The 144,179-nt window shown below is 35.7% G+C and overlaps 3 protein-coding genes, 2 long non-coding RNA genes and 2 other non-coding genes across 8 annotated transcripts; 4 read left to right on the top strand and 3 right to left on the bottom strand.

The window, feature by feature from the left end:
- Nucleotides 1–7,384: 7,384 nt before the first annotated feature.
- TRNAS-GGA (transfer RNA serine (anticodon GGA)) lies at nucleotides 7,385–7,458 on the bottom strand. The gene has a single exon. It is a non-coding gene; the product is annotated as a tRNA-Ser (tRNA).
- Nucleotides 7,459–7,509: 51 nt separating this feature from the next.
- TRNAS-GGA (transfer RNA serine (anticodon GGA)) lies at nucleotides 7,510–7,583 on the top strand. Its single transcript has one exon. It is a non-coding gene; the product is annotated as a tRNA-Ser (tRNA).
- A 49,723-nt stretch (nucleotides 7,584–57,306) lies between these two features.
- On the top strand, nucleotides 57,307–68,269 carry LOC149085195 (muscle-specific protein 20-like). The gene is made up of 4 exons (XM_089233056.1): nucleotides 57,307–57,500; nucleotides 58,779–58,903; nucleotides 62,804–63,008; nucleotides 67,902–68,269. Exons 1-4 carry the CDS (start codon nucleotides 57,450–57,452, stop codon nucleotides 68,079–68,081), a joined length of 561 nt encoding a protein of 186 aa, XP_089089182.1. The 5' UTR covers nucleotides 57,307–57,449; the 3' UTR covers nucleotides 68,082–68,269.
- Nucleotides 68,270–72,870: 4,601 nt separating this feature from the next.
- Nucleotides 72,871–132,635, bottom strand: LOC149085192 (uncharacterized). Of its 2 annotated transcripts, XR_016192818.1 has the most exons (4): nucleotides 132,425–132,635; nucleotides 99,745–99,828; nucleotides 83,599–83,653; nucleotides 72,871–75,228 (listed from the first exon to the last, which is right to left on the bottom strand). It is a non-coding gene; the product is annotated as an uncharacterized LOC149085192 (long non-coding RNA). The 2 variants fall into 2 exon arrangements; XR_016192817.1 differs by lacking the exons at nucleotides 72,871–75,228; nucleotides 83,599–83,653 and adding an exon at nucleotides 98,010–99,466.
- LOC149085194 (uncharacterized) lies at nucleotides 86,001–97,353 on the top strand. The gene is made up of 3 exons (XM_089233054.1): nucleotides 86,001–86,268; nucleotides 92,252–92,806; nucleotides 96,893–97,353. Exons 2-3 carry the CDS (start codon nucleotides 92,253–92,255, stop codon nucleotides 97,020–97,022), a joined length of 684 nt encoding a protein of 227 aa, XP_089089180.1. The 5' UTR covers nucleotides 86,001–86,268; nucleotide 92,252; the 3' UTR covers nucleotides 97,023–97,353.
- Ent2 (Equilibrative nucleoside transporter 2) lies at nucleotides 124,341–127,367 on the bottom strand. Its single transcript, XM_089233053.1, has one exon. The coding sequence runs from the start codon at nucleotides 127,060–127,062 to the stop codon at nucleotides 125,590–125,592; it is 1,473 nt and encodes a 490-aa protein (XP_089089179.1). The 5' UTR covers nucleotides 127,063–127,367; the 3' UTR covers nucleotides 124,341–125,589.
- A 4,115-nt stretch (nucleotides 132,636–136,750) lies between the features above and the next one.
- LOC149085191 (uncharacterized) lies at nucleotides 136,751–142,660 on the top strand. Its single transcript, XR_016192816.1, has 2 exons — nucleotides 136,751–137,057; nucleotides 142,231–142,660. It is a non-coding gene; the product is annotated as an uncharacterized LOC149085191 (long non-coding RNA).
- The last annotated feature ends 1,519 nt before the right edge of the window (nucleotides 142,661–144,179 follow it).

Genomic DNA, 144,179 nt, shown 5'->3' with positions numbered 1-144,179 from the left:
ATATCTCAAGTTCACCGCGTCGCTTCTAGGAGCAGTGATGTATGCTTTAGAGAACCACTGTGTGTGTGGTATACAAAAAAAAAGAGCAATCAAAACATTTAAGAACCGAAACAGCACCACGCTAGAGAGGCCTATCTCTAGCAGGGCGTTGGCCGAAAGGGACATTTGTCGGAAGATGAACAAGAAATCCAAACTTGCTGAGTTATTCATCCAAAAGGAAAGTCATCTGGAAAAATGTTGATAAAGAGTGAAAAGATCCTTTACAAGGAATAGAAGGAACCTAATTTTTCAGAAATCAGCTCCTGTATAGATCTGAACTTGAAAAACCAGATGTAACCAAGTTCCCACTTATGAGTTTAGAACCTTCCCGAAGGATGGATGCAACTAGAAAAGATATAGTAAGGGTCTATCTGTAGAGATCGCGGCGGCGCTTTTTGGAAACATAGGAAAAGAGGTGTATTGAGATGAATTGAGCGTTGATAGCATTTTTCAAAAGTATTATATTTACCCATCGCGCGGTTGCCCCCTCAAAATGATTTCGATGCGTTAAGATCTGTGATGGTGAAAACACCGTAGTTCCAAATCTGTCATAAAAAATGCCGCCTCTGTAAACATGCCGGCATAGGCAGCTGCCTCGTCACCTCATGACTGGCGCCGGCTCTGGTTCTCGTCAATGTAGACTGACTAAAACATTACATAATAACTGTAATTAACCCAAACTTTTTACGTCGCGGAGCACTTTTCAGAAGAAAAATTTATCACCGAGCACTAATTTCGACAACACATACGTTGGCGCCGTGTGTATGTTATAGTTATAGTAAATGTGATAAATCCGGCAATTATGCATAATCACCGATTTATCACATTTACCGTAACATACAAGCTATTCCTCGAAAAGCGTCGGAAAGTGAAAAAATTCTGTGGTCCGTTTAGAGTTGTAGTTCCGTATGGGAAACTACCAGCTTGAATTCAGTTGTGTATTTTTTTTAAATAATGATCGAGGGAAATAAAACAGTTTTTACACAGTTCCCGATCGAAAAATGCAAAACAGTTAAAATTTTTAATCAAAACAATTAAAATTTTAAGTTTTTACCACTTTTCACGTGCCATTAATGACTAGTTGTGTAAAAACTCAAAACTTATCGCTCAGTACGTGTCATTTTCAAATGAAAAGTGGCAAAAAACGAAAGTTCCAATTGATAATATCTTGACAAATATTTTAGTTGAAAAATAGAGCAAATTTTTACTAATTTATATTGCAATTTATGTGTGTAAAAATTATGTAATTTTCGTATTTCTCTCAAATATTAAAGATCTAAACTCTCACAACTTTAATTGGCGATTTGCTATATTTAAATTCAACTCTCAAATGGGCCTGAAAGTAAAATATCTTTTACATGTGCGAGGGCCACTCTGAAAGGTTTTAGCGGCTCTCGGCATAACAACTATCAAGTTTATTTATATTTACATGCATTGAAAGAACACTGAAAAACATGTCTAAGCTCTTATTTTTTCAATGCATTGAAAAAAAAATTGCCACCGAAGTTTAAAACATTGTTCTAATTTTCGTGGAGTTTCTCGAAACGGCATTTGAATGTGAGGCTCCCTTAAATTATACTATAAGTAACAGAGCTCCACGGAAACCAATGGGTCGCTGCAAGAGTGGAACAATCTTGGTTTCACTATTGCTTCCTCGATTGCACCAGAACGAATGTGCAAGCCCTGGTTCGAAGGTCTTCGCTTACGCTCTTGTTTGCACTTTCGCTCGACCTTGAACAGCCGCTTATGTGCGAGTTTGCAATTTCGTTCTAGTGTTAAGGGTTTGTGCAGCCTTCTTTCGGCTGGGACAGCCGCTTTCTTTACCAGCATAGTCACTTACGTTCGCATACGTGCCTGGGCGGCAATTACTTTCTTGTTAACGGGGCAGGAATGCCACCCGAAATTGGATTGGCACCTGCACCGGCGCAAACTACTTTAAAAAAGTTGGAGAATGTTCGTTCACAATTTACCGAGCCCCACGAGAACCAATGAAATGCGGTCAATTTAAAAACTACGCGAAGCACAGCTCCAGTAAACCTTATCTTTCGCAATTCTGATTCTACTGAACAGTCCTACTTTCTCAGGACTCCGTTCGCATTTGCATACTTGGACTGAGACTTTCGTTCTCGGGCATAGGCGAACACTTTTTGCGCCTGAAAAAATCCGTATTAGTTCCAATTCTTAGAAGTGATGGGCTCACACTTCAGTATGCACTTTTTTAACGTATGTCTAACAAAGGCTACTGGCTTACTGTCGCAACACCGAGAATTTCAAATCGCTTAGCGCTGTTTCACATATGCGCTCTTACACTCCTTTTTAAACACTTTGGACCCCATTACTTGTTTCAAAGTTCATATCCTCATCCATTCCTCTATTCTCTCTCTCCACCATTCTCCCCTCCTTAGTAGCCGACAAGCCAACTTCAGATTCCGTCTTCATTTTGGTATGGATTCCGAACCTTTACTTGTGAAATTTTGTTCCCATGATCCCCATCACAGCATTTTATATCTATAGTAAAATAATTTAATTTCTGTTTATTCTACACGATTGCCGTTTCCCGAAAATAACCGCGGCAGAGTGTCTGACATTGCCTATTCTTTCTATTGCCGAGAAGCACTTCAGATCGATTTTTATTTTGATACGGATCAAGGTCCTTCATTTATGTGGAATTTTGTTTTCATGTCTCGCTTTTGCGTTATGGGTATCCTTCGCTTTATGCCAGGGGTGGCTAACCCGGCACGCGTGGCACAATTGGCACGCCGTGGTATCAGGAGTGGCAGCGAACGCTTTTCAAAAATTGAATAAATCCTATTCCATTTTTCAATCAAAGAAACTCTCTAAGTTTTAAGCAACCATTTTCTTATGAATGATGGTCTTGTAGGCTGTCAAACCAATATTTAGCATGTATGATAGGCACTCTTAAATAATAACTATGTGATGACTTTCTATTCAATGCATTCTTATTAGGTTTTCCTCCTTTGGAGATTATTGCTGGACGTCCCATAGAGTAATAGTGATGAGAACCGAGAGACACCCAGGCTCTGTCCCACTTGGTGATATAAGCACATTGTCCCTGAGGACTCGGGTACCTCCGAGGTACCTAACCATTTATTGAGTTTGAGAAAGATATATTGCATACATGGGCAGGTGCCGTTACGCACATTGCCAGTAAACAAGTATAAAATTTATGATCGAAATATGGTGATTCATGTAAATAAATCACAGGTTATAAATCACGAAATCGTAATAATCGTCATAATTGAGAAAACAGTTCCTGATAAAATTTTATTTGTTTCTCTTCAGGGATTTTCATTGAATCAGTTACTATCAAAATCATTGAGTAATAATAGTACATCTTTATTACTCTCTAGTATATATAATAACATGACCTGACTGACTGATTCATCATCCCCGAGCCGGAACCACTGAAGCTATAAATATCAAATCTTTGTCAATAGTTTTGTTTTATGACGTTGGGCCGGGATTACACTATAAAAGTTTTGTAAAAGTGTTTTTATAAAATTTGAAAAATACAACCAATGAGCTGATCGGTTACATTTTCTCGAATGTACTCGATCAGCAGATTGGTTGTATTTTTAGTTTTATAAAAGCACTTTTACAAACTTTTACAGTGTAATCCCAGTTTTAGACTCACTAAGAAGGGGAAATTCGACCGCTAAGGTGGTCAAAAGAGGGTTCAAAGATAACCTATATATATATATATATATATATATTGAAATCATCCCGAGCCAAAACCACTGAAGTTATAATCATGAAATTTGTTCAGAAGTGTTATTTCATGAAGCAAAGAAGGGGTTTTCCGAAATTCGAAATTCTAGGGGGGGGGGGGGGAGTCAAAAGGAGGTTCGAAGGCAGCATGTAGAAATCATGCCGAACAAAAACCGCTGAAGCTATAATTATGAAATTTGGCCGTTAGTTTTATTTCATGACATAAAAACAAAGAAGGGGATTTGTGAAATTCGACCCCTAAGGGGGTCATAAGAAGGTTCAAAGTGTTGTGACGCGAGTGCTGGTGGATGTCTCGTTATTTTGGAAGCATACTGAGTCATGACTCCTTTTCTTTTTTAAGTTATTTAATAGAAGAAATAGAAGAGAGATTTTTACATGTTCGGTCGACAGGTGGAGCCAGACTGAACTCCAATACAAGAAGACACTAGATAATGCCTAGTGAGTGGCATAAAAACATAAAAATATAAAAATTGTACAAGACAAGCAGCGCCACAAAAGGTTATGTAGCGAAATCATGCTGAACCGAAACCGAGCTATAATTATGAACTTGGGTCAGTAGTTTTAGTTTGTAATGTAGAGGCTGAATAAAAAAAGGGATATTTCAAAATTCAACATCTAAGGGCGTCATATGTGGGGGGGGGGTTCAAATGTTATATGGTGCAATCATCGTTGAGTACAGCAGAAGCTATAAATATGAAATTTGGTGAATATTATATTTTATAATACAGAGAACCCCGACGGGATTTCTGAAAATTTAACCCCCATCGTGGTGCAAATGTTACATGGGAGAAATCATTGCAAAACAATTTTCAGATGACCAAATTCACGCGAGCGAAGCCGTGCAATAACAGCTTAGTCTAGTATATATCTTTAGTCTATGGGACGTCTTATGTGTACGAGATAAAGGATCGTCCATATGGGAGACATGCGTTGTGTAGTACACTTACATTGCATATCGATGAATTATTTGTGGGGGGGGCGGGGGTTAAGCTATCTTACAAAGTTTATTGCGGGAGGGGAGTGGCAAGCACCCCGAATACGCAGGTTCCGGTGCCTATGTCCAACACGGTGCAGGTAAGATGAACTTATACTGATGTACTTACATTAATTTGCCGGAATTTGACTCAAAAATAAAAACAATTTAGAACTCAAAAGCGTGACAAACAACTTTACAAAAATAAGAGGACAGACGAAAAATATTGTGCAGGAATGAAGAGAATGCTCGTGTTAAAAGGGAACGTATGGTCTTCGTGTAAAAATTCTTCGAGTGGCACGTGCGTCAAAAATAATCTTGATTGTGTGCAGGCCTGGGAAAAAGCTTGGCCACTCCTGTTTTACGCAACTTTCACTCAACTTTTTCACTTAACGAGATTTTTTAGAACGCTATCATTTTGTATACCATTTAATCTAAAAGTTTTTACCACACCATCGCAATCGGTACGTTACACAAATCTCACAATAACTGTAGACCCCGAGCCATGGGTGGCGATATGGGGGGGGCATTGCCCCCCCTCCCCCAGCGTCAAAGGTAGAGTCAGCTGATCTAATGTATATATGTACATATGAATTGACATCATCGTGCCCCCCCCCCAGCAATAATGACCGTGCCCCCCAGACTTCCAAGTCTATCTCCGCCTATGCCCCGAGCTGTTCGCCGGATCTCCACGAAAACGTCGGCGTCTCAACGGATGAGCCGTATCAATCAGGATTCGATCAGCATTCGAAAGTTCAAGGTTTTTCTCCAAGACGTTACGCACCACAGCATTCCAATCGATGTTATCATTCGGCGTTGTAATGGAAATATTTTCGATTATTAAGTTATTTCTCCTCCCATATATAATCTTCAGCTTGCGTTAGACAACGCTGTAGAGCCTGAACTTGCACAGAGAGGCATTTATTTGCAGAGCGAAGATTCTGCATTTCGTTCTTGGTTGATTTCAGATCACTCAAAATTTTCATTAAATTAGTGCCGATGCAGTCCAGACGACTAACAATTTTTTCCCTTCTGTTTACCCTTACTCTTTCCCATCAATAGAAAAAAAGGTATAAATAATGTCCAAAAAAAAAAAAAAAAAAATCGTAGATCGTGCGAAAAAAAATAAAATTGGCTTTTTTTAAAAAACAGGCCTTTAAAATTGGCTCCAGCAAATTAAATATTCTGATTCTGTATACCACTTAATCACGTAAAAATCTCGGGATAGAGTGTGGTTCTCGTGGTCCTTCTGCTATGTACATCTCGCGATAGATATAATGAGGTTCTCGTCGTCCTTCTGCTATGTACGTCTCGCTGTAGATATTGTTCTCGTGTTCCTTCTATACTATGTACGAGGTGATTATAAAAAAACTATCCCGACATATGGGCCCCTAACTATCATACCATTCACATAAACTGAATGAAATTTTGGCATAAGGTATTTTGAGGTATGCGCTCAAGAATGATATGGAAAACAACAGTGTCACTCTAACAGTTACGGTTACAGTGAGAAAATTTCGAAAATATCAGATGGCAACACCATGTTTTTTGTATTGGAATACGATCTCCATACTGAAAAACACTGAATAGCGTTGGAATGGCACCTGTAGCACGAAAATCCCCTGAGCTAAAAAAGTAAAAAGGACTTTGCCGTGCACCAGGGCATTAATGTTCGTTTCATTCGTCACACCGTTTCTTCGGCTGAGATCCCAGCCTGATTAGTCCTCCACAAGGTCATGTGGAAAAAACACAATAAAATGCTTTATTTTATGCTGCTTCTCTGTCCTTATTGGTTGTCCTCTCTTTTAGCCTATCTACCGCCGGTGATTTTCATGCTACAGTTGCCGTTCGAACGCTATTTAGGGTTCTTCACAATGGAGATCACATTCCAATACAAAAAACTTGGTGTTGCCATTTGATATTTTCGAAATTTTCTCACTGTAACCGTAACTGTTAGAGTGACACTGTTGTTTTCCATATCATTCTTGAGCGCATACATCAAAATACCTTATGCCAAAATTTCATTCAGTTTCTGTGAATGGTATGATAGTTAGGGGCCCATATGTCGGGATAGTTTTTTTATAATCACCCTGTATATCTCGCGATACATAGAATGTGGTTCTCCTGATCCTTCTGCCATGTACATCTAGCGATAGAGTGTGGGTCTTGTGGTTCTGCTATATACATCTCACGATAGATTGAGTATGGTTACTGTGGTCCTTCTGCGATGTATATGGTTGCCGAGGCAATTTTGTGCTATATAAATCTCGCTATAGATAGAATATGGTTCCCGTGGTCCTTCCGATATGTACATCTCGCTCTATATATATTTAGAGCGTAGTTCTCGTGGCCCTTTTATGCACATTTCGCAATGAATATATGGTTCCTGTGGTCCTTCTGATATGTATATTTCTCGATAGAGTGTGGTTCTCGTGGTCCTTCTGCTATGTACATCTCCATATACAGAGTTGTTCGCGTGGTCCCGGTGCTATTACATCTCGCGATAGATTGTGGTTCTCGTCCTTCTGCTATGAAAATCTCGATATAGATGGAGTGTTGTTCGAAGGTTTTTTAACAACTGGCTGTTGCGAAGATATATTTTGGAAAGAGAGAAAATTCAACTGCCCCTGCGGGGAATCGAACCCACGTCCTTTCACTTTCCGAGTGAACGCCCTAGACCACTAGACTACAGAGGCACCGAATCTCTCAGTGTACACGAGCTCCAAGGAAAGATTGAGAGATTCGGTGCCTCTGTAGTCTAGTGGTCTAGGGCGTTCACCCGGAAAGTGAAAGGACGTGGGTTCGATTCCCCGCAGGGGCAGTTGAATTTTCTCTCTTTCCAAAATATATCTTCGCAACAGCCAGTTGTTAAAAAACCTTCGTATGGTAGCGGAGAGTGACGTCATCCTAGTATAGAGTGTTGTTCTCGTGGTCCTTCTGCTACGCACAACTTGTGATAGATAAGGTGCGCTCACATGGCCCTATATCTCGCGATAGTGTAGTGTGATTCTCGTGGTCCTTCTATGTACGTCTCGCTATAGATAGAGCATGGTTCCCGTGGTCCTTTTGCTATGTAAATCTCGCGATAGATTGAATGTAGTTCTCGTGGCCCATCTGATATGTACATCTCGCGTTAAATAAGGTATGGTTAGCGTGGTCCTTCTGCTATGTACATATCGCGATAGAGTGTGGTTCTCGTGGTCCTTGCGATATGTACATTTTGCAATAAAATGTGGTTCTCATGGTCTTCCAGATATCGCCATCGCGCGATATAGTGCGGATCTCGTGGTCCTTCTGCCATATATCTCTTGATGGAGTATGGTTGCGAGACAATCTTGTACTACATAAATCTTGCGATAGAGTATGGTTCCCGTGGTCCTTTTGATATGTGCAACTCGCTGTAAATAGTGTGGTTCTCGGGGTCTTTCTACTATGTATATCTCGCGATAGATAGAATGTGGTTCTCCTGGTCCTTCTGCCATGTACATTTAGCGATAGAGTGTGGGTCTCGTCGTCCTTCTGCTATGTATATGGTTGTCGAGGCAATTTTGTGCTATATAAATCTCGCTATAGATACAGTATGGTTCCCGTCGTCCTTCTGATATGTACATCTCGCGATAGAGTGTGGTTCTCGTTCTACGTCTATGTACATTTTGCGATAGAATTTGGTTTTCGTGGTCCTTCTGCTATATACATCTCGCTATAGATAGAGAGTGGTTCTCGTGGTCTTTCTGCTATGTACATCTCGCTGTATGGTTCCGTTCCCGTGGTCCTTCTGCTGTAAAAATCTCCGTATAGGTACATTATGGTTCCGGTGGTCCTTCTTATATGTACATCTCATGATAGAGTGTGGTTCTCGTGGACCTTTTGCTATGTACATTTTGCGATAGATAAAATGTGGTTCCCGTGGTCTTTCTGCTATGTACATCTCACATTAGATAGAATATGGTTCATGTGGTTCTTCTGTGATGTATTTCTCTTGATAGAGTATGGTTGCCGAGACATTCTTGTGCTATATAAATCTCGAGATAGAGTGTGGTTCTCGTGGTCCTTCTGATATGAAAATCTCGCTATAGATACAGTATGGTTCCTGTGGTCCTCCTGCCATATACATCTAGCGATAGATAGGGTGTGGTTTTCGTGGCCCTCTGCTATGTATATCTTGTGATAGATGGAGCATGGTTCCTGGTCCTTCTGCTATATGCATCTCACGATAGATTACGGACTTCATGCCCCTTCTGCTATATTTACATCTTACGATGGACAGAGTGTGGTTTCCTTGGTCTTTTGGCTATGTGCATCTCGCGATAGAGTATGGTTCTTGTGGTCCTTCTGTGATGCATATCCCGATAGAGTATGGTTGCCGACATTCTTTTTTTTTTTTTTTTTTTAATAATAACGCGATCCTCACGTATTCCCAATCAAGGCCCCCCACAGCTATTATAGTTTCTAAAAGAACCCGTATCTTTCTTATTATTTAAGTTCCTGACATTTATTAGCACACACTTTAATTCGCCCTGTGATTTCGTGTCAATCGAGAAGCCATCCAAGTCAGAGGTGGGTAATTCTCCGTCTCAGTACTGTTGTGATTATCATTAACTAACCCGCATTCCCGACTACGTGGTCTGGGAGTAAAAAACATGACCTAAGCTTATCGTAAACCTCTCAGACCCCCATCCTATTCAGATGAATCCCATCCCAACGCAGCCACCTACCGGTAAATACGGGAAGCTCCAAGAACGTGACCCCAAGTGAGGAGCAAATGTCCTTCAGGCCTAAATTGAATTGGTGGATCCTACTCCAATACCCACTACTATCCCTTGGCAGTACTGGAATCAGTGTCACATCTGAACCCCTCCCCTCCCTAGCGGATAGTAGTAAATCCCGGTACTCTGATAGAGACTCGCTAATATTCACTCCTACCTGATTCGTTCCCACCCACAGGTTTACCCGGAAAGGTAACTTTAGGTGATGAAAAACGTCTCAAACGTTGCTAATCTTCCCCCCTCCAGGAAGACAACTCGAAGGAAGCGCTCGAAACCCCGAAAATCCCTACACACTCTGTTCCTTAGTTTTCTAATCATAGAATCGCCGATGAGTAAACACCCTATCACTATCCCCTCCTCTACCTCTTCCACGACTACCCATTCACCTTCTAAACTATTGTTTGTTGTTCGTGGAGATTGGTTCTTCATCGACAGGTGGCTCCGTAATAAACGGGGCCTCTAAAACCCTAACTTTTTCTCGTAACACTTCGACCTCGAGCTCTAAACTTGCCCTATCCAAACACCCCTTACAGTTGAAACTATCAGCTACTATCCCGCTAGATCAGAGAAACCTCCCGTCGCAATCCCTACACAGCACTAATCGATGTCGAAGCATACTAACACTATTGCTAAAAACTAGATAATAACACTTAAAAAATAGGAAAATAAGAAACGTTAACAGGAAATTAAAATAACGCGTAAATTACATTACAATGCTAAATATACGTAAAAGATTGTTCGAAAAAATTAAGTAAAATAAAATGCTCAACTTAAAATAACCAGGAAGAAATACACTGAAGAGCCAAAAAAACTGGTGCACCTGCCTAATATCGTGTAGGGCCCTGCAGGGCTGTCCATAAATCCGTAGGAGTAAGAGGGGGTGGAGATCTCTTCTGAACAGCACGTTGCAAGGCATCCCAGATGTGTTCAATAATGTTCATGTCTGGGGATTTTGGTGGCCAGCGGAAGTGTCTAAAGTCAGAAGAGTGTTCCTGGAGCCACTTTGTAGCAATTCTGGACGTGTGGGGTGTCGCATTGTCATGCTGAAATTGTCCAAGTCCGTCGGAATGCACAATGGACATGAATGGGTGCAGGTGATCAGACAGGATACTTACGTACCTGTCACCTGTCAGAGTCATATCTAGACGTATCAGGGGTCCCATATCACGCCAACTGCACACGCCCCATACCATCACAGAGCCACCACCAGCTTGAACAGTGCCCTGTTGACATGTAAGTAAAGCTTTGTGTCATGCAGTCATCAAGGGTACACGAGTGGGCCTTCGGCTCCGAAAGCCCATATCGATGATGTTTCGTTGAATGGTTCGCACGCTGACACTTGTTGATGGCCCAGCATTGAAATCTGCATACGCATGCCTTACCAGTGAAATGAAAAATGGTGTAACAGAATTTTATTATACACATCTTTTTTTCTCTTTTTAACATCTTAGATTAAAGCCTTAGTAATAGCCATTTAAAATTTCAGTTCCACAGAAATGATATTCATATTCCTGTTTTCATCCTCGTCAATGATAAATAGCGATCCTAATTAGTGACATCTCAGGGCTTTTCCAATATTTAAATAATGTGAATTATTTCCGCTAGTATGACTGACTAGTAACGATAATAAGCCAAAGAAATTTAAAGAAAGAGATAAATAATTAAATCGAATTTCCCAACACACACAAAAGAATAAGAAACTTATAACAAAATTGAGCAACAAAACTTCCACTAATGAGTCAATTATCAAAGAAATGATAATTTTTTAATAACAAGCTAAGATTTTACTGGGAAAATCTTTGTGAAATATGAGAAAGCACATTCAGTTTCAATTAATAAATAATTGCAAGTAAACGAGCCCGAAAAGAATATCAAATATTGTTTATAAAATAGAAATATCTCAAGGATTACAAGAATATCTCGTGAAAAAATCCATATATCGCAGTTTTGAAACATGATAATTACAGGGTTTATGGGTATTATTTACATAGAACTTTGTTAAAATAGGATTTATATATGGAAATACAGTATTTTTTGGGTTCTAAATTTTTTTTCAAATAAAAAGCATGTGCGCACCTTTTCTTCGAGTTATTCATAGAATAATTATATGCGTAGCCTGTACCACCGGCGTACGATCAAATTATTATTATGCAAATCTCTTTTTAATGATCACACGTGTCTACATTCCTACGTTATTTATAGACAATAAATAATTCTTTAAAATGAATAAAATTCGGGAAAAGCGGGACAAAATTTCCAGGAATATTCCGTTTCAGATCTGATTTAATAGGAGAGTTCTGTATATGTTTATGTGAAATGAAATTTATTAGCATACGATAGAGTTTAGTTTCATCTCGCTTTTTCTCTTTTTATTTTAAATTAGTTTCGCTAACTATATGCAAATAAGGTTAGGAGAGAAGAAAAATCGATGCTTTCGAAACGAGATTTGTTAGGAATTCTCCGAAAAATATACACGGAATGTTTTTTTATTTTATAAATAAATATTTCAGATAAATGTAATGATCATCTTCAAAAAATTAGGAAAAAATCGAATTTTTATACTTTTATGAAACAAGAATTAGAATACTATACTATGGAATTACTGCTCCTTGGCATTAAGGGGCCACTTAATGCCAAAGAGGATAGTTTTAACATGGTAAAAACTATGCTCTAATAGAAATATCATTAAAAATGCTATTTAACCACTGATTTATTTCAAATATTCACATAAATATTTTTTTGATTGTATGTGCTATCCTATGCTAGTATAAAGTTTTACATGTCTCTGAAATTTAATTTTTTGTCAGTTTTCAAAAAAGTGCATTAAAAAAAGCTTGCGCGCATGATAAAATATGACATCAATATAATTGAATAAAAATCGATTGAAACTAAAGGAAACTGTTCAGTTCATGAAATGAAAGACAAGGTTGAGATCGACTTAGGTGTAAGATTGACTCAATCTTATTTAAAATTAAATTGTAAAACTTAAATTTTAAATTAAAAAAATTTTTGAACTTAAAACTTAATTTCAGTGAGATTGAGTCGATGATAAATCTTAAACTTATGCTCTATTTCATGAGCTGAACAGTTTCCTTTATTTTGAATTGATTTTTATTAAATTACATTGATTTCATGGTATTTTACCATACATGCAAACTGTCTTTAATGCTTTTTTTTTGAAAATTTACAAAAATTGAATATCAGAGATATCTAAAACTTTATATTGGCATAGGATAGAGCATACAGTCAAGAACATGCGTCAAAAATGTGAAATAAACCAATGGTAAAATAGTATTTTTAATGATACTTCTATTAGAGCAAAGTTTTTCACTATGTTAAACGGTATGAGACCCCTTAAGAGGCCTATTGGATAATTCAGTATCGAATAACTCTGGAAGTCTACAGTATTTAATTTTTCGACTGTTATTTGTGAGTTATACAAATATATATTTTTCGAATGTATTTAATCATAATTTTTTTCATTTATAACATGCTTTAATTAGAATAATATTGAATTCTTATAAGTTAGGAGCAAAAATTAGAATAGCATCGGATTTAAAAAAAAAAAAAAAATTTATTTTTGAAAATTATAAGTAGAATCGAATATTCTCTTAGTTTTTAATTTTGACAAAATTTAGACCTTTTAATTTAATTTTATTTTTTAAAATCAAATTTTGTTAATTTTTTTAAATGATTTTATTTTGAATTAATTGATTTCTTGTATTTTTCAACGTAATTTAATTTTGGTTTTTATATAGAATTCCTATAATTTTTTTTGAAAAAAAATTAGAATATGGAATTTTTGTAGTTTTTTTTGCCACGAAAATTATGGAATAGCATCGAATTATTATTATTTTTTAATTACGAAGATATTCAGAATTTCTTTTAATTTTTCAAAATTAATTTATCGAGTTTTTAAAAATGTATTTAATTTTAATTTTCATGAATTTAATGTTAATATTTTCCAATTTTGTTCAAATTTTTATTGAATTCTTGATGATTTTTTCCTAACAACCAAAATTAGGAGTGATATAGAATTCTTATAATTTTTTTGTACAAAAATTACAGAATGGCCTCGGATTCTTATAGCATTATGACAAAATTTACAAGTTTTTATTTCTCAAAATTTAATTCATTTAATACTTTTAGAAACTTCATTGATTTTATTTTTTTCTAAATTTATTTTTTTTTTTCTGAATTTATTTTTTTTTTCCTAAATTTATTTTATTTATTTTTTCTAAATTTATTTAATTTTTTTTTTCTAAATTTAATTTTATTTTTTTTTTCTAAATTTATTTTATTTTTTTTTAATAAATTTAGTTTATTTTATTTTTATCAAATTAATTTAATATGTTAATACATATGTACATGTATATGTATACAGGGTGTCCTGTAAGTGCTAACACGGCTTTTATGTCTTCAACCGTCCGTCGTAGAGGTATGATTCCAATTTAAAAAATGCTCAACAGGCATTGATAAATTACCCTGCACCAGTTTTGAGAGTGAAAATACAGTGTGCAATGAAATAAAAAATCTAAATTCTTATACGCTCCCCCCTGTGTTCTAACTTTCAATTAGAAAAATGTTGCCCTGTCTCTTCTGATGTCAAAAAAAAAAAAAATTCCATGTTTTTAAGTGCATTTCACAAAGATACTGTATTGAATTATTTTTAAATTTACTGTATTTTTTAAATTTTATTTCATCTTTGAATGTTATTTCATTTTTAAATTTTATTTCATTTTTGAACGTTATTTCATTTTTTAATTTTATTTCATTTTTAAACGTTATTTCATTTTTAAATTTTATTTCATTTTTGAACGTTATTTCATTTTTAAATTTTATTTATTTTATTTTTAAAATTTAATTTATTTGTTTTTTATGTTTATTTTATAAAACTTGTTATTAAATTAATTTAATGTTAATATATCTTTAATTAATTTAATATTAATTTTTTTATCGAATTCTTATAATTTTTTTATTACACTAAAAATTAAAATAACATCGTATTTTCTTGTTATTTTTCTGTAACAAAAATGATAATACTATCGATCTTTTAAGAGAAATATTAAAGTATGAAATTTAATATGTTCAATTTTGCTCTGGAAGGTTTATATCGCCAATACTAAATTTTCATAGCGGCGTGGCATAGATTATGTCAAGGAGTAATATTTTAGTATTGTACAACGGTCGTTAATTGTAATGTTGTAATTGTAGTTATAACGGACTTTTACTGTATTTTAATACGGTGAAAGTATTTACTGTATTACAATACAGTAAAAGTCCGTTATAACGAGTACGACTTATAACGAGAATCTCGCTATTACGAGTAATTCGGAAGTGATTGTCAAAGAGCTAATGTTAAAAATACAAAAAATATTCTCTTATAACGAGTTATTTATGAATGAAAATTAGAACACATTCGCTATAACGACAATGGAAATTCTCAAAAATCTTGTTTTCCTTTCCCTTTCTTTAGAAATTGTACATAAAATGGAGGCCGGAAAGAGTGGCATTACGTTAATTCTGTTCACCCCCATTCATAGGTGTTTATAAAAGGTAAGAAGACCACATGCTGTATCTCATTGTTATCCATATAGGAAATGAAAAAAAAAACCCACCATGTTATCCATAGGTGTGTTGGTTGGACAGGTGGGGCGTGACCTCTGGTTTTGACATCCTTGTTGTTTCCCTTGAAAAAAATCCTTTATTCCCCCCCCCCCCTGTTCTTTCTTGGAATCGTCCAAAACTTGACACAGGGAAAACAGGTCTTAATCATTTTCTCTGCTTCAAATGTTATTGCACACTTTCGTAGTGCAGGGAATACTTCAGTTGCAGAAACTGCTGCATTCCACAAAGTGCAAAATTTTGTTATGAATCAACATTGTGGATGCCGCAGTTAATTAACTTCAGAAGCATATTTCAGTAAAAAGTAGTTCAAAATAAAAGGAAAATAAATTTAAATTTATCTGTCCCCCCCATTTATACAGGGTGCATAGCAAACAGGACGAGCGGCACTCTACTGACGAACCGTTGATCCAAGAAGCATACTTCCAATTAGAAAAGTTTTCAAATAACGTGTAGTACTCAGACATGTCATTCATGTTGCAAGGGACTGTATAGTTATTAAAACACAAAGTAACTTTTTATACAGTCCCCGAGTGCTCCGAAACCTAATCAAAAAGTTGTTGTCCTGTCTCTTCTGATGCCAACAAAAAATTCCACGTTTCTAAGTGCAATATTCACTCAATTAAATGCGGATAAAACCGTTTCTCCGCATTTTTAGATCTTATTTTTCTAATTTTCCTCCGTTTTTCGAGTATATCAGTGAATATTGCACTTAAAAACGTGGAATTTTTATTTGTTGGCATCGGAAGAGACAGGGCAACAACTTACTAATTGGGTTTTGGGGCACACAGGAATTGCGTAAAAAGATGATTTTTATATTTCAATAACTATGCAACTCCTTGCAACATGAATGACACATCTGAGTATTACACGTTATTTGAAAACATTTTCTAACTGGAAGTATGCCTCTAGCATCAACGGCTCGCCAGTAAAATGCCATACGCTCTGTTTGCTTGCATCCTGTATGTTTCTACAGTGCGAAAAACTAAAGTTCGTGTTTATAACGAGAAATCCTTCATAAAGACAATTTTCCCTCTGATTGTGAACTGCTATTATAAACGACTTTCACTGTATTTTGAAATTGCTGTAATATATTTTTTCTATTGAAAGGTAGGAAATGGAGTTGTTATACTGAAGAGAGAAAAAAAATACACACATTTTCTCACTCTCTCGGGAAGGTTTTAATTTTGGAGAAGGGTAGACAACTAACTCTTGAACGGGAACCATTAATTTCAGGCGAACATCATTGCTTATGGAGTGACTTCCTGGTTTTGTGTTGCCACGGTAGTCGTGTGGTCAGTAGGGCAGGGTAGTCAGCCACAGCCGGAAGCATATTTTCACGCTTCTCTTGATAGGGATGGGCAGCTCTCAAAACCACCCATCAACCCAATCTACTTTATGAGAATAACAGACACTGACCATACCGATGGAAATGTTTGTACACCACTTGGAATTGATATAAAAACGGTTTCCAAGTGAGAGACACCTACACCTTCTCTACCAGCGCCATTTAAGCTAATAAGAGTATGTTTAGTAAGTAGGTCGAAATCAGAATATGTGCGTCTCGTTTTCAAACTTTTTGGATATTTATACCGTAATTATTAACGGTGGATGAAATGTATACATTGAATTATTAATTTATTCTGTCGAGGATTTTTTGAAATTTGTGAATGATCGACTAAAGTGTGTATCCGGGATTCTTTATTTCTTATTGAAAGTTTGCCAGATTTATTTATACAGCGAAATATCGATATAACGATACTCTGCGGACCAAGAAAAAGTATCGAAGCAGAGAGGTTATCGTTATATCGAGAGATAGCAGTTTATCATGTCATCCCTAAATTTATGTTATTGGTATCTTTTCTGAATTGGCATTGTTGGTATCACCATAAAATGCAATTATGAGCATTTATTCGAAACAAAAATAGTAATTGATTAATTGAAAGATATAACTCGTGTAGTTGCTCCACACTGTAAAGTAGTTTACCTCACAATACTTTTATGTACTACGCAGAAAGTGGATCCACAGCAACTTCATGTACACTTTCAGGCGGTGCAAAATACCGATGTTATTAAAACACCCTGGGAAAAAAACAAACACTGATGAGGAATTTAAAAATATGGAAGGTGATTTTGAGTGAAGTATCTAAATAATAGTTGTTTTGAAATATCGTAAAAAAAAATATTGTTATTGTGGGTTAATCGTAGTAAAGGATATCGTTGTAGCGAGGTTTCATTGTATTCGGTATACAGGAATTTGAGTGGAATGTTGAAAACTATTGACTGAAAATTTTTATTATTACTTTTTTATTAGGGTGCAACTCAAACGGAATGAGAATTTTTTTTGTAACACAAAATGTTTTTGGACAATTACCGAACATCAATAGAAAATGTAGGTTTATAATTAAATTCGTCGAATATCCAGAGGCGGATTCAACGGTGGGCGCACCGGGCCCCGACTTCTGAAGTGCCCCGAAAAACCAAAACTTACACTTTTTTTTAATTTAAGGGGCCTAATATTTTCTTTTGAGCCCAGGGCCTCGACCGACTATAATACGCCACTGGTCGTATCGAAGTGATTACAAATTGGTGATGTTGATTACTTAAGTTACATAGTATGATTTTGAATTTATATAGTGGCACACACACAAACATACACACATACTTTAAGAGATGATTATAGCAGACTAAACCATATTTGGCCCGCGGGCCATGGGTGGAAGGCCCCTGACCCTGATCTACACTATTTATGTCGAGCTTTTTTCTGACGCAACACCATCCATTAGTGCAATTTCAAACTATTTTTCAAGTTAAAAAAAATGTATGCTATAAGTATTTTAGCAAAAATCTCACCTTTTTACGTCAATTGGGTGATTTTTAATCAATTTTTAAAATATTTTATGGACTTCTCGTCTACCCTGTATTTTTTTCAAAATTCATAAGCACAAATGCGTCTAGGATTTACTGGCTAATTTAAGTGCTATTAGGTAAAAACAACACAAGAACTGCAACAAATTTCTTGTGTGTTCACAGCAATCCTTCAACTTCTTAATTCGTTATGTCTCGTCTAAAATGCTTCATTCTCATTGGTAGATCATGCGTTTGTCTCGTCTACACTGCGTTTTATTTGCGTGAATAAAGCTTATTGTCAATAAGAAATTATGAATAAGGAACTTTAAAGGATGCTGCAATATAAGGAAATTTGTTACAGTTCTTTTGCTTGTTGCAACTAATTCAAAAGTGAGAGATAGATGGCTTTTTCTCAGCCCAAGATATCAAGGAAACATTTATTTTCTGGGTATTATGCTGAGGTGAACTCGGAAAGAAAAGTCATCTTGTCTCCACCGGGACTTTTCTTTCCGAGTTCACCTCAGCATAATATCCAGAAAATAAATGTTTCCTTGATATCTTGGGCTAAGAAAAAGCCATCTATCTCTCTAAAAATCGTCCCACCTGGGGCCATTCCCTGAAGTTGAGGCTACTCTACTTCAGTGCCTCACGCCACAGTGCGTGAAATAAGGAAGACAGGGTCGTGTCTCCAGTGGTGTAGATGGTAGCATGCTTGCCCGGTAAGCAAGAGGGCCTGGATTCGAGTCCCGGCAGAGACAAGATGACTTTTCTTTCCGAGTTCACCTCAGCATAATATCCAGAAAATAAATGTTTCTTTAATTCAATAGTGCCAATTACAAGTTGGGGGACAGGGGACCGTATAAAAATTCAAAATTTTTAACTTTTTTTATTAATAATTTTTCTCATTTGAATGACATTTAAGATGATGGGTGACGTCATTTGAAACATTTTTTCTAACTGAAAGTTGTCTCTAAAATCAACAGTTCAAAACTCTCCAAAAAACTATCGCGTATTTTGATTTTTTAAATTTGGAAGCCTCATTTGCGCTTATTAAATTTTTTGACAAAATAAAAAGTTTGGTGAATAAAAAGAGTAAAAAAAATAAATAATCTGGTGAGTAAAAAAAATAACAAAATAAAAAGAATTGATGTTCCTATTACCCCTTAAAATGAAACACGAGTTCAGAATAACTCTGTATAATGATTATTACGACAATGTTTGATGCAGAATTATTAAGAAAAACCAAAATGGAAAAGCAATAATCAACATCAATTGCAGATCGATCATTCTACAGCAAAAAGTTTGAAGACCTCTGAATTATACCACGAAACTCTAAATACTGTATCTTAAGTGAGGACTCTAAATACTGTATCGATTGATTAGTATTACATGAGATTGGTCTTGATTTTTTCAAGAAAAATACGTCATGTCATCCAAAATGGAAATGGAGTCATTATTTTGGGGGAGGGGATGTCTTCTCTGAGTCTGATGATGTCGATTGATCTAATACACTAATCAGCGTTTCTCTGGTCCGCGGACCAGAAGTGGTTCTCTGGCAAGGTTGATAATTGAATTCTAACTGAATGAAAAATTATTCAATTGTTGAATTTTTATATTACTAATATCCATATAAAATCAAATAAAAATTGTACCTTCATACTTATGTTGATACCATACCTCACCAAGGAAAATGCGGGAAACCGCGATGCTAAATACCGGATATTCAGAGCCGGCTTTCCTCTAGCACATAGTTTCTTAAACTTTTTGTTCCATCGCCCCCTTCATCAGAAATTTTTTTCTCTCATCGCCCCCCCAACTCAAGTGAACCAATAGGATCCTACGTTGAATCCGTAGCTTCTATCGTCCCCCCCCCCCCCCGGACCATTCCATCACCACCAGCGCAAGGGGGGACTTGGGGGTCTGGTCTCCCCCCCCCCCCGAAATGTGAGAAAATGACCGAAAAAAAGGGGAAAAAATGGCTAAATCTATTGTTCTATCAATTTGCCCCCCCCCCCCGAAATTAAAGTGGTTCCCCTCCGAACGAAATTTCTGGCGACGCCCCTGCACCAGCGGGCGATATTGCCCACTTTGAGAAACACTGCTCTAGCACAGTGGTTCTCAACCTTTTCGAGCCCGAGTCCCGGTTTCATTCATTTTTGTGAGTCGAAGCCCCCGTTAAATACATGACCAACGGAAAATGAATAAGGGAAAATGAAACGCTAATCACTCGCGGCCCGGTATGAATGAGATCAGGGCCCGGTACCGGGCCGCGGCCTAGCGGTTGAGAAACACTGCTCTAGCACGTAAAGTTTATCTTATGGGTGGGTTTTGCCACCTGGTAGCTGCTACGGCTGTTGGATGACATTTAATTTTGAATAAAACACTAAATTCACTGACAGAAGGAAATCTCTGAATTGTAATAGAAATTCAGAATTAATGAGAGAAAAATCAAAAAATTTCAAAATGTGATATATGTGTTTTTGTTTTCATTTGTATAACCGTAAGTACGGGGCCGCCAGAACCGCGGCGTCCGGTGCCTACCGGCCACCTGTCGTTTACCCGTAACGGTGGCACTGCCTTGGGTAAAGTGATGTTCTCGGGCCTCGTACTAAGCTAGAAGTAACAGCTTGTGTGTGCATATTAACATACTTACTGTTGAAAGTTACTTACTGTTGTTGTTTACAGCACAAGTGCTACCTGATCTCATCATGTAAGACACCTATGGATACAAGCCCCCCAACCCGAGTCATGATTGAATAAGCCCATGCGTTATGATGGCCCTGGTATAATCCATATATACGTATATCATTATCATCAACCATTTTTGATCCACTGCTGGATGAAGGTTTCCTCTAAATTTTTCCACTTTACTCTGTCTGATGCTTTAGCCATCCAGATGACTCCAGCCGCTTTTCAGATCTCGTCAATCCATCTTGTTTGGGGACGCCTTCTCGGACGTTTAACACCACGGGGGTACCAATCTAGAATACTTGTGGTCCATCTGTTGTCCTGTCTTCTTGCAATATGCCCAGCCCATTTGCATTTTGAACGTTTAATTCTTACCATGATATCATATACAGCACCTTTGTATGGCTTCTTATCCAAGTGATTTGTTTTCTGTCTCTCCTTGTGATGCCTAGCATACATCTTTCCATGCCCCTTTGTGTTGTCTGTAGCCTCTGTATCGTCTTGCTTGTGAGTGTGAATGTTTCAGTTTCATAAATCAGTGCTGGTAGCACACACTGGTTAATCATTTTTCTTTTCAGGAATAATGGCATATGGCTCTTCAGAATTGCACAGTTTTTGCCAAAAGTGCTCCATCCGATCCTGATTCTTCTGTTTATTTCATTCATGATTCTATTGTCAATGGCAACTTCTTTTCCCAAGTATACATAGCTTTCTCCTTCTTCTATCTCTGTGTTGTTGAGCAGGATCTTCTTCAAAGCAAAGGAATTGAACTTTAGTCTTTTGTACATTCATTTTCAAACCCACCTGAACACTTACAACAGAAGATGTGAAGACAGAGTCAAACACTTTCACAAAATCAATGAACGCCATACACAATGGTAATTCGTATTCCTTGTGTCTCTCTGACTGTTTGGATGCGATCCATTGTACTAAATCCACTTCGAAAACCTTCTTGTTCTTTTGGTTGGGCTTGGACTGCGTCCAATATGGATTCAAGAATATATGTCAGCACTTTGTGAAGATTTTATAAATTACTGATAGAACTGATTGGTCGATAATTCTTGATATCCTCTTTTTCGCCTTGCGTTAGTCCACAATCTTCTGGCGCATCCAATTTTGTGAGGCAATTTATGAACAAAGCAGCCAGCATACTGGCAAATTCTTCTCCTGCTTCTTTAACAATGTCTATTTAAATCCCATCTTCACCTGTGCATTTACCTTTTTTCATACATCTTATAGCCTTGCAAACTTCTTTTCAGCACAAGTGCTACTTTTACAAAAATTCTGCTCCATTTTCTTTTCTTCCTACTCCCTTGCCTCTGTTCCGATCCTTTTCTTCAATTTGTACAGAGTATTATAAAATTTCTCAAGAATACTAATAATTTCATTTCCATCTTTTGTGACGATTCCATCTTTCCTTTTTAGTGTAAAAATTTCATTTCTTCCAACACACAGATTTCGTTTTGCTGATTTTAAGCTCCTATTATCTTCCAGTGCTTTCTTTACAATATCACAATTTTACAATGACATCTTTTGTAATGCGCTTTCGTACCGTCTTACAAAGTTCTGAATATTCCACTTTTGTTTTAGGGTCATTCTTCTTAATCTGAAATTCTCTCTGGTGTTTCATCAATTTCTTTGTTTCTTCTGTTATTTTCTTCACCGATTTGATTCCTTTTTCAATAGAACCTTTTTTTACTACTTCTTTTAGGGTAGTGGTTAAAGACATCTTGTCCATAATAGATAAATCACGATTTTTTCCCCCAACATATTTCCCTTGAAATCTTTATTTCTTTAGAATATTTTTTGCAGCTATATGTGGTCCACTAATGTACCTGCCCGTAGCTCTCCTTCAATTTGATTACCGCAAAGGGGTCATATCGCCTCTCAGGTTGAAAAACACACAAATATGAACGATATTATAAAATTAACTTCTTTTAATGTTTCAGAATAATCCCAATAGATGGCAGCATCAAATTCACCAAGTTTCGAAACATTTTCAGCAGGTACGTACTTGATACTTAGAAGAGAAACCTCGATGACTTGATACTATAGCAGGATTAAAATTATGGTTACCAGACGTCCTCTTTTTTTGATACCACTTTAAGCGTCCTCCTACTTTTTAGAAATTTCCCCTTTTTCTTGTCTTCTTTTTCAGGTTTTCAGATTTTTTTTTTTCATTCCTCGCAACACAAGAATTCCAACAAATTCCTTGTGTGTGTGTTCACAGCATTCCTTCAAGTTCTTTATCCATTATGTCTGATCTAAAATGCTTCGTTCTCATTGGCAGATCATGCGTTTGGCTTGTCTCCTCTGCGTTTTATTTGCGTGAAAATAAAACTTATTGTCAGTAAGAAATTATGAATAAGGAACTTTAAAGGATGCTGCAATATAAGGAAATTTGTTACAATTCTTTTGCTTGATGCAACCAATTCAATAGTGTCAATTGCAAGTTAGAAGACGGGGGCCGTATAAAAATTCAAATTTTTAAACTTTTTATTAATAATTTTTCTCATTTGAATAGCAATTAAGATTACGGGTTACATCATTTGAAACATTTTCTCTAAGTGAAAGTTGTCTCTAAAATCAACAGTCCAGGAAATACAAATAATAATGTTTATACAAATATATTATAAACATGTATGTCTATCTCTTCATTGATATGAGCTTTTGTGCGTGTTTTTTTTCCCTCAAATGTTTACACCCTTGTGTAACACCAATGTTTTAACAATTGCTGTGTCACCAATCACCACCCTTGTGTAATCAATTGCCGTCGAAATTCGCAGAATACAAGAACCCAAGTTGCCTCCAAGCAAGCCAAATGCTATTATAACTCTGGCCAAGCATGCTCCAGGATAATATGAAAAAGACAGTTCGAAAAACAGCTCTGGAAAAAGAAAACCGCAAGATTCATTTTGTTTACTTACCAACAGCTAATGCCGTGCACTGAAATGAGAGGGGGGGGGGGGGGTGTTACCTCTTTTGCATTCAGAAATTAAAAAATAGGATGCAAACAACACACTCAATGTTGATTTCTATGGTGACTTATAAATTTTTTTTGGCAAAAAGGCAACACTCCCAAATGAAAAAAAAAATCGTTAAAGCCTTCAGATAAAGGCCAATATATTTTACAGGAGACAAGGTTCTCTCGTTCATAGGCGGAGATAGACTTGAAAGTCTGGGGGCACAACGATGATGATGTCAATTCATATATACACTAGATCAATTGATTCCACCTTTGACACTGGGGGAGGGGGCAATGCTCCCCATGCCTCTCGCCATGTTCCAGGGAAATCAATAAAACTGATTAGTCATTGAGAACAATTCATTTCAAGCGTAGGGAGACGGATTTTTTTTGTTTTTTTCAGCAGTTCTGTTTCAGTTGGGACTGAGCTTATATTCCTTGTGGGGTCGGTTTGTCGTTGTTGTTTTTGTTGGGAAAAATTATTTTTTTTTGTTTTTTGGTCAGTACACCCGAATTGCCGCCTGACGTCAATGACGACGTTTTTGAAAATCATAACATTTCTCAAAACTGACGCGATAAAAATGGTGATTATACCCATTTTGAAAACGTCAAAATGACGTCATAAAATGATTATTACGTGAATACTTCGACTTTTGGACGATAGATGGCACCATTCGGTGAGAAGAAAAAATAGTTTACTGGGTCGCCGAGGACAGGAATATCGAAACCGTCCTAAGAATACTGTACATTTAACTTAACCACTTCTTTCTTTAACCAACACACTATCATAACGGTGGTAACCGAATACCATTATAACATATCAGTTGACAAGTAATGATGGTATATAAATATATAATGAACTTTATTTTCATTCATTGTTGAGTATCAACTATAGTGTAATAAGATTGGTCTTGGGGGCCCTAGGCCTATGTCACAGATCCTCCGATCTTCGGTATAGAACATGATATATGGATTCAATTATAATTTTTAAAATTTTATGAATTCCATATATGAAGTCATTGTTCAAAATTTCAAATTCACATTTCATTGTTCATTGATGCATTATAGAAGTTTTACATTTCTATTCAAACACAATTGCAAGAAAAGTACAGTACTTTCGTTTGTCTGATGACAATCAGTAACGAATAAAGTGATTTGATGAATATATATAAAGTGACGATTTTGAAACCTTCTGAAAGTTCATTATTTTGTTCAAGAAACATTTCTTTTTTTGGATAATTTTTAATATTTTTATCTGGAACAGAATTTTCCAATTCAAAAGAAATCGTTTATGGTCATTAAATGGCTGAAATGATATGATTTTGTTTTAACTGACGTCACTCAGGAAAAATGACCAAATTTCACGTCATTTCGACGGCAGACGACTACTTGGGTAGCGCCATCTGTTATGGAAATTGGGAAAAGTGACGTTACTACGAATGCACGCTGTCTGCGTCCTTTTTTCTCAGTTTCTCCCCGAACCTAGTAACCATAATTTAAGTAAGGCTTAGTAAAAGGAATTTTATATACATTAATACGATTTTTATCCTCGGTTAGCAGACCACAGTCCCAATGGCTTACCACTGAAAAAGACTGAATACAGCAATTTTATGCTTCAAACTTCGCTATTTTTGTAAGGAAATCGATATTTGTGAATTAGTTATTTATTGGCTGATTGGCAGGGCCGTCTTAAGAGTATCATGAGCCCTTGGGCTAATTGATTTTTCTGAGGCCCTACCAAACAAATTCTCGAAAATTTCTACCAGATCTCATTTTTGTGGCATGGGCCCCCGGGCCGTGCCCGGATGGGCCCATGCCTCAAGACGGCACTGCTCATTGGGTGACTGGAATATTGAAAATAACAAAAAGAAAGAACTTTTCGCGCACTATGATAATAATTTTAAGTACTATAAATAACTCAGAATGTAAGTCCCGTATCTGGACGTTTCACAGAAAATAAAATTAGAGTAAAAATAGAATTTTAAATTTATAAAAAAATGATAGGACTTTTTTTCTATCTTTATATATATATATATATATATTTCCATATACACTTCATCTTCACGGTTTAGCTCCCAAAAGTAATTGCCATGATATTTTCTCCCAGTCAAGATATTTTTGGTGAAGGTGCTCTTTTAGGTAAGCACCAATGCTGTCTTTGAATATTTTGAGAATTTTTCAAAGAATTGGAATACAAAGAACTTTCCAAAAAAGTCAAAGACCGGTAAAGATGCTTGAGATATCTCTGTTCGCATGCTTAATGACTTCCTAGGTAATCACTGGACCAAAAACCATCTCAACTAGTCATCTGGCCAATTAAGTTTTCCGTGTTCTACCCGCGGTGACCCTTTTTATGAAGATGCGCACGCTTTTTCCCTTCTTTTTGTTTGAAGCTATTAAAATATATTTTTGGATTGAATTTAAAAAAAAAATTAAACTGATGTTGTTTGCTTTATATATGAAATCATAAACAAATAATAATAAAAGTTTATTAGTAGAACTAATTAGTTTTCTAAATAGAAATATTGATGTCTTAATTAATTAAATGCAATGACAATGGGTTCATGTTCAAAATGAATGCAGGAAAATATTTCTCAGTAATTCATATTAAAAATGTTGTACTAGAATTTATAAAATGGCATGTCGTTCTTATATTTATTTCTCGTATGTTACTAATTAAAAGATATACAGTAATTAGCTAATTATAAGAATATATATATAAACAGGGCCGCAACTAGGGGGAGCAGGCGGGTCTCATGCCCCGGGCGCTGGACCAGAGGAAACCCAATATAAAATCATATATCACCAAAAAAATTTAATAATATAAATACAAAAACTAATAACATATAAAGGAATTTTTTTTCCGATAATTTATTTATTTTTTCAATATTTTTTGTAACTAAATTAAACTTTAGATCATCTGGGTGGGAGGGCATAGGAGGCTGATACCCCCTCTTCGTGCGTCTGTGATCTCAATATGCTTTGGGGGGGGGCAGAGCATTTGACGGGGGGGGGGAGGGTTAGAGAGTTTTGCTGACTTTTGCTGACGGGGGGTCAAAAAAGGTTAAAATTCTGCTGACGTAATATTTGACTGACCCCAAAGCTACACTAAATTTCCACATTCCTAATTTGAAATCAGTACTTTTAACATTGACTTCTATGGCGATCATGAAGTGTTTGTCCATCAGCGTAACGTTGATGATGATTATGACGTAATTTATGTGATAATGTCACTGAAATATTAAGTGACAAAAATTGATTGCTAGTTCAGGTGCATATGTTTTTGGAATTGATTTAACTGAATTTACGGATCAAGATTTTATCGTTTCAGTACACGTTATATCTGTAGAATGGTGATAAATGAATTCGAAAAAAATTCAAAGTACACATTGAATTCTTCGAGAATCGTATATTTTCTTTAGGTGATTATACACTGAAGAGCCAAAAAAACTGGTTCACCTGCCTAATATCGTGTAGGGCCCCCGCGAGCCCGCAGAAGTGCCGCAACACGACGTGGCATAGACTCGACTAATGTCTGAAGTAGTGCTGGAGGTAACTGACACCATGAATCCTGCAGGGCTGTCCATAAATCCGTAGGAGTAAGAGGGGGTGGAGATCTCTTCTGAACAGTACGTTGCAAGGCATCCCAGATATGTTCAATAATGTTCATGTCTGGGGATTTAGGTAGCCAGCGGAAGTGTCTAAAGTCAGAAGAGTGTTCCTGGAGCAACTTTGTAGCAATTCTGGACGTGTGGGGTGTCGCATTGTCATGCTGAAATTGTCCAAGCCCGTCGGAATGCACAATGGACATGAATGGGTGCAGGTGATCAGACAGGATGCTTACGTACCTGTCACCTGTCAGAGTCGTATCTAGACGTATCAGGGGTCCCATATCACGCCAACTGCACACGCCCCATACCATCACAGAGCCTCCACCAGCTTGAACAGTCCCCTGTTGACATGTAGGGTCCATGGATTCATGCGGTTGTCTCCATACCCGTACACGTCCATCAGCTCGAAGCAATTGGAACCGAGACTCGTCAGACCAGGCAACGTGTTTCCAGTCCAATGTCGGTGTTGTCGGGCCCAGGCGAGGCGTAAAGCTTTGTGTCGTGCAGTCATCAAGGGTACACGAGTGGGCCTTCGGCTCCGAAAGCCCATATCGATGATGTTTCGTTGAATGGTTCGCACGCTGACACTTGTTGGTGGCCCAGCATTGAAATCTGCAGGAAGGGTTGCACGTCTGTCACGTTTAATGATTCTCGTCAGTCGTCGTTGGTCCCGTTCTTGCATGATCTTTTTCCGGCCGCAGCGATGTCGTAGATTTCATTTTTTACCGGATTCCCGATATTCACGGTACACTCGTGAAATGGTCGTACGTGAAAATCCAAATTTCATCGCTACCTCGGAGATGCTATGTCCCATCTCTCGTGCGCCGACTATAACACCACGTTCAAACTCACTTAAATCTCGATAACCTGCCATTGTAGCAGCAGTAACCGATCTAACAATTATGCCAGACACTTGTTATGTTATATAGGCGTTGCCGACCGCAGCGCCGTACTCTGATTGGTTCCATATCTCTTTATTTGCATTGGCATGCCTGTACCAGTTTTTTTGGCTCTTCAGTTTATCTCAGCCACCTCGTTGGGCATTTTGCCTGTCGTGGCGTTGTATTTGTATTTGTATAATGCATAAAGAATTTCACAATAGGGCGGAAAAATTCTTTCCTCTGTCGGAGCAAGATTGTCTATCACAGTGGTTCTCAACCTGGGGGCCATGGCCCTCTTGTGGTCTTGGGATATTCACGGATGAAAATCAGATGAGAGAGGAGCCACGACAAGTAGTGAGAGATGTGAACAGAGAAATAAAGATTTAAAGTGAAATAGGTTGGGGAAAAATGTGACTCTTTTTTCAGAATCCAGCAGATTCTGGCTGTCCATGAAGCCAGGGCCATCTCAACCGATGTGGTCATGGCTTGGGGTCCTCATGGCCATAGGGAGCCTATATAATGACACCTGGTACTATGATTTTCGAGTGTAAATATTTTAAACTGTTACGGTTGCCTCCACCTAAATATAGGGGCCCCAGAATATCACTTTGCCTGGAAGCCCACGATGGTGAGACGGCCATGCATAGAACCCACACAAGAAGGAAGCTCACTGAACTCTAGCCCGGGGAAGGTGCAGACCCATAGTGATGTGTCGGGAGAGGCGATTTATTGTGTAGGTTCGTTGGATCATTCCGTATTTTGCACACAGACCTATTTTTCTTATATAATTCGGTTCTTGAGAGGGATGATCATCACTTCTTCCCTCCCCCCCTTTTCGATCCACGCTTGGCCCAGGGTATCAGAGATGGATCATATTCATTTAGTTACATTTAGTTAATTTAGTTAATAACATATTTTACAATATTCGAAATGAAATACAAAGAGAAAAAGAAAAAATTATATTTGAGTTGACATGGTAGAACAGTTAGTTCATAATGTGATGAAGAAAGTTGGGACAGGGAAGAGAGAGCAGTAGCTAAAAGCTAGTAAAATGCTCTTGACCCTATGATGACATCACTATTAGTGACGCATATAAATATAATATGAAATATAAATTATAATATATATTTCTTCATTTCTTTTGACCTGAAAGAAAGATAAAAAGATCGAAGTATATATATCGGCCCAACAAGTGTAAATATATTTATTAATTAAATTAAAAAGTGAATGATGGCAACCAAAAGCTGATATAATACAATTTTATGGCAACGATTATTTTTCACGTTAATTAATGAGAAATTGTTAGTAATATGAAGAGAGGGAAAAACTAGACAAAAGCAAAAAAATTGAAATAAATAGAATCTACACTTGATATAAACTGTCTGCATAACCAAATCGAGTTATTGTTTCCATTTAAGTTTAACTGTTGTTTTATTATTTGATATAGCAAATTGATATCAGGCTAAATTAATTTTTTATTTCTTTTTTTTTTGAATAATGTGATCACCACGTATTCCCAAGAGATCTTTACGATCTGTCCAGGGAATTTGTTAGTGTGTTAGTAGACATCCATGCCCGAACCGGGATGGATAATATTTGTTGAAATTTTATTTATTGTCTTTTCATTTATTAATTTGTTATGGCGACATTGCTATTGCAGTAACTTACCAACTACAGTTAATGAAACAAAAGGAAAGCTGCTTTCACAATCAAAGGAGTTTCATCTGAGTTTCTGTAATAAGTTCATAATTGATTGTATAATTAATTCAGAAGAGCGAGTCAGTGAAAAAGATATTTTTTTAAGAATGACCGAGTGAGTCACTTGTTGATGCGGGGTATTGTCACATCAACAGTTTGGTTATGGACAGGGGCGTTTCCAGAAATTTCGTTCAGGGGGGAGGGGGGGGGACCAAAGTGATAGCAAAATAGATTTGGCCATCTTTTTCTCTTTTTTTCGGTCATTTTCTCACATTTCGGGAGGGGGGGACCAGACCCCCAAGTCCCCCCGCGCTACGCCCTTGGTTATGGAGAACAGATTTTGAGAAAAAAAAGAATGTAAAGAAACATTCATAGCCTCCGCATCAGGGAGACTTCTATGCCAGAATTTCCGGCGGGCTCTCAGTCTATTGTTATATCGAACCACTGGAAGAATATATAAGAATATATATATATGTAATTATCAGATTAACCCAGGCTCCTAGTGGTCCAATATACATTTAGAATAAAAACGATGACTCATGAAAAGAAGGACTCAGTTAAATTTCATTAGCATTAATATTTAATCAAATGATCATATGAAAAGAACGAGTTATATTTACACAAAATAAAAATCAATTAGAAAAATCCATTTCCACGATATCAAATTCTGTATAATACATAAACAAAATACTGTATGTTCAATTATAATAATTTTAACTTGATGTTGGAATATCTCTCTTTTAATCACTCTTTATGCCTAATTTCGCCATCTGCCCCCTGTTAATTCCTCCTAATTTAGGTTTTAACTAAACGTCTATAATTTACTAAAATTGTGGTAAGATTTTCTTTCCTACCTTTTCCTCCATCCCTTTCATCACGGATGATCGCCGCTCCTGATGCTACTCGTTGAAAAAATGTGTATAAACAAAAAACTACATTTTTTTCCAACTTGATTTCTAGTTTGCGCTAATCAATCTGCTTTAAATTTTCAAAGATTCCAAAAAGTAAAGTTTTGAGGGGTACCAACCCCCTATTTCTAATTGGTAGTCCGGCTTCAAAGAAAGATCCTTCTATTGGGTGATGAGGATTACGTAGGTACAAATTGTATTAAAATTGACACCATTGGTCAAGGTATCTTTCGAAGCATATGGGAGGAAGATGTTATCTCTGGGGGGGGGGGGGGGTGGGGAAGTTGTACAAAAAGGAAGGAAAAGAAAAGTAGAGAGGAAGCAAGAAAGTCAGAAATAAAGTCAATTGCCTGCAGGTGGCAATACAATGGTCAATAGGCTTCAGTATATAGGGGAGAGAGAGAGAAAAGAAGAATACGGAGCGGCTATTACGCAAACTTTGAAGGGGCCCTTTAAGTAAGTGGCCATAAAATTAAGGAGTGTTGACGGAGGCGAAAGAGCATGTTTTTTACAATTTAAATGGCTCAAGTCCCCTTTTCCCTTTTCTCTTATTATTATATTATATTGGGCTGGAAATTGGACCTCTCCCGCTTCATCTGATAGCGATGGCTATCGACGCCATAGCACTATGGATCTTTTAATGGATCCCTTATATTGAATTTTTAGTAAATTTACAGTGTGAAAAAATGGTGATTCTCGGATTCCCAGTCTGGAGCAAAGCTGCATTAAGAGTCCTTTCAAGCGGCTTTGATCTAGAGCCCAGCAAGGTTACTGGCTATTTTTGTGAGACACATGTAAATATCTATCGATATTGTGATGGATCAAAGCAGGGGAATTACTGTATTTATCGATTCAATAACAAAATCTTATTTCTCACTTCATGTAAAATCTCTCAACGACTTGAGAGTCAATGGAGTAATCGTGACTAATCGGATTTAAGTATAGTGAAAAATTCAATTGGGGGAATACCTCTAAATATTTTTTTATATGCTTGTGACATTGAAGAAAGAGATCAAATTTCCACTAAAAGGGCAAAAAGATGGTTGGTTGAACTTTCTGTTTATATACAGTGAGCTAATTAGGTCATGTAAACACATGTCTCCGGTGCCAAATTGATTTATAAGCCGAGTAAGGGGAATCTCTAAAGCGAAGAGTTCTGAGTAACATCAAGCTGGCTGAGTGACAAATTGATAAAAACTCGAAAAGGGTCCATTAAACAGCTTCGTATCAACAAAATTTATTTAAAAAAATGATCTTATCGTTTTAATAATCTTAAATACAGAGAGCAACGCGAGTTCTTAAAATCGAAGTAAAAGTAGATTTTTAGGATAAATAGTTGAATTTTTCTAGAAATGTTGATTTTGATCAAAGAACAATATTGATAAATTTCACTCAAACGATGTGTGAGGATTATATGGAGTCTTTTTAAGGTGGTTTTATAAATTTCACCGATTCGCATCAGTGCCACATTAATTGGCACAGTGGAAATAACCAAATAAAAACACTCTCAAAACTGCCAATATAAACTGTATCTTTCTCGAGAAGAAGACTTTTTCCCGATTTTGTGCAGGTGATAGTGCTTTCCCATCCCAACTCCGAGAATAATAATAAAAAACCAAGGTTGAGAAATGCTCTTCCTTTTTCTATTATATTTATGTTTCCAGGCTTTCGTAGAAAAGCCTGTTTTTCAAAAAATTTCAGAACGCAACTGCTTTACTATATATGGCTTATCAAAACCGCAGCTTCAAGAAGATAAATAATAAATAAGAATAAGAATAAGAAATAAAAAAATTCTGTAGAGCACTTAAACATTTAGCATGATTCCTTGGCCAATCGATCGCGAAACACTCAAAGCAAGCCTGTAGCCAGAAATTTCGTTCGGGGGGGGGGGGACCAAAGTGATAGAACAATAGATTTGGCCATTTTTCCCCCTTTTTCGGTCATTTTCTCACATTTCGGGGGGGGGGACCAGTCCCCCAAGTCTCCCAAGTTAGATAGTACAATTTCACTTTCCGTTTCCACGTTAGACAGGTTCCGTTTAATCCAGGTTTTTAAATACTGTATGTATTTTGGCATTGGAATCACCGGGACCCCAAGATTTTTTTCCGTTGAAGACAGGTTTCCGCTTAATACAGGTTCTGTTAAAGACTATTGTTCTATTGTCAAAATGTGAACAATAACTGACTCCGCCCATTGGCTGTTGATCGACAGGTTAGGGGTGGGGGAGTTGGCAAACATGTCATGTTTGACTGAAAAACATTACCCACCTCTCTTGGCTCGTCAATGTCGAATAAGAGGGTTTCAAGGAGGCGAAATATCTCGTTATTGATGCTGAGAGGTTTAAAAAAAATTTACATTTTTTCTCCAAAATGTGCTGTGAATGACCAGAGGATATTTTGAGATTTCGTGAGTTTCGAACCGTTTAATCATTGTCAAAATCTTTTCTAACTCAGAGATACCACTTCAAAAGCAATTCGGATTCTTCTATAAGCTGTAGGTCCCAATTCTCTCTTAGTGCTAATCAGATCTCGTGATACCAAAAAAAAAATAATAAAAAAAATAATCAAATGGAAAGATTGTTTATGGCAGTGTTGACCCCATACCATTTCGTTTCTCATTTCTGATCTTATTCGGATTACGAATGTAGAACTGTTTATAGTGTCTGTAGGACTATCCTGTTAGAACTCCCTACGCAGTGTGTAACAACTCACCTGATGAAGTAACTAGTAGGACTATCCTGCTATAAAAGTTATATATACAATAATCTAAAGTAGCGTTTCTTTACCTATTAGTATTGCAGAACACTTGAAATAACATTCATACCTAGGGAATCCTTGATCTTGAAGTACATAGTATCTATATGGATGTGTTCTTGGAAATTCCTACCATGTAAAGGTTCTCAACTTGACTCTAGTTAGGAATCGATACTTTTCGCCAAAATACTTGTAAGTAAAACTATTTGTTTCTGTATTCAATACCTTTTCTCTTACGAAACGCCTAGACATCTGTATTAAAGGAAAATGAGGATTCAAAAACTCCGATTGAAAAATGCTTATTTACAGCATTAACTGTATTTTGTAAAATTAATTATATTTATCATTTTTTGATATGTTCAGAAAAGTTAATTAACAAATTACTCGTCAATTTTAAACAAAACGAACGGTAACACCAAGATATGTTAAAATAAAATAGAAAGAATTGTGATTAAAACACTTTTTTAACATTTTATTTAGCAATTGAATACGCTTCAAGATGTTATCACTCTCGAATATATTAAGTTACACATTTTCGCAGCTGACGTGCTACAAACTTCACGCTCATCTGCTCAGATGAGTGAAATAAATGTGCATTTATGTTATTTCTTTGCGTAAAAATCACTCGTTTCCCGGCGGAAAATTAGCCGACAAGAAAGGATCAAGGACTTGTTAAAAATAAGTAATCGCTCGAATAAAAACTAAATTAGAGACACACAGACCTAGAAGAACGAAAGGAAGGCCTTCTAATAATAGAGGGCCAACCAAGTTGTACGTATGTATGTATGTACAATATGTATATACCATCCCCATCGCTTCTTCGCCCTGTATGAAACGAGGAAGCGAAATATTTTTTTCATATCCTGCCAAATCAAAAATAACCTTGGCAAATAACTTGTTAAGTCGGATGGAACTGAGTTTGTAGCCGATGCCAGAACTATAGGCGATCCAATCACAGGGCCCTTAAGAGAAAAGATCTTGAAATTAGAAACATGTTCCAAACGAGAAGAAAACTCAACAAACGCATCAGTTCCGAAACTTCATTCGTTGACAGAGATTCTCCAGTTTTTTCTAATAAAAAAAAAAAAAATTCCCGAGACTACAGTTGGGTTTCGCGTGGGCGTCAGTCACTGTGCCCTTGGGTATTAGAAACACGTAAAGAATTCAAGCAGGAGAGTATAAAAGTTTTTTTTTTAAAAGTAATAATAAGGAAGAACCAACTCTTGTGTTGTACGAAACAAGACAGTACAACTCCCTTCTTCATCATCAACAGCTGAAGTGGAATTAGTGAAACATCACGGATTTAGAACTTGGGACAGACTGTGCGTATGTGTGTGTGTGTATACGTTATTCTGGAGTAGTAGAATAGAGAGTTTCCTTTTCATCACTCATCCACGCTTTACAACGTGGTACAAAAGCATCATTCATGGGGACTTGATGTCGTTGCAAAAATGTTGACATTCTGTTTAGAAGACTCACAATGTACCCGTCTGTCAAATTTTATTTCTATAACGAAAGGTAAAATACATTGCGGTGGAAACATCGAAACTCAAGAAATTAAAACGTGTTTCGATTATACTGGACAGTCATTTAAACCTCCAGCACTATATAGAGTATGGTTTTATTTAATTAAATGGCTAGAGAGAATCCAATATATAGACTGCATCTATTTTCCTTGTTATTTAATTCTTACATGTTAAAATGTTGTGTTTTACAGATTATTTTAAGGAATTAGAAAAAAATTAATTATATATATATATATATATCGTTAACATAGAGGGTGTCCAAGATAAAGGTACCCAAAAGTGATGCCTGATACTGAGAGAACACGCATGCTTAGTTATGAAAATGCTGCACCGTCAATAGGGGATTGACCCAAGTTTTTTACCCAATTTTCTACGAAGTCGTGCATGCGCTCTGTCGACAGCTGCTTTGAGACATTTTTTGCAACAGTCGTGCACTCTCTACAAGTCAGAATGTGGATGCCACAACAGAACGCATGCATTGAAGTTCAATGCATGCTTTGGTAGCTGCATTCAAAATCAATGACGCGTGTTAAACGCTGTGTAAAAACTGAGTGGAATATGAAGCCTCGCACATCCGTGCCAGCAGCTTATATCTACATCTGAAATGCTACAAAACACTTGGTAAGAGATCGAGCACCGTTAGGACACCTGCAGAGCCACCAAAGGTGCTCACATTAAACTTTATTAATGGAAAATAAATTTTTCAAGAGTTGCTCTTTTAATATAACTAAAATTTGTAACTGACCATGAGTGGTTCTCCCATAATAATTCATTACTTTTGAACACCTTTAGTCCTGTATTTCATCGAGACAAGTCTGGGATACCAAAAAATATGGGCCATCAACAATTATCGCCAAAGAAATCACAAATTACCGCAAAGCAATCACCAATTATCGCCAAAGCAATCACCAATTATCGCTAAAACTAAAAATATTCTAATTATCATCAAAAAAAGTTAGCCGAAAGAAATGGACAGAATTCAATTTAAATTCAAACCTACTACAGCAAAATTAAAGAGACAGTAGATTTAGAAAGAATTTCACGAAATGGTAAATACATATATAGGTAGTTATAAATTTATGCGAATACCTATATGATTTCGTGAAAATAACGAATTCAAAAAAAGAGATGAGCTTCGTTAAAAAAACGGGACATTTTTATCAAAAATAGAGGAAAATTCTGTAAATAATCACTCCAGGAATAAATTCGTAATTTTTGAGACGAATCAGAGAAATAATAACATAATCTATAAATAACCTTCAATAGCTACTACTTCATCAAGCAACAACTCTGGCCATATCGCTACATTGCAATTTACGGCCATTAACGGTTTGGGAATGAAGGCGCTGTCGATCGGTGGTCGCTTCAAGCTCGTTAGGGAAAATACCTTATCTATATCCTCCCTCAGGATTGAACCTGGGACCGTGACAGCAACCTTCACGGTGGTAAATGAGCATCTTACCACCACACCACTCGGGCGCAACCTTCAATAACTGGCACAAATAATTAGCAACTGTTTATGAACATTATTTTTTACGGTATTGGCTCTAGCTCATTACTTAACGCAAATGATCCTAAACTTCAACAAAAAAATTCCAAAATAAAGCTATGTTTACATTCGTCGCGAATAATTTATCTAAAAAGTAAACACATAATTGCAATTAGAATACAAGAAATCATTTTCTTTTACGGTTTCACTGTTTCTTTCTTCAAGTTCAACGGGGCAACGATTTGTGCTGTTATGTGCCAAAAAATGAAATGGAAGTCTAGGATGTTGGTTGGAAAGTGCTTCCGTTCATCTTGGCTGGAGTTGTTAGATCAAGTTGCAAACTCTGAATCACTTGATATTCTTAGAGTTCTTCAACAAACGGTGTAAAACAGACGACAAGAGTCGGGAAGAAAGAAAAAGAAACAGTGTGATTTGTTAATAAAAAAAGAAAAGGAATGAAAGCAAAACAGTGGAAAGATTGTCTCCGTAGCTGTGAAAGCACCGCACTTGAATTACAGACACTTGTTGAGTTTGTAGAGGAAGGCGTGCGTAGAGAATTTTTTTACTCAACTAACACAAGTAAGAGACATCTTACAATTCAACTATTTTCTTTAATAAAATAACAACAACAAAATATAACTTTGAGGTGTAACCAATCTTTCAAAAACAACTACTTGTACATTTCTTTATACATTTCAATTTGAATTAAAGAAAATCTCTTCCGAAACTTTAAAACATTAAACTAAAATTTATTCGAGATATGCGATGTGAATTTATTGCATTTGGCATTGGGGAACTCCTATTATTAAGGACTTTGCATTGGCGAAATCCTAAACTGCAGGGGCCCTCTAACTTGACTCTAGTCAGGAAGTCGTACTTTTTTGCATCCAAATAGTATCGACAACAACTATTCTGTTCTTCGACTTTTCCGAGATTTAGTTCGTCCTGGACAGAAGGATGGTAAGGTATAGACTTGGTTGAGAGGGGTGCAGAGAAAAGCTATGTGTGCTCTTGTTGGTACACAAGGCTTGAGCTACGAAGAAAGACTTGATTTCTTGAATATATTTACATTGGAGGAAAGACAGGTGTCGGGGGAATATGATCGAAGTGTTTAAATGGGGAGGATGGGATGAACCATGAGTTATTAATACACCGTCAATCAACTGCTTCGGCAAAGGGACACCGATATCGTTTAGTAAGGAACAACTACGGGTCGTGGTGTCGCATGGAGTTTTTCTCTAATAGGATTGCTAATAAATGGAATAGATTACCTCCAGGGTCGTGAATTCTAACACAATTGACATGTTCAAAAAGAAGTACGATAAACATAGTGGGATAAATCGAGAAGCTATTCATATTTACATTAAGACAACCATAATCTTTTTCGCGGACGGTGTATTATATAGTACTAGCTGTAACCCGTGGCTTCGCTCGCGTGGATTTGGCCATCTGAATATATATATATATATAGTGAGAGAGGGAGAGGGAGAAAGAGAGTGAGTGACTCTATGTATTATAACATATAATACTCACCAAATTTCATATTTATAGCTTCTGCTGTTTGGACTCAGATATGATTGCGCCATATAACCTTTGAATCCCCCCCCACATATAACCCCCTTAGATGTTGAATTTTGAAATATATCTTTTTAGTGTGTGTGTGTGTGTGTGTGTAAGTATCCACATTACAAACTAAAACTACTGACCAAATTTCATAATTGTAGCTTTAGCGGTTTCGGCTAAGCGTGATTTCTCTATGTAACCTTTGAACCCCCATTATGACCCCCTTAGAGAGGTTGAATTTCGCGAAAAACTCTTTCTTAGTGGGTCTTTACTTTAGATAGATAGATTAATTACTTGTTTTTCCTTTGTTATAGGTGCTTTTATATTGGGTTGGTGTATTTTGGTTATATTTGACATCCATATTTTTTATGGGCATATTTTTTCAGCCACCTCGTTGGGCATTTGCATGTTGTGGCCTTTGTACTTTGTGTTTGTATTTGTCTTTTTACTATTGAATATTTTCTTTTGCGAGATCTCCTCAGGGAAACGCCGAGGATTCACGGAATTCCGATTGAGAAACGCTTACCCACTGCAGAGGCGTATGTGAAGGGGGGGGGGTGACATAAGAGACTCGTGCCCTCCACCAAGCTGACAGAAATTAAAAACAAAATTGATATTTTAGCAAAAAAATTAAAATATCGAAAGAAAATACCTTTTATATGATATTTTAATCAAATTTTGTTAATTTAAATGCTTTTTGAACGTTAGTAACTCAAAATTCTCCAGAAGGAAATTTTTGTGTCCTCCTCCAAAGGTCGATCTTGCGTACGCCCTTGATTGACTGCATTGATCAATTAATAAAGTGCTCCAGAGTCTGCCACGACGCTGGGCTGGAAGAGATCTCGGAAACGGGATAAGTCCAGTGGCAAAGTTCTGGCGTTCATTCATTCATGCATTGATCAATTATTATCAAGATACTATTACTCAGAGTATGTCAGTAATAATTCATCATTTAACATTGACAGCTTTGATGAAAGAATTTTGTCTTCCACGTTGGCGTCAAGTTAGCATGATGATTCCGAATGTGTACACTTTTTCGTAATGGAGGGGGTAACACCCCTCATTCATGAGGGTCTACCAACACCACCTTGTCTTCAACAAGAATCCATGGGGCGTGCTACCTCTTCGTCCTTGGTAAGAATTCATGGGTGTACCACCCTCTCGTCTTCAACGAGAATCCGTGAGGTGTTCCCCGTTTCATCTTTAACGGAAATATATAAAGTGTATCACCTTTACTGCGTGCTTTGGCTCAGGAGTGACCGGTAGAAACTTAAAAAAAAAATTCTCGCTTTTTTTTAGCTAAGAACTAAAAAATTTCTTAAGGACTGGATTCTCGTTAATCACTCCCTGAGGAGGAGCTGAGAGGACGAGGAGCTGATATAAACTCAGTCTTTGGGCCTTTTTTATTCTTTAGATAAGGACAAAAAATAAATTTTACTTGCGAATGGTTACCAACTTCGGTCCTCTTAATGATAAGAAGGTGATGCATGTCATGCACAGCCATCCTTGAAGGGTATGCAACAGGGACGGCCACACTGGACGTCGGGCTAAGTTCGGCCCCACGCTCGAGGTAACAGAAGTAAAAGAATAATAATTATAAAAATTGTTTTACTATTAACGAAAAAACTGCCAAACACCTTTATGAAAGTCTGAATAATACGAAAAATAAACGAAAATTATTCGTCTTGGGAAGGGATCCTATGATTTTTGCCATACCCAGTCTCGCGTTCAGTAAGGGTGGCTCTGACGCCCATATCTTATAACAGAAAATTTTACTTCTAACTGGCATACGCATCGTCAGTGGAAACAGGAACAGTGTGTCGTCTTTACTAGGGCTGGGAATCGATTAAAATTTTTAACTGATTAATAAAAAATTTTTGATCGATTTAAAAATTTAAAATAAATTTAATCGAATATTTTTTGCGACCATATAATATTAGTAGATGCCATAAAAATATATTTTATTCATTTCAACTCACTTATTCAGTAGATTTAAACAAATGTAGGAATAGGTTAAGAAATTAAGGCTGTCCGCTTCGAGCAATTTATGCTGAACATACTTGTCAAAACCTATAATTCCTTTACTTGGATCTTATCGTTTTTTAAAAATAAAATCGGTTATTTTTGGTTATTATTCACTGATTTTGAAACTGCTTTCGATGATAAAGAGAGAGTTGCTTGCTTTCCTAGAAACTCTTCTCGAATGGTACTTGTGAAGAGATGGGCTGGATTACGGAAAACTACTTTTCATAGTGGAGACAATAAAAATTTCGGTCGTCTAAAACTCTCATGAAACTCAATTTGAAACTGAAATCTCATCAGTTTTCGTTGAATCTAATTTGATCGAAATAGTGATTTAAATATTTTTAAATACTGTCACTTATCCAAAATGTTCTGTATAGAACATGATTTATAAGACATTTAATCGGTTTTTTCAAAAAATATCGAGTTAATTCACAAACTTTTAACAGAAATTTTAATCGAATTGATGGAGTCAATTAACTCAACTAAAATTTTTGACTGCGATTGACAATTGATAAATTAACCGACCCGATTAATCAATTAATCGGACCAGCCCTAGTGTTCACGCATGTGGCTCATTCAAGCAAGGCCATAGATGATCCTCGTGACAATGAGATTTGTTACAATTATTTTTTTAAGAGTGAATATGTAAATTGGAAGGCAGGTAATTCCAGCCAGGTAGGGGACATAGAAAATCACTTCGTCCGGGAACCCCTGCGAAAACAAGACAGAGACATCATCTTCAGAGAAGATCACGTTGTTTTCCACTGACCACATTAGTCGCACTTGTGGACATACGGAGGAAACATTTCTACACTCATGTCCATAAATTGAGGATAATGCCAGCTCCGTCAAATAAAGGTTCAGAAACAAAACAAACGTTACTTATTCATAAAGCCCATTTATTAAACAAAAGATAAAGAACAAAAACGATGGTGTATGTATGATACCATTCATAAAAACTACGATTTTTGCTCCCTGGAGCAATTGTAAAAAATATCTCCTTTACAAAAACTTACTATTACATGGTTGGTATGATGGTTAATACATTGTATGTCTCCCATGCGATGAAATACAGTCCGTACAACGCCTAGACATGCTGAGTATCAAATTATCGGTCTGATCTTGGGGAAGATCACTCCACTCAGAATGCTCTCCGAAGTTCCGGTACACATGTAGGAGGTGGTTGACGGGCTGCAACTCGTCGGCCAAGCATGTCCCACACATGCTCTATCGGATTCAAGTCAGGTGAGAATGCTGGCCATTCCATACGGGTTATATCCTCAGATTCAAAGCATTCGTTTACGATGTTTGCTCGGTGAGGACGGGCGTTATCATCCATAAACACAAATTCTGCGCCCATGGCACCCCTAAACAAACGTACATGTTGTTCCAGAATGATGTCCCGATAAATTTGGGCTTTCATGGTTCCAGTTTGAACATCTGTTCTGGAACCCAGTATAATTCCACCCCAAACGAGCAATGCTGCACCACCGTAACGGTGTCGTTCAATGATGTTGTCTTGGTGGTAACGGGTACCTGGCGTTCTCCATATGAAAGTCCGACGTGAATCAGACTGCAAGCTAAACCTGGACTCGTCGGAAAACATCACACAAGCCCACTGTGACGATGTCCACATTGCATGTTCTCTACTCCAGGCTAATCGCTACCGACAGTGAGTTGCCGTGAGCGGAACACATCTGACAGGCCTGCGAGCATATAGACCAATATCTCCCAAACGTCTGTACACGGTTTGCCTTGAAACTGTGGTACCCGTGGCTGCAGATAGCTGACGCGACAGGTCGGATGCTGTGCTCCGTCTGCTTCTTTTGGCAGTTACTGCCAAATACCGGTCTTCATTCGGCGTTGTAACTCGGGGGCGACCTGTACTGTAACGTCTACTGACATTTCCGTTATCTTGGAATCGTTGCCAAAGCCTAGAGATGACACTTTGGGCAATTCCAAGTTCCTCGGATACTTCCATCTGAGTACGCCCACATTCCAGGCGGCCGATAATTCTACCACGTAAAAAATCATCCACATGCGTCCTCTGTGTCATAACTATTCGCTTATGGCACTGAGCGCCTTACAGAACTCTTGTGAACAATTTCACTTCTTCGCCACCATTCCTTATATAACCCCCTCTTACACTCTCGTCATTGTGACGTACTATCGGCATCATCTGATGGCTTCCTGAAATTTGCAATTTGCATATCATTCTCGCAGATGTGTGTGATAATTCTACATGTGAAATTTTTACTTTAGATTTCGATTTACGTGTGATTCTGAATTATCCTTAATTTATGGACATGAGTGTAAATAAAACTTTAGCTTTACGACTATCATTCATTTTTTCGTGAGGAGAAAGCTCAAGTTACGACGTTATTTCTAAAATAGTGACACACGGGTGAATTAATTAGAGTTCAGTGCTTCTTCATGTTGTTTAAGGTGAACTCATGCTCTCGATCTTTCGTTGACAATCACTCAACAAAAAAGAAAAGTTTATTTTTTTCTTTCGTGTTGTCACCTCCAGGTTAGAGAACCAAAGCGTCGGTCGTGATGGGAGCAAGTGGAATACATCTTAGGAATTTTGTCAAGGAGCTGAGGAATAAATATGCGACTTGGCAAACGTTTCTAGTTATGAATTCTTCACCAAAATAGATTGCACGGGGATGCTACAGAATTTTCTCTTTTTTTGAATTTTTCCCACTCTGTTTTGCTATGAAGGATTCACTACATATCCACCAGGAAATGTGTTTTTTTTTGCTAAAGGAATTTTTCATTTCGGGAAAACCCTATGCTATCTTCGCGGAAGTTATGGCGGAATGGATCGTCGAAGAGTTAGTGTTGTCTATTTTTTTTCTTCAAAAGATAAATCATATTAAAATAAACTCACGGCATAGTTGCAAACCCTGAACAGGTGTATATGTCAAAGATACAAAGTGATGTTATCCAATATTGATGTATATGCGATAATGTATTGAAGCTGGAATTAATGTAGAACTTATACGAGCCCGTGGTGTGAGGTTTTCATTATCCTGAAAGATGATATGCATTTCCATCCTTTATAAATTTTGAATCAATATTTTACGTTAAAATCAATGTATATGGATTTGCGCATAACAAGATCCTTCGGCGTGCATTAGTGCCTGGAAGCAAGTTCAATCATTTATTACACATAAAATCATGAATTACATGTAGAATTATTCCTTGTCGTAAGAGTAATGTGATGCTTGTGATGTCTTGGACGACATAACATTTTATGCTGTTTTCAACAACCGATTGTTATGTTTCGCCTGTCTCTAATACGGTTATTTAAAGTTATGTACATATACCATGACCTTGTGTTGTTAATGGCTTTTTATCGATAGCAATGCTTCCGAGAGGAAGCACTTCTATCGACTGTCTGCCTTTCTTGATGTAATTTTTTAACAAGATTTAAATACACGGTACCGGTGAAATAATATGAGTAATAATATGCGTAACTTATCATCACCATATCTCAACGTCTCCATGGCTTTCAGAAACTTTTCTGTATTGCCAAAACGCATGGCATTCAAAAATGTAATAAAATATGAACTTTATTTCAACCTCTTCGACAAAAAAGTTATATATTTTTTTCGATTACATCACCTCATATTTAATGTTAATTTTTTTTTTATTCCTGGATCTTTTTGAAATTTTGCGAACGATCGGTCAATGTAAATTTATGGGAAATAATTCAACAATACACGGTACTGGGGTAACAGCTTCAAGTCTAAACATCTCTTTGCAACCCGTTCATTTTTATCAGTGTGTGGGTTGAATGTTACCACTCACCAGTATGTGTACATTCTTCTGGAATCTGTGTGTGTAGTATACAAATTGAAACTATTTTATGTAAAACTACACATGAAAAGATGTCCCTGGACGACCTTGTTACAAATGAAAGTCACGCATGCATGTGAATCAGACTGCATTCATTTTATTGTCGGTGAGTTTGGATGTCTTCCAGAGGAGATATACTGTCCTGCTTTCAACAGCTCCGTATCGCCTGCATTTATTGCTGCCAACATACTATAAACTAGACGAAATAGTTGAAAGGAAAAAAATTTCAAAAGGGTAAAAATGTCTGTCATTTGAATTTCAGAAAAAGAACTGCCGAATTGATTACCATAGTTTGAATTGAGAATTTTAAAAGAACTCCGTGTGTCATAGAGAGCCGAACTCTCCAAAAGACGCATTTCAAAACATTCCAAGTCAGACTGGGATCATTCAAGTTATACAAACTTAGGAATTATTGTTAGAATTGTTTTTATAAATTGTTGAAAAAACAAACTCATATCAGTCATTCTAATCACAATCTTACCAGTAAAAAATATAGAGTGTATAGCACGTTTTGAAATTTTTACCAAAACAGTGCATTTAGTTTCATGCTTCACATTCTTCTTGAAACTTACCGTTATGTAAGTACTAAATTAATTGTTCGAACTAACTGGGTAACACCAAAATAAGTCCACAGAAATGTATTTAATATTGACGTTATGTAAGTACTAAATTAATTGTTCGAACTAACTGGGTAACACCAAAATAAGTCCACAGAAATGTATTTAATATTGAGTATGTAAATAAATGATAAATTAAGTTAAAATATGAACCAAATCTAAATGCTTATCATTTTTAAAAATATACAGGCGAACTTGGCTAATTCGAATTTTTGGATCTTTCGAATTTTAGGAATGCCCCTGAAGTTTTTTATTCAATTTAATGTTAAAATTACTTGTTTGATTCGGTCTTTTATTCTTAACGTTTTGGGATAATTCGAAGTTTTACTCAGATATGCATTTGCGAAATTCCTCTTTTCTTTGAATTCCTGGCTAACTTTTATTTTTCTTTATTTCGTGATTTATTGATGTTTTCTGAAATATAGCATGAAAGCATTAAAAAAAATTACAATTTTCCAAATCTGATTTTTTTGTTGTGGCTATAAGAAGCAATGCTTTCGTTATCGGTCCCTGGATGGGTGTTCTACCGGATCTTGGATGACTTCATCAGCACCTGTCAATGCCTGCATCTGCAAAGGCTACTACTCAGGAAATACGAAAATTAGGACTTCTCCACGGACGGAATGTCTTTAAGCTGGAATGATGAACCAGTCACTTGTCTGTTAAAATGTGTTGGAGATTCATGTCTCTCTAGCATTATTGCGCGTTTATTTTATAATACCAATGTAGTCCTAGTGCCTTCCCGTGATCACTGCTGCAAAGAATTATGCACAGTGGATAATGTTTGCAGCAGTGATCCTGCCAAGTCTTCCGCAATATCGCGGAAAGAAAATCCACCTTCTCGTAGCCCTATTACACGGCCTCGTTCAAATTCAGTAAGCTGATGATACTGCTCTCTTCGTCTCCTTAAAGACATTCTTGACTCAAACGTAGCTCACAACGTCCAATCCGGACGATAAATAACGCTCATAGTGGCGCAACTAGCGCTATTCGTCTAGCGCGAAATTTGAATGAGCGTCATCCTTCAGATGTGCAAACACGCCTCCCAAATTTCGTTTATCTAGCACAACTCCTTCTTGGTGTTCGGATTTTATTTTCCGCCAGTGTATGTGTGTATATATATATATATATAAAAGAGCATCCAAAAGAAAACAAATGAAAATTACAAATTTAATTTACAAACGAAATAGTTTTCGTGATCATTTACGTTTTATAAAGATGCTAAATGCAACAATAAAGAAAATGGCATAATTAAGTGATAGCATTCAATACATTTTTATAACCATTAAAAGTTTTTGATTTTTCAGTGGAAGTATAGTTGTCCTAAATTAACGAATTGGATGATTCGAACATTTTTGCTGTTCTCTTAAGCCTCGAATTTACCAAGTTCGGCTTTATTATATTAAAACCGCTGTATAGAAATCTAATGAAGTGGCAGCAAAAAACAAAACGTACAGGTAACTAACATCCCCTATATTGTCACCTTCTACATTACGGGCAGCCAACCTCTCTGAGTTAGGGCCATAATGGTGAGCTGCAGCGTCACGGGCCGGGACTAGGAGCACCACTCCGGTGTATAAGCCGCACTCGGAAAACTCGCAGATTTGTACCCCATAAATAATGTGGTGAAACATGGGCAATTTAGTCGTTTAACTTTCACTCAGGGCATTGTATATTCCTCGCCTTCTTCATAAACTTTCTACTCATCTGGTTGCGTTCTCAGCTAGATGCAATGCATAAAATAAATTGCAGTTTCTTCTGCAAACTATTTCATTCAATATATTCACAGTTTGAATTTTACAGACAAAACCAGATGTATGGTACATGTATGCTTTTTACGTGAGCAGTGGCGTCGGAAGCCTTTCGAACCTGTGGGTGCTCGTCTTGAGCTTTATGTAGGAAATTTTTTATTTCTGAATCAATTCTAGGTTGCTCGGCGCCGTGCCACAAATTACCGTGAGTGTTTGAACACTGCCGGCTCTGACGACACTATACGTGAGCTACCTTTTTTAAGTAGAATATCGGTGATTCAGTTTGAACAAGTGAGTCTGGTGCAACGAGGAATGTCAACCTGCCATGTCTAAATTCAGAGATGAATGCTTCCCTGTTTTCTGAAATCATCGTGTTTCTATGAGGAAGTTCCGACACAATATCAACCCACAATCAAATACGGAAAATTTTACCTAGAATCTGCATGGGCGGAGATACGGGGGGGGGGCGTGGGGGGCATCCCCCCCCCCAGCATCAAAGGTGAAGTCGACAGATCTAATGCATATATGTATAGATGAATCGACATCATCATCATCTTGCCCCCCCCAGACTTCCAAGCCAATCTCCGCCTATGCTGCGTAGCTTAGTCGGTTGAGGTTTCGAGGTGTCATTGTCAGGTGGCGTCTACTCCGAAAATGTTTCGTCACCTTGAGCAGAACACCAAATATGCATTCAAATGCAACAGGCAACTACTTTCCCAACAAGAGGGAGGAAAAAATAACAGGAAAGAAATGCTAACAATTTTGAGTAATTTTTGTAAGAAGACAGTTGAGATTTGAGAAACTAAATTATTTTCGTCGCTAGAGAAATAATGAATGTTTATTAATCCGATAAGGTTGGAACCCCGATAGCTTAAATAATGGTAACAAATTTGATTTGATACACACAATATTTTTGCGTTGTCCACCCCTGTTCTACATTAATTGAGCCGTACTCAGCATAACCTCACAAGGGAGGGGCTGGCAGGACTTTTTCTGGCATTTTTTACAAATCCACTAGAAAAAACTACTTAAATATGATTGCAGCATGGGCGAAGGAATGGAGCACGATTTTCAGCGTTGACAAGTGCATGGTCACTCATTTTGGTTTGAATAAACCCACGCTTCAACTACGAGTTGAATGGTTGAATTATTGCGGATGCAAATAGGCCCACCGATTTGGGCACGGGGCCTCGTGAAAGTAGGATCTGATTTAAAATTTCGAGCGTCAGCATGCCAATTGGCAAGCAGAAATTTCTAGCCAGGTAGTGGGCCTCAGAACAATTAGTTCACCGGGGGGGGGGGCATGATACTCTTGAGACGGCCCTAGAAGTACCCGCCTTCTCCACATACTTCCTGTAGAAAATCATAGTATCAAATCTCATCACCACTAGGCCCCCTTCTCCATCCATACACTGGAAGTCCCGGATAATGCACTGACTGTTTATTCGTTAAGACAGCCCTGCTTGCGAAGTGCATTTTAACAATTCCCAAATATTTTATATATAACTATAGTTTCCCAAGTAACGATTATATAACTACGTAACAGTACTCTTAATTTCTTGAACAGTGAAAATCTAACAATTGTGGGTCAATCATCAGTTGGTTAGAACTTAAATATAGCGACCGAAAATCTCTCAAAAATATAGACACGGTGCAGTGAAAAGAAAATAAATAATTAAAAATAATAATATAATAATAATAATAATATATATATTAAATAATATTTTCATATTTTCCATATCTAAACAGAAAAGAAGTTCGGACGATTTTTTTACAAAAAATAGATGTCGCTGTCTTTATTGATTTATTTACGATAATTATTACGTCTGCCATCTATTGACAAACTATTCTGCATATTCGAATTGTAATAAATAATTAACACAAAATTTTAAGAAATAATACAATTATTTAAACAAAAAATTATAATAATCACAAAAACTTTTATTGGAAATTTTATTGGCAACGTGTTTTCCGTGGTTGTTATTTCATGAAGTTATTGACATTCGAGAATATTAAAAATGCAGCCACGTATTGAAGAAACTGGTTGAAAGGATCGACAGATGATTAACTTGAAAAGCCACTTTTGACGATAGAAGTGGCTTTGAGATTTGTGTCTATGAAGATGGGTCTACATCGGCCACGCTGTGCAAAACCATTTTTTTTACACTGCTGGCCACCGTAAATGCAACACCCTGAAGGAAGCATGCAAATAATATGAAATTTACAACATGCATTAGCGGAGGTGAGATATGCAAATGATTAGAATTTCAGCGCAGATGCACATCACGTGCGCCTGTGGCGCCACTTCAAAGCGCTATTTAAGGCTTGGAGATTTCGACGATTTGAAGTACGGCAATTGTGTTTTTCTTGTGGTTTTTTCAAAAAAACGATCAATTATGCCTCGTAGAAAACAGCGATCATCTTTTGATCAACTATCCGAGTTCGACAGAGGAAGGATAGTGGCCTACCGAGATTGTGGATTATCTTTCAGGGAAATCGGTAGTCGTGTTGGACGTAACCAAACAACTGTAATGCGGATATGTGATCGTTGGATGCAGGAGGGTACGACGGACCGACGTGTTCGATCGCATCCACCTCAGTGCACCACTTCACGTGATGACAGGCGTATTGTGCGTATGGCAGTGACGGATCGCTCAGCCACATCACGAACCATAGCATAGCACATTCAGTCTGTACCGCATCATCCAGTGTCTGCGCGTACCATTCGACGCCGTTTACAGCAGAGTGGTCTGTCCGCAAGACGTCCATTGCTTCGTCTACCCTTGACGCAGAACCACAGACGTCTCCACCGCCAATGGTGCGATGAAAGAAGGATGTGGACGGTACAATGGAATGAAATTGTCTTTACTGATGAGTCACGCTTCTGTCTGCAACACCACGATGGTCGGATTCGAGTCTGGAGACACCGTGGAGGGAGGATGCTGAACAGCTGCGTTATGCACCGCCACACTGGTCCTGCACCGGGTATTATGGTATGGGGCGGTATTGGATATCACTCTCGCACTCCTCTAGTATGTATTGCTGGTACTTTAAAAAGCCAGCGCTACATCTCCGAGGTGTTGGAGCCAGTTGTCCTTTCTTACCTTCAGGGCTTGCCCACAGCCATATTTCAAGAGGATAATGCGCGACCACACGTGGCACGCATTGTCCAAAGGTTCTTCGTCAATCGCCAGATTGAATTGCTTCCCTGGCCAGCTCGCTCTCCGGATCTTTCGCCGATAGAAAACATGTGGTCTATGGTTGCTCAACGATTGACCCAGATTACATCCCCAGCTGCCACACCAGATCAACTTTGGCAACGCGTGGAAGCTGCTTGGTCTGCTGTACCCCAAGAACACATCCAAAGTCTCTTTGAATCAATGCCGAGGCGTGTGGCAGTGATGATCTCCAACAATGGCGGCTACTCTGGCTACTGATTTTGGCAGGAACCACACTTCATAGAAGTCTATAAATTTAATCATTTGATGCTTGGTCAACATGTTATCTATAAAATAAATATTGTTGCGATATCTCTTGTCTCTCTTGGTGTTGCAATTTGGGTGGCCAGCAGTGTATGTGTGGCTAGTAGAGAGCGAGTGACCGTATCAGGAAACAACGGTACTTCATTGTTACAACGGCCGCTTACGATGATAGGAAGACCCCTTGTGAATTCGGCTTCTCAGCATAGCTCATTAGCCACACAAAAATTTTCTCAAAGGGACGAACATCCAGGAACCTTGGTCATTGCGGGGGGGGGGGCGGTATAAAGCACGAACTGCGGGAAAATCTGTGGACCATAAAGTGTTAATGGTTAAGTTTGCGTAGTCACATCCAAAAAATCGGTTTTGCGCATCTCGAAATCACGGCCGGCGTGGACCCGGCTTAACCTCTTCCTCATCAGGGATGTACGTGCCTACAGGTCGCTGCACACTACTCTGACGTGATATATTCTGCGACGTGGGCCCACGTCACGTCAGACTAGTGTGTAGCGGCCTTACACCTTGTTGTTCGTGGGCATTAATATCATGGACGTACGTGCGAACGTCAGAAGAAAATTACAATAAAGCAAGTCAGCGTTTGTTGTGGTAGCGTATGTAACATGGATGTTATACTGTATCTGTCATCTGGTAGTATGGGATATGGTTTTTCGGATTGTGCCACTAGATTTTGTAGCATTGCACATTTCACGGCAAAGCACAAATAAGTTAAACATTTGATACTAACATACTCATCGATTTAAACCGAACTAATCTTAGGAAGTTTAAAAAAAACTTGATGTTCAAAATGACCTTCAGGACTGAGGAGATTAAATTGCTAATGTCCGTTCGCGTATAGCCTGTAAGTTTGTAGTGAATTGCTAACTGAAAAAACTACATTTGAAATTTTTTTTAGGTTTTTTAAACTTTGTTAGCAAGATTCTAAGTATATAGTTTCTATTATATTACTATAAATGTTTTATAAAAGTTTTTTTTTTATAAATCTTGTAAAACAACCAATAAGCGTATCGGCTGCATTCGAGCAAATGTAGCCGATACACTTATTGGTAGCATTTTTGAAGTTTTATAAAAGAACTTTTTAAAGCTTTTATAGTGTAATCCCGCCTAAGAAAGAATTAAATAACTTTCGTCGCACACATAATATCAAGGAGCGCGGTAGCCCAAGGTCGATAAGACACTCGCCTAAAGTACCAAAAGATGTTTAGAGGTGTCGCGAGTTCGATACCCGGTTCGTCCTTGTCAGAAACTCTCCTGACACAGGGGTACAACAGAAACGGCGATATGACCACAGAAAAATATTGCTACCGCAGGATGTCCCCCATCAAGGGGTTAGCGCACCAACTTCTCGATGAGTATAAAAAAAAACAAGGCTGGTTCGGATTCGGCAATGAATTGTAGGTCCTGGTCTAATTAGCCCTCGTGTGCAAAAAATGACCTTGGTGCGACAAAAATGATCAACGACATAATATCAATATACCTTACCCGATGCCTAATCTTTACGCACAACCTGCAAATCAAGGGCGTAGCGGCGGGGGGGGGGGGACTTGGGGGTCTGGTCCCCCCCCGAAATGTGAGAAAATTACCGAAAAAAGGGAAAAAGATGGCCAAATCCATTGTTCTGTCACTTTGGTCCCCCCCCCCCCGAACGAAATTTCTGGCTACGCCCCTGCTGCAAATGAATGTTGAAACTTTCGAAATCCAACTCGACACCGTTTGCGAAAATAAAAAAGGATACTTATTAATTACTAAGGCCGGGGTTACACTATAAAAGTTTATTGTAAAACTTGAAAATTTCAACCAATAAGCGTATCAGTTACATCCAAGCGAATGTAACCAATAGGTTTATTGGGTTTTTTTTTCAAGTTTAGCAAAAGATCAAACTTTTATAGTACAATCCCGGCACATTTTTCAGGCCGACATTACACTAGTGTGGTTGCGTTTTTCAAGTTTTATCAAAGAGCTTTTACAAAACTTTTATAGAGTAATGCCGGCCTTAACCAACCATAACACATAAAATATTTCTTTAAGAATTAAACGCCGTCGTTCAGAATTGACGATGAACTTTGTCTTTCAGTCCCTGTATGCACCACTATAACATTTTTTTTTTAAATTTTTTTTTGACGAAATAACAGAAATGGCCTCATGACAATGAGATCTGGTCAAAATTTTTGATAGCGAATACGTAAAATGATTATCAGGTATATTTCAGCCAGATATGGAAGGCCTTCAGAAGAACCACTTTGCCCGAGGAAGGGGCCCTGTAATACTGTTAAAGCCGGGTTTTCCTGGGAACAGGTTTGTTGCGTCGCGTGAACCGAGTTAGACCATTTCGCGCCGGCAGAAACGCGTTACATAATTACGCTACGCGTTTGTGTTTTCCTAGCGTGGCGCATCAGATCAGGACGGCTATATTATAATATATGGCCTTGACATCAGCTACTCTGTCGTCTGCATGCTCCGGTTTGAAGGGAAGGAAAGACAACACACAAGAGTGAAGAGAATATTGGCAAAGCGCGTGGCGCATGACGCATTTGACTTCTCCTGAAGCAGTCGGCCAATCACGCCCGACGTAAAGCGCTGTCGTGAGGAGTATTGCGCTCTGTATAAAAACAGTCGTGCTGCTTTTCTTATTGGTGAGTGGACGACGTGTCGCGCTGCGTGAATCACGTTGCGCGCAGCACAGGAAACCTGCTCCTAGGAAAACCCGGCTTATGACGACCCTGTTCCGTGATAGTCAAAAAATCAAATGGAATTTTCGGCTTCGTTAGAAAGTCTGAAGTCTTTTCGCGTTCCCCTAATGTCATTCTTACGCTTTTTCGAGAATTAGTTCGTTCTGGACTAGAATATGTCATATCAGCATGCACGGATCAAGGGTGATGTGTTGGGAGGGGTGATTTATTGTTTAGATTCATTGAATTGTCCTGTATTTTACGGGACAGATACATTTTTTCTTCATTTTTTGGCTGCTGGGAGAGGCGATTTCCCCTTCGCCTCCTTCTAAATCCACGCATATACCGAGGCAGACATCTTCAGCTGCGAATGAAGCCTACAGGCAGATATCTCCAGCTACAAATGAGGCGGAAGAACGAACATCGTCAGCAGTGGAGTAGAGAGAGACATCTTCAGCCTAGGAAGCAGATACCTGTATCTCCAGCTGCGAATGTGGTGGAGGCAGACACCATCAGCTGCGAATAAAGCCTCAGCAGATATCTCCGGCTTCGAATGCAGCCAAGGCAAACGTATTCAACATAAGCGTAGTGAAGGCTGATATCTTCAGCTGGAAATGAAACCGAAGCAGGCGCTGATCCAGAATGACGTGTTATTGTTTAGATTTGTTGAATCTTTCTGTATTTTATGGGGCAGATCAATGATTTTCTCTGATGTTTTGACTCTTGGGAGAGGAGATTGCACCCATCGCCACCATTTCAGATCCATCCACGCATGCATATCAGGGCTATATAGTAAGGGCTGTTTCAACTCTTTGAAGTTGCTATTGCCACCTTGGCTCAGTGGGCGTGGTCTCTGATCAGGTGCGTGATGCTACTGCTTTAATATTTTTTAACTAAAGCGCGACCTTGAAATTCCAGGGTAGTGGCAATTAACCTGTTAAGGCGCGTATACACTAGCGCGCAGATCTTGCAACGCACGACCCCATGCAGCGGTTCTAATCCGCTTGTGGGTACACAAACTTCCTTTGTGTTCCTTTCTTTCCTTTGTGTTCCTTGAAAAAACCGATTCCAGGTGGGTCCGGTGAAAACAGCTCAAGAATCGTTCGCAACACCGTACAAATTACCGAACAACCAATTGCGAATGCTTTCATTGCATGATCCGCGCGCTAGTGTATACGCGCCTTTATGTCAGGGCGATGACGTCAGCTGGTCCCGTCTCCGGTTCGTCTTGAGACAACCCTTATTATATGGCCCTGTCATATGGTTTTGGAGACCATATTTTTGTGTATATCGTGAATTATCTATCACAATTGACACGCTTAAAAAAATACGATATTAACATTAGGGGCCATTCAAGTATTACGTAAGCAAACTTTTAGCCATTTTTGACCCCCCCCCCCTCGTCAGCAAAAGTAAGCAAAACGCTGACCCCCCCTCCCCCCTTGTAAGCAAAATTTCGTCATCAGCTCTGCCCCTCTGAAACCTAACGCATATTCGTGGGATCAGAGACGTACACGGGGGGGGGGGGGGGGGATGGCCTTCTCACGATCAAAACTTTATTTTTTTAATGCAAAAAAATATTTGTTTTTAAATTTAAATTTCGGAAGAAAATACCTTTATATGTTATTATAATCAATTTTTCTGTTAAAATCAATGTTATTTGAAGGCTATGAACTCAAAATTTATCTTTAATAAATTCATTGCGACCCACCCTCTAAGCCATACAATGATAAATCGCATAAAGGCCCTTGGCCCGTTGACCAAATATGGCCCCAGGGGGTTATCTGATGCGACCTGCCCTCCTCAAACCTAATTTTGTAAAAAAAATGAACTAAGCGGTACATCTACAGATCACTTAAGTGTCCCGTGCTACAATTCCATCCATGTTGATCTCTTATCCAAAAATTGTAACTACAGGTTTAAACCATGTCGGTGAATATCACTCTTAAGCGATCCGTGACACATTTAGAGATCCCATGCGACGTAGTTTTAGAGCACTTAAGTGGCCCCCCAGTGCGGTTCTACATCACTCATATTACCAGCGGCACATTCTCAGATTATTTAAGTGATCCGCGGCATATAATTATGAATCACTTGAGTGATGCATGGCACAGTTCCAGATCACTTAGCGGCCCCGACAAATTTCCAGATCACTTGAATCCGCGAAAAATTTAGAGATCATTAAAGTGGCTCCGTAGGGCACTTATCAATAGGGGGGGGGGATGTCACTTCAAGTGCCCACAAACTATCGAAAGGTTTTTCTCGTTTTTGGCGCACCGAGTAAGATTCTGTTAAAAATATTTCATATTTTCATAAAGGGGGGTTGATGACGTAAGCAAAATCCAAAACCCCCCTCCCCCCATGTCATCAAAAGTCAGCAAATCGGAAACCCCCTCCTCCTTCCCCCCCCCCCATCGATGATGACGTAATACTTGAACGGCCCCTTAGGATAAATCGAGAAGCTATTCGTACTTAGATAAAGATGAACTATAATTTCTTATGGGCAATGCATTATATATTTTGGAATATATAATACATACTATATATATTTTGGAGGAAATTGCCATCCATATAAATTGGTACCCATTAATCCATGGCAAAGATGAACAAGACTCAGGATAATTTCTGAAGAGCATTTTTCTGCTGATACAAACCTTAGTACAAAGCTATAGTTGAGATTTGATCATTGAGTCGTTTTTGTCGCACCACGGTCATTTTCTGCCCACGAGGGCTAATTAGACCGGGACCTACAATTTATCGCTGATTCCGAACGATGGCCTTAATTTTCCTACTCATCAAGAGGTTGGTGTACTAACCCTTCCATGCGGGACTCCCTGCGGTAGTAATCTTTTTCTGTGGTCATGTCGACGCTTGTGTTGTACCCTCGCGTCAGGAAAGTTTCTGACAAGGACGAACCAGGTATTGAATTTGCGACACCTCTAAAACATCCTTTTTGGTACTTCGGGCGAGTATCTTATCGACCTGTGCTACCACACGCCCTAGTTGGGATTTAATTGAAAAATTACCACCGAATACTGTATTTTGAATTGTATAAGACAACCATAAGTATTCTTTATGGGCATTGTATAATATTTTATCATGTGTATATATTGTTTATAATTTTTGTTAATTGCATTTTTAATTGGGTTGCTGAATTTTTGAAATATATGACATCCATATTTTTATGGGCATCTTTTTTCTCAGCCACCTCGTTGGGCATTTTACCTGTTTTGTGGCGTTGTATTTGTATATTTGGATAAGATTTTTTTTCTTATCTGGCCAAATCAATTGCCAAAGATGAGAATTATTAATAAATTTCACAATGGCTCAGTAGAAATTAACACACACACAAACATGGTCATTTTATACACAGTAAAACTTTTTGCAGACACCGGTGGGACAAAAACATTCGTCCGTAAAAAAGGGGGAGTGACCGTAAAAAAGAGGGGTTCTTCTTGTAGCCTTTAACACTTCATGCGGCGCTGCAGAAATCACCGAATCCCCTTCAAAATGCCATATCTTTTTTTAATGAGGTATTGCTTATTCTGATTTTCAGTAGGTGAGAACTGAGCAGTACAAGGAAAGGTGTTCCGTTGAAAAAAAATCAGCTTTTCAAAATATCTGGGCTTGTCAATGCTAAAATAAGTCTTTAAAGGAGGCGAGTAGTTTAGTAGTAGAGAGAGTTTCCGTATAAAAAAACACACACACACAATATAATCGAAAAGTAGTTTTGAAATCAGTGAATAATAACCGAAACCAACCGATTTTTAAAAAAAAAACGACAAGATCCAATTGAAGAAATTACAGGTTTTGGGCTATTATGTTCAGCATATTAAATTGCTTGAAGTGGGCAGCCTTAATTTCTTAACCTATTCCTATATTTGTTTACATATACCGAATAGGGAGTGAAATGAATGAAATATATATATTTTTATAGAATCTATTAATATTATATGGTAATAAAAAAATATTAGATTTAAATTCAATTAGTCGGTCGATTAATCGATTAAAATTTTTTGATTAGCCAGTTAAAAATTTTAATCGATTCCCAGCCCTACTAAAAATGTGATCGCTTGAAGTATTTCGCAAATGCAATTCCTATAAGAGCTCTAAAAAATTGATGTATATAATTCATCACAACAACAACAAAAAAAAAGGACACGTAATGAAAGCCGTCTCTACAATGTACCACTTTCACGATCTCAAGTTATGTTATTAAAACTGCATTTATCTCAAAATGAAAAATAATTTTAAATGGTTCAATTTTGAATCCATTTTTTTAAGGTTACCCCTCTTTTACAGACGAATTTCCTTGTTCTGCGAATGTCCGCAAAATAGAGATTTCACTGCATTATCACATAGTTTTTCATGATGAAATAGATCCCATGTGCATCTAGCTAGGGTGTCAACACTAATTATCACAACGTTCTCTCTTCTGACTTCTTTTTCCTCTTTTTACCAGATGGAAGTTAATTGAGAAGTGTAAGAAGGGCCTTAGTGTGTGTAAAAGAATTCGAAGAGGCGGTGGGTTTTGAGATTTGACCCCGAAACATATTGTCGAGATGCTGCATCATTAAGTAGCTGACGTAGAAATAAAAAGATCGAAAATACAGAAAGGGTTTCTCTCATGTGAGTCTAACTAACTGTTGGTTCGGGCAAAGGGCCACCAAAAGAGGAGTTTGAGAAGCGCGGGACCACACAAAATTTTCTTTTGCATCCAAGCCTGGTTTCGAGATGATGACGTCACCTCTCCAAATATACAACACGCGGTCTTCAAAAGCTTCAAAGTCGGGTGTGGGTGGAACAGTGATATTTTCGGCGCCGAGAAGCGGGATCTTATACTCTCTCATAGCTTTGGCTCCACTTACCAAAAAGCCGATAAGGTTAGTTGATCGCCGCTTACACTCGAGAGCGAAGTATCGGGTCAGATAACAACCAGACATGGCTTACCGTGGACCATCTTACGGCCTCAGTGCTCAAATTGCTAACAAGGTATGTCAAAATCACTCTGTAACATCCCTTTCGAATAATCTATCAAACAACTGTGGAAATATTGCTCTTTGATTAATATTGAAAATGAGAAATTTCAAATTTTTATCCAATACAAGATGAAATGCGCCTTCTCCAAGGATTCCATGTGTTTTTGAGGTAAATCTTCCCCCATCATACAGAAGTTGCCCATTGTCAAGAATAGCCTTTATTAGATTCAATATTAAAGAATTAAATATGATATAATATATAATAAATTAATTTTTGAAATAAGATTTCATTTTACTCGCAAGTGATTAAAATTATCTCAATGCATATTTTGATACATGACATTTAGTATTTTTATCACTCGAGCAAACATTTGATGCAATATTGGAACTATTGAAAGTTTCGGTTCCATTGTACCAGGATAACCTTTGAACCTTGGCGCGGGGGACAAATAAATTTTACTAATTCCTCACAAAATTTAAATTTTTATGATTTAAAGGGATAGCCATCTTGTTATATTATTACAAAAAATATTTTCTATTAACTGCTAGCTCAAGGCACCCCTCAACCGTGGGGTTGGTTGTGACCACACCTGTCACACACACCCAAAACTCTGCATATAACTACACAAATATTAAAAATTGAAGCGTCAAGAAATGCATTACTTGAAAATGAAAAATAATTGAATTGGAACATGAATCAACAATTTTGATCAATTTTATCGATAGTCACTTGTTACAGTTTGGTTTTGATTTCCGGTAGGACAGTTTGCAATTAATACAGTTGTTCAGCAACAATTTTTATATGTAATAATGATGATGGGACACTATATAGGTACTAATTAATATTGTTTATAATAACAGTCATTTATAGTTCGTAATGTATAATTTTTAACCCGTTGAAAACTTTTGAAAAATTATTGTCAACCAAATGCGTGGATTATTGTTAAGATGATGCAACTGAAACTTCTGTGCAAGGCCTTTACAACCTGTAGCGACCTCTAGGTTTAAGAACTTCAGACTTGGAGGGCCCTACATTGATTTCCTAGTAAATTTATAATGTAAACCATCAAGTTGATCCGAGGGCTCCTAGAGACCCCCCGGTTATAGACTTATTAGCCTCCCCATTCTGGATAGCTCTAGTCTTTACATTTGGCTTTCTGTAATTCAAATCTTTGATTCACCTTTGACTTGCTGTAATTGATTTGATCCTGAAATTTTGTTTTTCTAAAAAAATATATGCTTCTAGTTTGTAATTTCTCGATAATTCCTAAATATTATTTTATTATATTAGATTGCTGCCAAACGGGATAAACAATTGGAATGTGAAGTTTTAGAATGGATATCGGATGTTTTACAGGAAGATCTTCCACAAGGACCATATGAAGATATTCTTAGAAATGGTGTTGTGTTATGCAAGTAAGTTTCATACACTTTAATTGACACATTTCAGGCTCAAAACCAAGAATACTTCTCAATCGTATTTTTCGATGAAATGGGACTTCATGTGATGAGTGAGTGGAGAAAAATCAAAAATTCTCCTGAAAAGATTATGGATACGCGATCACGATACTGAATAGTTTATTGCACGTATTTCCTTTCTTACAGCTTTTGTTTTATGTGTCATTATGCAAAGTTTGTTGCCCTTTATTTTTATTAGATTCCCATGGATATTAAAATACATACTCCGTTAAAGTGGTTACGAGTGCTCATAAACTACCCTTAGCTCATGATATGAGCTCTCAAGAAGACCTTAATTGCCTTCAACCTTTCTAAGAGGTTTTGGAAAATTAACGATATATTTTTCTTATATTTTCTAAATAATATTAAATACACCATATAAATAGTTCATTCTTTTACCGTATTTTCCTCCTTTTTTTTATATGTTGAAAAAAACATTGGAATTTTTTTCTTAGTGCACGTTACATACCGCTACGTATTATCTCTGCAGTTTTTTCCGAGAATTTGAAGTAGAAATATATAGTTGAAAAATTAACTTGTAAATAATTGTTTTTTTGGAGATTTAAAGATGGAAAATACATGTATGATTTTTTCTACAAAAACGGAGCAAAAAAAAAGTTTATTGCACGTTTATTCTTCAAAAATTTACATACACCCTCCTATTTCTCAAGATTTCGTTATTGATGAATGGAATTTTTGCATGCTGGACTATATATGCGGCATTTTTTCTCAAAATAGCGAAATGTGTATCTGCCGCTAATACTCAGAAAATCAAGGTACTTTAAGAGTAAAGACTAATATCTGAACTGAAATTAAAGAATAACCAAAGAATTATTTAATCCAGCTTCTACTTTAAAAAATGGCACAGATATATTTAAAAAATGTTCCGATTGCCATGAACAAAACCTTTTCTTCCTTGATAAAAAATTTTATTTATCAATTTTTACACTATTGGTATGCATGGAAATAAAATTTATCGATAGCATTTCAGTGACCAATGCCGTCTTAACAAGTTTGGGGGCCCTTCTTTTCATTCTAGTAAAAGCAATTTCTGTCTAAGTGATGCACATTTTTTTTATGTGTATCTAATATATTTTTGACGATTAAATTTTAATATTTGGTGAGTTATATGCAGTTTTTTTTTAGAGGTGTGGCCGCGCGTAGTCAACTGGTTGGTGAGGGTCCCCGCGCTCATGGTAACTGAAATGGGAAAACATTTAAAAAAGTAAAATGTTGAAATAAAAAAAAATGTGAAAAAATTCAGGATGAATAAATATCTTCAATGATTTAATGTTCCCCGTTGACATTGGTTCACCTGAGATATACCACCAACTACCACAAACCAACAGTTTGTTATACAGTCGAACTTGGTTAATTCGAAGTCCAAAGTCACGGGAAAAAGTTCGAATTATCCAATTAATCTATCCTGGATCTGTAAACTGATTACAAATTGCAACTTAGTCATCAACATTCACATAGGATAATTATCAATTATTAAAATTTTATCATCAGTTACGAAACTGTTTCCCAAATTTTAATGATTTATAATTATAATAATTGATCTTAGCTGTTGCTACATGATTCCACTGGTCTGGAGAGAGAGAAAGAATCAGCATCACTGTGAATTTTCTGGCCATGCTCGAAGCCTGATTTACGGAAACAGTTTTTTCTATGTGATTCAATTTTGTTTATGTTTTCCAAATTTTTCTTATCAAGGAAATATACATTAATTTACGAATTACAATTGTACTTTCAGATACTTTCCATATTCTACATATAAATGACGATAAAAAGTTTCACATTTTGAATGGTACACCTTGATGCATAGGTTAATCGTATCTAAAAGTGGTACACATTCTCGATGCACTCCAGCTCAACAATGCCAAAATGGACATGAAATTATCAAAGACTAGAGAAAAACAGAATTTTCAAACTTTTATTTGTCTTTAAATATTTGTTGTTTAACAACTTGGTCGAGAAATGCGAAGTCTGACTTGTAGAATTTTTCCAGACTAAATTTGCTCATACAAAAATCATAGTTTTTTCGTCCAAATTCGAATTATTTATTTATTGCAACCATGTTATTGAATGTTTACCTAAAACATTTCGAATTAAACAAGAAAATTCAAGGGGAGTTCGTAAAAGTTCGAATCACACAAAACTCGAATTAACCAGATTCAAATTAGCCACGTTATACTATAGTAGAAAAAATATATACGTCAGTGGCACCGCAATTCTAAAATGAATGATGATTGCTGCAAGTCGTAATTATATATTTTATAACTATATTTATAAATGTTCTTGTAAATTTGCCAAAAATAATTTAAATAATTCACGTTGCTTGAGCAATATCAACACAGGTTCCGACGTCCTTGAAAATAAAGTACGCTCACAAAAAATATTTATCACTGCTGCGCAAATCAGAATTCCATGCCGGAGTGTCATCATAAATATTCCTCGTTATAAGGAGTGTTCTCATTAAAAATAAAACACACTCGCACTTGAAACATCTTCGTTCTGACGTTTTGAAGGATCAACTTTCAATGTCACTCTAGAAACTTTTTGATGTTTAATCTCATTATTGTATGTTTGTTTGTATGTTCACCTAATCCACAGTTAGATCTGGAGCGAAAAAAATGTGTGTGGGAGTGAGAGGAATTTGCCACCCGTATACTAGTATAACGTTATTCGCATGAAGCGGCTCTTAAAAATACCAAACAGCAGAATAGCTATAATCGGATTATCAGAAATGAATTTTAGTGTCTATGATAGAAGAGCTAAATCTTGGGTCATGTTAGAAGATGATTGTATGGGTCGAATGAAATCTTCTCAGCACCAATTCCGTAATTCTACCCTGTCAAAATATCCGTAAATTCCTTATTAAATAATAATAACACAGGACAAGAATGAAATTGCGTCAGACATGAAAATGTACAATTCTGAATGATTTTGACTTGCTGAACGCGAATATCACCATGGTAAAAGTTTTACTGGCTCTTGTTTTTGAGATACAGTCGATGCTCGTACGACCCCACTCATCCCGTCGAAAACGGGCATTGTATCGGTTGGCCATTATATCGAAAGTCAAACATATACGATAGTCTCTATGAAAACATTTGGGACTTATCCTACTTATCGTTGTAATGGAATGGTTGCTGTAATGCGGGGTGTTGTTATAACGAGCATCGACTGTTATTTGTGTTGTTTTTTTCTGTATATTTATTTTGTTTTCTGTATATACAAGCACTTACGTTTGTTTTTCAATTTATTGTATGGTGTTATTATATGTGTATAAAATGTGCAATTTCAGAGAAAATCATAGCCAATACATTTTTATGAAATGCTGAACATACCGAATTACATACAAAATGACTATTTTTGTTTTGGGCGCAGAAACTTTGTCAACATTTGTCGTGCAGTGTAATGATAAAAGCAAAATCACGATTTGTAAAGAAACCACACGGAAAAAGATGACAGACATACACAAGGCGGGAATCGTTACTATAATTAGAAGAGTAGGACAGCGATTACTCATTGCTGGATCATGTCTTGTCAAAAAGAACCTCGTAACCTTCAAAAACAGTCATTAGGTTCTTCCCTTTTTTTCTTTTTCTAGCAATCAGATGAAATGATACTTAGATGAAAAATGATTCATATTCATCACATAGGCATCCAAAATTAATGTAAATTTAAACTTGACTAAATATAACTAGTCGTAATAACTTGATGATTCAAATAGGAAAAAAATTATTTGCTAGTCTTTTCAAAAGTTGATTCATTTGGTGTAATTTTTAATGTATGAATTAGATCATACTTATAGCCATAATTATACTTACGTCGTCCATTGAATCATTTCAGACTCATGCAAAAGCTGAGTCCCGGAAGCATCAAAAAGATCGCTACCACTGGTGGTGAATTCAAAATGATGGAGAATATTAACAAATTTCAAGAGGCTGCCAAGAGATACGGTGTAGCCGAAATCGATGTCTTTCAAACGGTGGACTTATGGGAAAGAAGGAACATTCCTCAGGTCACACAATGTATTATGGCACTGGGACGAGCGGTAAGTTGAATATCAATCATGTCCGAGATGATCATTTTCGATATTTAATTTATAGTATCTTACAATGGGGTTCACGGCGCGAGCAGTTATGGATGCAGGATATACAGCAAAACCTTGATAAGTCGTCACTCGCGTTATTGAACAATTACGAAGACTTAAACAGAGTAATGACTTGGGCGAAGTATCGAAAAATATGGATTAAAATTATAATATAAACAAAATTTATAAATTATAAAAGAAGAAAAACAAAAAAATGTTAAACTTTTTTTGAGCTATTAGTATTTAACTTAATATGGTAAAATACAGTGGTACACTTATCATTAATGCTAGTTATTTTTAATTTAGACGTAAATTATAATTTAGAGTAGTTATTTTTATTTAGAAGACACCAACGAATAAGGCAAATACACACAAAATAATAAAAGTCCTAATGCATTTCAACACCAATGGGTGCCGTCTTCAGAGGAAAAATTTTTAACCACTAGTTTCGCTGACCGAGTTTCCCATTTGGGTTGAATACCAAATCTTCACGCTCGGTTGCTCAGCGGAAGAAGTACGTCTGTTCACTTCAAACGTCGTGGTCATTTCTGACCACGTTGGTGTCTTCTAAATATTCTTGGGCAAAGTGGATCAACTCTTCTAGTTATTTTTAGATTTCCCCTACAACAGAAAAAAAGTATTGCGCATTCACTTTACATATACATGGCATTCAATTTTAGTGCTTTGAATTCTTCATGGTACAACTATTAGGTAATTTCGAACACAGGATCCACTTTTGACTTGGGGGGGGGGGGGCTGGGCAGGAAAAAACGGACATGTCTGGTTTTCAACAAAGCTATACCTATTTTGTTTAAATTTGATGCCTCGAATTAGTAGAGCCTATGCAGAAATCAGATCCAACTCGAATAGTCCCTAAAGTTTCAAGAACATTTGTTATTTAGTCGGCAAATTAACTTCTTCAGCGTAACTTTAGATATATCCGTTAGTTCCATTATGATATAACAATTTTATGGTCGCTTTCGAACATATGGACATGCTGTTACCGACCTCTTTCTTTAAAGTAGGGGTCTTCAACGAATGTCCAGCCGGCCAAATTTGGCCCTTGGAGCTTTTTGTCGTGGCCCGCCGATTGTTTTCAGAAAATGGTTATATATTGAAAAACTATTAATTACAGAATAAATGAAAGAAATAATTTCAGAAATTATATGAAAGAAATAATTTCAGAAATTATATGAAAGAAATAATTTCAGAAATTATATGAAAGAAATAATCTCAGAAATTATATGAAAGAAATAATTTCAGAAATTATATGAAAGAAATAATTTCAGAAATTATATGAAAGAAATAATTTCAGAAATTATATGAAAGAAATATTTCTAGAATAAATAAAAGAAATATTTCTAGAATAAATAAAAGAAATTATCCCAGAACAAATTGATGAAAATTCAAAATTAATAACAGAAATAATTCCAGAATTAATGAAATAAATAATTCCAGAATTGACGAAAGAAATAATTTTTGAAATAAATGATTTTGGAATTAGTGAAAAAAATAACTCATAAATTGATGAGAGAAATAATTTCATAATTTCTGATATAAATTATTTCACAATCAATAAAAGAATAATTACATGATTATATTGAAAGAAATAATTCCAGAGCTTTTTTTTCCTTTCAGAAAAAAAATAATTTCAGAGCTACCGAAACAAATAATTACAGAATCATTTAAAGTGATTTCAGATTAAAATTAATCTCAGAATTAATTAATTTAACCAATAACTAATCAAAAACTTTTTCAGAATTAGTGGAAAAAATTATTTCGGAGTGAATCAAAATTGATAATTAATAAAAGAAATAATTTTGGACAAAGTCTTCGATTATTTTTGTTCCAGATGTCACTAAATTACATGAGTTGGTGTCCCACCGGCTTCGTGGGAAGTTTCAATTTGGCTCGCCGTGTCTGGAAGGTCGAAGACCCCCCCCCCCCCCGATTTAAAGGGTGACATAGGAATCCTCTCTGTTCCTCTCTCTTTCTCTCAAACTTTACCATAGTGACGACTTAACCGAAATTAGCGACGAGTAAATCAGGGTTTGCGAATCTTGTAATCTATGAATGAAGAGAACTGAAGATTAACTTATTAGGGTATGACATAAGCCGGGTTTTCCTAGGAGCAGGTTATCTACACCGCGCGCAGCGTGAAAACGCTGATTAGTTAAAAACGGCGCAGATAACCTGCTCTAAAACCATGTTTTACTAGAAGCAGGTTCCTACAGCGCGTGAAGCGTGAAAACTCTCCTTGGTCAAAAAAAAAATCTGAATTTCAAATTTTTAACCAATCAGCGTTTTCACGCTGCACACCGCGCAGAAATTCTACTCCTAGGAAAACCCGGCTTTAAGGGAACTTTCACATGGTGAAACACTATGCTCTAATAGAGAAATATCATAAATAATAGTATTTAACCATTCAATTACTTCAAATTTTTTACACATGTTCCTGATTGTATATGATATCCCATGCTGGTAAAAAGTTATACATATCTCGGATACTCAATTTTTTGTAAACTTTCAAAAAAATTCATTAAAAACATCTTGCGCGTAGGATAAAATACCATGACATCAATGTAATTGAATAAAAATTGATTCGACATAAAGGAAACTGTTCAGTTCGTGAAATGAATCAAACGTTTGATATTTTATTCACTCAATCTTATTTATAATTAAATTTTAAAATTTCAATTTGAAATTTCAAAAATTTTACAATTTAAAATTCAATTTTAAAAAACGTTTTAAGTCAATGAAAATTCAAACTTTTGTTCCATTTCATGAACATTTCAGTTTCCTTTATTTCGAATCAATTTTTATTCAATTACATTGGTGTCGTGGTATTTTATTCTGCGTGCAAGCTGTTTTTAATGCTTTTTTTTTTTTGAAAATTTATAAAAAATTGAGTATTTAAAATTTGTAAAACTTTTTACCACAGCGTAGACAGCACATACAATTAAAAATATGTGTAAAAACTTTGAAATATATCAATGGCTAAATAATATTTTTAATGATATTTCTATTAGAGCATATAGTGTTTCACCATGTTAAAGGTATTCTGTCCCCTTAACGAGGTTTTGCTGCAGTAAGCTAATACCAAGTGAAATTCACCAATAACTCGAAGTGAATCAAAGTTGTAAGAGGATCTATACGTCAATATGGTACAACGGCATAATGAGTGTTTCTTGACGAATGTTTGACAAAATTAAAATTTACATAATTTTTTCGAAAATAAAAATAAAATATAGAATATGAAAAAAAAAGATGAAAATTCAGCTGTGATAGTTGCACCCCAATGAAACGATAATCGGTGTAAATATAAAAATTGGAATCTTTATACGGTCCTAATCACTGATCAATCAATGTCCTTGCCCCAACACTGAAAAAAAATTTACTACGTAACATTCAGATAAAAATTTGGTGAGGTACGGGTGATAAAATTTTTGTTTTTTTTCAAATCTTTTTCGAAGTCTAGAAATTTTTTTCAGACTTACTTATTTCAGTAAGTGAAAATGACAAATTCATAAATTTCAATCACTGATATCTCAGTGAGTTATCTGATTAGATATCAGTGATTAAAATTTATGATTTTGTCATTTTCACTTACTGAAATAAGTGTGTCTCAAAAAATTTAGTTATTCAGTGAGTAGTTATCTAATTATTTTACAGGGTAAATTTTTTATCTCTCTCTGTATAATAAAAAGAGATACTAATTTTTTGCTATTGACATTTTTTTTTCGATTGGAGGCCGTATATATAAACAATAATTCCTATATCACTCCCTATTTTTTGGAAATGCGCAACTGAATTTCCCTCTTTCATTGATAATTTTTCATATTTTATTTTCAATATTGAAATCAACAACAGAATCTTCTTTCTTTTCGGACACTCTTCATGAAACAACCTGTTTAATAACAAATTGTATTTTTTATCAAACATTTCATTCAGCGAAGATTTGTTTCTTAAGAAAATGAATTTATGCCAACTTAAACACAGCTATAACCACGCATAATTTGTGTAACATTTCACTATTGATTTAATTTGATTTAATTAAAATGTGCCACATATTAACGTACAAAATTTGTTTGAAAAATTTTGGTGGAATTATTAATCTTTCTGGTAACAAAAAGGCTCTGCCATATTTCTGAGTTGAACCTATTATTTCTAATTTGAAGTCAAGGTTTTAATTGCGAATGTTATTGAAATGACATATGTCATGGTTGTATCATCCAATCATGGTTCTTCAATCACGCTTATGTTTAACAAATGCTGATTACATTTAACGTGCTGATCACATTACTTAATTATTAAAAAATTATATATGTTTTGAAAAGAAACATATTCTTCGCCAAAACTTTGCATCCATAGAATATTGTTAGCTCCAAATAACATTTAGCTTTATGTAGATTTGACAAACCAAATCTACCTTGTGATTTAAGTGAGATGATATCATTTTGATAAGAAGTGTTAAATAGAGGTCAAGGCCGTTCTGAATATACCCTATACATATTTCAATTTGTATTATTGGTCAAATTGAATGTCGCTGGCTGACTAACAATTGCACTGTCTGCAATGAATAACTCCATTAATAAAAGATAAAGTTTGCAAAATGAGGATCTGGAATTTAAGACTGCCGGATTTATTACTGGTAAGAATTTAACTATGAAACTGCAACTGCACTATGCATGTCACTGGATCAAATGTGGATGGTAATATGACGAAACTCGTTTAATCACAAAATGAGTATAAGTGTATTCCTCTTGCATATCTTTCAATTCTATATTTGATTCAAGATCTTCCATTCCTTTATATCTATTGGTTTGAGTAATAATTTAAATTATCATTCTACAGTGCTATCTTCACCCAGAATGGCCTGGACCTTTCCTAGGACCAAAACCAGCCGAAGAAAACAAACGGCATTTCACAGAAGAGCAGCTTAGAGCTGGAGACACGATCATCAATCTTCAATACGGAACCAATAAAGGTGCCAATCAAAGCGGCATCTATTTTGGAAATACCAGACACATGTAACAACATTTCATGCAACTTCAGTTTCCAATTTTAAAATTGAAAAATAAAGGACTTACAATGTGTTCACAAAACACGATGTTCTTTAACACTTGTAAAAATCATTTTAGAGCCAAAAAAATGCATCTCTGTTTATTGTTGCGATAACTTGTGCTCGTTATTAGTTAATAAATTTGTCTTTGTGTTGTTAATATTGATTAACTCAAACATGAGTTAGTGATTTTCGTGTTTTTATGGTATTTATTGTCGGATTGAAAGTTGAACAATTTTGTGGGAGAAACGTCTTCAACCAGCGAAGATTTTTTAATCTTAGGATTTCTATACCAAAAATTTTTTTAAACATTTAGTACAATATATATACATATAATAATTTTTTTTCATAATTTATACAAGCCTATTATAATATTTTTTTTTTTGGCGTATAAACGTATTTTATAAGCAAGAACTTAGTATTGTAAATATGGTCTTAAAACGCGTTGTGCTGCAAAAGATGGGTCATTCACACAAAAAAAAAGTCGATGCATTTAATTTCATGAGTTTATTTTTGGCCAGATTTCCGTACGAGAAGTTAGATATTTACACAGGACCCTCATACTTTAAGGCGCCACTAACGCCGAGATTACACTAAAAGTTTTATAAAAATTATTTCATAAAATATGGCAAATGCAAGTAATAATCTCATCTGTTCCATTCGCTTGAATGCAATCGATACGCTTATTAGTTGCATTTCCCGAATTTTATAAAAGAACTTTTATCGAACTTTTCTAGTGTAATCCCGGCCTAATTAACATTTAATCACTGACTAACTAAACACACCTCAGTCTTGGGGACTCCTGATGCTTTGCCTAGGCACCCCTTTAAGTCGATATTGGGCCTTGAGTCTCAATCAATATCTTAAATTGTTCCATATCTGATGCTGATACTGAAATTAATTCCACAAATTTTTTGCGAAATATGCACAAATATAGTACGTTTTGGTATTGGGAAAAAATATTTACATTGCTTTTTGTTTATTTTTTACTTCCTCACCAACTTGAAACGAAATTGCAGAATATCATTAAGTATTCATTGCTGAATAAATATTAGAACCAATTTTTTGAAAATTTTGTATAATAAACAATTTTATTTAAGAATTGTGTGCCATGTCGGGGCGAATTTTTGCACTAAAATCATCAAAGAGCAAGACGTTGAGATGGTTGTGCCATCTATTAACGAAAAAAAGAGTTTCTCATATTTTTTTGGGTGAAAAGTGTGTCTTATCAGTAATTACGTTATTCTTTAGAGATCCCTTCAAACAGGGATGCCGGAACATATATGCTTATGTCGGTAAAGCAAATGATCGAACATCGATCATTTGAATGTTATTGCTCAGCAACATCAATCATCATTCAAATATAGCTCATCCCCCCCCCCCCCCAGTTCGGGCGGTGAGAGAGTTACCAAAAACGGGATATTTTTGTTGAATGTGTGACGTATGGTCTTCATACATATCCAAGTGAACATTACGTTCATTACTCGAGCAATACCAAACATTTTTGACTTCCGGCGTCCCTGCCTTCAAAGTTTTAAAATGATAGAAATGCTGAAGGACAGTGACGTCTTAACGGGTGAGCTAACTGTGCTTGCACCCAGGGCCCTTCAAACAGTGGCCATCAAATTATACTGAAGACATTCATTTTTGGGCTTCTGGGCACAAAGTGACGTTCTGGGAATTTTACCTAGCTGGGAGTTCCAGCCTATGGCAACATATATACTTACTCTCAAAAATCATAGTACCACCAAATCTCAATATCACGATAACCCCGTATGGATTTTAGGTCTCGTGACCGTACCAACATGTGCCTCAGAGAAAGGGGGTGTGTTGGCCGCATTTTTAGGGAGTGTTGACCGTGCTCGGATGGGCCAATGCGTTATGACGGCCAGGTCTTGAAATCAAACATAATCTCGTTTGATGTAAAATTTTAGTGAGGTTCTCGACAATACAACCGTATATGGAACATAAAAAGATTGGAACCTCTTTCGTTGAATCAACCTTATATTATTTCCAAAAAAAATGATAACATTTTATGTCCATATTATATATAGAGTGATTCCATAATTGCCTTTGCAGCATTTTACTCGCGAACCACTGATTCTGGAGGCATACTTCCAATAAAAAAAAGGATACAAATAACTTGTATAACTCAGATAGTCTATTCATGTTGCAAAGGGTTGTATTGTTATAGAAATATAAAAATTAACTTTTTATACGGACACCCTGTCCACAAAAAAAAACTAAAAAATTGTTGCCCTGTCTCTCCTAAGGCTAAGACAAAAAAATTACATGTTTCCAAATTAAATATTTGCAGAGATATTTGAATTCGAAAATTGGAATAAGTTGGGAAGAACAGCATAAATCAGGGAAAGAAGCGTTGTCCATTAGTTTATGCCAGGGGGTCTTCAACCCATGGCCCGCGGGCCAAATGTAGCCAATGCAAAATGAATGATGTATCTGAGGTCTACACGTTATTTGTGTGGATACCTCTTCTAATTGGAAGTATGCCCGTAGGATCAACAATTAATCAGTAAAATGCTGTAAGGGGAATTATGGAATCACCCTGCATACTTATAAATTCACAACAAATACAGTTCTCAATCATGTCTTAGTACAGTCTACCTACTTATTGTGATCACATTGGGACCCAGGGTATATCTGATAATAATAACCTAATGATAAATTTATCCGTAAAAGTCCCATTTGCAAGTACGTTGATCATACATCCCGTTTGGTAATATGAGACATATGGTAAACGGGTATTGGTAAAATGGGACGGCTGTTTTTCTTTCCCACATAATTGGTTGCAAAATGCTGAAACAGACACAATCGTTTCCATTTTTTATTATATTCTATCCTAAAACCTTTTTTTCCCTTTAAGCTAAAATTCTGCATTTGTGTTATTCAGCCATTGTGAGGCGTTAGAATGGAATAAAATTCCAATAGCTGCCCACGATTAACCAAACAACAAATGAAAGTGAATTCAAGAAACTCTGATCTAGGATGTTGAGAGAGGGGAATTATTAATTATAGAAAAAGGAACTGGCATATATATAGTACTTGCATGTACAATACAGAGAGAATTTTTAAATCTGCGAATTTATGTTGAATGATTTTGATCCGTAAAATTGCCGCATGCAGTAAGATTTCGTAAACTTTATTTTGTCTTGGGAATATTGAAGAACTGATGACATGCATAAGATCAATCTTCAGCATTCAGTCCGTGCAGAAAATCACATGGAGCTTATTGATACTATCGATAAGTCAGTGTGCTAAAAGTGAGGTAGGCTAATTTGCTATCATGAAATTCGAAAAAATAAAGGGGAAAAAAACGGACTTATTGCCCGCAGAAAATTTTTTTGATGTCTTTACAGGAATGTCTAAAAGTTTTGAAATCGAAGAGAAATAAACACTGTGAGTAGATCAGATCCCCCATCCCCCAAATATCCCCGATAGCATATCCCAAATACCACTCCTGTCGATGTTGAGAGGAGTTTATGTTGTCTTTTGAGAAATTTGTATTTTGTCTTTAGATTTCCTAACGCACTCATAAATTATGAACTGTTTATATGAAAAATTCCATCGGCGATTTTTTATGAAATCTAATGTTGAGAAAGAATGTAATTTTCAATTTATAAGAATTTTTTTTTTAACTCCAGTCAATATAATGACTGGTTCAAGTTTCTAAAGAAATTTGTTTGTTGTTTTGTTATTTTAATAGTATTTTTTGTTATTTTTGGGGAATTTGTCTTTTAGTTTTTAAGACTTTTTTCGAATTTTTAGGGCATTTTGTCGAGTTCTTGGGCTATTTTTTATGGTCATTTTTTTAGGTTAACAACACCCGAGCCCTGATGATAACAATACCCGAATGATAACGTTATCCGTGGTTCTTATTAAACGGCATCGACTGTATAAGCAGCATTAGTCAGTTAAAAACCCGTAAAATATGCAACAACATCGTTGAAATTTCTGTCTGTCGCTACCCTTGCATAATGATTAGTGGTATATGTTTCTTTGATTTTCTTTTTATTCTGAAAGTGAGGCTGAAATCTAATAACTGCAAAGCTAACGTTCCCTCTTGTGCCATTGGAGCATGAAATGTTGTGGCTTGACACTGTCTGTTCATCTCCGAAATTCTCAACTATTGTGTTTTACTCGAATGATCAACCTTTCTCGCGAATCGTTCAATAAACTTCTTCGTTGATTCTCTATAATGCGATAAAAATATGGCCTTGCATAATATAAGTGAACCGAAAATCTTAAAGTTTAGCTTCTGGTAATTATCGGAGCGTGCACGGATAGGCTAATCAAAATGCCATCGATCCTCGTTGCAGATACCTACGAAGTAAAAAAAAACTACTTTATATATTCAAAATTAATAACATCTAAAGCTTAAAATATTTTTATCGTTTTCTCAGCGTACATATTAAAATTTTTCTGCAACCATGGCCATGTATCATTGATTTTTTCGTGACTTCAGTGATTATTGCTAATTACTATCCGTGATTAACGAGTATTAAACCATATAATTAGTATTTGATAGGGAGTTTGAAAATTTTGAAACTTGAAGGAAAAATAATATTTTCTCTAACATTTGTGACTGATTATATAGTGATGGATAGAAAATTATACACTATTTTTATTAAGTCTTTGGATTGAATCAGAAATTTAAAAAATGTCCTCGATCGTGTCTTCCAAAAACGAAACCAAAAAAAACCCCCAATTAATATATAATAACACCCTCCGGTAATTAAAGCGAAAATTAATTACGAAAGCTGCTCTAGATCAGCTTGATATTGAGGACAACCTCGAGAACGACACCGGTGTATAGCACATTATAAAAATGAATCATTTCCGTCATGTTTTCATCATTCACTGATGTCAACAGGTCCGTCTTAACGAATTTGAGGGCCCAGGCAATATATGCTCACCCAATGCCCCACTGGCCAAAAGTGGCCCTCGGAGTGATCCGACGTGGCCCGCTACCTCAAACTTAATTTTGTAAAAATCAACTAAATGACACATTTACAGGTCATTCAAGTGACCTGCGGTGCAGTTCACATCCCTTAAGTGACTCGCGGTCTGTTTACAGATGGTTGATTGACCAGCGGTACGGTTCCAGAGAGTTGCGGCCCGTAGTACAGTTCCACGTTACTCAAGCGACCAGCGACACATTTCCAGGTCACTCGAGATTCGCGGCACATTTACAGATCATTCAAATGGCCCGCGCATATTTACACATCACTGACCCACGATACGTTTTCAAACCAATAAAGTGGCCCGCATTCTCCTAAAAGTTGAGCAACTTTATTCTAGCCTAAACTTTCTCGGAGACGTTTTCAATTGTGTAAAAGAAACGTCTTTTAGCGTTAAAACACGGAATGGAATTAGTAATAAAAATATAAAATATTGAAGTAAAACAGACGAGAAAAAATTAATAAAAAATTAACAATAATCTTCAAGGACTTACGGGCCTCTGTTTGACTGGAACTCGATTAAACTAGAACGCCATTGTCCAACCTGTTAAGACATCATTGCTCGTCAATGCCGAAGAAGCCTTAAAACTTCTACAGAATCTTCACATTATGCTTGATAGGTTGTACAGAGTGTCCTCTAAGATCAACGATTCGCCAATAAATTGTGACAAGGGGAACTAACTCGTCTGGCAAACGAGAGACCTTGGTTCGAGTCCCCGTGAGGATAGAGATGAATTTTCCTTTCGTGAAACATCAATATCTCTTCACGCAGCCAGTTTTCCGTATATATTATTGTAATTCCGGATCATCATCATTAACCATTTTCAATCCACTGCCGGATGAAGGTCTCCTATAAATTTTTCCATTTTACTCTGTCTGATGCTTTTGTTACCATATAATTGACTCCAGCCACTTTTCTGATGTCGTCGATCCATCTTGCGTGGGGACGCCTTCTCGGACGTTTAACCACCACGGGGGTACCAACTCAAATACTTGTGGTCCATCTGTTGTCCTGTCACATAATTTGGAGAAATTTAATAAATATTAATGGATATTTTTTAATTGCATGTAGGAAAACATGAATTTCGATTGAAGTTTTTTTTCGAAAAGACTGGTGTTTTTAAGAAATATTGGTTTCACTTAACCACTATTTAATGTATTTGTATGCGAAATTGCATCTCCGACTTAAGTAAAGTCGACTTACATTCTTATTGTCGGTCCCATCTATCGCGTAAAATTTTTAGCTAAGACTGTATTTAGTAAGCAGAGGTCAGAGCCGTAATTAAAGTCAAAATGAAAGTATTGATAGATTAATATATTTTAATCCCGTTTTACAGCCCAGGGTGGCTGTACCCTTCTTACTCGTCCAGGTCCGGCCCTAGCAAGACAATATATGTAGCGTGAAGTACTCTTATGGACAGGATGTCCCAAGTGCAAGAATCGATAGTCACGACCCAGATAATGCTGTATTGGTCGTCCGAGAAAAATAACGTTTCTTGTGTTTTAAGAATAAAAAACGTTCACATACAAATCGTGTGAATAGAAGGTATAAATAAATAAAGAAATTTTTCTTCAAAAGGTGACTATTCTTCTGGAAATGTGACTCACTAAGAGTTTGATTCAAAATAGCGTTTGTTTCTTTTCTTGTGTCTCGTAAAATGGGAGACACTACTCAAAAAAGGAGGTGCAATTGTATGTCCAGCCAGCCAGAAGACACTGTTTTGATTTTTGTCCTTTTGACACAGATTTCGATGGTGTTGTTTTTTTTTTCTCGTCAACGACGAAAGTCTGTGAAGGCAGAGGTCGGGGGTCCAAAGCACATGACTGCACAACAACTACCGGCATATTTTCTCCTGCTTGTCTTTTTCACGGTCAAATTTTCAAAAGATTAACCAGCAGCAACGTGCCTGTGGTTGCTTGAAGCCATGCTTGACGATGCAGCTTCATGAAATCTAGTCTTTTCCTTATCAGCACTAGCATATCATTTTTTTTTTGTTTGGACTTTTATACACATTCAATTTTCTCTCTCCTCTCTCTTAATTTATGGTTTCATGTACTTGGCCTATTGAGAATCTTAAAACAACTGACCGGTTAGGAATTTTTCAAAGTCCGGTTATAGCAGGCACTGAGCGGGTTTTCTCTGTGAACAAAAAGAAAAAAAAAAAACACGTATTAATGCTCATTTGAAGTAAAAGTTTGTGAAGAATAGCTTTTTTATATTTTCTAATATTACAAGGGGACGCCAAACTGCGTGCTTTCCCCCAGCTGAAAAAAACATGTAGTTGCGTCCCTGCCTAAAAGTCTTCGTTTGAAAATGGCTGTAATCACATTTAAACAGTAAGTAGCCCAAGCTTAACAGCGTATAAGTCCTAAAATAAAAGTCAACGAGGGGAGAGTATGCCCCAAACATACATTTAGAATAGGGTGGGCGAAAGTCCTGCACAAAAATTAGTAACAAATCAACCAATTGACATAAAAACGTGCGATTTGCACAATATACTTATCATGACCTGGAGTGGTTTTTTATTTTGATAAAGTCCAAATTTGACTCACAGCTGGCGCTTTAAAACAAAAAAAAACTTGACATAAAACATAAAATGGAACAAAAACCGTGTATAATTAGTGTTTACGACAATTTGTGTTACATAAAACTATCACATTTCAATATGATCGCCCTTTTTAGCTCGGGCTACATCTAAACGGATGAAAAGTTGCTCATTTTGAAATATGGCAAGGTCTATAATAAGGTCAATAAATAAATAAAAAAGGTCTCATAACTTTTAACATGGAGAAAGCTATGCTCTAGTGAAATATCATTAAAAATACTAATTAACCATTGATTTATTTCAAATTTTTTGCTCATATTTTTGAGTTTATATTCTAATCTATGTCAGTATAAAGTTTCACATAACTTTAACACTTAATTTTCCACAAATTTAAAAAAAAAAGCATTAAAAACAGCTTGCGAGCATGATAAAAATAGCATGACATCAATGTAATTGAATAGAAATATTGATTCAAAATTGATTCAATTGATCCAAGGGAAACGATTTATTTCATGAAATGAAGCAAAAGATTGAGATTTCATTGACTCAATATTTTCTAAATTAAACTATAATTTGAAAAAACTTTGAATTTTTAAATTTAGTTTAATTTTAAATAAGATTAAGTGACTAAAATTTCAATATTTTGCTTCATTTCATGAACTGAACAGTTTCCAGTTCTGTACCAGTTGTGAGAGTGAAACTACAATAAATCACAAAATGAAAAAATTTAAAGTTTTACACAGTCCCCCCTGTTCTCTGACTTCCAATCAGAAAGTTTTTGCCCGGTCTTTTCTGAGTCCAACAAAAGAGATCCTATGTTTTTAACTGCAATATTCACAGAGATATTCGAATTCAAAAATCGGAGAGAAGTTCAGAAAGGACAGCATAAATAAGGGAAAGGAGCGTTGCGCGCGCGTGTGTGTGTGTGTCCGTTAGTTTCCGTTGTTATTTCCCGACTTTCCTCCGATTTTTGAACTAAATTTTGTTCTGCCAGTATTGCAGTTTAAAAGTATTTTTTTAATATAGTACGTCTTCACGCAAACATTTTTAAAACATTGGTTTTTTTTGGTTTTTTTTTTTTGGCTCAGAAAAGACAGGGCAACAACTTTTTAATTGGAAGTTAGGGGACAAGGGGACCATATAAAAATTTAGATTTTTTTTATTTTGTAACACACTGTATTCTCACTCTTAAAACTGATACAGGGTAATTTTTGGACGTTTTTTGAGTACTTTTTACATCGAAATAATACCTCTACGACAGGCGGTTGATGAGATAAAGGCCACGTTAACACTTACAACACACAGGACACCTCTATACATAGGCGTACGCAGAATTTTCTCGAGGATGTTTTTCAAAAGTTTTTCTTCTGAAGTGGGGGAGGAGTTAGAACCTCAAAACAACCCTTTTGCGTACGCCAATGCCTCTATATACAGTATATGTCCCAATGTCAATCTTACAAGGTAGTATTTGGATGGGATTCCCATCCAAAAAGCACTATAAAAGTTTGATAAAAGTTTCCTGAACGTTATTTTATAAAACTTTGAAAACACAACCAATAAGCGCATTGGTTACATTCGAGAAAATGTGACCGATACGCTTATTGGTTGCGTTTCCAAAGTTTTATAAGTGATCTTTTCCAGAACTTTTACAGTGTAATCCCGACCTAACGCACATGAAAAAAAAAATGTTTGCGTGAAGACGTACTATACTAAAAAAAATATAGAGGATGATAACCCGAATTCTTCCTGAGGAATTCCAATAAATCACCTACTTATTTGAGATATCTTCAGCAAAAAACAGAACTATATCGATTGAAATAATGTATTATCAGGATTTGACCTCCTATATATATATATATATATATATATATTACATATACATATATTAATCAATCTAGTTCTGGACTTCTTCAATTTTGTAAAAATTAAAACTACAGTAGAGTCTCGCTTATCCGACATAAACGGGCCGGCAGAACATCGGATAAGCGAAAATGTCCGATAATGGAGGTGTTAAGAAAATCCTTATTAAATGTCAAACTATGTTATAATTACACATTACGGACCTAATAATAATGTTTTACAACAAAATAACAGTAAACTTCAGTCCTGTGCTGATTTAAATAAATTTTGATCGCAGTCTGCTTTCTTGACGAGTGTCGTTTCTTCCCTGCCAAGTTGCCATCTTTGCAGAATCGTTATGTCGATTGCTGTAGCTTCTTTTTGTTGCTCAATGTATTTAATTGCAGTTTCTAGAGCCTTAACTCTGTCCTGAATGTGAAGTTCTGACAGGCTCAACAGTTGATCTTGATCTTCAATTCCGTTGTTATCGCAATTGACAACAGCGACAATTTATTTATAAGTTATTTAATACTGATCACCATCCTTCATCATAGTGTAGACGGGAGTGCCACTGTACGGACGAGGTAACTAATTAGCTGCGGTGGGGTCGAAAGCAACAAAAAATAGACTACGCTCACGTTCGCCACTTACAGTTCTTGTTGCCGATTGATGCAATATGTTTTCTTTTTCGGTGGGACGCAGCAAAGGTCGAATAAACGAGACTACTGTAAATCCAATTTTATTTACAATATCATTTAGCCCATTTGGATTTCTTAAATATGCACTATCATTCAGGGCCGTAGTGTGCCTTCTCGGGGCTGGCTTTTCCATGGGGCCTCTCTTAATAGGATTATTATTATGCAAAGCAAATGTGAACTTTTGTGTGGGGGGGCATTCAGCTCGGGGCACAGGGACAGTGCCCCGTTTGCCCCAGCCTAGTTATGGCCCTGCTGTCATTAGTTAGGATGATAAAAATTCAAAATATAATTTTGAAATTTCTGACTTATCTCCAAATTATTTGAATTTCCGAAATCAGTGTTTCTCAACCTTTTTGAATCCAGAGACTAGTAAAATATTCGCAACAATTATACGGACTATAAACTTATAGCATGAGTAATATCACCATACGAACTATATATTTTGCATTGCTGTATTTTTAGCCTTCTGACATTTTTATGCAATCGTCCCGTTTTTTCAAACAAGCTTATTTGAATTTTTAATATTAATTAAAATCATGAATGAAGATGGTTTCATAACTTATAAACCATATCAAAATAATTATAGCTATAAATCTAAAATATTAAGCCATGTTCAATATTTTTTTCCATGAACTGCATTCCAATTCACTGCGATTTTTACACAGTAGTCCTCTATTTCTTTTAAAAATGCTCAGCAATCTTAGCAACAATTGGTGGATTTTGCCAATTTATAGCAACGTTTTCGTAACAGTTGGATGTGTCCCGTATTTTGCAAAAATTAAGATCTCTCAGTTTTTCCCGTATTTTTCCTCAAAGAAACATGATTACTCTAAATTTATGATGGGCTTTTTCTTGATATACATTTTTATTTACTGCAATTCGCAGTGTGTGTGTGTTGCCCTTCATTTTCCCACCTTTCAGCAATTGTAGCAAAAATTGTCGAGATAAGTAATAAATAATTTGCTGTGGAATCCTCTTTTCTAAGCCTATTTGATTGCTGCTATAAGGACATGTTTATTTTCGTACTGCGCACCATTTCTATACACTTCCCGTGTCAAAATGTCCAATAAGAATTTTCCCACAGGATTCAGATCAGGACTTATGGTTGTTCAGTCAACGAGTTCCGCGGAATCGGCTTCAAACCAAGACTTTGAAACATGTACAGAAGCATGGTCCTGTTGAAACAAATACTGTCCAGAAATTATAAAAGATGTCTCGGGGAGTAGATTTTCTGCCAGAATGGTTTGATACGCCTCTAAGTTGATTTTGCAGCTTATATGAACGAATTGGAGTTTTTCTTTTTAATGAAAAACCATCGCTAATCCACCTCTGAAATTGTCGTTTTGAAAATATGACTCTGTCACGGCGTAAGTCTTTCCTTCCAGTAATATTTAAAACCATCAGGTCCATCTAAATTGAACTTCTCATAAGAGAAAACAACATCATTCCACTTGGTACCGAGAGATGCACTCTTTTTGGCGAATTAAACTCGCTTTGTCAGTGCGGTTTTGTAAGGTTTGCACTCCATTTTTGCATACTGGACATTCGGATTATTTTTAACACATTACGCACAGTACGACTTGTTCAAGACAATTCTTTCTGAATTACACCAGAAATTTTTTTTCACGCAAGCACTGTGAATAATTGACCTTTTTTGATAGTAAGAGAAGGGGTCTATGTGTGCAAGCTTTTTCAGTTCATAATTCCGGGATCCTTTATGAAATTGTAAACAACAGTACAACAACAGTTTTCGAAAACAACATTCTAATTCTTCTCAATATTTCGTGACCAGACATCCCATTTTCTCAATCAAGAATTTTGCCTTTTTCAATTTCTTATAAATGTTTTTGGCATCTCCACACTTTAGAGACAACCCCGATTTCACAGTGCAAGACCGATGAAGACAATCTCAGCTGCTAAGTCAACATGCCGAATATGCAAATTTCTTTCCCTGACGTCACAAAACACGTTTGTGTGTCTTTATAATTTTCCAGGTTTTGACCTTTACTATAAATTCAACAATTTTTTTCTGAGATAGTACAGCACTCATCAATTTTTCCCCCACTGGAGAATGTTTACTTGTCTGCTTGTAATTATCACTATAAAATTTCCATAAATGTGTAAATCCACAGGTTTTCAAGATATAGTAATTTTTCGGATGTCCTTAAACTTTTCTACCACCTTACGATCTCTTCACCGTTTCGATCCTGACCAATCTCTATAAAGGCATTGTTAGAATGTTACCACTGTATTTCAGAAATTTCTTTGGCATTCATAAAAGCCTCAGTTTATAAGATGGCAGTTGATTTGAAATAAATAAAACAAACAAAACGTTTGTATGTATAAATAAGAAAACGAAACAAAAGATTATACTGGATTTTAAAAGGAACGGAGCGGAACCTTTCCAGTAACGCTACATACAGCTCTGAATTCGTTCGTTGTGTTCCATCCTTTTCTTATTACACGCTTCGAAAAGTCTTTATGCATTCTTTAAAAATAAAATAAAAAATGCATAGTCATTCAGCCCCAGAATCATCAGTTTATAATGGCTGTCACTTGGAACGGTAAGATTTTGAATGAAGACTTTTATACGGAAGGTCGTTCCACCCAGATATTACCATAATTCGGACCCCGAAATACATAAAAAATACTAAAAGAAAATCCTCTAAAAAGAATAATGTATCGCGCACGGTCCTTGTGGAATTACATAGACCTGTTCCGGAAACGTTCAATTACCCGTAATAAGTGAAAATTATTGCTCTAAGAAAAGGTCAGATTAGTTTGTATTGAGCACTACATTCAATTCTTTACATTAGCAGCAGGATTCCTAACATTCATTGTATTCATCTGCTGGCATTTTCGAAAGAGAAATCAAGGTAAAAAGTGTGAGGCGGAGCTAATCATCGCTAGTTCCAGATTCCGTTACCTGACTGAGGATTAAAGAGTGAATGACTTATATTCGCCCATTGAAACCTTAGCTGGTGGAAAGTTATTCGTCCGGGCTTATGACGTCGATCGAGAAACCGGATGAGTGTGTATTTTCAGACTTATATTTAGGCAGGATTAGTCTTTAAGAATTTATAATGCTATTGTATATACAGGCTTACGGTTTCCGAATACTAACGGTTTGTATTATATAGAAAGAGCATTATTTTATTTTGAGAAAGTAATTGATCACCGAGCCGCGTATTTAATCACTTTAGGCTCCAACAAATGCATTATCACAATGCGCAAGAATCTGATGGATACCTAGTCATGAAAAATGCAAGTAACACGTAACAAGCTTTCCACAGAAACAAACTTACGTTAGGTTCGCAACACATATACACGCACATTCCGGCATATGTTCCCATTCATTAGAGGTTCCACAGAGCATGCATGCTCAACCCATGACTCGCAAGCCAAATGTTGCCATCGGAGTCATCTGATGTGGCCCGCGACCTTAAACTTCATTTCTTAAAAATCAACTAAGCAGCACGTAACCAGAGTGACCCGCGGCACATTCCCAGACCACTTAAGTGACCCGTGCACATTTACAGATCATTTAAGTGACCTGGGGTGTTGTGTCAGATCACAAAAGTGATCTGGGGCCTGAAACGGATTAAGGTTGGTTGTGGCTCCCTCCCCCGGGTGCAGAACAAAATATTGGTTTCCCTTAAATTAGAAAAAGTGTAAAGTTAGGGTTTTGCGGGGACCTTCAGAAGTAGGTGCCCAGGGTGAGCGCCGTTAAATCCGCCTCTGCCTGGGACACTGTTTCAAATCACTCAAGTAGAGCCCGCAGCACATTCCCCTAATCACTAGTGGCCTGCGACACATTTACAGATCACTTATGTGTGTGTGTGTGCGCCGTGACACGTTTTCAAACCAAAGAAGTGGCCCGCACTATTCGGAAGTTTAAGCACACTTGATATAGAGGAATATGGACGAGAGGCGATGTACGGTTTAATAGTAATAGTAGTCATGAAAAATCTAGATATCTAGTCGAATTGTTGTTAAAAATGATCCGACTTACCACGGAAATAATTAATAATTAATATCTTTAGGTAAACTGCTGCATAGAAATCTATATCAACAATCATTAATTTCTCCACTTCCAATCAAAAGCGTTTGCTTTTTTCGAACTCTTTCCAATATCAGTAAAACCCCGTTTATACGACGTACAAGAGGCCGCGTCATAACTTTGTATAGTAGGGGTGCTCAACCTTTTGGAGAGTGTGGACCACTTCATGGTTTGAAAACGTATCGCGGGACACTTAACTGATCTAGAAATGTGTCGCTGGTCACTTAAGCGATCTGGGAATATGCCGCGGACCACTTAATTGAAATGAGAATGTGGCGCACAGTGCTGTCTTAAGGTATGGGGCCCACTCGTTCATGGCCCGGGGGCCACAAGAGAAAAAGGGCCTCACGAAAATGAGATCTGGTTGAAATTTTCAAGAATTTGCCTGATAGAGCCTCAGAAAAATCACTTGGCCCGGGGGCCCATGATGCTCTTAAGACGGCCCTGGTGCTGCAGGCCACTTAGGTGATCTCAAACAGCACCCCAGGTTACTTGAGTGATTTGGGAATGTGCCACGGATAACTTAAGTAATACGAAAATGTGCTGCGTGCCACTTAAGTGTTCTGGAACTGTGCCATGAGCAACTTAAATGATTTGGGAATGTGTCACGGGCCACTGAAGTGATGGGGAACTGCGTTGCGGGTCAATGTTAAGCGTAGTTGATCTGGTAACGTGCCGCTTAGTTCATTTTTACAAATGTAGGTTTGAGGTCACAGCCCACATCAGATGACTCCGAGAGCCACATTTGGTCCGGGGGCCATGGGTTGCTCATATACTGTATGTTGCACAGTATAAATATGAAAATCGCATAACTGAAACAATATCACTTTGACAGTGGTATTCACCTCCTCACATAGACCTCAAAGAAAATATTACTATAGGCCTAATTCAATACACTTAACTACATTTTAAATTCTGTCACTTAAAAATGATACTTGAGAAAAATACCCCGAACATTTAATTTTTTCAAATTATATTATAAATTACTCAAGAAGTCGTAATTGACATAACATAACCATTGATTAAATCTCGAGTAGTCGAATGCTATTACTACTTTCAAGATCAAATGAACATAATTTTAAACTTTTTAAAACAGGTTTTATTGCTGTTTGTTTTTAGATCAGCGTTTCTCAACCTTTCTGAACCCAAGGACCAGTAGAATAGAATGTCTGAAACAATTCGACGGACCAGTTGTGTCCCGTATTACTGGACATACCTTTAATTTTGGTTGTTATAATTTTTTTATACAATTATTTATTTTATTTATTTATTTAACAACACAATACACAGACACCATACCATACAATAAAAAACAAATAGAAAAATACAAATACAAATGGAAGACAACACAACAAAACAATACATACACTATGCAGCTTTTAGGGGATCCACCTGGTTCGTCTTAGAGCGTAAAGAAAATTTCTGTATGAACAATAAATATTGAATTTATAATATTTACTAAGGTCATGAATAAACACCATTTTCATAACATATAAATTATATTATAATAATTATGACAATAAAGATTCATCTCACATATTTTTCAGGATCAACGTTTTTGGTGATTGTGCCTATTTCAGGCAACGTTTTTGATGATAATTGGCGATGTCCCGTATTTTACTTATTTTCAAGATTCCAGTTTAACGTGTTTTTCTCAATGAAATATGGTCATCTGATCATTTGAATATTTTTTCTCTTGAAATACATTTTTGTTTACTACGATTTGTAGCAGTCCTTCTCATTTCCTCACACTGCAGCAATTAGCAAATTGCATATGAGGCAACAAATTACATTTAAGACAATAAGTTTAATTTTTTTGACTAAATTTAGGGATACCCCGTATTTATCACATCCGTAGGATCGCAATTCCCGACATTTACCACGATGGTGTATGTTGAACAAAAGTAGAAAGGCATAATTTATATTTGAACTCATATGGGAAAAACTAACATCAATTACAATGGTTGAATAATTTTTCATGCAGTTAGAATTAAGTTTCATTAGAACTAATTTTATCAAGTCTTGCAGGGTGGTCCATCTTGCGGATCATCTATACCATCGTCGTGGACTACCTCTGGTCGCGGACCATAGGTTGTGAAACACTGATTTAGCCGATTGATATTTAATGTTAAGTCAATAAAAGTTTTCTAAACTAAAGAACAGATACTGTGCATATTTTTATTAACAGTTCTGTACTGCCCTTAAGTGAAACCATTCCACTTTTCTGCTCTCCAGAAATAACGCTGTGAAGATTCGAAAAAAATTCTGAATGAACATATGGCCACATTTTAAATAATTCAAATCCGTTTCGCCGCGTCTACTGAATTCTCAGAAAAGGTAATAAATTGTGAGTTGACATTCCAAAATGGTCATAGCCGGTAAAAAAAAAAAATTCGTACCTGTCAACAATTAAGCTAAAGTTTATGGCTTTGCGGTGACAATATATGCATGAAAAAGTACTTCAGCGATTTGTTTTCAGAATGTAAAAAATTACATTCGATGGATGGAAATGATGTCACTTCCCAGAGATTTGGAGTTCGAATTGAAAGGAAAACGTTGAATAGTTGAAGTTGTACGTCAAACTAATGAAGCACTTTAACATTAAAATGTATAGGAACGAATCTTCACTGAGGCCAAACGTTGTATAAGTGTGAAAGTCGTATAACTGAGAGTCGTATGAACGGGGGTTCTACTGGTATTTTACTATCAGCAGAGTTTCAATATGAGACTATCCAAAAAATACACTATACATAATCTTGATGAGAAGAGGGAAAAGAAAACTCACATATATGGAATACAAAATGCAATTCTGAAACATCCATGTGATCCGAATCAATTCGCAGAAAGCGTTCTTCATCGGACATAACATGAAATTCCACTTCCAAGAGAACTAAAAAACAAGACTCATTAATGTCACATTTTCTTCATTCATTTCAAAGAAACTTGCTTATCAATCATTGTCGGTTCAATAATTTCCAATAACTTTTTTCGAGACGTTTATTACGCGTGCCTTAGGTTTCCAGCGGTCACTGAACTAACGATCTTCATTATTAAAAAGAAAATCATCACCATGCTGTCATTTAAACGCTTAATGGTCACGAAGTTCCGGATACAACTTGAAAAGTGGTTTGATTCGAACAGCCAGGCGAATAAGCCCTAGGGTACAAGAGAAGACTAACCCCTACTCGAGAAGCAATAAACATTTTTCAATCGATAAACCTGATCACTCTGAAAACCTAAAGACTACCATCAAAAGCGTAAAACAAAATAATTGAACAGAAAATACCAAAAAAAAAAAAAAAAATGCAACGTGTATATTCATTCTCTATGATTTAGATAGACTATTCTCAGGTAATGCAACCCAGACATTATTTTTGTGATCAAAGTTATTCATGGTGTCATCCCACGTTATCTAGAACACGATGAAAAATTTTCTATATAATTCTTTCTGATTCAGTCCTGATAAGAAACTAGACAAAATCAAACAAAGATCAATTTTTTTTCCGAGTTATAGAAACAAGAATATCACATTAGTTCGTCAATCCACAGTGGTACGCTCATCAACTGCAGCGTAACACAGTATTATACCATGAAATATAATTTTTTTTTCCTCCAGAAGTTCATATGCAAGTGAAAGAAATAAATAAATATGGAAAGAAAAAAAGAAGAGAGGCCTAAGAAAAGAAAAACGGTTCTTTTAGCCAAACCGAACCGGTTCACCTGCGGCCCAGGCGGGCCCGTTTCCGGGTGCTACTTCAACGGTCACGTGATTCGAGATCACTTGGGATAACACGCAAAGAGGTGTCATCTTTGCAGCATCTTAGCCCGGGGCCTATATAAGATACTGCTCTGAGAATTCGAGACAATCATTTGTTGTCAGTGTTCTGTTCCATCCAGCAGTGCTCTTGCTCCATTCTCCCTTAACTTAGGTACAAGGACTAAATAGTTACAAAAGTCACCAAACACACAAATTCATCGACCTGTTGATTTCTCTATTTATCCAAAGAATTCACATCGTTTTTGGATACTAAGCAAATGTAAGTTGATATTTATTATTTCCAAAATATAAAATGTAAATATTAAATTATAAAATTAATATCAAAACCATATACAGTGAAACCTCGCTACGACGATATACTCGATGTAAGGATAAATCCATCTACAAAGATACTTTTTCAAATCTTGTTTCGAATTGCCTATAGTCTAATGTTAAACTCCTCTCGATACAACGATAACATTTACTACGCTAAATTCCTCTATAACGATATTTTTAGGAGGTTTTTGAAACCGCTATATATAAAACGATACATTTTAATATTTTGCTCAAAATCGTTTTGAATTTAATTTTAACTTCGTCACTTGTTTTCGTTCTCCCGAAAGCGCCTAATAACATCAATATTTTGCGTTAAAAGATCATTGAAAGCTAAAGGAAGTTATTGGCATCGCTACTTTCTCTGTGTAAGACACAAAAGTGCAGTGCGGTAAACTTCTTTACAGGGACAATGCATCTAAGTTAATTTTTTTAGTAAACTAATCAAATTACAATTGTTTGCGGCGAATAAATACATAAAAGCACATTTTCTGGTGGTATTAACAATGCCGATGTAGTAAAAATGACAGCAACAGCATCAATTTTTTCATACGTAAGGATAATGTCGCCTCTCGATATAGCGATAAACCCTCTACAACGATACTATTTTGGTCCGCAAAATATCGTTATATCATTTCACTGTATTTCATTATTGAAAAAATTCTTGTGTGTGTGTGTGTATATATATTAAAATATATAAAATTTTTCTTTAAATTTATAATAGCAGTGAATTCTCTTTTTTTCCCGAAGAAAAGCTTTAAAAGAAAAAAAAATCTTAGATTTCTTATGTGTTATTATTTCTTATATTTAATCATTTGGAATAGTAGGATAATGCAATAATGTTGAAAAAGGATATTTATTGAAGTTAAATTAATTCTGAATAATAAAAATTACGAAGCAATAAAAAATGATTGAAAAAATTAAATTAAGAAGTAAAAGACTAATAATAAGATAATTTTCAGTAAATGGATTTTAAAAAGGATTTAACTAGTATATTTTTTACTGTATGCGTTAAATAATCAAGTGATTTTACGAGAAAACGAAACTAAAAACGAATACAGTATATATACAGTGTATATCGATAGCAGTGCCAAAATAAAATGTATGCAGTTCCAGCTGGACATGTATGTTTTGTCCAGAAATTTGGAATCTTCTATAAACTGTAACCATTGGTCTAATAAGTCCCGGAAAATGAAAAATAAGCATGGTTTGCTTGTCACTAGTTTGCAACTTGCCGTAATTTCCTTCGTAAAATTTGTACATGCGAAATCCGCTAATTTGACCAAAGTCGATTTTTCTATTCGCATTTATAAGCTATCTATAAATACTTGAAGAAAAAAATTATTTATCAATCGGTATTTAAAATATTCATTTATATTCCAACGTCCCAGGGAAAAGCAGCAGTTTTAACGTAGTATCTGCGGATTATATACCCAGGATAATACAATAAGTCAGATTTAAAAATAGATGTAATTCAGGATCAAATAATAGATCTAAAATTTCCAAATTGATAGTGAAATCCTGTTATATCGTGCCTCGATATACCTCGAAATCGGATACATCACATATATCTTGTCTTCGTTATTTTATTACATAAAAATACTTTTATACTGTATATCCCGGTTAAGTTTTAACGTTGGGAAGTGAGAGATACTACGATTCCGACAAACGTCGTAAAACGGAGTTTTTATCGTGTACAATAATACCCCGAAATTACGCGATGGGTGGGACCGACGACAACCGCGTAAGTCGGTTAGTCGGGGTACAGTTTGCCATAGAAATATTGATAAAATCTCATTTGCGTTGTGACTGCAATCCGGCCCAGTAAAAAAGAGTCTGGGCTACGTCTGGCCTTACAGTAAAAAGACTATTCCACTGAAATCTGTGCAAATGAAAGTCATGTATTAAACGCTTTGAATGATTCGATAAGCATTGCAAAATCTTGGCCCATCGAAAGAAATGAGCTGCTCGTATTTGGAGGCAAGAAGACAAATGTCAGTCTGAAGTTAATTGAAAGTTTCAGACCAGGCGCATTTTCATCAAAAATTGGCGTTGCACATCAGGTATGAAATTGGGACTTTTTTTGTAAAAAATGGAAGATACCAAACAAGCCTAGGGATTTCATGTTCAAATCCCTGCAAAGTTTTCACCTTTATATACTATTTTGGGCCTCTCAAAAATCAGTATAGTTTCACCCCATATAACGTTCTGATCGAATAGAACAATTCTTTACATAACTATCACTCGATAATCTCTATTTCAGCAATAATCCCGTGATTATGAATGAATTTCAGAAATGTAAATTTTTCACAGAAAATCACGTAATTCCGAAATTGCGCGCGCAGCTCGAGGTATCGTAAGTCGGAGTATTACTGTATAAGAAGTTCATAGCATTTTTGTAGCTCTTCTATGATGATTCTACCTTCGTTCGGGCCCCGAGAGATTTCGAATAAGAAAAATGCGGTCATGCTTAAAGCGATTTCAAGTTCACGTGTTCGGCCCTGAAAGAAAAGCGGAAATGTTTACGCTCTATTGCTTGGGAATCTTTTATTTTTCGTTCATGATCTTTTGAACAAACTTCATTGGAGGCCGTAATAGTCACTGCTTATCATTATTATTCGACATCATAAATTAACCGCTCAATTCGTCGGAGCATATGTTGCTGAAAAAAAAATTAACTTCTCTTTTATTTTAAATCGTAAACTGGGCAGTCACCTGGAACATTTTCGAAGATTATTATTATCATCACAAGAGAGAAAAAATATATACTTTTGAATTTTTTCTTTTCAATACGAAATAAATTAATGACCGGTGAAATGAGCGATCGTTGAATTGAATATGACTAATTAAATTAATTTTGATGTAACGTAGCACGCTCTCGTTCTAAAGAATTGATTCGGACCACAAAAAATCACTCCTTAAACATGGATTCCAATTAGATTTTGAATAATACTGGTTTTACTGCTGTTTTGATGGTAACTTAGTGGATATTGTTTAGCTGAGATAAACAATATCCATTTAAGTTATCATCAGAATAACAGTAAAAACGGTATTATGATGATAACTTAAGTGGATATTGTTCAGCTGGGACAATTATTAATGAAATTCATTAACTCTTAGGATACGAATTTTTCAAATCCTGTACAAATGAGTCAATAAAAAATCGCACTGGAAATTTCAAAAATATAATGATTCTTCACGCTTCATGATCACTTTGATTTCATGTTACGATTAATGTGGTAAAATGTAAAAATCTATGCATCCAGATTTTTAATACATTAAACTGGTTTCGAATTCAATTAATGTATGACTAAATGTTTCCAAAGAGATAAAAAGGGATTGTTATAGAAGGCATTGTAAAAGGAATGAATACTGTTTTTAGCTCTCGCCTGCAGTGCACCATGAAATAACAAAGGCATTTGTTACCTTTTGAAATTAAAGAGAGCATTACGTCGCGGTTATATTTGACATTTTGACATTACGTGTTGTTTCTCAAAACCTCATTAACACACACGCATAAATTGTTCAGGGTACCGTATTGCCAGAAAGAGAGGCGGCTTCTCCCCATTACTTCGGCATTGCAGCAGGCGGAACTTGCTCGAGGCTAAATTATACAGACTGAGGTCACGGCATTGTAAAATGGTATTTGCTGCTCGCGTCCTCGAGGATATCAGGTCCGGCTTTCTTGCTCGAAGGCGTCCTCATCAGGTCTTGGGTCATCGTCCTCAAATCTGGGTCAATGGTACCTCCGTTATTCTACTGGCGTAACATTATGTCACTAGAGCGATGAAATAATGTGGTTGTGGAGGAAATGCGTAGGATTTGATATATTTTGGTAAAAAAAAGTGATCGTGGAAGGAAGCATCGTACGATAATATTTGAGTAGGATCTTATTTATTTTTTATTAAAAAACTGGGTTGGCACACAATCAGTTAATTACTTTACTAAAATCATCTAAGTTTCAACGCTGAACACAATTCTTCACAGATGTCTCAATGCACACTCTCAATGAAAGAAAACAAAAGGTTTTCTTATACTAAAATTTAAAAATTTCTTATACTTTGCGCAAACATAGGCGTAAACTTGTATCCAGGTGCCTCCCCCTCCAATAATCATCATAATACCTATAGAAATATTGGGCTTAAAGCCCCCACCTGCCTTTAATATTTCCAATAACTTTACGCCTACGTGATTAAAACATGGGCGGAGATACAGGGAGGGCGTGGGGGCCTGCGTCAAAGGTGAAATTGACTGATCTAATGTATATATGCATATGTGAATTGACATCATCGTCATCGTCCCCCCCCCCCCCCCTCCGAGACTTCCAAGTCTATCTCCGCCTATGGCTTAAGATTGATGAATGAATAAAATGAGTGAGAAATGTCACGATTGGTTAACTTATCAGCAATGTCTACAGATTGATTCCATAATTCCCCTTGTCGCAAATTACTGGTAAAACAGTGGTTCTCAACCTTTGGAAGTCCGCGACCCAGTAAATTTCTTTTTTTTTTGCAAGTGAAATGCCTCTCCATAGACTCCACTAATAGGAAAAATGAAACTGCGAATCACTCAAGGCCTGGTGTGACTTGTGTCAGGGTCCGGCGGTTGAGAAGCTCTGTTCTAGAGGCATACTTCCAAATAGAAAAAGTATCCAAATAACGTGTAGCACTCAGATACGTCATTCATGTTGCAAAGGGTTGTATAGTTATCAAAATAGAAAAATTTAATTTTTTAATACGGACACCCTGTCATCAAAAAAAGTAAAGTTATTGGAAATATTGGGAGGGCTCAGAATTATTGTGGAGGAGCTCAAACCTAATATTTCCGTAGGTTATACTATGGAGATGGTGGGAAATATTACACGCGCTCAGGCCTATAGGCCGTATACAAGTTTATGCCCATGCCTGCCCACGAAAACCCAATTAGAAAGTTGTTGCATCGTGGGGCATGACTCGTTGGGCATTTTGCCAGTTGTGGCGTTGTATTTGTCTTTCCTGAAGATAGCAAAAAATAAATCCACGTTTCTAAGTGCGATATTCGATGAGATATTTGAATTAAAAAATCGGAGAAATGTTCGGAAAGAACAGCTTAAACTAACGGAGACGCTTCTTTCCCACCTTTTCTCCAATTTTCTAATTCAAAATCTCAGCGAAAACTGCACTTAAAACCGTGTAATATTTTTGTTGGCCTCAGGAGAGACAGGGCAATAACTTTCTAATTGGGCTTTTGAAGGGGAGTTAGGGGTTTAAAATTGAATCCCTTGCAACATGAATGACGTATCTGAGTTCTACACATTATTTGGAAACATTTTCTAATTGGAAGTATGCCAGTAGGATCAACGGTTCGCTAGTACAATGCGGCAAGGGGAATTATGGAATCCCCCTGTATAGAAACACTAGCAATGATACATGTTCATTCAAGAATATTTCTTGGATCACCATTCAAAAAAGATTGTGATAAACCAGGGTCCCCGGATCCCTTGGAGAGGTTCTAAGGGGGGGGGGGTGTCAGTGAGCTTAGATGGGGAAAACATTGACTCGTTTTTGCATTGTTGAAAGATTATGCAACTTATATACTGAATGTTAATTTGCAAAGAAATCAATAGCCTTCATTTTATGCCCAAATAGATTGAAATAAACGATTGGACCCCGATTGTTATTCTGGTTTGACTGGATGAACAACAGAAACCCAGGGCCGTCTTAAGAGCATCATGGGCCCCCGGGCCAAGTGATTTTTCTGAGGCCCTTCCTGGCGAATTCTCGAAAATCTGAACCAGTTCTCATTTTTGTGAGGCCCCTCTTCTCTTGAGGTGCCCGGGTAGGCCCATGCGTTAAGACGGCGCTGCAGAAACCATTTTCAAGATGAATGTAGTAGCTGAAAATTGTATCTATATTTTAACAATTTACAGTGATTTTCTTCTATTTCTCCAGCATGAAGTGGAGTATCGTTCTTTGCGTTGTTTTTGTGGCATCAGTTTTGGCTCATCCAAACCCAGATGAAGATAAAACTGCAAGTGCAACTGGTAAGAATGCACAAGTGTCACAAGCAGTGAGTGCCAGAGCACCTAGATACGACGAGAGAAAGTTTAGCAAGCAAGTCTCACCCATAACAAATGACTTGGATGGCAACAAGAAGCAAGTGTCGCAGTTTCTCACTTCGAAGAATGTTATCCGTACTTTGGTCAAGTTGATCTTCGGCAACGACGAAGAAAGTGCGGCAACATCTAAACAGATCCTAAACATCTTTGTCAGCGTGCTGGACATGCTGAAGAGTACTTTAGGACAGAGAGCTAGATCCGCCACTTCTAGAGGATCTAGGGCTGTACTAGATGACGCGGCAACGGCTAGTGCCTCCATTCTGAAAGGATACGTTAAAGCGGTCTTGACAAATAACAACAGCTGCGTTCAGAAATACATGTGCGAAGCCAGCAAGGAAGCTGTTTCTGATGGCAGAGAAGTTGGTTATCTGATAGCACAAATTGGAGGGTAAGGACAATTTTATTCCCAAAAGTTCTTATTTTTATTTCTTTTAAAGCTGATTTTGCAATTCATATCAACATATAGCCTACAGGCAGAGACGGACCTAAGTATTTTGCGGCCCGGTGAAAAAGCAGCTTTGCCGGCCCTCTAAAACTGATTTCCCCATTGCCTGTGGGCACCCTGGTGCATCACAAGCTTTCACTTGGCAACCAAGAATGACTATAAAAACTACTATTCATGGTAACAAAAAAGCCATTCGGCAATAAATTTGGACAGTAGTGCTTGTTGCCCAGCGAAATAATTACAAATGTGACCTCCCTCCTCCAGGACCACTGCTCTACAATATCTGTATGCAGGGAACCATAGTGGAAGGGTTGTCGAGGCTATATAGAGCAGTGTTTCTCAACCGCCGGGCCCATCAGTTAAACCGGACCTTGAGCAGTTCACCTTTTCATTTTTACCCATTTATTTCATATTAGTCATGTGTATGACCGGGCCTTCCACTCGCAAAAAAGGAATCAACAGGACCGTGGGCTTCCAAAGGTTGAGAACCACTGATATAGAGAACCGATCATCTACCCAGGGTCGCAACTGGATACTCTTTCAGCCGGAGTAAGAGCATGTTTTAGCCAACCCCCCCCCCTCCACAACGGACAATTTTAAATAATTGATTTAAAAAAAAATTCAGCACCCCCGTTAGTCCAGTGCCCGGGACATCAGGTCCATCTGCAAACCCCTCCACCTCATAGCATAATATTTGGGGGGGGGGGATTGTCGAAACCTTAGTCCTGAGGGTTCAATGGCTGAATATCTGGAGTTCCCTGTTTTGGACAGAAATTTAACCTTTTATGTACTTTGTAAAGAAGTTAAAGTCGAAATGCAATCAAAGTAATTTTATCCCGTTTTGCGGCCCCTAAAATTTAGCGGCATGGTATTGTCGCACTCTTCGCACCTGTAAAACTTGAGTCTGTTTCACCTCAAATAACTTATAAGGTGACTATAGAAGTATATATACAGTTAGAAAAAAGTATTTAAATAACGTTCTCATTTTAGATGTGTCATTTACTTTACCCAAGGGCCATTATTTTAATACAAAATTAATTTTTTAATACAATTCCCCGTTCTCTGACTTCCAATTAGGAAGTTGTCACCCTGCCTTTCCCGAGTCCAAAAAAAAAACTCAATGTTTTAAGTGTAATATTTGCTAAGATACTTTGTCTTAAAAAATCACTGAAAGGGAGGAAAAGAAACGTATAAACTATAAAATAACAGACTCAAAACTAAGCTCATTCTGCACTTTACATGGTGTTCTCTCCCTCATTTTCAGTGATTTATTAATTCGAATATCTCAGCTTATATTACACTTGAAAACATGGAATTTTTTTTGTTGTGCTCAGGAGAGACAGGACAACAACTTTTTAGTTGGAAGTTGGAGAACAGGATGACCATATAAAAAATTGAATTTTCTGTCTCGCTACATATATGATCCTTGATGAAATAAATGACATATCTCTGAAATAGAAAAAAAGTTATTTTTAAATACTTTTTCTAATTGAAAGTATATTTCTATAACCAACGTTTTACAAGTTATTTGAGGTGAAACAGACTTAAGTATTCACCCTGTATATAAATGGAACCAACTTTGATGTAAATTTAGATGAAATATTGATGAATAAAGTGAAACAATTCAATAAATCTCTTATACTTGTTTTTATGAAGGTGAAAGATCAATCAGCATTGTATCAAACTTTTTGAAATATAAACTGTACTTTCGAGGATCTAGAGACAAAAAAATTCCTTAATTAAATGCTATTAAAAGTAAAGTAATAGAATTGAAATTTTAGTATCATTTTGAAAATATCTATCACTGCATGTTACACAACAAATATGTTAAAGCCAGATAAAATAATAGCACTATTTGAGTTACCGTCTGGAAATTCACCCAAAACTATGAGATATGATGGCATCATGAAATTGATAAATACTATAAATGAAATTTGAAAAATAAAACTTAAGATGGGGCTAAAATTATAGGTACAGAGTGTCCTGCAAGTCCTAACTCAGCCTTTACCTGATCAACCCAGTGATGGTAACTCATGGGAAATTTCCCATATTCGTGGGAAAAATTGGCCAAAATTTGTTCATGTGGGAAATTTTGAGAGTTCATCAAATAGAAGAACTTTTTGAAAAATAAAAAAATAAATGCAGTGCAATACTTCCTAATGTAAAAATACTTGAATACATATTTTCCCCAGTAGATAGCAGCACATTTTTCGGAATGTGTGGGGAAAATTTAGTCGAGAAATTTTTGAGGGAAATTTTGCTCATTGATGTTACCATCACTGCATGAACCATTCATCATAGAAGAATGATTTCAATTAAAAAAATGCTCGAAATTTGTTCAAAAATCACTCTGTACCAGTTTTGAGAGTCAAAATACAGTGTGTAACAAAATAAAAAAATTCAATGTTTATATGGACACCCTGTCTTTAAAAAATAAATTAGAGAAAGTTGTTGCCATGTCTATTCTGAAGCCAATAAAAGAAAAATCATGTTTCTAAGTGCAATGTTCGCCAAGATATTTGATTTTTAAAAATCGGAGAGAGACTGGGAAAGAACATTATAAACTTACAGACAACACTTCTTTCCCTCATTTATGCTGTTCTTTGCCAACTTTAATCCTGTTTTTGAAATCAAATATCTAAGCGAATAATGCACTTGGAAACATGGAATTTTCTGTTAGCTCCAGCAGAGACAGGGCAACAACTTTTTTTTTTAATTTTAGTATTAATTTTAGTATTTAAACTATATAAAAATTCAGATATTTTTTTTTTTAATTTTGTGATACACTGTATTTTGACTCATTGATTTTGAAACCATTTCTCCATAACACCCTATATATTTGAAAATAGCTGGCAGTATTGTATGAAAGATATTCAAAATCAAAATAATCACATTTGTCACATTATCACAATCATAGGTGTAAACTTGCCCTTTCTTAAAAAGGCCATGGCCCCCTGCCAGTATTTGCCAAAATCTCCATAATATAGGATTTTTCCCCTCTAATATTTCCAATAACTTTATGCCTATGATCATAACCAGAAAGAAGTCTATCTTGTTACTTAACTTCGCCAGATGTCAATTTTTTCTTTTGTTTTGGCTTAACTGACTGAAAATCCTGGATTTATTTCAGATGACATTTCCAAATCCCAGCTGAGGTATGGTAGTATTTTTTCAGTCGTATGGAATTTACTTTAAACTGTAAGTTCTGGTCTATTAGACCCTGAAAGCAAAAGGTTGCCTTGTTTATTAGTCTCAGAAAGTGACATAAGTGCAAGCTGTTTTGCATGTGATAGCAAAAACCTAGAAACCTTGTATCTAGTGTGATAAAACATTTTTTCACTCATTCACTTCTTGAAGTTTTTTTTAATTCTTTATCAAGACCCTTTTGAATTACTTTAATGGCAATAGTTACTTGTTTCTGAAGAGCCCACAATAAAAATGGAAAAACCTTCTTATCGGAGTGAAATGTTTTGCACTGAAGCTTCTCTTCCTGAAATTTTCATTTGAAAGTTGAACATATCTGAAGATTAAAGCACAGAATTAGTTTAAAAAATAAATTTCCAATGCGAGTCATAGAATAGGAGGAAGTGGAATAAATATGGGTGATGTGTCTGTATGTCGTTTTCAATGTCTCAAGCATAAGAGGAGATAGACTTGAATGTCTAGGGGGATCCATGGTGATGATGTGAATTCTTATATACGCATATACATTAGGTCAATTTGCTCCACCTTTGATGCTGGGAGGGGGAGAGGGGAGGCACCTGTATCTCCACCCATGGTCTCAAGAGATGGTAATAATTTAGAAAAGGCAATCAAATTTTACACATTTATTCCTATTATTTCACATCACTAAACCGGCATCTTTGGAAGAATGTGACTTAAATGCAGATATTATGCAAAAAATTAATTTTTACATGTTACAGGAATTTTCTGGAAGCTTCATTACTGTAGGCCTACATATTCAAGCTGATGAGTTATTTCACCGCTAATAGTTAATATTGCACAATGTATATATGTATTATTTTACAGGTATGCTGCCAGTTATGCATTGGAAAACCAGAAAGGTGCTGTTTTTAATGAAAACTATTCAGCTTCTCGCAAAGGAAGAAGTGGTGAAGACTGTAAGACTCTATACCAAGTCTGCAACGAAACTGAGTGATGATGTTCATTCATGCACCCAAAAGGACTGATCGTTCATCTTTTATTTTTTTTGTTTTCATCAATTGCACTTTTTTTTGTCATAGTTTCTTTAGCACTGCAGAGGGTTTGCACCAAAACATTATTTTCTTCTTTAAGAAAAAGGCTGCTTCTGCAGTTGCTTGGTTACTAAAAATCTATTTATTTTTTTACACACAATCGCCTTTGAGTTTTAGAGAAAATGCTATTGCAGCTTATTCTCGATCCTGTTTGTTAATGTATAGTGTGTGTTTTTGTACACGTTAATGTAGTGAAGTGATTATCTAATGAAATAAAATTATGTTGAAGAAAAATGACGATCTTTATCAATTTTTTCAAATTAATTTATGCATTGTGATAAGACACTTAGCATTGTCTGGGTTCACATTCCAACTGAAGCATAAACGCCATAGTTGAGCTATTCCAAATCTGTTCTAAATAGTGTCAGAGCAAGATGACCACAATCTATTGATCACAGGAAACAACATATAAGTCGAAATCAAACAAATACCGTACTGCAATAAACTACTTGTTTGTTTGAACCACTGTTTGACACAGGTTGGTACTGTTCCCTTATTTGACTATCTAGAAATTTCCTGAATTTTAGGAAAATCGAATGGATTTCTTATCCAGAAGTTATTGGACAAGTTTCCAGAAAATATTCAGAGTATTTTACATGTGTTTGGAAATGATCAGTCATTTTCATTTCCAGTAACAAAGTTTCAAAGTCTTTGGCGGTAGAGAAGCTGTTACAAGAGAAGTAGGCTTTCCTCTAATTTTCAGCAGGTGCTAACTATGGGGTGTAGGAAAAAGTGTTCAACTTTACAAAATACCTGGGTATGTCAATTTTAAAATGAGAGAATTATAAGGAGGTGAAATATTTCACCAATGCCACTTAAAGGGGGTTTAAAAAAAGAAGAAAATATATCTGTATTTCAAAACCGAATAAAAAAACAAGACGAAGTAGACAAAAAGCTCCAAAGGCCTTTATTTTTTCAAAACAGATCTGAAGGTACAAGCTCCCACATGTGTTAAGCGCATATACGATTTATGCAAAATTCATAGGAAAATGAATTTGAAGTTTAGTCATTTGGAAATTGAGATAGTTATTTTGAAATTACCTACAGATGATACAAATATGTATGAAATTAAACAAAACATCAAAAATGCTTGGAAAAAATATCAAGATAGAAAGTACAAAAGTACTTCAGTGCCAAAAAGATTCTGAAAGATTGTGGACATTATCATTATATGCACACGTTACTATAAAATACTGACACATACCTTGTTGTATACATGTCAATCTTTTTTCCAGTGCAGAATTTAATATAATATTATGAGTTCTTACATGTTCTATGTATTGTACTTTTCACAGCAATCCATAGCAAAACCCTATTATTTTGTAAATTAAGGCACAAAAAATTGTATACTGTATATCTACACATCAAAATAGTTCGGTCTATTCCCCTACAAAGCCACAATTGATTTTTATCTGAATTCAGAAAAAATTAAGCAAAATAAAAACATAGTGTTTAGATAAAATACCCACTATCATCACTTATATAAACACTCAACAACATAGAAAAATGTCCTTACACAAAAGCAATAATTATAACATTCATACACGTAATAATTGACTAGCATTTATATGTCAAAAGGCACATACCCATAATAAGTGATTTCTTAAATTGCCAAATTGGAATATATACATCAAGTTTCGCTACTTGTATATTTTACCAACTACAGTAGTCATGCTCTCAGGCATGTTATGTGTTGTCACAGTTGGATGTTTACTGGTTAATACCATGGCAAAAACATGGTAAATACAATTAACTTCAATGGTAAGCAACTGTAACTGGTTTTAATTAACTAATAATAATTAATAACCATTTCATCATTAAACTAATAATTGTCAGTGTATAAATATATACATACAATTGGACCTCTATAATTGACTACCAAGAAGAGGATTTTTCTTGTTCTTGTGGCGGTAGTCAAAGTGTTAATATGATACAATATTTAAAATTATATATAATATCAGTCACATTTTCATAGACATATCATTCCAAATTCATAAAAATTTCTTTTTGAAACCTCTTACTCCAACATACATTCGGAAGGTTTTACTAGAGTACTTTAAATGTAAATGTATATATTTTGTTACAAAAAAATCTAGATTCTCTTTATTACATTGGAGATAGAAAAATTCAAGTAAAATTTTTTTACTTACAAAACCAATTTTCATGACTGAGAAAGGAAACAGGCAAAAGTTTTGGGTAAAAAAAAATAAACAGATAAACTTCATAAACTCAGAGCATTATTCATATCATGATATTGAAAAACCTGTTTAAACATGCTTAACTATAGTTTTTTTCTGACTTGGATTCTCGGAATTCCCAAAAAATGACCATACTATTTTTGAGATTGCTGTGAAAAAAAATAAAAACACACACTTTGTCATTGTGCTCAGTTTAAAATCACACCATAAAAATTTATGGTTTTCTGGTGGGTACAATTTTGAATTGAAAGCACTATATTACTTCAAAAATATTAAAATTTGAGGAGAAAAATATTTCATGAATAATTGTTCAGAAAGACTTCTGAAGATGCTTACTACTTAAATGAGCAAAGCATTGAGTAAAATTCTCAATTTCAACTACTGTTAATGAACTTTATTTATCATGCTGGAAAATAGAAATATTTACCATATTCCCCTATTGTCCAGCATGCCATAAAAATCTAGGGAAACCACCTCTTGTAAAGTTTGAGTCCGATCCATTCCTGGCATGCTGGCAAAAGCAAGGTTTAATAAGGATAACATAATACATTCAAAAGACTGATATCAATTTATATAATGTACTGAATGAAAACGAATTAGAATGAAATAATGGTTTTTCACTGTAGCAAACATAATTTGTCCAGGAATTTGATAACAATAATGAAAATTGAGCATTTATTCATTGCTCTAATTCAATTATTGTCAACCTAATCAACCTAATGTGGAATACAGACACTGTACTTTGTACGTTTTTTTGCATGTTTAGAGATTGAAAACATATTTAAACACTTTTGTGTCACAACCTTTAATTTTCTGCTCTGCATATCTCAATTTATGTACATTACAACTGTTAGAACAGTTGCATGCTGGAATAACTTCACAGGGCTTTTTATTCACTGTGATGCAGATTTGTATACTGTTTCTTCTTCTTCCCCATGTTACATTTCCATGCAGGGTGTTCTTTTTCTCCAAGATATTTCAACAGAAATGTGTTTTAATGTTTGCGAAGTGTCCGTTTTGAATGTGCTGGCGCGTTTGCGTTTCATGTTGGACCATGCATTCTTTGATGAAAATTGTTTATATTGGTGTATTATACTAACAACACACACACCTCTTATAACGTTTTTCCGATCTTATATAAATCACCCTGTAGTTAGAACATAAACATTCATGCTAATTATTATTTTTTGTCGTAGAGTGAGTCAGGTTAATTTTTTTTCTTAATTTATCTCAGCAATAATTTTTTCTTCTTTCACAAGTAAAAAAGAAGAGTGAAAAAAAATATTGGTTTTTTCAAGTAAATGATATACTGAGAAGAGAATTTTGGCTGGTACACAAAATCATAATCACACCTCTCATTTATAATTCCCCCATTTCCGGAATCTGAACAAAGATATAGTTATCATTGAAACCAAAACTATACATAACCTATACATGTTACTAAAAATGCATCAGTTAAGGGGCTAAAGAGGCTCTTATTGTGATACATTAGAGCAGTGGTTTTCAAAAAAGTCTCTAGACCCTGGGGCTTCACGAGAGTGTTTGTCCTTGAGATGTGTTTCAACTAAATAAGTAATTAGAATGACAAGTTGTTAACTGATAAAGTGGCTACAACATAGCACAATTGTCCTTGGTTCTAGTTGGTAGCGAGTAGGTGCTAGTTGGAAGCCCATAAAAAATATGGTTTATCTACATTTTTTATGGGCATCTTTTCCTCCACAACCTCCATGGACATTATGCCTGTTTTGGGCTTTGTATTTAAAACACTGCATTGAAAATTTGAAGGCAACAAATAATTTTTCAAAACAGCTCAAAAAATTTGTTACAGTAAACACACACAAGAAAAATTTTTCTTTATCCATATTTCATGAAATTCTAAATGACTTCTTGGGGTAAAAAGTTATTTTAATACAACAAATTTCTGTGAAGGCTCAATTACATTGGGCAAGTTTACTAGCTATTCGCTGGAGAGTAAAGTAGCTGGGAGAGAATTGGTTTCAACCAGCCTAGCAAGTTTTAATTACACATGACTAACAAAATCGTTCACTAGATGAGCTAGCATCTCACTTCTCCCCCTTTTCTTTTTCTTGCCATCTTTCTCTTTCATTGCAAGCCAAAGTGAATAGAAGGAAAAATAGCCAAACTGGTACTGCACCCATTATTTAGCTAAAAACGCGAGTAGCCAGAAAAGTCTCCCACCCTTCAACTTTACTCGCACTAGCAAAATGAGTGGTGAGCTTACCAGATAACATTGTTACACAGAGCGACTTTGGTAGCAGCGAATAGCTAGTAGACTCACCTAATGTATAAGTAAATTTTTATAGTTTACAATCCTTCATCATTTGCCAAAATTTATTGAAAACTTGTGTTTAGTGTTGAAGAGATCTTAAAATAAAATGCTATCTATCTGGTGCTATCTACACATGCATTTTCATAAACAAAATAATAAGAATGTTCATAAACCATGATCCATTACAACTAACAATATTATTTATTTCATGATAATTTTTGTGAGCACAGAAAAGCCATAGTGACTGAATTCCTGACAATGTTTCCCTGATTCTTGTGATTGACATCATAAGATGATGTTAAAATTGTCTCAAGATCCTATCAACATCTTTTATGATTTCAACCCGAGGAAGGCCATCAAATTAGATGAGCCAATTTATCACGTGTAACACCATGAAAAACCTGTGTAAATATTTAAAAAAAAACCAATTCACAAAGTTCTTCACAGTATCAGGGAGAACATAACAAAATATTACTGATGGTTTGGTTTTTGATTTGAGATGCAAATTTAGTGTGAACCTAAGAGGTAACTGTAACACCAATTTCAATCCTGAGTAAAATACAAAAATTACTTGGCAAATAAATGGTGACACTGCATGTGATATCGGAACTCTGGCAAAAATACTTTTGTGATAAAAAGTAGCAACAGACTGCACTATCAAAAACGAATGATGTTGTGTGAATAAAACTCATTAATATACAACATTAAAGCAACATCAATAGAACTTAGTTGCTGAATATCGCAGCTATTTGTTTTAAATAAAAGGATTGCTTGAAAAGCCACCACTTTCTGGATTGAGTATCTACTGCTATTCTAAACTCTTACACAAAATGTTTGACATTACCATCTATCTTATAAAGTTGACTTCCCAATGGAACACATTTTTCTATACCCGTTAAATTGCACCTGCTGAAAATCAGAAGAAAGCCTACTTCATTAGAAAAGATATGGCATTTTCAAGAGATTTTATTGCAACAGTTAATGATGAAAAAGATACTAACATAAATTTATTTAGTGGAGAGGACATTTTCACCAATAATTCTGAGAATTTGTTGGAAAAACACAATAAAAGTATAAGCGAAAGTACTGAAAAATCTGTTGTATACATATCTGAAAGGCTGTCACATTGATCTTTATAGGAATTGGCTGGGACTGCCACTGATGTTATAGCTGGTGATTTCATAATGAACCTTGACTTCATTTTAATTCAATTTCAAGACTATTTTTAAATAAATTGAGTTTTACCACATAATCATATGAAATTAAGAAAGAACAAGAAAAAAAAAACAGTACTGAACATAACATTACTTTTTTTACACTAAAACAGCCAATTCTTTCTATTGATTGAAATTTTTTAACTATTTCTCTCTGAAAGACTTTCCTTCATACATTAGGCTGAGAGAAAAATCATCTCATTTATGCTACTGCCGCCACCTGGGGGTAATTTTCTGAAGTTAGGGGAGGCCACTGAGCCTCTACTTCAGCACATTACGGCATAGTGTGTAAATAAAGAGAGATGTGTCTCTTGTGGTGTGTATGGATAGCACGTTTGCCCGGTTTGCAAGAGGACTGGGTTTGATTCCTGACAGAGACCAGGAGACTTTTCTTTCCGAGTTCACCTTGTCATAATATCCAGGAAAAAGTCTTTCTTTCATACAATGGGCTGAGAAGAAATCAAAAATCATCTCACTCTTGCTATTTCTCTTTGATTTTCAACAATGCCAGTTGTCAGATTTTGTTTAATCCAAGGGGTCCTCTTCCTTCTTGTTGGTATTATTGTAATGTTTGGAAATTTCTATGGCCTCACAGTTTAAACGAGTGAAATAGAGGTTCTTTCTGAAAGAATAATAGTGTATTGGAAATGAATATTGTAGATACCTTGCATGGTGAGAGTTTGCCATAGCTGATTTATCTGAATAACCCAAGTGACAACTATTACCAACAGAGCCGAAAATGAAAAGGTTTTTAAATTCCTTAGGTACATTTTGACACACAATGGGCAAATGTTTTTGAAGGAGAGATATCAAACCTAATTGACCATAGGATGTTGCTAATCTAGGGATTAGTCTGATGCTTTTTCATGGGTTGCTCTGCTACCAGAATGGTAGCACCTCTGTTCAATTAGGATGCTAAGGCCAAAATAAATTGATCAGACATGTTATCATTCTACATACTGAAAAACATATGGAGAAGTACTGTCTTACTAACTGAGTGCTGTTGGGAAGCTAATCCTGGTGGAACCACAGGTCAGCAAGATCATATGGACAGTTATTAACCATCTCTTTCTTCCGAAGAAGGCACCCATTGTGTGTTGAAGCGTATGCAAGGAATTTAAAAATCTTTTTGTTTGCCATTTCAATCAGTAATAACATTTCAGAGCTAAGTCAAGGCAAAGTTTGGTATAAATTTTTAATACCACATGTGAAAACTTTCACTTTCCATCAAACATATTTTAAAACTTTCTTTTTGTTCCTGAATATACCAGAGGATATAGATACTACAGGATTTCTGACATTTTATACTGATCTCAGTAAACTGTTGATTTTCATGGCAGTAAAAAAAAACAAATTCTGCCATGAAACTGGGCTGGGAAAGATCTCGGCAATGGGATAAGTCTGGCAGCAGAGTTCTGGCATTCATTCATTCATGCAAGTTTAAAAACTGTTTTTATGGAATGCTATTTTCAAGTTTTCCTATGTTTTGATATTTTCAACTACTACACTTCACCAAACACCAACTCTGGACATATCACTACATTGCAATTTAATGCCATTAACGAGATTGGATGGAAATGAAGGAATTATCTATCGGTGGTTGTCTCAAGCTAGTTAGGGAAAATATCTTATCTATATCCTCCCTTGGGTTTGAACCTGGGATCATGAAAACAACAGTGGTAGACGAGCATCTTACCACCATGACACTCGGGCAATGTCTTTTAACTAGCACTTACCCTAAGACTTTAATGGTGGACCAGAGGGATTTGTCTTGCCCTGCTTCAGTTTCAACTATATTGCTATTTAACTGGTACTGTACATATTTCTTTTAGACAGAGAAATCTTGTTTAATATTATTTAAGATCTCTTCTTAGTTAGCTGCATTGTTTAAACCCTTTCATGCCTTCTGCCATATGCTTTAGAGATATATGAACAGAAAATAATTTTTCAAAGAAAGGAATGTGAATAACTCAAGAAAGGTGTTGTATTGTGATTTTTATCTTCAAATTATTCTCTTGTTTAATTTTTAAAGCAAAGCATATGGAAATTTTCCCGTGAGTGACCATCACTGTATGAGACTAAGTGAACAGAACATTTTGAGACTCCACACCCTAGACAACATAGAGGCTCAAAATTCCTCAAAAGGCTGGTTAAATTTAGAGATGATTTTAGGAAGAAAACTCATCTTTGCCTCCATGGAGACTCGAATCTTGGTTTCTTGTTTGACGGATGAGTACTCTACTCCTAAACTATGGGAAAAACAGATAGAATATTTCTTCCTTGGAACACATATACATATGTTGAATGGCTTCATACATAGATGAAGGCAGTAATCATCTAATAGCTCATGAATGACATCAGGGCTACCAGATGGCGATATATATACGCAGAGAAAGATGTCCTCCTCACTTGCTAATACAAGATTCCTCAAAAGACTGGTTAAATTTGGAGATGATTGTTTTAAGAAGAAAATTCATCTCTGCCTCCACAGAGATTCTTATATTAACAAGTGGAGAGGACATCTCTTTCTCTACATATATGTTGCCATCTGGTAGCTCTGATGTCATTCCAGAGCTTTTAGTTGATTGCTGCCACTTTCCATATATGAGGCCATTTAACGTATATATACAGGGTGTATAGCAAACAGGGTGTATGGCATTTAACTGGTGAACCGTTGATCCTCGAGACATACTTCCAATTAGAAAAAAGTTTCCAAATAACATGCAGTATTCAGATATGCCACCCATGTTTCAAGAAGCTGTATAATTATTAAAATAAAAATAAAAACTTTTTATACGGTCAATTTGTGCCTTAAAATACAATTATAAAGTTGTTGCCCTGTCTCTCCAGATGACAACTAAAACATTTCATGTTTTGAAGGTCAATATTCACTGAGATATTCAAATTCGAAAAACTTACAGCCCTGATCACAGAGAATTATATCTTGAAATGAATATCATGTAATATGTATGTAAATGTATGTAAAAATTATAAAGTACAGTACACTATCCTTAAGGCACTTTCGAAATAGATAGGAAATAATAATACAATAAAAAAAACATATAGGGAATATTGCAGTGCATGTCAGTCATAATATGGCATCTGAATGGGACAAAGTTTCTAGACATTACATGAAAAGTATTTGGGAAAAAAAGCATCTAAAAATTGTAAACAATTTAGAAAATCTTAAGGAAAATGAGCTTGTTCATATAGCAAGAGTTAGAAAAGAAAAGCAAGGACATAGTCCATACATTGAAACCTGGCGAGGAAGAATCACTTAATTTGAAATAACTTGATGGACATAGATGAGGCCGTAGTGAGAGAGGGGACTTGGGGGGTCTGCCTCCCTCTCGAAATGTGAGAAAATGGCTGTAAAAAATGGAGGGAAAGATGGTCAAATCTATTGGTCCATCACTTTGGTTCCTTCTTCCCAAAATGCAAGTGGTCCCCCTCCGAACGAAATTTCTGGCTAAAGGCCTGGACTTGAGAGTCTGCCAAAGTAGCTGAAGAAGAAAAAACAAAGGAGGAAACCATAGACTTTAGGTTCAGGAACATTTTCTGAAAACAATTTAGCTCTGGATTTTTAATAAAATCCCCAAAGACCCACAGATGATTATGCAGGCAAATTTAAGAAAGTGAAGAGAAAGATCTTCCATGTTATGAGAAAATTTTTTAAAAATTAAAAATATACATGCTTTTCAATCTCAATTGGACAACTTTTTCTTTGAAAATTATTGAAATACTTAATATTGTAAGGCAATCTGCAAGATTTTTATCATTTTTTTTAGATGATTGCTGGAGACTTTTTTTTAGCATTATGTTTTCACACAACTTAGGCTCCTCATTATGATTTGAAAAGAACTGCACTATTTCTAATCCAAAACAAAAATAGAAACTTTATTTGACACAATTTTGAATTATAATGCTAAGAGCAAAACCTGTTTGTATTGTAAGTCAGGGAGTGACCTCACTTGTAAAAACTGAATTTATCAAAAAAAAAATCGTATCCAATTTTTTTATGCAGTAACTTTCTGAACATGTCTCATATACAAATATAAAAAAAAACATCCACTTGTAAAAAAACAAGTTTTAAAATTTTCAAGCTTTTATATAGATGGCTTGAGTTTTTCTCCACACGGTTCCTTTTTTATATGTAGAGACCATATTCTTAATGCTTATTCAAATTATTCTGCTTTATTTTTCTTACAAATAGAAATTATTATAATTAAATTTCAGTATTATTGAGTAGACAAACGGTAAAAATGAAAATGATTTTAGGTCTTTTCACACTCTAGTAAATCTGTAATTTATTAGTGGGATGACTTGCAAAATTTCTAGTCAATTCACACCGTAAAAAATAAAGGTTGATGTTAGCCAATAGGCTAGTCGTTCTCCTACACGTGGGGGTCCATTACAACTTGTTGGTAATAATCAATTTAAATTTAAGTTGCATATAATCAGGTTCACAATGCCAGCTGTTGTGCACTCAAGTGAGTATTTTGATGGCTTCACATCAAAAAAGCCAGCCTTTGATTTTTGTAGGGAGTATAGTAATTTAGGGCTGAGAGAGAAGTTTATTTTCCTAACTTTAAGGCTTTAAAAACGAATTCTTCAACCACTGGTCCCCAAACTGTGCATGTGAATTTTTTTTTTTTAAGCTTTCACAAAAATATAGAATTTCCTGTCATTCTGCGAAAATTCATACAGCACTACATAATTTTACACATTTATTTTAAAAATTATAGTCTACCATCTCTTCATTAGTTTTTATTTCTGTCTTAACCTGCCAGAAGGTTTGCTAATTATTTCTCATATATATATATTTTTTCCTGTCTGTAAATTACTTTTCTCATTTATTTATTTTTTGCTTGTCTACAAAAATTATTTCTTTTTTAACTTATTTCCTGTCTAAGATGTCTGAGTGATGCAAGGATCCGCAATGATGTATAAGTTTTGCTCGGCAACAAAGTTAGCATCGTGGGAACATATTTATCCACCGGTATACCAGTTGCTTCAAAAAACATCTCCAAATGTTTGACATATGTAGACCACTTATCATTAGCATCATTAAACGGCTCCAACTGCAAATTGTTTTTTTGAGATTCAGGCTGCTCCATTTTCAAATTTACTTCGGGAAATTCAGAATTTTTGGACATCTTCAAATTTAATTTCGGGGTTCAAATTACTCCAACTCATCGCCATTAAGATGTCCGAGTGATGCAAGGATCCGCAATGATCTAACTATAATTAATTTTTAATGCAAATATATTATTTTAACTTGCAGCTTGCAAGTACACATCGATGTTTAACTAAAACATCAATCATTTAAGTTGAGATACATACGCGCACATTCAATTACAACAACCAGTTATATTTCTAGTCCAATTCCAACTCAGCGCACACTGTGCTTACAGTAGTTTTTATAGAGAACTCGGTGCGCGCTATTTACGTCACGAACGAGCATCACTTCATTTGCATCTTTGGTCATCACACTGTCGTTCTGCTTATTATCTTTCTCGTTTATTTATTTTTGGCCCACCCACAAATTATTTCCGCCAGTGCGCGTAATTTTTCAAGTATTTTCATTGGTCTGCAGCTGTGAAAGGTTGAGGAACACTGCTTTTAATGACAGGCCAACTTGCATTAACAAGTCTCCCCACAGTGAGCAGGCAGATCTACAAATTAAAAAAAAGATTATTGCAATTTGAGCAGATAACATGCATTATTCAGATATTCATGGGTACCTTACAGAATATATATTCATACAGGACTTCCATACACAAACTAATTTATTAGAAATTCTTTAAATGAAGCTTTTGAGGTGCATATGCACCCTTTAGCTGCACAAAATATTTGGGAATATACCTTTATGTATATACAAGAAAAATGTAATTCCCTTTTTTGACCTCCTATTGCAAATCATCAGAAAGTGATTCAGCAGGCTACTGCACTCACCATCTACTTACAAGTGATCCTATGACTAGGACCATCTATCTTAATAGCACCATGGGCAAAGCAGGGCCACTGTGGCCCTTGTACTATCCTGCCACAATTGATGTTAAGGGTAATGTGAGGTTATCATGAGCTCAGGGTCATCCCTAGAGCATACCGGGGCCCTATCTGACTAGAAATATCATCCTGCCAGTTACTCTAATATCTACTATCAAAAAGTGAAGTACCAAATCACATAATCATGAAGCTCTTCTATGCACTTGAAGCACACAGGCTGTGTTTGGGTAGGCCATACAGTAAGATGGCCCTGTCTTTGACTGCATCCAGAGTGATGATTTTGCCTAATTTAACTTATGTGTAGAAAACTATACATAATATTACTAGTGTTTATCAATTAATTATGATAAAGCATTAACAAATTTCAGAGAATGCAATTTAAATACTTGAAAATTTTCACACAAAAAACACACAATAAAATAATACTGTGACAACATAAACTTTACAGAGGAATTCTTTTTTACAAAACATTTCGACTGGAACACTCACATATTTGCTTTAAATTCTAATTGCTTCTTTATAATAAATGTTTTCATGGAATGGAATGATTTGATTGTATGGCAGAGCTTTACAAATTCAAAAGAAGTTTTGACACCAGCCAAATATTTTGATAGCCAAGCATATATTTCTTTTTTTCAAGAAAAATTATCTATGATAGCTTTCTTTTTTTAACTTATCCAGGACTTGGTGAACTTTTTCCATGTTGCTGATGAAAATTCTGAAATTTTAGCTATCTATTTTAGCAATCTCACATAAAAAGTTTTGTTAACTTTTTTACTTGTCCATGCATGCAATTTGTATATTATCTTTGTATATAAATTTAATGTAAAGCTGTATATAGTATGTCTAATATATGAAATGAATGAATCTGTGTTCATAACAGCTTTAAAGTTTCGGCCACATGGTTGTTTTGCCGATGGTCTTGGACCAAGCAATAAAGATTTTGATTCATATAGAACAGCATTTCTCAACGGTTTCTCAACATGTCTTCTTTAAGGTCCGTGATGATGGTACAGGTGGTTCGCAGGCAGACTTGATAATTTGCTTCCAAATCATTTGTAAAACTGATTGTTGTAATAGAAATTAGTAATAAAATAAAATTGGTGTGATTAATGTTAGTAACATCCTTATGGGTTCAAATAAAAATTACAGCTTCATACTTGGCATCACCATATCTCATAGAGGAAAATTGCGACCATAAATATCACTTGTAGCCAAAAATGCAATTTATGACAAATTTGCAAAACATTGCAAAATTTGCTGAAATAAAGAACTGCTGCAAATGGCAAAAAAAAGTGTATTTCTTGAAACAAACATTCGTCATGACTTGGTGACCATATTTCATTCAGTATAGGAAGCTAGGATCTCTCTTAAATATGGCATAATATGGGACATCATCGATTGTCACCAAAAACGTTGCCATAAGCATTGGCAAAATGTAACCATAAATCAACAATAGTTGATAAAATTGCTGAAAAATTCTTAGGAAATGAAAGAATACTGGAAATTGCTGTTAATTTAAATCTAACCATAATTATTATGATTTGTAAGCTCAAAAAACTATCATCATTAACTAGTTTAGTAATCATTACAAATTCAGATAAGCTTTGTTGAAAAAAATGGGATAAGTGTATAAAATAGTTGGAACAACAAAAAATCTGGCCACTCTGACAGTCCTGTAGAATATGGGACACCGTCATGTTGTAAGTTTGTGGTTCGCTGCATTGTTTCAAATATTTGATTTTAATAATTGATTGCATCTGATTTTTAATCAGATTGATATTCATTTCACTATATATATATATTACTGAATGTATCCTATTATTCAGTAGGGAATTTAATATTGCACTCTTATCTATCTATCGTTCTCACCAATTCACAATAGCTGAATTTAATAATGAGCTCCAATCTTAATTTTGATAATATTATAATTATTGGGGATTTAATTATAGACATTTTTACAAACAGTATTGATGTCCATGATTACCTGAACTGTCTAAGCCAATATGGTTTTAAGTGTCTGATAAATAAACCTACTAGAGTGAGAGATACATCCACTCGCATCGCTCGCGCGATTATATTTCTTTTAAATCACAAAATAACCCATCCACTATTTCTTCTGGAATAATTATTAATAATCTAACTGATCATTTTCCCATAGTTATGAAATTGAGCCATGATACAATTCCAAGCTCAAAAACTTCTGATTGTAGGTATTTTACAGTAATCGACAAAAACATGCTTTCTAATTTTCTAAATAATTATAAATACAATTGGAAGGATAATGTTGATATCGATACGCAATATAACATTTTTGCATTTGTATTGAATTCTATTAAAAATAATTTTAAATATTGTATGATACGTATGGTTTGTAGAAAAGAATAACTGTATAAAAAAATGCAGAAATATCCATTTGACAGTATATACAGAACAGCGTGTCGATGCACAGCCAATGAGCTTAAATTGTGTATTAAATTACTTAAAAATGAATATTACAAGCAACAGTTTATGAAATGTGATACAAAAAAAAAAGAAATGGGAATTTATTAACAGTATTGTGAAAAACCAAAATAAAGCTATTGTGTTGCCAGATTCTGTTGATACTCTAGAACTTGCAAATCCATTCAACTCCCACTTTGATCATATAAGTCATAATATGTCTTTATTTGGTAACAATGATGATTTTAAAAAATACCTTGCACCTACCCTAAATTCCTTTGATTTTTTGACGTAGTCGATCTTGAGATACATAATACTTTTAAATAATAATAATAATTTCATTAAAGAATTTTCTGGAAATAATGTCACATTTATCACAAAGTTCATAAATACCTCATTTCAACTTGCTGTATTTCCTGAGTCACTGAAACAAGCCACTATTACTCCTGTTTTTAAAGCTGGCGATAAAAATTCTCTACTGAATTATAGGCCTATCTCAATTGCACCAGTTTTTCCTAAACTTATTAAAAAAATTCTTTCAATTAGAATATATAATTTTTTGTATTCTGTGAATTTTTTGCTAAAAACCAAGTCATAAAAGGACGAGGTGCTGAAAATGCCCTTTTGGCCTTTTTGAAATTTATTTATAATGGCATTGACAAGAACAAATTTGCTGTTGCAATATTTTTAGATATTTTAAAGGCTTTTGACAATGTGAACCATTATATTCTCATTCATAAACTCAATTCAGCTGGTATTCGGGGACATATTTTAAATTGGTTCACTTCATATTTATATAATAGAGAATAAAGAGTCAAAATACAGGATAATTTGAGTAATTATGTCCATATAAATAGAGGAGTCCCACAAGGATCTATATTGAGTCCTTTGCTTTTTCTGATTTTCATTAATGATCTCTGTAATTTAGAATTTGACAGTTCCATGATCACTTATGCCGATGATTCTGTATTAATGACAGCCTTAAGAAATCATATTAAGCACGATTTCATATTAATTCAAAAATGTTCAATGCTAATGATTTAAAATTAAATTTACAGAAGACAAAATACATTAATTTCAATCTCATGCAATCTGATTTACATCTTAATCTTAAATTTCACACCCTAGCTTGCGATTTTCAACCTCATTGTCACTGCGATTGCAATTCAAGAAGTAAATAGTATTAAATACTTTAAAATGGAAATCTCATGTTCATGAACTACTTAAAAAACTTCGTTTTGTTTTATATAATTTTTATTATATAGGTAAGAAAGTTTCCACTAATTTCTTAAAAGACCTATACTATGCTTGGTTTTATTCACTTATAAATTATGGTACAATGATATGGGGTGGTGATTATATATATATAAAACTAATTTATTGCCTTTATTTTCAATACAAAAAAATCGGGGTCAGTCTCATTCTTCTACAATTTTTAGAAATCTTAATCAACTTCCTTTACGCCATAATGCTCTTTTTTGTATTATTCTTTTCTTAAACCGTAATAAAGGCTGATGCAGTTTAAAAGATGTTTACGATGGAAGACCTCATATCATTTACCGTATTCCTACTTTTAGGAAAGAAATTTTTCGTAAACATTTTTATTATTTAGCTCCAAAATTATATAATTCACACCACTAGAGATATAAAATATACCCACACACGCAGCATTTAAAAAAATCATTATTCAAATTATTAATTTCAATAGACGATGTACTCTTATTTTGACCTTTAGGAGGAGCACAATAAAGTTTATTCACTTTAGCTTTGCCACTTTAATTATGTATATTTTTTCAATTAAAAAAATTGTTCTTGTTTGTGTTGTCTATTGTATGTGCGAGTTTCATTTTTTATCTAATGTTTTGTTTATTACATTTCTCGCGATGCATTAAGAACTTTGTCTTTTTTGTGTTGTGTATGTGTGTTTTTTTGTTTTCGATTTTTATCTTTACGTATTTGTTTATTTGACAGTGATAATTTTATATCTTTTATGTTGTATATTTGTCTTTTTTTAATGTTTCTGTTCATGTCGTATGTTTTATATATTTTATTCATTAATTATCAAGTAAATTTTCAATCATCCGTACAGGCATGGTTAACTTTTTCATGACAAATCACTAAACCCTTTGTAAAATGTCATCTCTTTTTTTAATGGAGTAGGCCATCTTTCAATTTTCAGCATGTGCAAAGTAAAGGGTATAGGGAGAAGTGCTGAGGAATTAACTTGGTTTTGTCAATGCTAAAATAAGTGGCTTTAAAGACACGAGGTATCTTGTCAATGCTGGTGAGAGGGTTAATTAATAATATTCAGGTGTTTCATCCTGTAAAGAAGTTTACAGCAGTACACTATTTAGGCAGTTTATGTCTTACACAGAAAGTCGCAACAGTGGTCGCTGTGGTGGTCGAGTGGTTATAGTGCCGGACTCGCGATGCGAGGATCCGGGTTCGAACCCCACAGTGGTGGTCGGCTGAAGTTGGTTTTCTGTGGTTCCCAACTTCAAGGCGCAAATGCGAGCCGATCTCCCCGTTAAAAAGTCTCGCCACAGAGAGCAACAGTCCTACAACGGTAAATCATTCAACCATAACACTTCACTCATAGTTAGTAAAACTGGGGGCAGATGACAGCACTACACATAACAAGCATTACACAGAAACAAACATTACGTCAGGTTGCACTACACGTACACGCACATTCCCGCATGTACCGATTCGTTGGGGGGTTCCGCGGGGGGGGGGGGGGGTGCATGTGTGGTGTAGCAGTAGTAGGTAGGGGCTCGGGGATCCATGATGTTCTTAAGTCAGCCACCTCGTTGGGCAATTTGCCTGTTGTGGCGTTGTATTTGTATTGTATAACAGAGTCAATTTCATTGATACCTTTGGGGGACAAGTGGTTCAAAAAGTACTGATGTTATGTGTTCAATGTTGAAAACGCAACAAAAGTGATCTTGAGCAAGATATAGAAAAATATTGTTGCAGCAATTTTAAAATCTCTTAAAAAATTTATATCCATCATATATAAATTTTAAAAAATAACATTATAGACTGATTTTTTACAATAAATTAAATTATATTAAGAGTAGTTTAAGATTAGATTAAAGGCAATTCCAAATAAAATTTGGAAAAAAAAAATCATTTTGTAGAGATATTTATCATTTTAGCAAGGTTTCACTGTATATTGGAGAAATAGTAATGGGGCTATGATTCCTAAACAATCTATTATGCTACTTTAGAGCAGGACATGACAAATCCCAGGTGTCAGTCAGGTAGCAACTAAAAAATTTCTATTGGCACCTAAAATTTCTTGTGTGTTATTACATGGTGATTGCCAACTTGGAGTCTGAGGACAAACCAACATGGAAAGATCCTCAAATTGTGGAAAGAAAAAAATATCTTGGACCACTTTCCTCTGGGAAAAAAGTACTTGGCTCCTAAAAAGTTTGGCTTCCATTTTTTTTAAAATTTCTCAAGCGCTGCTATAGAGGTTTTTTTACATTTATCACAAACATGACTTCCTTCTGATTTTGTGCAGGTGATAGAGCCTTCCCCCTCTCAACTCTGAGAATGATAAACCTAGGAAGAGAAATACTTTTTCTTTTATTTATGCTTCACGCATGTTTCTTTACTATCCCGATCGATAGAGAGATTTTAACCACTGTCTCTATTTTTCTGTTACTAAAAAGTAAACAAAAGCTGGCTACGCGCCCAGTGGAAATTGATCTAACAGGTTGGAGGGGGATAGAAAACATGTTTGACTGAGAAATCTCTTGACACATCATTGCCAAAATAAGTGCGAGATATCTCAGCATTGCCAAAAAAGAAAGCATCAAGTTAGGTGAGACATCTTGTAAATGCTGGAGAAGTTAAGCAGTAAAATCTTTATTATATGAATTGGGATGGGCCTATGTTGATAAATCTAAATTCACAGTCAGTTGAATGTACATCAGTTTAAAAGCCAGTATTATCTACGTAAGATATTAAAAAAAACTATGCTCAGACTAGAAGGCAATTTCTTCAAATGTGATCAAACTTTTTCCCTCTAGAACAGGCATCTTCAACCTGTTGCTCCCTGAAGCACTCGCAGTGCTGACGGCTATGTCCAATTTTATGCTTGCAAGCACTTGAGTGTTCCAATTAAATACCTTGTACAGATTGTGTTCTGGGGTTGAAATCATCCTGATTTCATGCATTGGTATTGAACTTGCTGAAAAGGGTGCTCTTCTTTTGATGATAGATACAGGCAGTGATAGCGAGTAGAAAAAGATTGAAGAACTCTGCCTTAAAAAATCATTCTAAAAATAAGGTATTTCAGTGCTTAACCATTTAAAGGCCAATGTTTCATAAATGGAACAGTTTTCATTTGCAAAAATATCAGATAAAAATTAATTCAAACATTTTTGGTTTTTTTTATATCATATATAGAGAACAGTTCAAAGTATTTTCTGAAATAAATTTGGAAACTTCAAGTTAATATAAACTTATTTAATTTGACATTTTTGGGTATTTTTCCCTATTTCGATTAAAATTTGCCAAAATTTCAATTTTGAAGTAAAGTGAAAATTATTTAGTGTGTTCCTACCACTTAATATCTCAGATTAAATTGATTAGTTTCTTTGTACTGTTACAAATGAACAAGATATGTGTGGCCTTTAAAGGGAGCAAGATTCTAGTGATATCTAATGAGCAGTGTGCTGCTTCGATTTTCCTGTTCGAACCACAGGGTGTTGACATCATTCGACATGTGTATTAATTCTAGGCACACAGAAATCTGCTTTCTGGGAAGTCAAACAATCTTCTAGTCAAACTGAGATCAGCAATCGTATAATTATGTTCAGCTGTGTGTAACTATTGCGTAAAGATATCTCACATTAAAAAAAGCTGTAGGATATTTAGAAACACTTTCAGATTATGAATTAGAGGACAAAGATAAATATTCCAATTGCCAATTACCTGCTGATGAACCTAGGAACATCATGGATGAAAATGATCTGGTGACAACAGTTTCCACTGATGTATGTGACAAGGGTTGTTTGGCTTAAACCAAGTGGTATTTGAAAAAAAACTAGTTTGGTTTTTCTCAACAAATGAAAAAATGGTTTAAATATATATTTTTTCTTGAAAAATATCATATTAGTTCATTATTAGCCATAACTTTTCATTCTTACCACATTTTCTACTCTTTAGGTACATTCTAATGGTATATCTTAAGATTGAATAAGTGATTTTTTTTTCTTCAAAAAGTCTCATAAAAGTGGCCTGAATGTATACATATCTTTCATATGAAGTATCTTAGTTGTTTAAAGTTATATACAGAAGCCAAAATTTCTCATTCTTGCCACATTTTCTAACCTTTGGCTACATTCTGATGCTCTATATCTTTAGCAAATTCATGAATAAGGATTGCATCACACATCTAGCTGTAGTATGGTGTATTATCTCACAGGGGTTTTTTTTCCTTCACAAAAAAGCAGCAACAGTAGTGACACCATCATGCTGGGAGCACACACACACACACACACAGGTGGCCTTATAATCCAATAAAGACATCAGCTGTCCCTAAAGGACAAAGAGCAGTGTACTAGTAGTTATTACATTTTACCTCAGACATTTCCATTTTCTTTCCCATAAGAAGTAACACATCTCATACTATATATCACATAGTATTAATATTCAATAGTTTTTGTTTTTTTTACACTTTCACCACTAAGCCCAGTTAATCACGGTTCTACTGTATAGTAGAAACAGATTTATAAAAAATAATCAGCTATATACAGGGTGATTATAATTAAAGTTTTAATTACAAAATTATACAATAGAACAACTTGTCAGAATGACTTGGAAATCTGCATGGTTACTCTAAACGGAAGCTACATGGAAGCAATGGAAATTTTTTTCAAAAAAAAGTACAAGTAGATGATGCTGTACTTGGCCAGCAGTATAATCAATTTTGTGCAATCACATCATTTCGGCACTTCAACAGCATCAGAGTGTGGATATCACAACTTTTATCAAGATGCACATTGCAATACCAGTAAAGCAGCTGCTGAAGAACCATTTTGACAGTAACAGAATGACACGACACCTTGACGGCTGCCAGTTCACCTGACCTTAACTTGCAACTTCTGGCTGTGGGGAGGTCCCTCAAAATATTAAGAACAGTGGTAGGATTGCAAACTTTGGTGAATTGCACGCACATCCACATCATGACCATGGCATACTCTAATCTGTTGTTGAACAAGCATTTTTGTGTTTTCACCTCATAGCCAGAACACGGTGGACAACATATTTAATGTTTCTTGAGTAGTTATTTGTTCAATTACTTCATATTTGTGATGTTTCCATAAATTATGAAAATTGTGTGATGCTGATTATCATTTTGCCTGACTGGCTACCATTTTCACTCTGCGAGCAAATTTCCCATGTGTTGGAATAGTGGTGTCAATAATTTTAAATAAAGTATTTTTTCTCCTTTTGCTTCAGGAACATTCATGTAAATTTTCAAGTCATTCTGACACTGATTCTTTTTTTTAGTGTTTTGAAATCAGAACTTTGGTTATAATCATCCTGTTATATTGTAAATCATCACTAATTAATCTGCATTATTTATGCTTCACATTAATTACATTATATTCACCTAATTTTTATCACAGTTTTTGCAAAATAGCTTCCTAATTAAGCATACTGAAAGGAACTGGAGAAAACATCCCTTTATATTATATGGTTAATAATAAAATTAAGAATTTTCTAACACAAAATAATTCATCGAGTTATGCAAAAAATAATTGAATTGCAAAAGTTGGTTTTTCTCAAAATTTGAGAAATATTTATAGATTAATTAATATGAGAATGGTGTTAATTACATTAATAAATATTTTATTTTAATTAATTATATAAGTCTGAATGATTTCTCAGAAATGTTGTTTTTAATGTTAATGCTATTTAAAGCAAAAAAAAAAAAAATTGGGCTTTTTTACCAGTAGGTATGTGGAATGGTTGTTAAATTTTGCAACAACAAGGAAGGATGAGGTGTCAGAAACTCTTAAAACGAGTTCTTCAAAACATGAAGGGCAGAAAACAGGAAAAAAACATATGTACAACACTCATGTGAAATTTTCAAAAAAAGACGAAGGTTTTGAGCAATCCAAAAAAACCAAAAAAAAAACTGTTGCATGAGATAAAATTTTTTTTTTCAAGAATCTGATCAAAACCACTGCTGTGGATTCCATTGGAAAAAGATTTGCCATATGAACATTATAGACCATATATGACTATTATAGCATGTTGGATAATTCGCCTAAAGTTGCAAGAAGCAGATCATATTAGGAATTCCAAAAAGAGAGGTGACAATGAACCTTCTACTAATGAAAGAGAGGTTAATTATTCACCCAGGTCTACGTTGTCAACTGAAAGAAGAAGACAGGTCATCTGATGGCCATCATAGTGTCTGTGACACAAGATAGGTGTGTGGTTTGCCAAAAAAAATTCTATGTATAAATGATATCAATGTGATGAATGGGTCTATCAAAGATGTTTCCTTCTTTTATCACTGACATTATAAGAAAAATTAGAATTTTCTGTATACATTTTTGAGTTAAAAAAAACCAGTATGTCTTGTGAAGTTTAATTTCTAGTAAAAAAACAAAATTTTGTGTGATAACTGTACTCCAGAAATAAATAATCAGCAGAATATAGGTGATACAAGTTTCCGTTTTCATTTCTTCCCAAGTGCCAATGTTCCATTTATGTAACATTGTAAAAAACAAAGAAAAAAAAAATTCAAATTTGATCTATGTATAGGCATGTAAAAGGACCTCAAATTCAAAAACAATAAGTAACTTTGTTCATAGTTCGGTCTTTAAACAGTTAAGAATTTCTTTCTATGTTGGTATACTGACAAATTCTAATGACGTCAGATTCCAATTTTCTAATCACATACAGAAACTTTGAGGTAAAATAACTTGTAGAGTTGATGTCTGTTACTTCAGAATTCTGATCTCCTGCTCACATAACTTGCATTTCTCAGAAACAAACATTGTGTTACATACACAGCACATACACAGAACATTCAAAACATACATCAATTTTGTTAGATTATTAGAAATTTCTAAATAGAATGTTTACAAGATATAGTGCGGTTAAATAGTAGTAGGCCAGAGTTGTGAAAGAGCTATCACAAGGGGACCAAATATTGTTTGTTAAATAGATTTTTGCTTGTTTCTACTTTTTCTATTTCCCAGGGCATATGAAACTGTTTTAGAGGCTGAAAGGTTGTATATTCCTGAACTACACAAAGAAAAATTAAATAAGCCCATAATACCAGGGCTTGACAAATCACAGCGAGCAGCTTTTTGGCCATGAGATGGCAACGTTCTAGGAGGGGGGGGGGCGTCAAATACAGAAAAAAAAGCTTTGTTGACCAAAAAAGCACAGGTTAGAGGGTACCAAAAATAGGTTCAGCATGGATGGAGATTTTTTTCTCGAGTTGCCTCTGTAATTCGCAAAAAAAATCTAGGCACCACAAAATTTTTTTAGGAGCTAAACATTTTGGACCTGTTTTTCAATGAAATAAAATTAAACTTTTTCAGGACATAGTGACCCCCGCTCTTCCATGTTGATAGATATGCTAATACAAAATTTAAAAAATTGTGTTGTCCCAAGACTAAAATTTAGTTATCACACATGGAAAATTTCAGGCACCAATGTCAATATTTTCATTGCTATAGCGACCTAGGAGTTGTCAAACCTCTGACCTAAGCATTCAACAGAGATGGAAAATTCAGTAGCCAGAAATCTAAACAGGACACCAAATGTAGGGTAAGGAAAAAAATTGACATGAAAATTAGGGGAAAAAAATATTGTTTCTAAAATTTAAATTATGAATGCTTTGGATGGAATAATACCCAGAGAAAACTAATTTGATGATTATTTCTAATTAAACATTTGTATCTAGCTGGGAACATAGAAAGACAACCAGATACAAATATTGTCACCTTATATAATGGAAACCTCATATATAAATTTTTTTTCAAAAATGAATTTGTGAGAGTTTTAGATTGAGAACATCACAGCTTACCTTCACATATTTTGAAGGAAAAAAAATTGACAATGATCCGTTCTCTAGAGGAAATAATAAAACCCTTTCGTGTGTTATTCAATGGGACATCCCATCCTTTTTTTGCTCTTCCTATAAAGCTAGAAATTTTTGATGTACAAGGTTTTCATTACAACGCAACAATATGTGTCAGTCCGAGGTGTATTTCAGGGAGGCAAATCCAAATTATTGGTGGTCAAGAACATTCAATCAGAATTGGAGAAATGCAGCAAAATTTGGATTACCAGCAGGTGGCAAAGCCACAAATCTGTCTCTGGCATCAGTATAGTACAAGGCCTAACAAAGAAAATAAAAGATTAAGCACCAGCAAAAGTTCGGAGGCATCAAGCATTTTCCCCAGACAAAATCTGTCCGAAAGCGTATTTTTTTTACTTTTCTGGGACTTGGGAATCCTTTTCCATGATAGCAGACATGCTGACATAATTTCTGATAATTATGTTTTGTCCTTAGACTTCAATTCAGTTGTCATACGTAGAAAAAAATTAGGCGCAAATGACAATTTTTAGTTTCCATGGCAACCTTAGATTTGTCAAGCACTGGTATAGTATATGAAGAATTTTGGAAGTCATTTGATCATTTTTGTCACACTATAGTCATTTTTTGTTCATGAGAGCTAATTAGGTCAAGATCTAGTTGATTGCAGATTCCTAACAGTAGCATTTGTAATTTTTGCCTTTACTTTACACAACAAGAGGCTGGTGCACTAACCCTTCAGGATGAGACTCCCTGCATTAGCAATCATTTTCTGTGGTCATGTTGTAAATATTTCTGTTGTACCCCAGCGTCAGGAAAGTTTCTAACAAGGATGAATCAGGTATTAAGATTGTGGCACCTTTGAACATCCTTTGATGCTTTAGGCAAGTATCTTATCTACCTGGACTACTACGTCTCCAAGATTGTGTTTTTATCTTTCACAATATTACGCATGGTGCATGTAAATTTGCAAGTTATTCAGTTCTTATTTTCGTGCAACTTATAAGCCGGAGGGACATTGAAAAAACGTCTTAAGGATCTAAGTGAGAATTTTGTCTCGAGCCACCCTATGTGTTGCTTATTTGCACTTGTGACGTCTGTTCACATTTTCATCAGTAAGAGAAATTAAGAATCAGTAAATATTTTCTATTCACAAGAAAAAAATTATAACTCATGAAGATGGATATCGTTAAACAAGGAGTTTTAAATGAACAAGAATCAGAAAATCAAGGTTCTACTGTACAGTTTAATGTAATGAGAAATTAATAATATAATTACTATCTAAATGCACATTGGAAAATTTAACCTCCTCAAGAAAAGAAATAAATTGTTGAAAAAAATCGACACCCATATTTGAAAAATTCTTATTGGGTGCATTGTTTTTTTTTTTTTTTGCTTTTCAATATAAAAATTCCCATTGGAAATACACACAGTGATTGCATGTAATGTTCAAAGTGACTATTTTATACAAAGAATAAATACTTAACATGGTTAAGGAAACCAATCTTCTGTATATTAGGCTGAGGTGAACTCCGAAAGAAAAGCCATCTTGTTTCCAATGGGACTTGAATCCAGGCCCTTTTACATACCGGGCACACATGCTACAATCTACACCACTGGAGACACGACCCTGCCTTTCTTATTTCATGCACTGTGGTTCTATCTCCAGTGGTGCAGATGGTAGCATGCTTGCCTGGTATGCAAGAGGGCCTGGATTCGAGTCTCGGAGGCAAAGCTGCATTAAGAGTAAGCGTAAATAGTCCTATCGTTAAACTGATATCCAAACGGCATCAGCGCCCTCTCTGTTTAGATGTGTGCCTGCAGGCCTATGATTGGCTGCTAGCATCGGGTGGGAAAGCGTAATTTCCCATAATGCATTTCCCCATTGCGGTGCCATTTTGTTTACTTACTGACGTGGAGACTCTTGGTTAGATTGGTTAGCTGTTGCTCGTGGTTATTTTGGCTAATTGTTCATCTTGAAAATTATAAAAACAGACCTTTTGAGGGCCAACTAAAATTATATTTATTGAATAATTAATTCCGCGTGCATTTGATGGGTGTAAAATGAACACGAATACCGGTGTTCACAAGTATAGATTTAGCTGTTGTAGTGTCAATAACACCATTCGACCAATTGAATTTGTCTTGGAAACGTGGCAATTTTTGTATGAATTAAAACCAGGCTTCGGTTTCTAATTTTTGTGATAACATTGTTATTGTTACTGAGTGATTTATATTTTTATGCACAAGTACGTCTCCTATAAGGAAGTAAAAAATGTACGCTTTAGTGGGAATTAAGATTTTTAGGTTCTATAGACTTTGAAAAATAAGTCAAGATTGAAATTGGAATAACGCAATCAAGGGAAGTTTGGAAGAGAAGAGTGGGAGCCCCACCATCAATTGACAAGTTTGACAAATCAAACTTCAGATGGCGCTGCTATCAATTCCACAGCCTTTCTTTAACATTGAGTGGTTACGCTTAACTTTCAAGCGGCTTTGCCCGGAGGAGACAAGATGACTTTTCCTTACGAATTCACCTCAGCACAATATCCAGAAAATAACTGTTTCTTTGATATATTGGGCTGAGAAAAAGCTGTCCATCTCTACTGTTCCACCTGGGGCTATTTCCTGAAGTTAGGAGAGGCTACTAATGCCTACTACTTCAGTGCCTCATGCCACAGTACATGAAATAAGGAAGGCAGGGTCGTGTCTCTAGTGTGCAAATGGGTGCCTGAGTGGCACAGTGGTAAGATGCTCGTCTTCCACTATGAAGGTTTCTGTCAATGTCCATGGGTTCGAATCCAGCCAAGAGAACATCAGAAAAAGTTATTTACCTATTGAGCCTGAGATGATCACTGATAGATGGCGCCTTCATTTCCCACCCAACTCCACTAGTTGAAAATTGCCATATGGCAAATATGACTGGAGTTGGTGTGCGGTAAAGCAGTGGTACATGCTTGCTTGGTATGCAAGAGGGCCTGGGTTTGAGTCCCAGCGGAAAACAAGATGACTTATCTTTCATAGTTCACCTCAGCATAATATCCAGACGATATGTTTCCTTGATATATTGAGCTGAGAAGAAGCCGTCTATTATCACTTAATATGGTTGCAAACTAATTTTCTACTCTGTACAGAATTATTTTGGACAATATGTATTTTTTCTTGTTTAAATACAATTTGAATAGAGCATAACATAAAACTGAAAGAAAAATTATGGAATGATTTGAATATTCAATTAAAGATGATTCGTGACCTTCAAAAATTTCTTAAACTGCTTATATATGTGTATAGATATAAACATCTGCATTATTTTTTTTATAACACACACACAGATAATGTTTAAAAAGTTCTTTTACACCATATTTGTAATGTTGATTTCTGTTTTTATTAAATTGTCTAGATAATCACTGACAGAGACACTTAAAATAATACCCTTATTGTACATAACTTCAGAATATAAGTATCTAGCAATCAAAATACTAAACTGACTAAAATGTTTTTAAATTTGGCAGTGCTGAATGTATATGATGCTCAAGAAATTCCTGTAATTTATTCTTAGTGCAAAAGTAAGAATAACTAAGTTTGGCTATGATATGGCATATTTACTAGCATTTATAATACAACGGTTTTCCAATTGAAGCTGTATCTAAATGTGCAAAATAATGCTTCTGGGTGTCAAGTCCTGCCAGTCGTTGATTGAAAAATACTCTTCAAAACTCTGAATTTATACAACCTAAGCTAAGAAAATTTTAGGTGAGAATAAATTAATAATTAGTCAAATCAGTGTATTATTAGCAGATGCTGCGCAAAAATTTTTTAATATGGAATAAAATTTTGGGCGGATCAGAAAATTTAAAATATCGAAATAGATATTTTATATTCGGTAATTATAATTCAAAATATAAAACATTAAAATCTACATAAAAGTCTTGTTATTTAACATATCTATGAGGTTAAAAAAACAAACTATTTGACAACATTGACAATAAGTTTTTGACTGTTTTAATACTGAGTTTCTGAGGTCAAAAACCTAACCTCGATCTCCTATCACATATATTTTGAATAAACAGCATTATTTCGCTTAGTACACAGGTAATCAATAGTTTGGATAAAATGAATCATAAAATTATATATTATCTCTTCCAGACTATTATATAGAAAAATTCAAAATGCAAATCATAATATTTAGTTTTTATTATTGTACTAAATTAGTGTTTAAAAATAAAATATTGTAATATGCAAAAAAAGTAAGTTTTTAATCATGTTATATACTTATTGTGTTTAAAACGTCCAAAAGCATTTATTTAGGTTTTTGATAAACCAGTTTCCGACGCATGTCATGTCAAAAACCCAACCCAGGTTTTCGGCACATTCTACTTTGGGGAATGGTAGTACACTCTCTTTCTCTAGATTTTTTTGTCAACCAAGCTTATAAATTCTGGTGAACACTGCCTTCTTTACTGGGACCTATCATAATCATATAGCAGCCTTTGTTTATCAACATAACAAGAAAAAAAAATTGAATATATGCTTTTGTCAGTTTTAAAATTTTAATGATTGATAAGTGATAGCTGACTATGAATAATGTGCAATAATTTTTAAATTAATGAAACACGTACACAATATTTTAACATCAATGCATTTTGTTTTTTTAATGAGATTCATTTTCTTTCCATACTATGTTTTTTTTTATAATAATGTCTTTCGACAGTTGCCCCTTTTTCAAGGCTGAATCAAACTAGTTACCTCAGTCTTTGAAGTAAAAAACAAAACACATAACATATAGGTATATATCTGAACACAACCACAATAAGGAAAATCTTCTTCGACACTTATAAAATTTCTAAACACACTGATTTATGAAATGCACAGCACTGAATTGAAAAGGAAAAAAAATCACAATACTAATATTAAGTACAGATCTTACAAAACGCAAAAAAAAAAAAAACTGCAAAAAAAACAAGAAACAAATACTGTTTGAAATTAAATCTATAGCTGCTGAGAGTCATAATGCTTTGTATTAATTGAGTATTTATTTCAAGACTGCCTTAATAAATATAATTTATACGAGAAAAATTCACACTCAAACCTTCACTCATCACAAACACAAACAAAACAGCTATGATATTAAATAATACATAATAAATAAGAAATAACATTCCACGGCTAACTTTTCAAAGTAGAAAATTTATCCAATGTTAGATGGCTAGGTCAAACCTTAAAAAATTACATCTCTTAAAAAAGCTTAACTTTAACAATCCAAGATAAAAGAAATGTAAAGTATACTCCACACATAATTCCTAGAACCAAAAATAAAGCGGCTAGCATTCCTGCTGTTGCAGCATGTTCAGGTTTAACAGATTTCGGAGCATACATCATAGCGAGACTGCTTAAATAACCACTACTAATGCCAAGAATGGTGCCCATTCCGAAAAATGCCCAGTCGTTGTTTATCAATACTGGAAGGACACGCTCTGTTGGATTATAATTACACATAATAAAATAAGGTATGAGAAAAAGTCTCAGAAGAACTGGTATGCAAAGATAACGTGGACCTGGTTTAACAACCCATCTTGGCAATAAGCTACCAACCATAGCAAAGAAATTAAAACACAAGTAACATGTCACATTAGTGAAATATTTCTCTGGTATTACAAATTCAGGATCAACTCGTTGTATATTTGCTTGAACAGCAGGATAAATAGCTAGGGTGACAAAGAATACAAAAAACACATTAAAGCATTGCGGCCATGCTTTTTTAAATATTTCCCAATAAGGTGGTGATTGAAAATGTGCGGTACCTGAAGTAGCATCTTCCGATAATCTTTGGTAGTGCTGATAGAAACGCAACAATGGCAGTGCAAAGTAGGTATCAAAGCAAAGCAATAACACAAACAATGCCGTCATAAAATAATATATTGCAGCTGTTCGCACATTAGGGGATGCTGCAATGGATATAATTGAAATGAGAGCAATTATTGTTCCACTAATATTAGATCCAAGAACAATAGCCATTGAATAATTCATGGGTAGTTTAGCAGCTAGACCATATACACAATTTTGATAAACACCATTAGCCATGTTGATAACAACAACAGATGCCATAGTAACGTAAAAAAATACACCAGGCCAAGCCGATGAATCCACAATTGCAAGAATTATAGTAATGAGGAATATGATAATTTCAATCGAGATGCTTCCAATTATACGCACAGTCATTCGATTTGAACCAAACCTCACAAACAGGTTTAGAGCATTACAAATTACATTAGGGACTTGAGCTGCAAGACCGACATAAGACAAAAAGTCTTTTCTATAACTTGAAACAGACCCGGATGAATTAGAATTCAGTTTATAATCTGTGAAATACTTGTCAGCAATAGTAAACATATTCCATGGCATCAGAATGCCAATGCCATGCAACATCAATATAAGAAATACCATGTTAAACTTGTCTGTCACAACTTGTCTCCCTCTAGGAGACATTGGCCTCGGTGTGAGATTTGGTGAACCTTGTAGCATTCTATTATTTTCCGCGGATCCCGGGTCGGACATCATGTCATTCTCAGATACAGCAGATCTGCGTGTATTTTCTTCATTCAATAGGCGAGTAGATGCACTTGGTTGAGAACCGTCCACATTACTTTCTTCGATCGAACCCATATTTTTTAGAAGTATGTGTCCTCCGTATTTACCAACAGCTGTCATTGTGTGGCTTATGACTTCCAAAACAATATTGTAGAGAAGTTTCAGTCAATAAATAAGAGTGATCGGAATCGCAGATGGGGTACAATTCTTTTCAAAAAAGCGCGGCCATCATAACATCACAACAAACTCGTTGTAAACTTGCACAGGAGATCGAAAAATGCAACCAACCGATGTTATTGGTCACTGACATCTTGAGGTTAATGAAAAAAAACAACGGAAACAGATTGGTGTAGTTACCAGTGATCGGAAGCAAACCCGCGCGCACGTTTTCAATGAAGCGAATACACGATGTTCCTAGTCCAACAACATGGGTATCGGCGGGGAAAGGGAAATTAAGGGTCACGGTTTGAAAAAGACCGGCGATCATTTTCCCTATTTCAGCTCAAATAAATTCCCTTTACACAATTTACACAGTGTGTCCAAGATTAAAGTCCGACTGGCAACTTTTTTAATGCACAAGATTCAAATTGTTACGTGCCACTCTGAAAGCATAAAAAAATATTTTGGGCCGTGCAGAGTTGTTCTCAGGCAAGTGGAAGTACGGTTGCACCGGGCTGTGAAGAAATAGAGGCCACAATAAATTTTTCGTTATACTTTCAAGCATGGCCCCCCACAAGGGTGCGACTGACAAGTCTCCAGATCGGGGGCCCTTGACAAATTCTATTATTTTTGTTATTTTACACTATGAATTCACTATAGAAAGGCCAGTAAAAATCTCGCCCCCAGGGGCCCAGTTCACGGATGCGGGGCAATGTGATCTAGTTGTAAACGAAACTATAGAACAGTGGTACCCCAACTTTTTTAGCCTTGCCTTTTTAGAATCAATTTCTACGGCGGAGCACCTACGGCCTCTTTTTTTATTCACTGAGTTAACTGGTTAATTTTACTTTCTTGGAGTGACAGTGGAGTTGTAAGTACTCCGTGCGTGAAGCACAGGTCGAGAACCGCTGTTATAGAAGAAACTTAGCAAACATTTCGGTTTTTCTACCTCTAAGTCGATTTTTTAGGACACCTGTTTCGGAAAATGGAATCATTCATGCAACGGGTAACAGTAACTGAACCAAGCGGTGGATCCAGAGGCGATCACCCCTTCGGATAATGTAGGAAAATTTGCCTGTCTCGAAAATATAGAACGATCTTATGAACTTATACATTTATTCGTCCCCACTCCCTGTGAACAGATAGCATTTAAAGGAGATGGAAAAATTGTCCGTAGACTTTAGAAGGTCTTTTGGAGAAGAAAAAGTTGAAGACACACAAAACAGTTGGAAATTACAACTGCGACTCGTGTAACCATTGATTGATCTCTTTTTTTTGGTCCTGGTTAAAGTGTGTATTTTGCACCACTTGATCACCGAAAGTCACTGAGCTATAAGTAAAGTTTACAGGCCCGTCATTTACGGGGGGGGGGGGGGGGCAGGGGGAGCCGTTGCCCCCCCCGGCTTTTGAAAATACACTAAAAATTGTACACACATATATATACATATATATATATATATAAATACATTGAGTACATGTGCTTTCCCCCCCCCCCCTGAAAAAGTAGAAAAGACGGCCCTGAAAGTTTACTTATAGCTCAGTGCCGAAAGTATCATTGAAATCGGCGGTATTCCCGCTTTCTTCGTAGCACACAAAAGTCTGATGCATAACTGTTTCTTAAGGCGGAGCATTTTGCTGAATTTTATTAATCAACTATTAAATAATATGTAGAGAAAGATGTTCTCTTTCTAGTTAATACAAGATATGCAGAAAACTGGCTATATGTACAGACACTGCTTTTTTTTTCCTTTTCTGAAGAAAAATTTATCTCTCTTCCTTTACGGCAGTAATTCCCAACCTTTTTCAAGCCATGCCCCAAAAATGTGGATTATTTCAAATGAAACTAATTATCGTAAAAGATATTCTCCTTCGAAACGAAAGGCTGTAAAAATGAGAGTAAAACTATTTTAAAGAAAAAAATGAAGATATTTTGGCGTTTACTGAGTGAATAAATACATTTTTACTATACCGTTCGGTATCGGACGCGTAGAAATTTCCGACTTCTTTCGACGCTCGGTATGTATTCGACGAACCGGCGTCGCATCGACGTCGATCCGACGCATGCCGATACCGTTGTGCTACTGGGGCCACCAAAGCATCTCTGACATCTCGATGTCCCCCTTACTTTTGCCAGAGGGAGGGGGGGGGGGTACCCACCTCCTCCGATGAAACTTCATAGCGCCATGAAAACGATTTTTCCTTTTTTTTAATGTGGGAACCATTCTTTTTTACTTTGCGTCCTTCAATTTTGAAAAGTGGGGTCTTTCCACCCCTCATTTCTGTCTACTTTTTCATAGTGGACATAGTGGACGTCACTTTGTGGATAGACGAGAATAATGTATTGTCGGATAATCAGCATGGGTTCAGGAAGGGGAAGTCATGTGTAACTAACCTCCTTTGCTTCTATGATCACGTGACTAAGGCTTTGGGTAAGAACAAAAATGTAGATGTTGTTTACCTTGATTTTCAGAAGGCATTCGATCGGGTCCAACATGGTAAACTCTTGAAGTGTTTACACGAGATTGGAATTGGGGGCAACTTGCTGAATTGGATAGAATCGTGGTTAAGAGATAGGTCGCAACGAGTTATGGTGAACGGGGAATTCTCTGGTTGGACAGGCGTCACAAGTGGAGTTCCTCAAGGAAGTGTCCTTGGCCCCATACGTTTTTCACTTTTTATCGATAAACTCGATCAGGGTATTGATGTGATTGTTAATAAATTCACAGATGACGTGAAGCTAATGGATGTAGTCGGGAATCAAAGCGATAGGGAGTTGCTCCAGACCAACTTAAACAGGATTGCAGCATGGGCAAATGAATGGAGCATGACGTTTAGTGTTGATAAGTGCATGGTTGCTCATTTTGGTTCGAGCCACCCACGGTTCTCTTACGAGTTGAATGGTGTCACTATCCCGGATGCAGCTAGGGTCACCGATTTGGGAATTCTCATTGACGAGCGGCTTAGGTTTTCTGAACATTGTTCAGCGGTGGTCAAAAAAGTGAATAGAATGCTTGGTATCATTTTCAAAAAGGTCTCTTCGCGTTCTCCTAAAGTCATTCTTCCGCTTTTTCGAGGTTTAGTTCGTCCTGGACTGGAGTATGCTGTAAGGTTTTGGAGACCATACCTACAGAGGGACATAGACTTGGTTGAAGGGGTGCAGAGAAGAGCTACACGTGTCCTTATTGGAACACGGGGCTTGAGTTATGAAGAGAGACTTCATTTTTAGAATATGTTTACATTGGATGAACGCAGATGTCGAGGAGATATGATCGAAGTGTTCAAAATTTTCAATGGGATGGCTAGAATGGACCATGAACTTTTAGTACACCGCCAATCGACTGCTTTTACAAGGGGACACCAGTATCGATTGGTGAGGGACAATGCAAGATTATGGTGTCGCAGGGAATTTTTCTCTAATAGGGTTGTCAATAAATGGAATAGCTTACCCCCGGAGGTAGTAAATTGTAACACAATTGACACGTTTAAAAAGAAGTATGATAAACATGTTGGGGTAAATCGAGAAGCTATTCATACTTAGAATAAAAGACAACCATAAGTATTCTTTATGGGCATTGTATAATATTTTGTCATGTGTATATATTGTTTATAATGTTTCTAATTGCATTTTTAATTGTGTTGCTTTATTTTTGAAATATATGACATCCATATTTGTTATGGGCATCTTTTCCTCAGCCACCTCGCTGGGCATTTTGCCTGTTGTGGTGTAGTATTTGTATATTTGTATAGTCAAAAGCAGTGGTGCGTAATCAGAGATCCTGGGAGAGACTTTGGTAGGTCCGTGAGCTTGGATGAGAAAATAATTTACTCATTGCGTCTAATTGAGAATAAGGATTAATTGGGATGTTAGGTCATGGTCTGCTATTTTTTTCAAACGTTTGGCTGGCAGCTGTGGCAGGCACCTTCAGAGGTGAGTCTGGTACTACCTATTGCCGACGGCAACAATCTGTAGCAACTGAAGCCGGAGAAGTTGATAAGAAGGACATCTCGTCGGCACTTGGTAGTGCAAGACACCTCTGAAGATGCCCATCACAACTGCGGACGAAGCATCGGAAAAAAATAGCAGACCACGGCCTAACAGCCCGGTAAGTCCTTATTCTCAATTAACTCATTGTTTGCACATTGCTATATACAGAATATACAGTGGATCTTCGGTTAACTCAATTCGCATAACGAGCAAAAATTTTGACTCGGTTATCAAGTGATGGTTCGCATGAGGAGCAAAAATTTTGCGTTTTTCTATTTATTTTCACGTTATCACAACTGACCTGATGGTTTTTTGCTTTCGCCCACACACGTGTTATGGAATTTTGGGTAATAATCTCCCCTACGATCTCGTTAGCGGACAGTAAAATCAGGCAAACTTTTATTTATAAATTTTTGCTCATAAACCGAGAATTTATCATATCCAACTGAGGTTATGTTTCATTCCAAGCTCACACTGTACTGGTAAATACGATGATTCGTCAATTAATTACTTAATTAACTGAACATAAGCATGACCTCCACATCCCGCAGCAGGACCAATAGGCTGGGATCTTTTGCGGGGCCCCCCAAACTAGATTTTCACGAACTCCTGTATGATGAATTTATAGCGTGAAAAAAAAAAGAGATGAGAATCGTCCCAGGCCCTGTCAGCTCCACTTTTGTGGGGGGCCATGAACATAACTGTGGTCCAGGATGGTGAATTCGAATGGTAATGTGTGTGTATGTGTTGGTTTTGTTTGTTAATAAAACATGTAAAAATTCTGTTTCCGAATACTGTAGTAAGATTGTTGTGCATATCGAGTGACACGAATAGCGCATTACGACATGTTTGTGGATAAATAAATGACACTATAAAGTGGTTATTGGAAATTTATGTTTCCAATTTCATTGATAACAGCGCTTCAACAGAGGTGATTAGATAGTACCAACAAAATACTCAAGAGTACGTCCGCTTGCGCAATATGAAGTCATATTAATTTGTGTTACGTGATTAGATACATGTGTAAATGACAGTTCAATTGATTGAATACAACCAGTTTTTCATGCTCTTTACATCTTTAGCATGAAGTCATTATCAAATTGTGAAAAAATATTAGTATCATCATTAGTATCGAAATTATTTCCATAAAACTTTCGGTCGAAAGAAAATTAAAATATTTTTATATCGATCATTTGGTGCGTAATGATAAATATTAACAAAATCAATTTTACTATAGGTTGAGATTAAATCTAGATAAATGTGAGTGAAACTAATAATTGGAGGGAAAAATCCCATGAACACATTAAAATCAAACAGAAAAACATAGAAATCACTTACTTTCGATTCCATAAAACGTTCGATGTCAGCAGCATCTGATTAGACATTTAAAAATCTATAAGACGAATGACATTATTCACGAAAACTTCATGAGATAAACTGCACTTGGAAACACGATAACTGAGCTGATGAGAAAAATCTACAAAGTTTCCTCAAATATCTTCGCCTACATAGAATGCGGAATAGGTATATATAACTGGAATTTTTTCAATCTTTTTTACAACTCGTCATGACTACGTTGGTATCACGGATAGGGTGTGTAGATAATATAGACCGAGCAAACAAGCAGCTGTTTCATCAACCAGCTGTGGAATGTTTCAGCTCTTCTGGAAGATAGCATTGTTAACATGAAAAATACAAAAAAAAAAAAAAAAAAAAAAAAAAAAAACCAGTTACACACTGTCAGTGGTTTACTGTGGATGCTTCACAATATACATGTCTATATGCCTTTTAAAGGAAAAAACAACTAAAATTGAGGAATAGTCTGGAAACATATAACAACTTAATTTTTATTTTAGGCGAAAAATAATTATAATTTTAGCATTCTATGAAAGGTTTTAAACCAAAAATTATTTCCGAATCGATGATGAGTATCAGCCAACAAAGAAATAGAAAATTGATTAGGAATATATAAATAAGCATTAAAGTTCAATTAATACAGTGTGATACAGGATATAGAAATGCAGTTAATATTTGAAAATTTCATATTGTACGTATTGTATTTTTATGAGCATCTTTTTATCAGCCACCTCGTTGGGCATTTTGCCTGTTGTGGCGTTGTATTTGTATTTGTATTTGTATTTGTATAATGAACGAACGGAATTGAAACAACCACAGGCACGCATAAAAAATAACCCAGGCCGCAACTAGATACTTTGTCAGACGGGGCAAGCACTCATTTTGACACCCCCGTGTAATGTAGAAGGTGCAGTTAGAGGTTGAATTCGGCGCGCCCTTTAGTCCAGCGCCCGGAACACCAGACTCGCTTTCTCCCCTTTAGTTGCGTCTCTGGAAATAATGTATAAAAAACTTAAATAACCCCAATATTGCGAAACAGGTGGCACTAGACAGCAATGGTGCCAGTGACCAGAGGCGTATTTACAGTGGAGTGGGGGGGGGGAGAGCTAAGCGGGCTATAATTCAGGGCGTCAAGTTCAAAGGTTCAGAAAATTTAGGTAATTGGTGGTGAAGGATTGGTGTGGAACTGCAGAAGGGCATCATTTGAACAGCCCACACAAGCGGCTAAGCCTCTGCCAGTGACATAATATGCGAAATGTGTGCAAAATGAGTTGCACACATTACGAGTTGGCCAGAATGACTAGAAACCTGGTCAATTTGACCTTATCGTTGACTACTGCTATTATTAAACAACATTTTCACCTCGTAAACCTTTCTCTGGTGGTATTTCTAACGAATAGGTGTATGCTGAAAAGTGCAGTAAATCAATTTAAAAAAGCGTATTTATAATGTCAGAGCTACGTGTGTTTCGTGGTCGGGAAGTGCTACAATCTGTCTTCTATATCAGGCATCTTCTTGCTTTGTAAGTACAGTATTGACGGCAGGGCCGGATTAAGAAGTTTGAAGGCCATAAGCAAAAATAATGTAATTTTCATGCCCTTCTCCGACTTTGCAAATTCAATATTGAGTATTGAGTATATGCACAATATTGAATTTGCAAAGTCATTGAAGAAAGAGAGAGGTAGAGATATAGATAGATCCATCTTTAAAAAAATTAGAATTAAAAATTGTAATGAAAAAAATGTATGTTCCTTAAAAAACGCATGTCAATGTTGCCATCATTATTTTTTAAGTTCTCAAAATGCACTTTTTTTTGGAATTTTTCTTTCATATTTTAAAGATAGCCTTCAGATTTTTACTCTCTTTTTTAGTGAAAAAATTTCAAGATATCTTCTCCCATTGACCGCTTATTAGAATTGCCCGAAATGACTCTTTAAGAGGAACCATTGAATCTTAGCATGGTCATAATATTATCCACAAGTATACAAGTATCTTATTTTTGGTGAATCGCTTTAATTAGTTACCTTTTCTTTCTGACACATGTTCGAGTTAGTTTGTGTAATTTACACTTGATCCGCTAATGGCGCACAAAGGCCTGCGCATTTTCAAGTTCACATTCTCATTCTGTAGAACACGGGTCTTCAACACATGACCAGGGAGCCAAAGATGGTCCTCGGAACATTTTGCCGTGGCCCGCTGATCATTTCGAGAAAATATCTATTTAACAGTAAAAGACGGATCAATAAAAAAAATCATTCGATAAATCCCACAGGTAACTGAGAGGTTATGCTGCAGTACAGTGATACCTCGGTTTTCGTCGATAATCCGTGTGGTGAAAAACTGTCAAGTGGTAAGGTTAAATTAAAATGGATTTGTCACCAGAGTGAAGAATACCTGAAAAGGAGGAAGAGGTGAAAATGATAAAAAAAGGTAATGCAAGAAATAATTTAATTAATAAATAATAATTAATAATAGGCCGAAAATCGTTAGGGTTAACAAAACTTATAAAAGTCACATTTTGTTCTAGCATAACGCAATAGAGATTCTCACAAAGAAAAATGCTTGCAACTGACAAGAAATCAAATTATTATGCTCACGTTAGAATTTACCAATGGCGGGATTAATAGTTTGACAAAAGGATTTTTGGCTCTGCAAAACAAGTACTAAAAAAAATTTGCGCACAAAAAAAAATAAAAAAAAAATTCAATGAGGTACCTCATAAATTTTCCGTGAATGTCCTTATCACTGCAGCATGGTAAGGGCGGCGACCCTGGTCGTCAGTTCATACGTCGGACAGCACTTCGATGAACACGAGCACTTCGATTGACACCATTAGAACATAATTGACAGAAGTTTTATCAGGAATTACTTTACTGTTCCATTTATCATTTTGATATGCTCGTTAACTGTACATGAACGATTTGATGAACACCGTCACATTTAAATGTGTCGTGATTATTCGGTTTTGATTGGGAGGCCGCACAAAGAGCACCTCGTTGGTACAGCGTCACATCTTGACTCTTCTCACGCTAGGTGCCCGGTTTCTCTCAACATTTTCACACCTTGGCGATGACGAGCTCGGCAAGTGTACATGAGTGAGTTCACCGCTGGTGTACGTGACTGTCCTTTTGTACAGTAGCGGTCACTGTAACCGGTGCTTTCTGGTTCTTACCGTGCCTGTACAAAGGACCTGGCGTTGAATCAATGACGATAGTGCGCCCTGAGTTGCGATGACGTTTGTGCCGACAAAAGGTACCGCTCGTTCTCTGTAGCGACCACACACATATTCTTGAGGGAGGTGTATGAGTCAATTTTGCGATCGGGGCCGAGTATGAAAAAAGTAAAAAAATGCAAATTTATGCCTGTGATGGCATGACAATCCATTCGAAAACAATTGGCGAAATTCGAAACCGACGAAAACCGAGGTAATTATTTCCATATGAATCAATGTAAATCCAATTAATTCGTTCTAGAAACTCCAAAATGATACCAAAAACATAACTTATAGAGAATAAATATAGTGTTTAATATATACTAAAAACAATAAGAAATCAATATAAAATGAATATAAAATAGTAATGTGAAGAAGAAAAGAACATTTAATATGGCATTTACATTTTTACACCATTCTGAAGACTTCTTGGCGTATGGAAGATGGCGAGGAGGAGTGAGGGGAGGTGCAGACAGGATATTGTTTGGAAAGAAGGAGAATCCCCCCTCCCCTCCTTAAGGACTTTAGATATCAAGGCACTATCTGGTGTCACTTCCCTTCCTGGTCTTTTGGCACTAGGACCAGCTTCAGAGTCAGTGGACCCATGTCGCACAAGAAAGCTGTCCAAAGGGGTCTGTTTCTGCCCCTTCTTCAACATTTGTTGAGAAGTCATTTCTTGCATTTCTGTTCTTAGAAATATATTAATTAATAAGTGAAAAATTGATTTTTCAAATGTTAACAAAATTTTGGATCAACCGGTAAATAATTAAAAAAAACTAAGCAAAACTGTCTGTTTAGCATGCATCAAACCCAAGTCAAAAACCTTGTCCAATGCAAACAAACAGAACAAGGAAGACAGATTCATCATTGTGGCTATCCATGCATGATGATTGTTTTCGGTCATTCTCGAATGTTAGTCTTTTCTAATCTATAAAGAAAAAAAACCATTTGCGACTTATTTTGGATATTTTCCCTCCATGATTCTAACTCTTAACATCGCGACACGAATCCATGATTTATTCTTTTTTCTCGCTTTCACCCACGAATGAGAATCAATATAGAGTTTGATCATCGAATTCGTGTGTAACTAACTTCATCTTCGGCGGTGCTATTGACCCTCTTCTTTCATTCACTGAAGGAATTAGCTCTCTACCAAATAGGGCAAAACGGATGTATATATTTTGGGAAATAAAAATTTTCCTTTTTCCTCATATGGAAAATACTGAAAGACGTGAAAGTAAGAATGTCTGTTGTTATTTCTAGAGAAAGATCGTGTGTGTGTTTGTGTGCTTTCATTCCGTCACACACCCGTTGCAAAACTGATTTTTCTCAAGGGAAAGTGTTTTTGTATCTGTAGTGTTTCTCCAGCAATGCGTTAGTCATCTTCACGGGATTTTTCTCAAGGTAAGGTAAACGATGAAATTCGCGTCATTGTTACTTCGAATTACTTCGAATTGTTATCGAAATGAATGGTTATCTTGAATGAAATGAATGAAGATATTACTGTAAAACCCCTCTTAACGGTCACTCCTGTTTAAAGGCCAAATAAAAATATCCCGGCAAAAAGCCTATTTAAATATTGTATTTTGAACCCCTGTTTAAAGGTTAATCTTAGATACGGTCACGGACACCGTTTTCCACATTCGTTCCATTAGACTAAAATCCTTGTACGCACACCAATAGCTGTAATTTTGGTTCGAATTATGCTTACTAGATGGCAGCAAAATTTTTCATATTTGGCTAGCTTTTTTATATCTAGCTACTTTAGAATCAAATTTTGGCTTTGGTTTGTTAATGCTTGGCACCTCTGATGTCCATTTTAGAATCTGAAATCATGTGTTGCTGATTATGCTCCTATATTTTATGTCATTCCCGCCGTTTAATATGGCCAGCTCTAGTATAATCGTCACTCTCTCAAATACAGTGAAAAACGTAAAATTGGAGTTTGTGCTCTTCCAAATGAATTCAATGCATTGATTAAACACATTTTCCTGTAAACGCAATGACGGAAAGTCAGTGGATTTAGTCTTTCAGCTTAAAATACATTTTGAAGGAGTTGAAGTACTCAGCAAAACCCACCACATTACGACGGGTTAGTTTTTCCAAAAGATGTTATTTCAGTATGTAAAATTTGTAATAATAATATTTCTTTTGTAATTTTAATTTAATATCTATGCAATAATTATGTATTTTTATGACTTTGAAAGCATCACATATTTTCATTGTCAGAATTTCATTCATGTTCAAATAAAGAACCATTTCAGTTACTGTTAATACTGGATAATACAATTAATACAGGAACCCCCTCTGATACGGTCACCCTTCTTTTACGGACAATTTTTTTGTCCTGCGAGTGTCCACAAAAGAGGGGTTTTACTGCATCAAGTTTAGAGATATTTAAATGGGCATGCTTCACTAGCAAAAAAAAAATTAGTAACTTCAATCTGAGTTAGACCATCAGAAACCTATAATTTTGGCAAAAGGTGCTTTTCAAATAGGATATGGTAAAACGCGTAATCTTTGTTGCAGTAGAAAACTTGCAATAGGTTTGTAGAAATAATTTCGTGCAGTGGTTTTCAACTTGTGCTCCGCGGATCTCTTATTGCTCCTTGCTTACTTCTCAGGGGCTCGAGGCCACTCAGGACAATAAAACAAATCTGTAAATTTGATAAATAAATAAGAAAAAGGCGCCTATACGGGGATCAGCCATAGAAATGATAGATTACAAAGGGCTCCGCGCGCGAATCCAAAGGGTTTGAGAATCGCTGCTTCAGAACAGTTCCGTCTTAACGCATGGGCCTACCCGGGCACGGCCCAGTGCCCCAAGAGTAGAGGGGCCTCATAAAAATGAAATCTGATTAAAATTTACTAGAATTTACCAGGTAGGGCTACAGAAAAACCACTTGGCCCGGGGGGCCATGATGCTCTTAAGACGGCTCTGCTTCAGAGGAATGACAGCATACCCATTCCAAGCAGGATAATTTAATCAAACAAATGCGAGTTGTTTTGGTTCTGTGTTAGTTTGCGAGTCAAGAAAAAATAATCATAGCATACAGAGTGTATTAATTAGAGTGTATTAATTAAAGTGAATTAATATACTTAATTCCCTTCGACACATTTTACTGACGAACCGTTGATACTAGAGGCATACTTCCCAGTCAGAAAATGTTTCCAAATAACGTGTAGAACTCCGATACGTTATTCATGTTGCAAGGAGTTGTATAGTTATTAAAATAAAAAAATTAACTTTTTATACGGACACCCTGTCCTCAAAAACCAAACTAGAAAGTTGTTGCCCTGTCTCTCCTGAGACTAACAAAAAATTACACATTTCCAAATGCAATATTTGCAGAGATATTTGAATTCAAAAATCGGAGGAACGTTAGGAAAGAACAGCATAAATATGCGAAAGAAGCGTTGTCCATTAGTTTTTGCTGTTCTCTCCAAACTTTCCTCCGATTTTTGAATTAAAATATCGCTTCGAATATTGGACGTGGAAATGTTGAAATTTTTTTTATTGACCTCAGAAGAGACAGGCAATAAATTTCTAATTGAGTTTTTGAGGACGGTGCTAGTATAAAAAGTTAATTTATTTATTTTGGTGACTATGCAACCCCTTGCAATCTTAGTTCTACGCGTTATTCGGATACTTTTTCTAATTGGAAGTATGCCTCTGGTATCAATATTTAGTGCAATTATAAATAATTAGAGAAACGAAAAATAAATTCCTTATGTAATTATAAAAAAATCAGTGGCAACAGTCATAGGTGTAAAGTTATCGGAAATATCCGGATGGCTCACAAATATTTGTGGGGGGGGGGGGGAGGCTCAAACCCGATGTTACTATAGGTATTATGGAGAGACAGATATTGCGTGACGGAGGGCTAGGACGCATGGGCCGAATACAAGTTTATGCCTATGGCAACAGAAATAGAATTAATAAATCTAAAATATTGGCATTCTTAGCGACGTATGCAAAGAGCATATAATTAATCAATTCCTATTAATTAATTTAATTCCCATTAAATTAATTTCAATCCCATTCTGATTGCTCGATTCCAACTACGATCTCTAATATAAAATTCACAATTAAGTGTGTCTCGGCTCTGGTAAGTTTTCTTAGATCATGCACAGATAATTTGTTCTATTTGTAGTCCTAGAAATACATACAACAAGATGATCATCTAAATATTGTCATGCAATTCTCTGTTTAGCATAATAGATTAGTATCTTCGTAAAAATGAAAGCGGTAGCCTATATTAATATAGAAAATACTATGAAGGTATTGGAAGCAGAGAGAGAGAGAGTTATGTATTCACATTTGCCTGCTGTGGCCTTTGTGTTTGTATTTGTATTTTCATGATGTATGCTTTTATATTGGGTTGTTGTATTTTGGCTTATATTTGTTACCTATATTTTTTATGGACATTTTTTTCAGCCACCTCATTGGGCAATTTGCCTGTTGTGGCCTTAGTATATGTGTTTGTATTTGTATTTGTATTTGTATTCAGAATTTTTAACTCATCTTCAAATACGTGATCAAAAATAAAAGCTATTTTATTAGATGGCATAAAAATTATCGAGGATCATAGCGTGTCTGTTTTTCGTCTGTACGTGAAACAAATGAAGTCAAGTTAGCTGAGATCAGATATGATGAACAATGACTGCTCAGTTTTGGTAACTGGCACGCATTAGATGTGTGACCGTCCACTTTTGAATATTGAGTTTTTCTTTCAGCAATAACAGAAACGTTACCGAATTAGTCCAGCCTCTTTGAACTACTTACATCTTATCCGAATTCTCTAAGGAATGGCTATTTTAATCGTAAAGGCTGTAAAAACATGCGCTTGTTATTCAAGTGTCTTTCATTTTCAAGTATCTACTCACTCATTTCCTAATGAAAACAGACGGTTTATTCATTTCTTTTGTGCGTGTTTTTTATAAGAGGTGGAATGAAAATTTTTGTCACGTCAAGACCTTTCATGAATCGTAATGAAATTTATGTCCATGTAAATTGCATGCCGGTAAACAGGCAAATGCGAATGAGTAAGTACGTCGTTATAATTGGATGGGGGCATGTCGTATTGATTTTTTGACAATAGATTATTATGTCTATAGTCAATACCCGGTAGATTTTTTGGCAATAATGAAAACAAAACTTCTTTTAGACGTCTCTCAACAAGGACAAAATTCTTAATTGTTTCTGCATCTGTGAAAACAAATTACTACATAATTATTATTAGCAAAAATGAATTTAATACGCGTGTCTTTCAGGAACGTTTTTTACGACTCTTTCTGTTGAAATAGCAACTGAAACATACGTTTTTTTATTTGGTTAAGTTATGCACTCTTTTTCAAGTCAGTAGCGATAGAGTTTATTTGAAGGTTCAAACTGATAATCAGAGAAGTAAGCACCAATATTAATGAATATAGCTAAACAAGCTAACCAAAAAGGGTTCAATGGTTCTCTTTCTTATTTAAAATTTGCAAAGCTCTCAGGATAATCTCTTATTAGCTGAGATAATGTCTACAAGAGATAATATTTCTCTCTGCAACTTCAAGGACCTCTTGACTTGAACGCCCATCTTACTAGATGATGACTGAAAGGATGATCCCAGCCGTTCCTTCTTGCAAGGGTAAATGCCATTTGGGTAAATTAAACAAACTTGTGATAACGGGTTCAGAGTCAATATTTCGTCGTATCGATTACTTTAATAAACCAAACATGTCAACACTTTCCGTTTCTATTCTTCTAAGAAAAGAAGTTCAAAGATCAACACTAAGTGGAAATTTCTTTCTTTTTTTTAATTCAACTGAAATTAAAAACGAAAGCAGTTCTATATAATAGTCTACATCAGGCATCCTCAACCCGTTGCTCGCGAGCACCACGGTGCTCCTTGAAGTGCCCAGAGTGCTCGATACGCGTATCCTATTTCGTGCTCGCGAGCACTTGATCAACCGTTCCAATTAAACACCTTGTACAAATTGCATTCAAGGATTGGAATCATCCTGATTTCATGCATTCATATGCTAAACTTGCCGTAAGGGTGCTCTTTTTTTATGATGAGCACAAGCAGTGCTCGAGACTGGAAGAATGTTGAAGACCTCTGGTCTACATGATAGGCCTACTTGGATATTTCTTCTTTTCAGAGCATACAATATAATCTATCTATATTTATCATAAGTTACTTTTTCATGGATTGCGACTTGATACAATGAAAGCACACTGACCAGTGTTCACCACCATTTTGATTCATTTGATATTGATTAATGTATAGCAGCAATTCCTTCAGCAATATGAAATATACAGTATTTACAGAGCGTGCTCATTGCTTATTGAACACAGAAATTATGTTGAGCTATAGGACGGATCGAGAATAGGTCCCTAAGAGCTGCACAGTTGTATGTTTTATTTTCGATATATTGCATTTTTATTGTATGTGATTGTGTTTGTGTGTTGTTTTGCAATAAAAAAAGATCAGATTTAAACTTGAACTGGCTTCAAACGTGAGAAAAAATTGCTGAATTTGCAGTACCTATTTATTGACGAAATAAATTTTGTTTTTACTCTCTCAAGGTGAAAAAGTGATGGAAGATTATTCAGCAAGAAACAGCTTCATTTCTGTGACTATACTTTTGATATTTTTTTGTGTCTCAGTTCATTTGAAAGACAAGACAGTTTCTTCTAATGAGCTACAACATGAAAAAATAATGAGTTTGAATGATGATGACTATTTTGTTTTCAAGGATCACGACAAAGCGATGGATAGCTATTCGTCTCATGCAGATTTGAGTGTGAAAAATGAATCAGTTTCAGTCCGATAATGAAAAAAAAAATACTTTCACTTAACAGAAGTGAATGAATGGAAAGTAAGAGTAAATTTGGGAGGAATGTGTCTGAAAAATGTTTCTTTTTTTCTTTGTTGTGAATACTTGTAAACATACATTTGCGAATATCTGATTTCTGAACATGTTTAATGATGTAAATAAATGTGATAAACGTACAATCTCAGTCAATCAAGTGACAGTTACTGCATTTTAATTCATGTCCGTTTTGGGGATATGGGCTATTGTCTGTTTCCTTTGCAAGTTAGATACAGTGAATACTTTGCGGATTAATTGGTAATTTTTTTGTCACACCACGCTCATTTTCTGCATACGAGGGCTAATTTTAGACCGGGATTGACAATTTATTGCCGATTCCGAACGGCAGGCTTGTTCTTTATACTCATCGAGAAGTTGGTGCGCTAACCCCTCGATGGGGGACTCCCTGCGGTAGCAATTTTTTTCTGCGGTCATTTCACCATTTCTGTTGTAACCCTGTGTCAGGAAAGTTTTTTGACAAGGACGAACCTGGTATCGAACTTGCGACACCTCTAAACATCCTTTGGTACTTTAGGCGAGTATCTTACCGACCTGGGCTACCGCGCCCCGATTAATTGAACACAAAGAATTTGAATTTTGTTTGAAAATTCATCAATTGTACTTGATGTTGTTATCAAGTTTAATACAGGTCTATGCAGTTTATAAATTTTGAAGCAAACAACATATAGGCCGAAATTTCCCTTTAAAGAATACATGTATCTTGCGTTCAGACTCCGTGAGTGATTCCTAATTTAGTGATCTGATTTTTTTTTGGATGTATACAATTCACATAATATAGGGATGCTGAGAGTTTATTAAAAAAAAGGATTCTTTTTTGAATTTCAAATGTAATTTTTTGAATATTTTTGAATTTTTAAATATTTTTCAAAAACTTAAAAAAAATTCTTAAATTTTTTTTATTCTTATTGAGTCTTAAAGATTTTAATTCATCCATTAGTCGGTTTAGAAATATAACAATAATTGTTTGAATTAGCCTTGAAAAAGCAAGCACACAATGACAGAGTTTTGCATTTTGAGTGAAACGAAATTAAACACTTTTTAAAGCAGTGTTTTCCTACCTTTTCAATGTCACGGACCAACTATAGTAAAGTTCGACGCACCACGGACCCCCTGCAATGAAGATCAATGCTTCGCGGACCCTCTGTAGCGAAGGTTGCGCACTCCCATAAAATCAAATATACATTTTTTTCATAATTTGCATATCACAAAAAATTGAAATAATAAGTTACAATTTCACAGCTCTAAATTTGCCATTCATGCAATGGTAGTAAATGAGCATGATTCCGCGAACCCCTTACCTATCACGCCCTTACTAATAATGGATTCCCAGTGTTTTGCGCACCACAGGTTGAAAAACATGTCTGTAAAACAGTGGTTTTCAACCTTTTTTTGCCCATGGCCTCCCCTTTCAACCATTTCTCTTTCCTGTGGCCCCTTGCGACCATGATTAATTTCCTACCCCTCTCCCCGTTTGCCCATTAAAATACAATTATTCAAATATTGTTTGAAGTATAAATATGTGTTTGAATTAAATTAATTTTTAATTTATGAAAATAACGAAAAAGCAAAATAAACATAATACAACTCAGTAAAAAAATATAATAAATTATTTTCAATCGATGTAAACTTTGGGGTCATTCA

Source organism: Pholcus phalangioides, unplaced genomic scaffold (genome assembly GCF_987345545.1).
Source record: "Pholcus phalangioides strain wild (caught in Gottingen) unplaced genomic scaffold, Ppha-v1.0 ptg000007l_1, whole genome shotgun sequence".
NCBI classification, from domain to species: Eukaryota; Metazoa; Arthropoda; class Arachnida; order Araneae; family Pholcidae; genus Pholcus; species Pholcus phalangioides.
This window is presented reverse-complemented; position numbering and strand designations above follow the sequence as displayed.

Coding starts and splice junctions, on each gene's coding strand:
- LOC149085195 (XM_089233056.1), top strand. CDS start 57,450: ATGGCTTACCGTGGACCATCTTACGGCCTCAGTGCTCAAATTGCTAAC. Junction 57,501..58,778: donor GTGCTCAAATTGCTAACAAG/GTATGTCAAAAT, acceptor TTATTATATTAG/ATTGCTGCCAAACGGGATAA. Junction 58,904..62,803: donor AATGGTGTTGTGTTATGCAA/GTAAGTTTCATA, acceptor GAATCATTTCAG/ACTCATGCAAAAGCTGAGTC.
- LOC149085194 (XM_089233054.1), top strand. CDS start 92,253: ATGAAGTGGAGTATCGTTCTTTGCGTTGTTTTTGTGGCATCAGTTTTG. Junction 92,807..96,892: donor CTGATAGCACAAATTGGAGG/GTAAGGACAATT, acceptor ATTATTTTACAG/GTATGCTGCCAGTTATGCAT.
- Ent2 (XM_089233053.1), bottom strand. CDS start 127,062: ATGACAGCTGTTGGTAAATACGGAGGACACATACTTCTAAAAAATATG.